Source organism: Myodes glareolus, chromosome 17 (assembly GCF_982192425.1).
Source record: "Myodes glareolus chromosome 17, mMyoGla1.1, whole genome shotgun sequence".
NCBI lineage: Eukaryota > Metazoa > Chordata > Mammalia > Rodentia > Cricetidae > Myodes > Myodes glareolus.
The window spans coordinates 26677909-26821149 of NC_142042.1; the positions used below are offsets into that span (position 1 = coordinate 26677909).

Consider the following 143241-nt stretch of genomic DNA (forward strand, 5'->3'; position numbering starts at 1 on the left):
CACAACCTGCTGCCACTTCAGCATCCCCTGCCTTGCATCTGCATCCTCTCAGTACTCAGACAGGAGGAGCCCCGCTGGCCCTACCCTACGTTTGATTGATTAGCAGTTTCTGTCCATTTCCTTTCAAAGCCACTTGTTGTCGTCACTGCTGTCAATCAGACACTGCCATGTCAATTAGACGCCGCCATCTTGTACCTGGGCGGTTGTAAAGCTGCACCCACTCTCATTCTGCCCTCCCCACCCTCTTCAGTTGGGAGTGATGTGGGTGACAATGCCAACGAAAGGTGGTACACAGCCTTTTTTGTTCCTTTTCTGAATACCCCAAATACATTTCTTTACTATGTGACCATCTTATTCACAGTGCAACAGGTCCTGACTATAAAGGCCATCCAAAGCCTGTTTTAATAAACAGAAGGATGCAAAACGATTGCCCTGTAGTGTTCTCAAATTAAGAACTAAACTACTTGAGGAAGAGGCAGGTGAATCTTGGTGAGTTCGAGGCAAGCCTGGTGTACAGTGTGAGTTCCGGGACAGGTTCCAAAAGCTACAGAGAAACCCTCTCAAAGAAACCAAACCAAACCAAACCAAACCCAAAAAGACAAACAAAAGTCAGCGGTGGTGGCGGCGCAGGACTTTAATCGCAGCACTTGAGAGGCAGAGGCAGGTAGATCTCTGTGAGTTCGAGGCCAGCCTAGTCTACGAGAGCTAGTTCCAGAACAGGCAACAAAGCTACAGAGAAACCTTGTCTCGTAAAAACTAAGACAGAATGAACTACCAGGTTTAGAAAGAGTCAACACCAGGCAATGAAAGCGCACACATTTTCACACACCCAAGAGCTGCCAACATGATCCCAAGGACAAGACGTATGATACACAGACCACATTCCGAAAATGAGACGTATATGGCCTCTTTTGCTTCATTTTCAGTTTGCTCTGTCGTGTGGCATTCTGATTCTCTCCTTTTGGCTCACCAATCCGCTGACTCTATTGACAAGATAGGGGTTGCTTACGTGTTGTAGAAAGCACAAGACAACACACACAGAAGGTTCTTCTCTCCATCGCCTACCCTCTCCTCCCTTAGCCCCCAGCCAAATCCTCATTATCAACTTAGTCAAAACAGGGCTCAGAGACATCTGATATCTTCAGTAACTTAACCCCCTTTAATTTTCAAATCACATTTAGTGTGTGTGTGTGTGTGTGTGTGTGTGTGTGTGTGTGTGTGTGATGCCACAAGGCACACATGGAGTTTAGAGGACAATTTTCTCTTTCTATTATGTGAATCACAGAGAATGACCTCAATAATCAGGTGGGGCAGCACAAGCTTTTATTTACCGAGCTATTTCACTAGCCTTTAGGGGTTTTTGTTCTGTTTTGTTTGTTTGTTTTAATTCTAGCTTGCTCTCTTAAGTGGCTTCACGGTCTCCCCTCCTCCGAACATTGTATAAAGTAGAACCATATTATTCTCCCCCCCCCCAGTGGTTATGTGATATTCCATTGCACAGAATTTTCTTCTCATTTGTTCCTGTTTGTGAATTCCTTTATTCCCTTAATAATTACAGTCCAGGCAGAATACATGACGTGAGGGAAGTTACAAAAGACACTTCCATAAACATCCTCATAGAATTAAAAAAGACGAAAAAAAAGAAAGAAAACACCTTTCCTATTGCTTCCACATTCTTAGAAAGGACATAGTGTGATCCTTAGATAAACAACCAAGTAGAAACTCAATAAAATTTACTGATCAAACACCAGACTTTAGATATGTTGAAAGCAGAAGATAAAATAAAAGATAAGTACTATAGATGTATTTTTCCCTGCCTTAATCAGTTTGCTTTATCAAACCAAAGAAATGTTTGTGAAAGCTGATTTACACTGTGCCCTGGCTTAGAAAAGCAACTGGTAGGAACCATTGACCTACAAGCTGTCTTCTGTTCTCCTCAACCTTCTGAAATAGGGTCTCACTAGGTAGTCCAGGCTGATTGATCTCTGGATCCTCTTACATAAATAATCCTACCCAGGGCTCAGATTACAGGTATGTACTCTCACACCCAGCCCTACCTAACCCTACCATACCTTTCTCTCAGGGGCACTGATTTCCTCTTCCCTCCCAGGGATCCAGCTCATAAATCTGGTAAACACTGTACCGCTGAGCTTGATTTCCAGCTCTTTCTCTCCTTTAGAAAGGACATCAACATCATTTAGTCTTAAAGATTTATTTATCTTTATTTTATTTGAATGGGTGTTTTGCCTTGTTGCCTATGGAGGCCAGAAAAAGGCATCGGATCCCCTGGAACTGGAGTTACAGGGATGGAACTGGGTCTTTTGTGAAAGCAGCCAGTGCTCTTAACTCGGAGTCATCTCTCCGATCCAAACAAGCAACATTTTTGAAAAACGCTAAACCATGGATTTAGTTAACTTTATGCATTGCAAGAAAAGGTAAATGTAAAGAAAGACAAAGAAATCTTTGTACCTCTTTCTGTGCAAAGTTACTGTCAAAACGTAGGCATTGGGATAAATAATTGGCTTTTTAAAAAATTGTATTTATTTTTATGTGTATGAGTGTTTGCCATCATGTATATCTGTGCATCATTAGTGTGCAGGGCCTACAGAAGCCAGAAGAGGGCATTGGAACCCCTCCGACTGCAGTTACAGATGGTTGTGAGCTGCCATATGGGTGCTGGGGATTGAACCCCTCCCCTTCTCTGTAAGAGCAGCCAGTGCTCTTAACCACTGAGCTATCTTGCCCAATCCCAAAATTTGCTTTTTTTTAAAAAAAAAAAGTCAGTAAGTATCACAGAGAAACTACACAAGGTTCATTCATAAATACATTCTTACTCATTTGTTTTTGTGTTTAAAGCTTTTAGAGTCAGGGTCTCACCTAGCCCAAGTTGGTCAGAAGTCTCTTTATATGAAGGAGGGCAGGCTTGAAGTCATGGTCCTGACTCTGCCTCCAAAGAGCTAGGAATACGGGGCAGTGGTGGCACAGGCTTTTAATCCCAGCACTTGGGAGGCAGAGGCAGGTGGATCTCTGTGAGTTCAAGGCCAGCCTGGTCTAGGGAGTGAGTGGCAGGACAGCCTCCAAAGCTACACAGAGAAACCCTGTCTCAAAAAAACAACAGAGAGCTAGGATTGTGGGAGCGTCCCAGCACACCCAGTTTTATTTTTTGTTAAGTGGCCTGATGGGGCAGCCAGCTGAAGCACAATAGACCACATGTCCCAAGCTGCCTATTAAACAGCCTTCCTCACACAACCAGTGCCTTTATATCCGGCAACAGTGCAAAAAATACTTTGGAGCTTCCATATACATATTTTTAAAAAACCTATAATGTCATTTTTCTGAGTTCTGTAGAAGTTTTTACTTATCCCTATCTCCCTAATGTACAGACATTTGAATCATAAAGTAGGGAGGGGGGGTTCACCCAAATTCACCTACACAGACTCTTTACCCTCTGTATCACCCATGTATCAGACACTAAGCCTCCGCATTATATCTGTGGCTGTTGAGAAAAAAAAATTGTTGGTTCAAATTTCCATACTCGGACAGCATGCTAGCAAACCAATCCATTTCTATTGCCTTCTGGGCAAAATGCCTGGGCTTTGTAAATGTAAAAAGAACTCCTACTGAAAAGGAAAAATAAACCCAAGGAAAAGAAATTTCATTGCTGATGTTCTTTTCTGGATTCCTACCTTTCTGGAGCCTAAAAACAAGGGCATTCCCCACCACAATGATATCTAGCCTGCGGTTAATTGCACGGGCAATTCGTTTAACCTTCTGTATAGTGACATCATCTTAGACCTTAGCTTGGGACCTCCCTCATGTGTTCAATTCTGCTACCATTAAACACCAAACATGCTTATCCTTATTTTTGTTAATTATACGTTCGTTCCCATAGGAACAATGCTACACATATGCACCAAAACCAGAAGGGAAGTAGAGACTAAATTTAACTTTTTTTTTAGACAGACAATCCTTCCTACAACCTACTGCTGAGGTCATCAGAGAAACCACACATGGTCACTTGTGCCCCCAAGGCAACAGAAACGCACAAGTCCATTAACGTAGAAAAAGTCACTCTTCCAGTGGTCATTCTGGTTCCGGTTTCTCAGCCTTGCCCAAACGCAATTCACCTAACGGGGCAAATGGCAAGATGGTTAGCATCATTAACCTCATTAGGAGCAAGCACCCTTCCAGCTCACCTAGAGGTGCCACCAGGCGCGGTGACTAACCCCGTCAAGCGGTCTTGTGATGTTTGGAAACCCACCCCCTTGACCTAGGCGGGGCACCACCCCTTGAGTCAGCGGGGGTGCCCCTGGCCCGCACACGTCGCAATCGGGAAGCAGTTTCCGAAACCCGAGGAGGTGCGGAGGTGGCTTATCCCTTCTCGGGCCCCACCCCTGAAAGTTGCTGGGAGCGGCACCCAGAGAACTTTCCCAGATTGATCTCCGCCCGTGTTCGGGGAGGTCTGCCGGGCTCTGCGCTCAACCTGCGGTTGGGAGCCACCTCGCGCTGCCTGCCAAGCCCCTCCTTCGCTGCACCTTCTAGGGCCGCAGAGGGGAGGGTCGGCTGTAATCGCCTTCCGAAGAAGTCGCACCGGTTTTTCGAGCTCGACTGGACGCCGGGAAGAGACACGGCCGCGGGAGTCCGCGGGAGCCTCGGGCCCGGGGTGAGTCACGGCTGGGAGCAGGAGAGGGCAGGCGAGAGTGCGAGAATGAATGATGTCAGGAGCGCGCAGGGCGCGGGCTGGAGAGGGAGGGAGGGCGGGCCCGCGGTAAACAGAGCTGCGCGCTGCCCCGGGCTCCGCCGGTCGGAGACCCCGCCCTCGGCGCCGCCGGAGTCGCCCGGAGCCCGGTTCGCTGCAACGCGGCGACTGCGGCCTGGGGCGGAGCGGCTTCCTCGGCGGGCGAGACCCGCGCAAAGTTTGCAGCTTTCGGGTCCGGTCCCCCGGGTCCTCAGCGCCCAGCGAGTGCCCCCCGGCGTGCGAGCACCGGCTGCGTGCGAGCGGTGAGCGCCGGGCCGGGAGGAGGATGGGCTGCGGGCAGCGCGTCCTGCGGAGCGCGCGGGGGACGTGGCTCCAGCGGGGACGTGGCTCTGACCGCCACCGCCTCCCCCAGGCCGCCCCGCCCCGGGCATCCTTCCTCAGTTTTCATCTGCTGGGGGTCAGCTGGTGGCTGTCTCTCCTCCCAGCCTGCTGCTCATTCATTTGTAACCCCTTTTCGGGCACTTGGTAGTGGCATTGAAATGGCACGGGTTAAACCGTAGATTGCGCAGCGCCACTCTGGGCGTCAGGGTTGAAGTTCGGGTGGCAGAGGAAAGATTGTCACTTGCTGAAGATCTGTGCACAGGAGCAGCCCCGGCTGCCCAAGGGGACCTCCCTGTCTTTGGCGTCCAGACCCGCGCCCATTAAGGGAGGAAGACAGGGTTTGTCAGCAACACACAGAGGTGGGAGTGGACCGTACCCTGTCACAGTTTGTGGGTCCGGTGATAGTTCCATCTCAAAAGCAAATACTTCAAATGTTATTTCCTGTAATCTTTTATTAATTCGCTGTTCCTCTGTTTTCAAGACCTGCTTATTCTATTCTAAGGTGGCCTTAAAATAATTTTGACATGTGTTTGAACTTTTGGAGAGGTTCAACTCTGTTTGTCCGTGGGTTCGTGTGGACTTTAGCAGTTCCGTTTTTTGCATTTCACTCCTAGCGTCATCTACTAACCCCGAACCCTCGGTTTACATTTAACATCCGGAAACCGTAAAATGAGATTAGAACTACTTCAAACAGTGTTGAGTATTAAATAAGGGGTTAATGCGGTTAGTAACTGAGGATGGAGGCACGAAGGTCTGACCATAAACGTCTTCTCCAAAGCAGACTCCATTAAACTGTGACTGTTGATCCATAAATAACAGCAAGTTCCAGTAGTCTGAGGTAAACACAAGTTCCCTCTGTCGAACCTGTCCGGCCCAAGTTAGCGTGAAAGGCGGGTCTACTCCCTTAGAGTGGGAAGGGAGGTTTTAAAGGAAGTCAGATGTATCGGGGTGGATACCTAAGAAGGTTTTGTCCCCTCCCTCCGTTGTGAGAGCTAATAAGTGTTTAAGATTAGACGTCAAAGCCAGCCCGACAGACAGAGAATGAGACGCCTGGACTTTGCTGGAAGAAGGTATTGTAGAGCGCTCTCTAGTATTTCTTTCTTAATAAGAAGCAAGCAAAATTCGTCTTGTTTGTTTTGTTTATAGCCCATTTCACTGGTCCGTTGATGGTCTTAGTTCATACTGCTCTCCCAGCTGAAGAGGTTTTTTGGTTTTTTGGTGTAGGGGGTTTGTTTGTTTTGTTGTAAAAAACAAAAAACTTTTTATTTGCATTGATATTTTGCCTGCATGTATGTGTAAAGATGCCAGATCCCCTGGAACTGGAGTTACAGACAGTTGTAAGCTGTCTTGTGGGTGCTGGGAATGGAACTCCGGTCCTCTGGAAAAGCAGTCAGTGCTCTTCACAGCTGAGTCTGAGCTGTCTCTCCAGCCCCTTGGGTCTTTTTTTTTTTTTTTAAAGCAAGTTAATCTTTAATTTGATGTTGTTAGTTTCATTTTTAAATCGAGCTGGTTGACCTGTGAACCTGCCGAGAAACTCGGGAACACACCCGTAAGTAGGCTGTTTCACCCTGTTCTGAGTTTCTTTTTCCCAGAGCTTGGTAAAAGCCCTAGGAGGTATTTGGAAGGATCTGAAGCATTTGCTCTGATGTCTACTAGGCTGGGGTGGGGGGAGGGGGCGGTGGCCATGGTGGGGTGCAGAGGAGTCTAGGTGACTGGCAGGCCCTGCATTAACTATGCGACTCTCAGTGAGTTACTCTCTCAGGTGTTGCCAGACTTTAAACAAAATACACAGAGGTTATCTAACATCTGTTAAAAGAGACAATGAAATACAGATTGTGACCTTTTTTTTTTTTAAAAAAAAGTGATACTTCCAGGTGATATTTTGAGGGAAAAGGTGGGAGGGGAGGGAGGGAAGGAGAGGAAGACGAGGGGGAGAGAAAGAGAGAGTAAAGAGTCAGTCTTACTGTGTAGGGCCTTGAACCTGACCTTGAACTTGAGATCCTCTTGCCTCAGTCTCCCGAGTGCTGGGATTTCAGGTATGCATTACCCCATGCCTCCCTTCCTCTTTTTTTTTTTTTTTTTTTTTTAACATCTGGACTAAAAAAGGAGTATTCTTCCTTCGTCTTCTGGTAGAAGCAATCCTGAACTACTAGTATCAGGTAGTCATCCAACTCATATTTATTTTAAGTCATTTGACTTAAATGCGGAACATTTATTAAGCACCTATTCTATACTAGCACTAGTATATACATAACAACCCTGAGATAATGGAGATTCTGTTAGAGCTCTTGTGATTTACAGTCCAAAAATCCAAGAGCTATGGGGCTGACAAGCAGGAGTGTTGGGAGTTGGGAGGAAACAAGAAATGAAACAGTCCTGGGCTGCCTTCCTAGTGGCTGTCTGATGGTTCTTGAGTTGGGCTCCTTTATCTTGGGTGACTGAGCACAATGCAGATAGCTTGCTTTACCTATTAAAGTAATATTGACAAGTTAACTTAAATAATGTCAAACAGACTCACTGAAAGGAAATATGAAGGGTTAGTTAGCTCAACCAAGATTGATTTCCTTTTGGCAAAGCCTCAAGGTAGAGCTTTAAAAGGATTACCATGTGTGTCAGTATCCCCATGGCCTGCTTTCCCTTACATTAGAATTAATGTTAAGAAGTGGTTAGAAAAATGGGCAGACTAGACCTATCACCTTAAAACTCACTTAGCATTCTTTAGCATTCTACCTTCCTGTTTGTGCACTCAAGTGCTGTGTGGGTTGAGATGCCTATGGATGGATGCAAGTGGTCCCTAGAACTACTCCCCACCACAGCCTTGGGAGGTGGCACTCTTGTGTGTCTGGGGGTCTTGCTTGCATACCCCATGCAGTGCCCAGGGAGGCCAGAAGAGGAAGATGGGTCTTCTAGAACTCAAAGTGACAGATAGTTGTGAGCCTTCATGTCGGTGCTGGGAGGTAAACCTGCGTTGTCGGGAAGAACAGCCAGTGCTGTTAACCTCTGAGCCGTCTCTCCAGCCCCAAGGTAGACATTCTTTAACTTTTTATCGGGGGAGAAAGTGATATATAGCCGTTAATTAACTTCCAAAGGTTGCCCAACTGGAAAGCTATTCTCTACAAACCTGGCCTTGATTTTTATGTAGTCTAACTTTCCCCCCAAACTCAACTATCAGCTTCTCTTATGTCACTAAGAGATTCTCATACCATTTTTAGTTTTCTGAACCAATTCCATATTGAACCCAAACCAAGTTGGTTTCCAATTTTCAGTGTTTCTAAAGATTTCCTTTATTTTTAATTTTTATGATGTGTATGCATGGGTCTGTATGGGAGTGTGTGCGCCTGAGTGCTGGCGCCCTCAGAGGCCAAAGGCCTCTAGTCCCCCTGAAGCTAGAGTTAAAGATGCTCCTGAACCTCCCAGTGTGGGGACTAGCAGTCACACCTGCGTATCCTCACTCTTCACTGCTGAGGCCACGTTTTCACTTTTTTATTTTAGCAGCTTTGAATTAAATAGCAATATAGAATGATTATTTTTCCATCACCACTTTGCTTTTTTAAAAGTGAAATCTATTTAATTTAGCTGTTTTCTTGAAAGGCCGTTTTTCAGTATTAGAAAAAAAAATGTTCTGTTTGTTTATTTTTGAATCTTTACTGAAGAGATCAAACCCAGGGCTGTGTGGCATGCCCAGCCCATGCTTTCACAGTCAGACCTTTCCAGGGCCTCTCCTTTTTTTGAAATCTCACTCACTTGTTCCTTAAAGCCTTGGGCTTGAGGATCAAGCTTGGTGGAGCTGCCCAGCGGGAACTGGTTCTTTATACTCTGGGGATTATCTGATGAAAAGAGAACATTCCAGCTTTCTTAAAGGACTGTTTATGTTTTTATTATTAGTCATGAAGCTAACCTTATTTTTTGAGAAAATACAGCAGAGAAGAACCAGGTTAATTTTGTCAGGCAGCTCTGAAAAAGAAATTTAATTTCTACAGTTACATCATCAGCACCAGTGAGAGAACATTAAATATTTTCAGATATTATGTTTATATTATTATATTTAGTATATCAACTTTAGGATAAATTCCATCAATTTTTATTTATTTATTTGAGACAGTGTCTCACTATGTAGTTCTGGCTGTTCTACAGCTCACTATGTAGACCAGGCGGCCCTTGAACTCAGAGATCCACCTGCCTCTGCTTCTTGAGTGCTGGGATTAAATAGGTCACTTTTTCACTTTTTCAAAAAGTTTGTGCGTCATCCGTATAAAATTGTCAGGTTGATTTAATGAAAATGCAAGCATTGTCCATTGTTTTCATTGCCAGTAGAGTATGGTTCTTTGTGTAAAGATTCTCGGGTTTTACAAGTATGTCAAGCCTTCTTTGCTACTGAGTCAAGTTTTCAATGTTGCCTTCTATTTTCATTTCTATTTCCAGTTAATATAAACTTTCTGTTAGCCAGTCGTGGTAGCAGACATCCTTAATACCAGCTGTGAGTTCAAGGTCAGACCTGTCTTCATAGCAAGTTCCAGATTAACTATGGCTATATAGTAAAACCCCCGTCTCAGAAAATTAATTGATTAGTCAATTTATCTGTATGGTTTTGCAAAGCATATTAAGATGTAAGGAGTGTGGGATTCAGCATCTTTTAGATACCCGATTCAGTTCAGTTGAGTAAATACTTTCTACTTGTGAGAAATACAAAATACTTTGCTTGTGAGTCAAAGGAAGCTTTAAAGGAACAATAGCTAGGGTTAAAGTGTAAATGGGATACTGAATATGGGGGTTCCCCTTTGCCCAACCTTTATACCACTTGCTTATAACAAATTGAAATGTTGCCTTATAATTTGTTTATGGTGTATTTTAATTGATTTCATATAAATGCTTTAGAGCCTGTTCTGGACTCACTCTCTAGACCAGGTTGGCCTCGAACTCACAGAGATCCATCTGTGACTTAGATCCACTTACATCCACAGTGATCCATCCCAGAGTGTGGACTTAAAGGAGTGTGCTACCACCACCTGGTGATATCACATAATTTTTTAAGATAAAATTTTCTGTACCTTCTTTCATTTAAAGACTTATTTTTATTTTTTTTTTTTACCTGTGTGTGTATAGGCAGTTGTGGGTCACCCAGTATGGGTGCTGGGAATTGAACTTAGCTCCTGGAAGAGAAACAAGTACTCTTAACCACTCAGCTATGTCTTGAATCCCATCTTTGTACATCTTTATTTTATTGTATTTTATTTGTTTGTTTGTTTATTATGTTTTGAGACAGAGTTTCTCTGTGTAGTGTTTCTTTTTCTTTTCTTTCTTTCTTTTTTCTTTTCTTTTCTTTTTTTTTTTTTTTTTGGATTTTTCGAGACAGAATTTCTCTGTAGCTTTAGAGCCTGTCCTGGAACTAGCTCTTATAGACCAGGTTGGCTTTGAACTCACAGAGATCCGCCTGCCTCTGCCTCCCCAGTGCTGGGATTAAAGGTGTGCACCACCACCGCCCAGCCTTCTCTGTGTAGTGTTGTCTGTCCTGGAACTCACTCTGTAAAACAGACTTGCCTCAGACTCAGAGATTCTCCTGCTTCTAGCGGGATTAAAGGTGTGTTCTTTCCTCAACTGGGAGGAACAATTCTACAAATAAGTAGAATTTTTTAAATTCTTAAGAAAGCTTTCCCCTCCACTGGAGGGAGAGATAGCCTTGAGGTGGGAAATGGAAGGAGAGTTGGTATTTATTGTCCCAAAGGCAGGTTCTGCATCCTTCCTTAGGGTGGTGCTTTGCGCCCCAGGCATGTTGGAATCACCTCTTCCTCTTGGGTCTGTATTCTTCCTTGACCCTCTGTGCTGTGGTATAGCAGAGGGCAGATGGGATCACAGGGTTCTCTGCTGCATCTACCACAGAGAAGCATGCTGGGGAGCCACCTGTGGCCAGGTGTGCCTTCACGCCACCTTGACATCGTAAAGACGTTTGTAGATGGGAGGATTGTGTTAGTTGTTAGTCTGATCTAATGCTGGCGAAAGATGCGCGAGAGGATGTGTTTCACTGAGGGGTGTGAAAGGGAGAAAAGGGGTTTTAAGTCATAGATCATTAACCGGCTGTTCCACAGCAGCCAGTCCCCAAAAAGAAGCGGGGCCCTTCCAAGAAGGTACAGATTAGTTAAATGTGTGTGTGGGGGGGAATCTTTGAAAAAGAGAGAGAGAAGAATTGTGTTGGTTCTAAACCTTGTCACCCAGAAGACGGAGATGCTGGGGTAAAACAGAGAGAAGGGTAAATAATGGTAGATACTAAAACACTAGTGTGATCCCCTGAAGTGTTGCTGTCTTCTTCAGATAATCCTGCAAAGTAGGGATTGCTGTCTCCTCTCTGGAAGTGGAGGAGCTGGGCAGTTTAGCAAGACCCAGGAACCCAAAGCTAGAGAGACAGTAGGGAATGGAAGAAGCAGGGGTTTGAAGGCCACCCCGCACGGGCTTCCAGGGTTCCTCCCAGCGCCGTTATCTCTTCAGCAGCTTCAGGGATGTGTCCGGTTTCTGGGACCATATCCTGACATGGGGCTGTTGTCTATAACCTCCTCAGATGCTTCTCTGCTCTCTGCCTAAAGCCGTGATGTTGTGCCCAAAGTGCCATGCCTGGCCGACAGGAGTGTGTTTCTGTGTAACCCTGCTTGCTACTGGGTAGCTTTAAAGAACCCCCTCCACTTCCTGGCTGTAAAATGGGAGTGAAATAGTATTTATGTCAGGAGGCGATTGTGTGAATTATTTGACCCAATGTGAAGAAACCATTTGAAGAATGCTTGCTTGCTAGTTTTTTTTTTTTTAACCTAGAAGCTACATTCCTGATTTCATCAGAGGTTTCTATCCTATTGCTTCAAAAATTGAGTCTCTCATTTCTTCTGTGATACAACTTGTCTGAGTAGGTGGGGTCTGACTCCATCTCCTATTTTCCCATTCCTTCTGGTGTTAAAAGGCAGTGAATGGCGGATGGTTCACCTCTGTGGAATGGAAGTGCTTCTGTGGGTGCTGGGCCAGCTCTTGAAGAGCGGGCACAATATGCTTGCCCTCCCCCGCCTGTATGCAGATGTGGAGAGGGAGACTCTATCACAGCTGGTGCTGCCCTCTCAGAGCATAGCCTTGTGGGAAGTGCTGTACCATTGGCACCATGGTCCCTGAAACTGCAAGGCCATTAAGAATCACAAACCCTACTGTCCTCGCCGATGCTGTGCGTCTTTCTGGAGGAGGCCTGAGACAGCTGTTCAGCACGGCCGCCACTGTCTTCTGTTAGTTGCATTTGCTCAACAGGTTCTTTGACTGTCCCTGTTCGAGAACGTTTAATTGCAACCCAGGGTGTTGTTCTGGTCAAATTAGTGTGTGGGCCGCCTGTGGGAAAATGCCACATAATATGTTTACATATATGTAAAATACATGCCCTAAGGTACTTTAGTTAAGGCTGAGAGCTTGGGACAAATTGGTCAGTTATAAAGCAGAAATCAGGAATATTAAATTTTAACAAAAATGCATAGTTCTTGCTCGGTCCCAGGGTTTGTTCTCAGTCCTTAGAACTGTTATTCATTGACTCCTAAAACAAGGCACTATGATTATCTTCATTTTATTTTTTCGTCTACCACTGAGTTATCCCCAACCCCTGGAGATTCCTCTGATTGGAGAAACAGAGATACTTTCCGATGTTCCGTTAGCATGCCTTAGAATGAACTTCTCTTTTTCGTCGGTAATTCTGAGGTGAGCTCAGCATCAACACATGCCAGTCAAGCCCTTCTTCCACTGAGCAGCCTCCATAGCTCCAGAATTAGGTTTCAAAGGTAGCCGTCGGACTATGGAGCCTAACCACTGGGTAGATACAGACTCTCATTGTCGTGTGCTCCCCCACCCCCTGCAATGTTCTTGGACATGGAATTAATTGAAAGAAAAATCAGACCTGTCTAAACATGCTATGTCTCTGCTCCTTACAGTCTTGCCTGTAAACAGTCAGGGCTAGAACATGCATTTGGAAAACTTGGATGCTCAATTTCCAGTGTGCTATCGCCAAGGGTTTGGTTGACCCTCTTGAGTCCAGAAAGAATGAAGTCATTCTCCCATTCCCATCAGCACAGAAGTTGAGCCAAAAGAACAATCTCCGGCCCTCTATTTGAGGGCCTCTATTTTATTGGTTTAATTTTTTTCATTAATATCTATGGGTGTTTTCCCTGCCTAAGTGTCTGTGTATCATGAGTGTGCAGGGCCCACAGAGGCCCGAAGGGAATGTTGGATTTCCTGGGACCGCAGTTACAGATGGCTGTGAGCTGCCGTGTGGCTGCTGGGAATTGAACCTGGGTACTCCGGAGGAGTAGCCAGTGCTCTCAACCTCTGAGTCATCTTTCCAGCTCTGATTTTATTGGTTTTAATTTTCGGCTTTCTAGTAATTGATAAGGACTATTTAACTGGTCTAACTTACGGAGAACAGTAGCTTATGTACCTGAGATTTCATTGACTTTTCTTTTTAAAGAAATCTTTGTTTACAGTGGGTGTCTGTAGCCCGGGAATATGTGCGTACGTATGCAGCTCAGAGGACATGGTTGTAGAGTCAGTTCTTGCCTTTCACCTTTGTGTGAGTTCCAGAAATCAAACTCAGTCACCAGCTGAGCTATCCTGAGTCATCCTGGGTCATTTAGGTACACGGTTTTATCGCAGGATCCTTGTAAATTAACAGGAGAAGCAGATTAGAGCAAGACAGTTGGCATCATTAGAACAATTCCTGTGACCACAATTTGGCCTTAAAAGTGGAATGAGGCCTGGAGTCAAGAACATACATAGCCTCTAGAAGTTTTGCTCAGAAAAGAAATGGGTTTCTTATCCCACCCCGTGCCTCCGGGAGGCAAATAGCCCTGCTTACACCTTGGCTGTAGCTCAATGAGACATCTCATCTCCAGAATGCCTAGGAAAGAAATGTATGTTTTAAGCCATTAAATGCATCATAACTTGTGTGGGCAGCAATGGAACCCTACTGTAGACCCTACCTCCAAAAGACTGCTTTTTTTTTCTGTTAAGATTTATTTGTTTTATTTCGGGTGTGTCTGTGATTGGCTTGCATGTATGTCTACACCATGTGTGTGCGTGTCAGAAGAGGGCATCAGATCCCCGGAACTGATGTTATGGATGGGTGTGGGCTGCGTATGGGTGCTGGGAACTGAGCACAGGTTCTCAGTAAGAACCAGAAGTGCTCTTAACTGCTGAGCCATCTCTCCAGACCCCAGGCTGCTATTTGACTCCTCATTGAGCCTCTAGAAGGAGCCTGGGCAGTTTACCCGGAAGTGGTAAGATCGGGATGTAAGGCATGGCACAGCAGAGCGGGAGAGAGAGGGTGGGGGTGGGGTAACTAAGGACTCAGTCACTGCTCTCGGTTCTCAGGAGAAATTGCCTTGGATTTCATACATACTTGGAGTTTCGTGACTAACATAGTCGTCCTCAGTTCCTTCTAAAGTTGATGCTCTATACAGCATCTTTGGAGTACTGCTATTTGCTAGATGTCCGTCCACCCCCGCCCCCCCCCCCCCCCCCCACACACATGCTAGGCAAGTGCTCTCTCTACCACTGAGCTGAATCCCCAGCCTTTTTAATTCTTTAGACTGTTCCTTGGTGACTCAGGCTGGTGTCAAACTCAAGATGGTCATGTCTCAGTGCTGGATTTGCAGGTGTACCCATTGTGGCCATTTTCCTCGATTCCAGAATGCAGCAGGGGACACGAGTTAAGATTTCCCCTCACGTGCAGAGTGTGTTGAGAAGCCAGGTCCTCAGAGGGATTGACAGGGTGATAAGCAAGTGAAGCTGATAAGAAAATCCTCTTAGGTTTGGGCGGGTTCTCTGAAGGAAGTCGATAGCAACGTGGAGAGGCCTACTCCTGCGATAAGATGGCTGGGTTTGTCAGAAGAGGTCGGGCTTTCGAGGCTCAGCAGAGGGTACCAGGCATAGCCGCCTGTGGAACAGGACAGAAGATGCAAGGGTAGGAGAGCAGCTGCAGCATGAGAGGAGCGGTAGTGACGGGGTGGGGTGGGTCAGCTGGCTGACTGGCAGGGCCTCTTGCTGAAGAACTGAGAGGAGGAGGATGGTTCCAAATGCCACAAGAAGGTAACCTGAAATGCATAAGGGAACAGGAATGACTGACTGACAATGACCGACTTGTATTTGTGGCATAGCCCTCTAGCTACTGGCAGAGAGCGGTAAGAACTCCACTCTGAAGCCACGGGAGCATTCTATGGGAAAGTGATGTGGAGTGGAGCAGGGGATGGTCCTGGAGATGGAAAATGGCAGGTGAGTTGTGGGTGTGTGGGTGGAGCATGTAAACACGATCTAGTCGGAGATCTCTCCGTGAGCGGGAGCCCCGTGATGCCTGACTTTACTCTTTGGTAACTAGGTAGTTTTGGTTGACCCTTAGTGGAGATTGATTTCCGCTGTGACTGAGACGTAACTCTTAGGACCCAGGTTAGGGTCAGAACTGTCAACACAGGAGCGGCAATGAAGGCCGGCAGAATCACGTGGGGGAGATTTTGTAAGCAGGGAACTCCTGATGAATAGCCAAGAGAGTAGGTCGAGGTGGACAGCACATGGAGTTACCAGCAAGGCAAGGGGCAGGCCGGGAGCGCCACGTTGCAGGTGCAGCTGACTGTTGGAGAGAGAGTGGGGTAATCAGCTGTGTTGTAAGTCATAGTTGTTGAGTAAGGTGAGAACCCAGCCACCACTGGGTTTAGCAATGCCTGTGGTGGGTAGTGGTGAGGTAGAGCGGTTTTTTCTTTGGAGGAGGGATTTAGAAAGCAAAAGCATCCATGTCCAGTACGTGCAGTGGGAACCCTCTCTCTCTTTACTGCCTGGTCTAAGGATGCTCTTGTCTCCAAGTTCCTGGACTGTCTGGTCACTCTACTGCCGTATAGCAAATGCAGGACCAGGCTGTACCCTCGCCCATCTCTCTGATGCTCTCCCTCTGGCCACCTGCCCCCAGTCCCCTCTGCCTTGCCTGGACCGAGGCTTTTGTCCAGGATTACATCTCTCTCCTCATCTCTTCCCAGTATGTTTCATTTCTATCCTGCTCTGGTGTGGGAATTTTGACCCAAACCCTACAGGAATCATTTGCCCATTTCAAAAGAGCCACACACCCCTCTCCCATTCCTCTGTGTTCCGTGAGTGAAGTTACCCTCAAGTCAGTCTACACAATTCCTTTATCTATCTGGTATTTTCATCAGAGTCTTGCTACATAGCCCAGGCTGGCCTCTACCTTCAAAGGGCTGAGGTTGCATATGTGAGCCACCATAACCAGAATTATCATTTTTGTTTGCTTTTTTGAAATAGGGCCTCCTGTAGCTCAGGCTAGCTTTGAACTCTTGATCCTCCTGTCTCTACCTCCTGAATACTGGGATTATAAACCCTCATCACTATGTACGACTAGCCTCACCTTTTCTGAGCCATTTGTGTGACCCAATATATTCTAAGTGTCTTGAGTCCGAGAAAGCCTGTGGTTCAAGGACTGGGTAGGAAGTGACCACAGTGTGTCACAAGCTTCTTTTTGGAAGGGCTCCCGTTTTTATTTTCTCTTTTGGGTGTTACCTTTCTCACCACTGATGTGTGGTGCATTTGTGTTTTGTTTGTTTGTTTTTCCTTCCAGCCCAATCACCTTGTTTTTCTTTTCATTATCCTCCTGTTGCAGCGCCCCAGTTATACTAGTTGCCATGGAGACAGTAAATGTACTCTAAGTGGATGGATATTCCTTTAGGTAGAGGGATGGGGTGGGGGTGAACCTTGTTTTTCTGCAAATGTTTCCTAGTAACAGAGATAATTAACGTTACTACAGACTGTGATATAGGAACAACTGTGTGAGATTTACTTACTTTTTTAAAATAAAAGATTGGCTTTTGTTGATGTTGTTGTTGTCTTCTTTTTCAAGACAGGATTTCTCTGTGGCCTTAGCTGTCCTGGAACTCATTATGTAGACCAGGCTGGTCTCAAACTCACAGAGCTCCGTCTCCCTTTGCTTCCTCATGAGGCATGTGCGACCATGCCAGGCTTGAATTTTACCTTCCAAATGATACACTTGAGATGACTCAAAAGAACCTTGTGCTCCCTCTGGGGCATGTACCCCTCACCCCATCTCAATTTGCATGATTTAATTTTTATTGAAACCTGTTCTTAGTAAACTCCTTTTTTTTTTCTGTAAAAGAAATGACCTCAGGAACCTTGCATTCACTGAACTGTTACTTGTGAAAGGTCTGAGGTTTGCACACATACACCGATGACTGAGTAGCTGTGTTAGCCTCCTGGGACTCGCTTAATCATTTCAGTGTGAAGTTTAAAAGAAAGAGATGACCTTTACAAGTCACTTGTCCTCAAAAAATTAATTTAAGAGAAAGTGTCCGTAAAGAGAAGCCAGCATGAGCCTTTTAATATATCCAGGCTTTAACACATAGAGCCGTGGGGTGTGCCTGCCCCATTCCTATAAGCTCCTTCGTGATGCCCACCGTTTCTCAACACTGGCTTTGGAAGCAGAAGTGGAAAGAAGTGTGGTGTCAGCGGTGAGTTGCCATAGACACTTGTCAACAGGAGCTGTTAGCCCAGGCTGTCATGGCAACATGAGATTGGAGGTGGAGTTCTAAGGCCAGTCCTCGGGTCAGCCTCTGTCTGATGTTGACTTGTGCCTGAGAAGGTTCCGTGGTCTCCTGCCCTGTGGGCTGGGACTGGAAAGTAAATACACCGTGCCGAACATGCTGTTTTCTGAAGGGCCTTCGGGGTAGCCAGCCTGTGTAATTTGTTGTTGTGAATGTGGTTCCTAGAAGCCACAAGGAAGATCTTTCGAGATGAATTGTTTGTATTTGAAATTATAGTGTAGGGCTTGCATGGAATTTTGAAAACTGCTGAGAAATAACTTTGGGTATGTGGTTGTTATTTCTGTAGATGCATTTCTGTCTGACGGTCAAGTACAAGGCATGTGGACTGTTCAAAAGGAATATAGATTGTCAACTTTTGTTTTTATTTTTTTGTTTTTCAAGACAGGGTTTATTTATGCATCAGTCCTGACTGTCCTGGAACTTATTTGTAGACCAGGCTAACCTTGAACTCAGATCCTCCTGGAACTCATTTGTAGATCAGGAAAGCCTCGTACTCAAAAGATCCACCTGGCTCTGCCTTATGAGTGCTGGGATTAAAGGTGTGTGCCACCACTGCCGGGCTAGATTGTCAGTTTTTAAGAAGTGATTAAAATACATAAGAGTTGTATCATTGAAGGGATGAGGACATGCAACCAACATGGTAATGCATAAAGAAGTGCTTTCAGTAGACAACAAGAAGACCCTAAGAGAGACATACATGGATCTAATCTACATGGGAAGTAGAAAAAGACAAGCTCTCCTGAGTAAATTGGGAGCATGGGGACCTTGGGAGAGGGTTGAAGGGAAGGGGAGAGAAGGGAGAGAAGTGGAGAAAAAAAATGTAGAGCTCAATAAAATCATTTTTTTTTAAAAAAAATAGTGCTTTCAAAATGCCAGTGCCTGCTCTGAGCAAGACTGAGAGAAACTATAATAATAATAATAATGCCTGTCATTTGAAATAGCACATGTTTAAATGTGGTCTAGCTGTCCCAGATGCAGCTTAAATGCTCATATTTATATTGGCTGCTGATTTGTGTAGCCGTGGGTCTGGTTTTTTTTTTTGTTTTGTTTTTCACCTGAGTTGTTCTGAGTTGTTAGGGTCAGCATGCCAGTTAGACAGACGAGTAATAGTGAAAAGCAGAGGGAGGTGTGTTCTGTGTTGCCACCTTGGGGAGAAGACCAAATTAAGAGAGCCAGTGGATCCCCCACCTCCCCCAAACTCCTTGCTGTGGGTCTCGATGAGGTATAGATCGAAATAGAAACAAGAAGCGTGTGTAAGGAAGCAATCCGGGCTGCCGTCCTGCCCTGGTCACCCTTGTCCCAGCGTCCCTGTCCCTTTCCCTCCCGAATAGGTCAGAACTGTCTTATCTCTTTGCCAGGAGGGTTCCTGCTCTGACTGGCACCAACCTTCAGCTTTTTCTTTCTCTCAGCATGAGATTCCCTGAGGAAATTCCAGTTTTTCAGAGACCATTGTTTCAATGGTCTGAAGCCAATGGGAGGGGCACAATATCTCTTGAAGGTCTGTACTCCTGCCGGGATCATTGCCACCTGATTTCTGACGGAGGCGGGTATCTGTAAGGACTAACATCAGGTCGGCAGACTTGGTGGCAAGTACCTTTACCCATGGGGCATATCACCAACCTTACAAGAATGTTCATAGTAGAGGCTGGGGAATATAGTCCAGCAACAGAGCGCTTGCCTTCCATGCCCAAGACCCTGGGTTCAATGCCTGGTATCCTATACACAAACACATTCTCCCACACACCCACACAACCAGATTTCAAAACCTAAAATAAACAGACAGGAACAATGTTCTTTCCAGATAGCCTAAAGGGCTTGCTGTTTTGGAAGTAAAGGAGTCTTCTGAGTGTAGGTTTCATTCAGTTCCCCTTACCTGTTCATTGCTAAGCCCCTCCCCCACTACCACCCCTCACCTGGTACACTTACACTGTTTACTGATTGAAGCCAGCAAGACGAAGACAGACAAGTCTTGTCGCTGAGAGCTGAAACATCTCCCGCGTAAGGTGTATGTTGAATGTGAAAACCTGTAGGAGGCAGCATTGATGATCCTGACCAAAGTTGTCAAGTCACAAGATGTAACTCCGCCTTGACCACAGCTGGGATTTTATTAAGGTTGGGCTGTGCTTAGAACTTGTGGTTAGAAGCCTTTGAATGCTTTGGATTGTAGGGGAAAGTTGCATCTGAGAATGTTTGAGTAAACTGACATTGTTTTTCAAGGGTGTAACTGGTGATTGTTTTCCTTAATATCAGAGTTTTGCTTTTCAGCTTAACTCAATATTTAAAATGTTTTGGTTTTGCAAAAAAAAAAGTCTTAAGTATTGCTGAGTTTATAGTTAATTATTAAACACTGTTTCATCTCTAGTTGCTGAGACAATTTAAGGAGAGAGGGAGAAAGGGAAGATTTGTTTTGTTTTAGGCTTATGGTTTTGGTGGTAGCTGCTCAGGTTGTAACTACAGTCAGGAGGCATCTAGAGCTGAACTCTAATGCCAAGGAGGTCTGTTGGTTTGTTCCAGGTGACAAGTGAAATTATCTGGCGTGAGTGAGGAGGAAACACAAAACACAACAGACCCACTTAGGGGTTCATGGGTGAAGTCGGTGTGCAGAGAGAGGGCTTGAAGATGGCATCGGGCTGTGTAGCGCATGCGCACAGGGGGATGATGTGGTTACATCACATGCAGACGACGGAGCTCATGTGTGTGCACAAGAGCTCACGCAGTTGCCTCAGGTGATGCAACCTTGTTGCACAGGGGTCACGCAGGGTCCTTTAAGATCCTCTGGGGCCATTCGGCACTTCTGTCTGAGGGCTTGTCTTCACATGCGTGGCCCTAGAACCCGGAGGTGTCAGCCATGCTGTGTGGCTGAATCCTTATAAGTGTATTTAACTTTGTAAGAATTTGCCCAAAATGTCACCTAATGAGGCTATACGGTTTTGTATTTTTGGCAGCAATGTATGAGAGAGCCAGGAGCATCTCATCCTCTCCAGACTTTGATGACACACAGCATTGGAGACTGTTGACACTGGTGTGTGCTATCTGTGTGTTCTCTAATGAAGTATCTGTCCCATTGCTGTGTGGGGGGCTTGGTTTTGGTTCTTAGACATGTCTTGCTCCATAGCCCAGGCTGAGCTCAAACTTGCAGGTGCCCTTGTGTTTCAGCCTCCTGCACGCTGAGATAAGAGGTTTGCACCGCCACATCCAGCGTCCTTCAGATCTTCTGTGCTTTTTAACTGGGCTCTCTGTTTTCTTATGTTGTAAGAAGTCTCTGAGTATTGTTATGTTTAAATTATATTTATTTATGTTACTTTATATGTGACTGTGGTGTGGATGTGTACCATGTGTGTGCTTGGCGCTAGTCGAGGTCAGAAGGCGGCATTGGATCCCCAAAACTAGAGTTACCGATGATTGTAAACCATCATGTGGATGCTAGGAATTGAATCTGGATAACTCTGCAATAGCAACAAGTGCCCTTAACCATGGAGCAGCCTTTTCAGCTTCTGTATTGGGGCTTTAAGTCCTCTGCTAGTTATGTATTTTGAAAGGCAAAGGAGTTCCCCTTGTTTGTGAATTGTCCTAATCCTCTTAACTGTCCTTTGGCAGGCAGAAGTTAATTAAATCCAGCTTACCCACTATTTTCTTTGTTTGTGCTTTTGATGTCGTGTCTAAAATCTAAAATGTATCCTATTGCCTAATACATAGTCATAAGAATCCTCGTGTTACCTTTTGCATCAGCCTCATGTGCTTTTGCAACATGGTGCCCAGTTGCTGAAGTAGTATGTTGGAGGCTCTGCAGTTTGAGAACTAGGGCTTTCAAGATAGACTAATTCTCAGAAGGAATGCTTCATTTCTGCAGATTTCCTTACGTTCCCTCAGCAGGTGTTCCTAGACTACAGGGCTGTGTTTTCATGGACACAGTGTGCTCCCGTGACTCTCAGATGTATCCAAGAACAGGTCTGCCGAGATCTTTGCAGTGATGAGGGTTCCATAGTTCTGTGCCGTCCATTACAACTGCCATAGTGACCACCGTGCACTTGAAATAGGTCAGCGTGAACCAAAGACGTAAATTAAGTTCCAGTTTATTTAAACTTAAGCTGTGGCTGTCACAGTAAACAGCACAACGGTAGAAAGTTAGGACAGATTTAAAAGCTCCTGGTCAACGCTGCTCTTCCGTCCGTCTCTTTTAGCACAGCCCTGCTGAGTCTCTCTTAGGCCGGCAGGCAGAATCCCAGGTACCGGCAAAACAAGAGTGAAACGCTCAGCAAGGTTAGGTTCTCTGAAGCCTTCAGGATTCAAGTGACTTTCTGAAGGTGACAGAACAGTGTCAGAGTGCAGGTCTTCTGCTGCTAATAAAATATTCTTTGCCCGTTGTAGGACTCAGCCATAACAAGCTCAGTAGAGGCCTGGGTCTCAGTAGTTTGCCCTAAGGCAATAGCTGGTTCTAAGAAAGACCACGGACTGAGACCATCCAGGCAATCACCCAGGAACAGAGTGTCCAAAGGAAATTCCTAGTGTTCCAACCATTGTAGATAAGTTTACCTGACAGCACACATCCATCGCTTTTCACTTGGACATCCATAGACATATGTTAGCCAATCGGGGGTCTTGAACCTTAGAAATTCTTCACCCCTACCTTTGCTCTTATAAAAGCCCAACTCCAACTGAGCTTGGGGCTCTCCCATCACTCCCATACATTGGAGAATAAAATCTCTTTGCTTTTACATATAGGACTTGATCTCCTAGGTGGTTTTTTGGGGGGAACTCCTTGATCTGGGGATAACACTCATACTGTCTCCCTTAGGAAACCCCCTTTGCTCCTACCCCATCTCTCAACATCCACCGTTAGAAGGTGACTCATCCACTAGTCTGTTCCTACACGTCACCAAGTGTGATGACAAAGACTGGGAGGCCAGCGGCAGAGCATTTGCCTGTGTGAGCCTCTCTCTCTTGGGTCCTTAGCACTACAGAAAGGCAGATGGGGAGGGAGTGTATGAATGAATGGAAAGTCTACCCTTGCTGGAAAGATGGCGGGGCACAGGCACACATTTCTTTGCTCACTTGGAACTGTGATCATTTACTGTCTGCAAGCTTCAAGCACAGATGAATAAGGATCCTCTTTACTTTGTCTCACGTTAAGTGTTAGAGACGTTAGAGAGGTAAGATGAAGCCTCGGGGCATTTCCCATGTGCAACATCTCATGTCTGTCCTAACGTAGTCTTTACTATCAGGTAAAGATTGTTGGAGAATGATATTCTTGGCGTCACACAAAGAAACACCCAAACAAAGCAAAAGTAATGCAGCAAGGCGGTTTCATTTGGTAAAAAGGATACACTGCAGCCCTGTTTGGGTTAGCAAGCACATGGGAGTTTCAGGGAGGGTAATTACGTCACTTAATTTTTATTCTAATGTAGGTAGTGACTGTGTCTCATCTGGTGAGGTCTAATTCATAATCTATGCAAAGGAAATTAAGGGAACAGAGGAGGGCTGGGCTGTTCCGGCTCATCAAGTTCCTGGGAATGTTGCAGAGGGCCTTTATGCAAATGAAAGTTTAACCAGGTGGGGGTGGGTGTTAAAGATTGTATACACACACACACACACACACACACACACACAATGGGGAAGATTTATGGAATATCAGTCTTTGGTACACTAGCCACATTTGGTTAACTGTTTCTCATAAGATAGCATCCAAGATGACTAACGTCTTTTCACTGATCATGACTGGCAGGAATGAAGTCAAGAAACCTTGCCTCTCAAACTGACTATCAGACCACTGAAACAGTGGACCCAAAGAAATGGGATGTCCCCCTGGAATCTCAGTGCTGGGAGAAGGAAAAGGCCCAGGCAGTGGGGGAGTTTTATCCCTTGGAAAGAGATCCCACCCAACTCTTACAACTAACTTGTCAGAGCATATTCTAGAATGAGACTGCAGTTCAAACAACAAGAGGTCACAGGGAGCACACCTTGACTGAGATGGCTTAGACTTGGTTATCCTGGGCCCTCTATTGAAACTTCAGCCTCAATTCAGGAGCCTAAAGACAAATTTGGGGAGTTCCCTGGTTCTCTTTGTCCCTTTTTCCAACGTGGCCTTCTTGAAGAACTCTCCTTTTTCTGCTTTCTACTATTTTTAGATGATTTTTAAAAAACTAACCTATTATTTGTATGCACATGTGTGCACCCACATGAGTTTATGTGCACCCTGTGCGTGCAGGCTCCCCCAGAGGATGGTGCAGATCTCCTGGTCCTGGCATTGCAGGCAGTTGTGAGCTACCTGATGTAGATGCTGGGAACAGAGCAGGAAGCTTAACAACTGGACCATCACTCCAGCCCCCTCTCTGCTTTCCGATTTTAATTTAACTCTTTTACTTTGCTTACTGAGGAGATTACCAGTTGACACCCGCAGTTCAAGTGCTCCCTCCTAGCGTTGGCCCTTCTCACTTCTAAGGGATAGTGCCTGGCTGTGTATGAATGGCGTGGGAGCTCAAGGCAAAAGCGTATGTCTGACTTGTGACACTTCTGTATCAGCCCAGTTGTATCCAGTCCCCATCGTGACAGCCCATGGGAACTTGTGGGGTACCCCAGCCCCACCAGCAGGTCCCCGTTCACATTCTGATGAGCCTGCCCACCCCGAGTGTTCCTAGCACGGGGCTTCCGAGTGCATTATGCTATCTTCCTTTTTATCTTACTCAAGATTCGGTTGCAAAACCCTCAGCTACCCTTAACTCACTTCTGTTTTTCTTCTTCCCTTTTTTCCCAGTTATTCCTAATATTTGAATTCTTCTTTTCCCTTTTTTTAATTGATTTTCATTGAGCTCTACATTTTTCTCTGTTACCCTCCCTGCATCTCCCCTCCCCTCTTCAAACCTCCCCCAAGGACCCCATGCTCCCAATTTACTCTTAGTTCTACGAGGACAGAAAATAACTCTGAGGTCCCTAGAGCTCAATTTCTTAACTTGCATCTTGTTCTCTCTCTCTCTCTCTCAAAAAAAAAATCCTTCATGCAGAACTTAGTATGTGGGAGAGTTTTCCATGTGAAATAAGTTTAGATAAATCTGCCACGATGCAGTGTGTTCTGGGATTCCTTTGGAGGAATGTTGGAGCCTCGCAGACCATAGATGTCTGAGACAGATGTTGCTGAAGCCATGTTAACTCTGTCATTTACGAGACAGGCTACAAGAACAAAATCCAAGCCAAGACAGGTCTCCAAAAGGAGCAAACTATGAAGGCCAGAGCAAGAAACATCTCAGAAACCTCACCAGGACAAACAATAGACCAGGGCTGGGACTGTGAAGAGGCTGTGGGTAACTACAGGAAATGGATTGCTGACCAAGTCACTGTAGCAGATTATGGTTGGTTGGGGAAGGGGGTCGAGTTCTTATCAGTCTTCAGGGACTGAATTCAGTCAAGAACCAGTTTAACAGAAGTTGGTTTGGCAAAGGAGTGGTTAAGTTAGTCTAAGCAGAACCTTCCAAAGAGATTGCTGTGGATGTCCCAAGATGAACAGCAACCCAGTAGGTTCTTGTGAAGATTTTAAAGTTTCTGACTCTGTATGAGGTGAGTGTTAGAGCATCCAGGTTCTTTAGGCCCTAAGCACACAAGCTACTGGGAAGCCGTGGAAACTCTACTATCAGGGATCAAGGCAGCTTGAGTCATAGCCACAGCCACACGTTACAGTCATGTCCGGTCAGCTCAGCTCTCACACCCAGCTGCTAGCTCTTTTATTTTCCTTCCTCTGTGCACCTCCTCCCTGTTTTAACATTTGCTTTTCTGTAATTTAATGACCGGCAAGAGAGACCTCCATAATGGATGGGAATCCAGCGTCTTCTTTCTTGGGGAGCCCAGTGTTTACCTTGTTGAGATACTTAGCAGCCGTTCATCCACTTACTAACCTACTGGGGTACATATACTACAGGATCCCATGATCCTAAATTACACATTCACTGGCCTCACTGTTTCCTCCGACTGGCCACACCACCCCCAAAGGTCTCTTCTACCTGAGACCTTCACATAGGTCTGCCCATAGGCTAAGTATGTTTCTTCATGTTTAGTAATTCTTTCTTGATTGATTTTTTTTTATACCAAGCTTCATTTTTCTTTTCTGTTTTGATTTTAAAGGGCAGGGTTATGTAGCCCAGGCTGGTCTTGGGTTTACTAAGCAGTAGAGGTTGACCTTTAACCTTGAACTCTTGGTCCTCCTGCCTTTACCTTCCCTCTGTGAGGACTACAGGCATGTGCCGCTGTGCCCGGTTTCACTTCTATTTTCAAAGGTGGGATTTATTTTTACTTAAGTAAGAGTGGTAATTGTAGTAAATATGTGAATTGTACATTAAATCTATCAACTATGTAATTAAGTTATATTTAAGCAGAGGTGTGGACCACGTTGCTACTTGGTGTCGTGACCACAAGTGGCATCTTGCTTAAAAGCAAACTTTTAATAAACCGTGGCTGAGTAACTTTATTTCTTCGCCAACACCCATCCCCTAATGTGTAATGAGCACAAGGAAAAATGAGGCTTGCTGTTTCTCTCCTCAGTTTATGATGATAATTGAAAAGACTTATTATCATAAACTTCTTTTTATAGAGACTGGTTATGGTAGCTGATATTGGAACTCTGTCTCAGAAGTTTTTGTCCCATCTTCCTTTTTTATTCTTTCCTCTTCTTCCTTGTCTTCAGATGTGTTGAGTCTTTTTCTTAATTATAGTAGCAACCTTTGTTTAAGAAAATTTGATTTCTAAATGAGAGGAAAGTTTAAATAATTTATAAACCTGTTTTCTTTGTCGCCATCTTTATATTTACATATGGAACTTTAAAGAAACAGGATAGAGGCTGGAGAGATGGCTCAGTGGTTAGAGATGGCTCAGTGGTTAGAGGACACTGTTGCTCTTACAGATTCGGTTTCCAGCATCCCCATCATGGCTCCCAACCATCCAGTTCATAGTAACCCCAGTTCCAGGGAATCTGGAATCCTCTTCTGATCACAGCAAAACACTTAAAGTCATAAGATAAAAACAACGAAATCTAAAACAAGAAAAAGCAAGATGGTAAGGAAACCTGTACCGTTGTTCTGTAGCCATGAACAGATTGTGAACCTCTTACACCTTGCAATGATACATGGTGACGGTGTATTTAATTATTCCATTGTATTTACCATAACTTAAGCAGTTTCTTAACTGTTATAGACGGAAGTTTTTAGAGTTCCATTGTTACTAACAATGTCCTGATTAATACGTTCAGGTAAACTTTGTTCATATTTGTAAAATCAGAGACACATTTATAGCAATTTGATAATTTTGGTTGTTTTTTTTAGGCTAATTAGTAAGTGAAAAAATAGTAGTTTTTAAAATTTCAATTTCTTTATTCACTAGTCAGGTTAAGTACTTTTTCAGTTCCAGTGTTGAAATATGAAGGTTTTTTCCCCCTTTCTTTTATTTTCTTATGAAGATTCACAAAAATTTGCTAAAATTAAAAAGTAGTTTAATTTTCACTGTTATAGTATGGTGCATTTTTGTGGCTTCTATTTTTCCCTCTATTTTAGAAGTTTGGATGTAACACCCATGAGATTACTTTGTGTCACGGAGGGGAAAGCCAGACTGAGCCAGGGAAGACGCACCCACTGTGGAATGCAGGGGTTGTAAGGCACGAGCTCGTAACCGCCCCTTCTCTCTGGGCTTCAAAAATGAAAAGATGAGTGGCCTCCTGTTCCCGGGATGGTCCAGACACAGTCCATATTGGGCACAGGGAAGTACAGGGTGGCCTTTCAGATATTTTAAATTTCAGAGTCTATAATTAGAAAACACTCTGAGTGTTTTATACAGTTTTACCCTGGTCACACCCGTCCTTATTGGTGGCTCATCTCTTTTCCTTTCTCCTCTTTTCTTTTTCTTATTTTTTCTTTTTAAAAAAAGAGAAGGAAAAGCAATCAAGGTCTCACTCTAGAGCCCTGGCTGCAGTTCGCCGTGTAGACCAGGCTGGCCTTGAACTCAGGTCTGGTCTGGGATTAAAGGTGTGCACCACTGTGCCCAGCTCTGCCCCTCTTTGGTATACACCTGTAGACACATCCTACACTCTGCCTCTGAGGGGTTTCAGTGCCACACTTGTGTGCCACACTTCTAAAATGCTGTCGTCGCTCCCTTTCCATTACCTCAGGGACTTCTGATCTCTTTTTGCAAGACATTGACACTTTGGTTATTGAGACAGGGCTCCCCTGGTCGCCAACTCCAGTTACTAATGCCCTTGCTTAGTGTCTCGTGCTGGGGTACAAGCATATGCCACCAAGCCCACTTTTAACTTGTGACTCTTAGCATGAGTTAGTGAAGAAATATTGGCATATAACCATCAACGCAGCCAGCCCTTGTATCTATCTAAAAGGCAGAGTTAAAAGCCTAACAGTGTCTCTTTCTTCCCTTGTGGTGCTTACAGCCTCACAGAAAGGAAATAAACAAATCTTATCTTATCTACCAGTTGACCAAATAATTGCTCTTAAAGAACTACATTACTAGAATTGCATTCATAGAATTTCTTCTACATTGATGGAGAAGAAAATGCAGAGTAGGGTAGAACAAGTGTAAGGGGTCCCAGAAGGCCTCTTTAAGGAAGTAAAGTTTGTCCGGGGATGTGCAGGGTTAATGCCATTCCCACGGCAGAACGCTGCACATTGTCCCTGTGAACTGCGACTAGAATATTCTGTGTCTGCTTTCTATAGCAATGTACCACCTCGTGGACCAGAATGAAAAAGAGCTGCGGTAGTCCATTTACATATTTACACCCTCGGCGATGTTTATCATCAACATCATTTCAAAATAACTAGGAGAAGGTTGGGATGTTTGAAAACACACACACACACACACCCTCAACACACACACACCTACCTCCCTCCTTCTGTGTGTGTGTGTGTGTGACAGAGAAACAGATGGAGTGGGGGGATTCTGGTTAGCCTGATTTGATCATTGCACACTGTCCACATGTATTGAAATTTTGAAATTCCACAGTGTATAAAAATAGTATGTTCAGTCTTTATGTTGTAGTTAGGTAGAGAGATCAAAAGCATTTTATCTTAAGAAAACAATCTTAAATCGTCTCTAGAACTTAGCTACATTAAATGCTAAAGGTTGACAAACTGGGACGGGATTTCCTCCCAACTTTATGAAATAGTCACGGGGTTTCAACACATCACAGCGTCTATCCAGTTCAGGGGTGTCTGAGGGAAGACATTGCCTTTCTTAGTTAGGGTTTCTATTGCTGAAAGAACCTGTTTCAGTTTACAGCTCTCTGGTCACACTCCGTTGCTGAGGGAAGTCAGGACAGGAACCTGGAGGCGGGAGCTGATGCAGAGGCTGAGGAGGGTTGCCGTGTACTGGCCTACTCCCCATGACTTACTCAGCCCGCTTTCCCCTAGAACCCAGGACCACCACCCTAGAGGTGGCACTGCCCACATCAACCATCACTTTTAAAACACGCACTACGGTCTTGCCCACAGGCCAGTCATATCGAAATGACTCTAGCATGTGTCAAATTGATGTAAACACTGTTCAGTACAGACCTCTCTTTAAAAGCTGAGACTTTTTTCTCTAATGATAACATTTACATTAAATGAGAAATTTACAGAAAACTCACCTGTCATCTGATTTACAGCAATGTATGCTTTAACCACAAGAGCTTGGAACCTGGGTGACCATATGAAAACGGAATACGCTTCTGAGTTGTTTGATCCCAAGGTGCTTCTCTTCCAGAGGGCGACTCTCAGATCTATTAGATCTGGGTACAGAGTGCTCCCTTGCCTTGAGGCACTGAGTGTTTCTCCATGGCTGTCATCTTCCCTTCTTAGAGGATATGTATTTCTAATCTAGCCCCTCCTCCTCCTGCTCTGACTTTGCAGGACCACGGCTGTGGGGATGGAGGTGAGGGTGGGCAAGGTTCTCTGTGTAGTGCTGACTGTGACGTGCCCTTGACTTCTCACTCCTCAAAATGAAAGCTCTGATGATGTCTTAACAATGGTGACCTGGCCTTCACCATTGCTCTGGCCTCTTGTGTTGAGATCTGCAGGACTTTGTCAAACCTAAGTGTAAACAGGGCTCTTCGGAGGTGTGTAGAGACCATCACACAACCTCAACCCGAACCTCTCTCTTTCTCTCAGTTCGAAGAACTGTTTTGTTTTTGTTTTTTTGCCAACAGAAGCAGAAGAGCGGAGAGCCCAAATTGTAGACATTTTGTAAGACTTTAGGAGCAAACTGCCTTTGTATTGATTCTATTCGTTTAGCAAGTCCATATGATCTTTACCATGAACTCAGTGCTATTCCCTTAATATGAATTCTCCCATTAAACCAATTCTTTTAAGGACTTCGTCAAGTTTGTATGCTTACTGCCTCAGTCCATGGAGGAGGACACTAAAGGCCCCATGGCATTAGGTCTGACATTCTTCATGCCTAGTTCTCCCTTCGCTGCCTTTGTGAGCAAGAGCTCCTGTTCTATGTTCGAACAGCTACATGCCCTACTTGGTAACAGTTCTTTACTGATCTGAGTTCTAGAACTTACCCGACTCCTATGTGAACTTATCTGTGGCACATCATCTTCCAAAGAAAAGTCTCCGAATTCTGTGGCACTCTGTCTTTTCTCAGTGTAACGGTGTACATTGGGATGGGTACATGATTTTGGTGTGGCTGCCCACACCCAGTTTGACAGACAGACAGTATCGCGCATAGCTATGTTGCTGAACAGACCCTGATAACAATCAGTTGAACAAGCTGATGATATTAACTAATAGAAACTACTGTGTTGTACACGCTTTTAATTAAGGGCCAACTTGTCCACAGCACAAGAGCAATCACTTGCTTTTGTTTGACTTATCTTTGCTGTCTAAAGAGTTCGGGCAAACTCTATCCACGCCCTAGAACTCTCTGAACTGTGAGGAGCCTCTGAAGTGTTCAACAGGCAGACCTGAGTTCTTAGAAAGATCAGTGTGGACTTGGGAGTCAGGAAGCCCCAGTGTAACTGAGTTGATGTCCTGGTATAACTGTGGTGATGGCCTGGTGTAGCTGTGGGTGATGTCCTGGTGTAGCTTTGTCAAGAGCCCTGATGTAGCTATATGGATGCCTGGTTTAGCTGTGCCGAGAGCCTGCTGTGGCTATGCCAAGGGCCTGGTGTAGGCATACAGGTACCTGGACTCTGTAAACTCTTTACCCTCAAGTGAATCTGAACTCTTCAGCACAGCTAACACCCTGACTTCTTTGTGTAACTACTCCAAGGGAGCATTCAGTTGTCTCCCCCAGCTGATCCTTGGCTAAGACCTTGAAGCTCAACACCCCACCTGGATTTCTTTGAAATTAGGGTTAATTTTATTCTTAAAAGTTAAATTCGGTACAGAAATCTTTCTATTTGCTGTCTGGTCCTTTGGGCACAGAGAGACAGGGTTTCTCTGTGTAGCCCTTCTGTCATGGAACTTGCTACAGAGCCAGTGGCCTGTACCAACTGTGTGGTTTTTATTGCTATAAATATGTAGTATTGACCTTGTGGGAATTCAGCCCTCACTGGGCCATGTAATCCAGGCATAACACTCTTTTCTTGGAGACGGAGAGATGTCTCAATGGTTAAGAACATTAACTGGAGCCAGGCTGTGGTGGCGCACGCCTTTAATCCCAGCCTTAATCCCAGCACCTTGGGAGGCAGAGGCAGGTGGATCTCAGTGAGTTTGAGGCCAGCCTGGTCTACAAGAGCTAGTTCCAGGACAGGCTCCAAAGCTACAGAGAAACTTTGTCTTGAACAAAAAAAAAAAGAAAAAAAGAAAAAAAAAAGCCACTCACTGGCTGCTCTCTCAGAAGTTCTGGATTCGATTCCCAGCATCCACCTGGTGGCTTACAACCTTCTGTAAATCTAGTTCCAGAGGATCTGATATCCTCCTCTGACTTCTACAGCTCGTCCATGTACCCAGAGCATAGACACACACGCAGGCAAAACACTCACACATTAAAAATAAATAAATTAGCAACAAAAAAATCATTAAAGTTTTTTTTTTCCCTCATCAGTTAAGGTTCATTGTCCTCCACAGCATTCTGTAGGTTTGTTTGTCTTCTGTAAAATGCAGACTAATTCTTGGAATATTGCTAGGGTTAGAATGCCTATACGGGCTGAGATTAGGAATGTATTTCCCAATACCAGACAGTGGTGCTGCCTCCCCGCCTGTATGGTAGCGTCTGTCCCATGGAAGTCAGGTGAAGAAAAGAATTGAATTATTCTACAGAAACTTACTGAATGTTGTCTGTTTGCCAGGCGTTCTTTTCAGTGTGGAATAAGCAGTGAACCAAACAGGAAGCTCCCATGTTGCCTCCATCCCTCGCTGGGAGCAGGGAGGCACAGAGAATTGGTTTTGCCTTGGGTATCCTGGGAATAATCCCTTCAATATGGCAGATAAACTGGGTGGAGAAGGAAGGGATCGGCATCTGCTTTGGAAAATAACACAGCCCTGTGCTCTAGACATTGCAGATTTCAGAAGTTCATGAAAACAACAGAGAAGAAGATAGGGCTTCATCAATACAAGTTGAGCTGAAAGAAAGAAAGGTTACTTTTCAAGTATCCTGTTTTCATTCCTCAATGTCTTGTCAGAGTCAAAAACATCCTTTCCAGAATGCCTAAACAAGCAAATGAAGTTATGCTTCTGATGCGGGAGAATAGTCTGTATTCTGTCAATCATGTTTTAATAAAACGCTGATTGGCCAGGCAGGCAGTATAGGCGGGAAAGCCAGACAGGAAGTAGAGGTGGAGCAAAGAGACTGGGAGTATTCTGGAAAACAGGAAGCTCCCTCTCGACTCCTGCGCAAACCACCAGAGAAGCAACATGTGAGCTGACAGCTGGAAAAGGTACCAAGCCATATGGCTAACATAGATAATGATAATGGATTAATATAAGTTACAAGGACTAATAAGAAGCCTGACCTAATGGGCCAATCAGTTTATAATCTTATGGAGTCCTGCGTGTGATTTTCCTTGGGGTATGCCAGCTGTGGGGTACCCGGCGGGACAGATACCCCAACAAGCCGGCCCTCATGTTGCATGCTTCACCCTGTAAAAAGTGTGCAGTCGAGCAAGCCGCGCTGTAACTTTCTCCTAACTGTATGTGGAGCGAGTTTGACAAAGGAATGCTGATGGCACCTGCGCAGCAGCGCAGCCACAGAGCCATCCTTGGGACAGATGGACAAGTTCGCCTGTCCACCTTTGGCTGTGATTAAACACCAGGACCTACAGCCTGCGCTGCCAGCGGCAAACACAAGCAGGAGTTACAGAAGGAAGAGTTTGTTTGGCTTGTGGCTCCAGAGAGATGAGAGGCTTGTGGTAGGGAGGCGCGGCAGCAAGAAGCTGAGAGCACATGTCTATCTTTGAAGGAGAGAGGGCAAACCGGAAGCTGAGGAAGAGTTCTAATTGAGGCATTCTGGATATGCCTCAAGTGATTTACTTCCTTTAGCATGACTTGACTTCTAAACCCTTAAACAGTGCCACCAGCTGGTGACCAAGCTTTTAAATGCCTGAGACCATGGGGGACATTTCTCATTCAGACTAACAGTTAGCAGTATGGAATTTGGGCTTGGCCAAGGTCTCCACCACACCCTGATGAGAGTAGTTTTTGAAGGTGGTGCTGCATGCCTTTAATCCCAGAAGGCAGAGGTTCAAGGTCAGCCTGGTACAAAGCTAATTCTAGGGTAGCCAGAACTGTTGCACAGAGAAACCCTGTCTCTGTGCCTACACTGTTTCTACCAAGAATAAGGTTGATAATGGACACCTGCTTTCCTCTTGGGAGTGTGGGATTTGTGATTGTGTCTGGAGAGTATGCATATCTGACCAGCTTGAATAAAGGTCCTAGGTCGTGACTCTCCAAGGGTCTTCCCTGGCCTATAGCATCTCTGTGGCCAAAGGGATGATATGTGTGTTTGATAAGGCCAATTGGAAGGGACCCCTCTGTTCCTTACCCATTGCTGGTTTCCCTTCCTATCCTTATTGCTGTAGTCAGTTGGAGCTATAGATGTAACTGAAGACTGAGTTCTGCCCAGCCTCCCTGTGAGTCAGTGGACTGAGGCTGCTTGTGAAGGCTCAGGTCAGTCAATGTTGCTAGGGTATTCTGTCTGCCCACCTTATTACTGGCAAAACATACAAATGTTTTATCACAAGTTCTTGATTTTAGCAACTTGTCTTGACTTGGAGTCTGGTTTATTATAGAGTATGTCTCCTTGCAGATTTCTAAATAGTGATTTAGCATTTACACCTGCAAAATGGAGAGAAGAGCCTGCCCAGGGGTTGGATGGCTTTAGCTGGGGACGTCTACAACTGATGTTTCTTTAGTTTTCTATAATTTGACTGGTAAGCAAATAGATTTACATAACTTCTTTTGTACTCCTATCCTTGGAGTTTAGTTAAATAATCTGATTTCCTAGTTATGCTTTGATTCTGAAGCTTATCTGCAAATAAATGGTTCTAGAAACTTCACATTTTGGCCCTCTGGACTCTGTGCACACCCATTTCCAAGGCAGCAGCGTTTCACCTAGATCCAGTGTAAGGCTCAGAACCTGAAATCAGATTGTTGTAGAGTCCAGGTTGTGTTAGTCTCCTGCTTAACATTTTTAAATCATGAAATAGGAAGTCAGTAAGCATGGTGAGCATCGACTTCTTTAAGCGGCTTCTCCTAAAGGAATTCAGATAGTTCTAAAGAGCTTGAGACTGGAGAGATGGCTCAGGGATTAAGAACACTGGCTGCTCTTCCAGAGGATTGGGGTTTGGTTCCCAGCACCCACATGGTAGCTCACAACCATCCGTAACTATGGTGCCATCCAGCATCCTCTTCTGGCCTCCATAGACACTGCATGCACCTGGTGCACAGACACAGATGCATAAGCAAAAACCAAAGGTTAAGAACAACAACAAAATGGCAGCATTTATAAGTTTCACTTTATTTACTTATGCTGAGGATTGAACGAACATCAGGCCCCACATGTGCTAAGTATTATTCTACCACTAAGCTGCATTCATAACCCCAGAATTTTTATCATTTCTCAGCCTTTTGGCTATAGTCAAGAGCAATGGTTTCGAATGCTCGGCTTTCATTAGCATGTTTTTTGCAGATTATCGGCGACTTTTCTTGTTGCGAAGAGCACGTGCCAGATAAGAAGCTCATTAAAAAGAGTTTATTTTAGTTCGAGGAGAGATAGCCCAGGGAAGATGCAGGCCCGGGAGGTGGCTGGTCGTGTTGTGTCTGCAGTCAGAAGGGAGAGAGGGGGAGAAAAGAGGGAGGAAGGAGGGGAGGAGGAGAGAGAGAATTAGTAGTGATGGCCCAACTGACTTTCTCATTATTCAGTCTGGGGCCCCCAGTTCATGCGGTGGGGTCCTCAGAGTGGGTCTTGCCTCCTCAGTTCTGGAAGTATTGTCACAGACACACCCAGAATCTTGTTTCCAAGTTGATTCAAAAAGCAGTACGGTAGCCGGGCGGTGGTGGCGCATGCCTTTAATCCCAGCACTTGGGAGGCAGAGGCAGGTGGATCTCTGTGAGTTCGAGGCCAGCCTGGTCTACAAGAGCTAGTTCCAGAACAGGCACCAAAAACTACAGAGAAACCCTGTCTCAAAAATCAAAAAAAAAAAAAAAAAAAAAAAAAAAGCAGTACGGTTGACAATGGAGAGTAACCGTAGCGGCTGACGTCAAATAGTACTCGGCTGTTGCTTCTTCTAGGGGTGATGAGGAACACTGAGTGACATTGTGACAGCCACCATTCTTAGTGCTTTCCATGAGTTACCTCCTAGTTCTCATGTTAACTTTATTGAGTAGCTACTCTACGGTTGGTTCCACTTCAGCGTTAGAGGGTTATGTCACTTTCCCCCAAATTAAGTGATTTGCTAGAATATGACAGGATAGAATTTGGTGAGTCTTCCTTACGTCTTTCTTATTTACCAGCTAAACCATTAGGCAGCAGCCTTCCCTGAGCCACGCACATTAACATCTCTCTGGTACCTCAGGAACCTGGGTAAACATAAACATACATAAACATATACATTCATTCTTTAGTGTGGCAGTGGTCTAATTCCTTGCTGCTGAGTGCCCAGAATCATATTTGGAAGTTTTGAAAAATGGAGAACATCACCCCCAGGTCCTGTTATTTCTGAGGCAAAGCCAAAATATGCTAGCGTTTCCTTGCTGGGTTCCCGAGGATCCAGACTCTCTCTTTCTGGCCAAGTTCACTTGCCTACTGCTTGTAAACATAATAATGGCTCCTTCTGCGCACACCATCCCTTCTGTCTCAGATGAGCCCACTCTTAGCCAACCGGATTCCTCTTCATCCTTCAGATCTGAGTTGAGAAAGCCTTTCTTCCCAGAAGACTTCTGAACTTTCCAGACAAGTTGTGTCCTTGGCTTTGTGTTGCTATAGCCCTGAACTTTTGATTACTCAACCCCTGTATCTCCCTGTGTGACAGGGAATTATTTAGTTTCTCAACTATTGTGTAGACTCTCTGAATCCGGGGACTAAGGCTGGCTTGTTCACCTGGCCATAATGGGCAGATGCCTAAATGAAGGTTAAATACCTTTTCAAGATGTGAGATAGTCGGGGGTCATTTAATTCTCAAGGTACACACACCATACACTGCTTACTGTCCTAGACAGCGCACTGTGTACAAGTGATGATCAGGGATCCTTAGTCAATCAGAGGAGTGAAATTCCTTTAGGATTTTTATGGAGCAGGTACCAACACATTCATGAGTTTAAATTCTTAGGTGTCAGCAGGCAGACTCGTTTCTCAAGGTCCAGACCCTTACAATCTGAAGACCTGAGTTTTCAATAACGCATGAGCCTAAACCTTACATGGCTAAGGACTCTAAAACGTTTGGGAATTAATTCACATCCTTTAGATCTTGCCAGTAATTATAAACACAGCCAGTTTTGGTCATGGCAAAACTTTTTCTTAAATATTCTATGAACTTTTTTTGAATTTTTCTTTTAAATGTATCTTTAGAAAGAACACTGTTTTTAGAGATGCTAAAGATTTCACATGATGCTTGAGATGGTCAGACCTAAAAACATAATGCAAGCAAGCAATGCTAAACAAATTTAGCGGTCTGTATTTGCATGACACGGGAGATGGGGGGAGCTTATGTGACTGATATTTTAAAATTAAAAATAAATTAAGAAAAATTGCAAAGTAAGTCTATACTTGCCTAGCTGTCAAAAATAAATTCATATTAATTTCCCTTAGAGTGTTTTAGTGCCTATGGTGTGAAGCCCACTGAAAACACAGTATCAGGATGAATACTATGTGGTAAGAAGAAGAAAAACCTCTGAAGTTGCTTTTTTTAACCCTTCAATCTAAAAATGTTAAATAAGTTTAGAATGTAGGGCTTTCCCAGAAAGATTAAGTCTACACCTTACTTTGTTATATTTATAGTAGTTATGCTCACTGAAACGTAAAAACACCCAGAATACTCAAAACGGAAAATTAAAAATAGAAGGGGGAAAAATCATCCATGTATTTGATACGTATGTTTTCAGCTCAAAAAACTTTTTGTTGTTGTTGTTGTTTATCGAGACTTGACTGTAACAGTCCTGGCTGTCCTGCAACTCACTCTGTAGATCAGGCTGACCTCGAACTCACAGAGATCTGCCTACCTCTGCCTCCCGAGTGCTGGGATTAAAGACATGCGTCCCCACCACGCCGCTAAAACAAAATAAAACAAACAATTAGCAACTCATTTCTTTTGAATATTTAATATAGAAATAACCAGGAAAATGAGGAATCCAAAAAAAAAATAGTGACAGAATGGAAGTGATCATATATATCTCATGGTATTTATGTGTGAAATTCTCAATTTAAAAAAAAAGGAAGAAAGAAAATTACAGAAAAAGGCTAATATTGTTGGAGACTTATACTCGGAGTCTAGACTTCTAGCTCAGAGTGTTTGGGGGATGGGAGAATGGAAGATTCATCCCAGGGCTTTGGGTGCTGGGCAGACAACTCTGCTGTGTCCCCAGCTAGCGTCCTGTCGGTTTGGATTCTTAGCTTCTGTAGGAAGCCAAGTACATACACCGTCCTGAATTTGAAGATGAATTAGTAAAATGACGCTAGCCAGCTGTGTCATCTTAATGGTATTTGATGGTGAATTCTCTCAATTCTGAAACTGATTATTTTGCAAGCCACAGTTCTTGATATAAGAAAAAAAAAAGTGAAATAGTTTTCTGGTCTGGAATATATTCCACCAAATGAGTCAATCTTCTTACAAACAAACAAACAAATCCTTGTTTGGTTATGAGGTCAGAGTCCCTGACTCAGTGATGTTAGGGAGTGTGTTGCATGCACTGAGTTCCTAAGAGGGAAACTCACTAGTAAGGGATGACGAATAAGTAACTTCCTGACTCCTAGAATTCCATTGTCCTTGGATGAGCAAGAGCCCTGTAATGACCTTCCAATCTTGCCTTTCCTTAGGCTACAAAGGAATGGGTGTGTTGTCTTGTTCTCTTGACCTAAAAGGACTGGCTGTAGAAACCTCTACTACCAGCAAGGAGAAAGGGAGGAAAAAAAAAAAAAAGAAAGTCAGGGTTAAGCATTAAACCAACAGCGAGTGTGCAGCTGGGAGAAGGTCACCCCGAGTAAATAATCAGCCCACATTCAACTGTACCTGGACTGAGCTGCCTTTCCATTGCCAAACACAAACCAGTAACTAGGCAACCGTGACTCGCACACTCTGAACACTTCACGGCGATGAAATGGCCAACCCCCACGTTTCCAGGAAATGATCTTTTCAGTCGCCGGGGACCAGGGTGAACACTCACACTGCACTCAGGTGCCCCTTAGCTTGTTGATGGGCAGTGTTTGAGAGATGTCACCGCCGGACAAACACAGATGTGCCTGAGAAGGAAGGGTTAAGGTGGGGAAAGTTGCCCGGTGAGCCCGTCTTTCCACGGAGTGACTCATGGGCAACGAAATCCTTTGCCTTTAGGGAGGGAAAATGGCACATTCCTAATTACTAACACAGCCTAGGATCCCAGCACATCACACCCCAGCTTAGTGGCTGAGAGAGGTTCTAGATCCAGATCGCCCGTCACTCTGCTGGGTTTCTGGGTTTGACTTGTGGTTCCTCTGAGGTGGGTGGACAGTGACGGTGCCTCCCGCATGAAGTGGCTGTGCTTATTGAGGCCACTAGGTAGGAAGTCCTGGGACCATCAAACAGCTCTTCTGTGTGCTCTGGGGAAGGGGCCGCTGATCCCCAGGGAGGCCCGACTGAATTAAGGAAGAAAGGCAAGGAGAGAAGATACCGATAAATGGGACCGTTCTCAACATGTTAAAATATGTGGAGGTTTTGAGGACTCTGATTACAAAATCAGTAACTACACACGTGGAAACTGTCTAAGGGTCTCATTCCATACTTTGGGATGATGAAAAAGCTCCATTAACATCGCACCATGAGAATGTGTTTGTGACTCCTAAGATTGCCCTAGCACACCGGAGGAAGAAATCGTTTATACATTATGCGGCATCACACTATTTTTTTTAAGGATTTATGGTGAAAACTGTAAGGACACAAAGTAGCCACAGGAAGTCATGGGAAATTCTGGGAGCTTCTATCTGACAGACATGCAAATAAGCACACGTGTGACTGACTCAAGGTACTTAAGGGTTTTGGCAAAATGCAGCAGCCACTGTAGGTCCGGAGTGGAGGTGCTTGGCTGGAGGCCAGCGATGTCGCATTGTGACAAGACCTGGACTCTCTCAGCTTGGAACTGGTGGAAGAGAGAGCCCTGAGTAAGTAGTGAAGTGGGCCATTTTGTGGGCCTGTGGACGGGTCTGTAGGGTCATGGAGAAGGTGTGGAAGCCAGTGGCAGCACCTTTCCACCTGACCCCTTTAGAGGTCTGTCTGACTTCTTGAATTTTGCTTTTAGAGGGAGGTCAGTTGTTAGGGAATCCTGTGGGGTCAGTGTGACTCACCTCGGGTCAGGAGGTCAACTGGACCGGAAGGTGTTCTGTGTCTGCGGACCTGTGGGAGCAGTGACATTTAAAAGCAGAATGAGGAAGGGTTGGTGGTACTTCCTTCCCACTGAACTTGCTGCCTGGTTCTGTCAGGTCTGGGTGGGGCTGATAAGCCCAAAGTCCATCAAGGAACTGGCTTCCAGAACTGCCTCCACGCCAGTCTTTATTAGTTAAATTAACCAGAAGCCTTGTTCAATGCCATAAGCCACCTTTGTGGGGTGACTTCTGCCGGGCTCCTAGCCATGGCGGGTGCCAACGTTCCGGGATAGGAACAGGAGGATTAGAATTGTTAGGCAAAAGGAACACAAATATGGGAGAAATAAGAGACAGAAACATAGGATAGTATTGGGAGGGACATCTAGTGAATACTGAAAGTAGCCTGCGTTTGATTTCCATTTGCTTAAATACCCCGACCCTGAAAGGTAGGAGTAAGATAAACTACATTCACACCACACAAGGAATGAACAGACCAGTTGAAGGACTACGGGCTGCATTCTTACGGAAACATTCTGTTGCCGGAACAAGACAAGCGACACTCACACTCTAGACCCAAAGATTCTAAAGGCAAACCACTCCCTGCGTGGAATCCATAGCTATCTCCCGAAGGGAGTAGGAATCTACTTGGACCCTTAGACTTTTGTTGAGGTAGCAATAGATCTCTATCTCAATACCTGAAATACCAGGGCTGGATATTAGCCACACCTGTTGACAATGACCTTGAGAGAGCAGAACTCTCTGACCTGTTGTTTGAACTGTTGACAATCACCTCGAAGGAACAGAGAAGTTCCACCTCTCTGACCTTTAGTCAAGAGAGACTGGACCCATACCTGTGGGCTTGGTCAACTGTATGACGCAGGAGCACATACCTTTTTGTTCAGTTAATTATGAAGGCTTTTTTTCTTTCTGTTTTGTTTTGAGACAGGGTCTTCACCTAGCCCAGGCTGGCCTTGAACTCCTCACCTTCTTGTCTACTTCCCAAGTGCTAGAATTAGAAGCAGATGATTGAAAAGACAAATTAGCCAGAATCAGACAAATATCACACATTTTCTCACATGGATTCTAGGTTTTATATACATGAATACATAGGTGGATGTTATTTTGCTGATAAAGACATCTTTATATTGTGTTGCACATATGTGTGTACTCATGTATATAATATTTGTAATATTTTTGCATATAATATGCTACACAGATTTCTATTAACTACTACAGTATGTGGTTCAGGGACATGTGTGTTGTGTGTATATGTGCGCACGCGTGCATGAATGCTTTATCTAGGTTAAAACTGGAGTGATATGCCATCCATAGGAAAAAAGGTCAACTATAGGATGGAAAATTATATTCTCATTTGATAAAGTATCTCCCGCTAAGCAGTAATGCTGGTGGATGGACTTTCTAAATCAAGGGTTGTAGGTCAGCATCTGGGATTCATCTGAGTAGTGGAACACATGCCTATTGTACATAGGCCGTGGGTTTGTTCCCCAGCTGTGGAAGGTTACTTGAAATCATTTCCCAACTTTAAAATCTTGGTGTTACATTTCCTACATTCCTGTGCTCCATGTGTAGGGATCAGAGAACACGCAACAGGAGGCTGCTTTCTATGTGTCTTCGGGACCACGCGCAGGTTACTGAGCCTGGCAGCGGGTGCCTCCACTGCTGCGCCATCTTGCTTGCCTTGTTTTTAAGTACTTTAAAGCTTATTTTCCTTTGATGTGCATGCGTGTCTTGTCTGCATGCGTGCGTGTGTTCTCAGTGTGGTGTGGTTCCTGCAGGAGAGGGTGCCAGATCCTCGGGAACTGGATGACATCCCTAAGCTGCTGTGTAGGTGCTGGGAACTGAGCATGGGTCCTGTGCTCTAAACCGCTGAGCTATTTCTCTGACCTCAATTTTAGAGTACTCTAGGAAAGGCTTTTTGACTATGAACTGGGTTAGACGTATTTTTGCTAATTAGCACTCTTTACTAGGACTGGATCTGTAGCCACATGATGCTCACTGGGCAGCACAATACTCACCCTTTGCTCCTTTGCTCCTTTGGGGCTGGCCTCTGAGCTCACCCACTACCTCTGCATTGCTGAACTTGCTTATCAACCATGGCTTGTTTGAGAAAGTTTCAGCTTTTAGCTTCTACTTAAAATAATTTTCTTTAGAATGAATAATCAACTTTTTGCTCCGATGAGCCTGAGTCACGAAGTCTTTATTAAAACCTTGCTTAAGTAGAGGTGTTGGGGGGGGGGAGCAGGCTCTAGGAGGCAGAGGGATGGTTGAGGCCAGCCTGGGCAAGACCTGTTTCCCGAAGCAGCCACAACTAATAAAAACGCCTTATTTAATCAGATTCATCCCCCGTATGATAGGATATTCCACATCAGATCTCCCACAAGGCTTCCCCCACCCCTACCAGCTCTATTCTATGACTACCTAGGTAGTAATGAATGGAACTCAGTGGGTGATTTTTTTTTTCATGATTCATTTCTCTATTCCTGTGACTTCTTCTGTCTGATTACCTGAAGAATACTGAAAGAAGGCAAATCATGTTTTAAATTGATAGGAATTTATCACTTAGTATCTTCCTCTCTTTAGGGTAGGGCCGGAGAAACTCAAGAGCTGGGGGGATTGTTCTATTAAAGTGCAAAGTCTGAGCTGGAAACACAGGATTCTACTGCGCTACCCTGAAATAGGCCTATTTTCTTTACTTCTGAGTGTAGTAAGAGGATAGAGTGCTGGGTGAACTTTTGTTTATATTTGATGAAGGAAGAGAGGAACTCCATGTTAGGATGGCTGTTTAATTTTTATTAGACATATTAATTAGGGTAGTCAAAGGGGGACTTTTGTTTGATGAGCTTCAATACTTTGATAGCTGGACCATGGTAGTCAACCTTAGGGAAAGTGGCCAAATAAGGGACTAGACCTTGGTGGCTAGCTTTAGGGATGTAATCTCACAGTTAGTATGGTAGAGGGGACGGGGGAAGGGCAAGGTCTGCCCGAGCCTTTTTGCCATGCTCGAGTTGGCTGGAACCCCTCACACACTTTCCAGCCTAGTTTTGTTAAACTAAAGTCATTTAAGCAAAGGTGCAGTGACTTATGTCTGTAGTTTTAACTACTTGAGCAACTGAGATAGGTAGGAGGATTGCTTGGGGCCAGGAATGTGAGCTTGTCTTGGCAACATAGTGAGATTTCCTAATTAAAAAAAAAAAAAAGATTTGGTAGAGAGACTAGAACATATTATTAATGAATTTCAGGAGCTAGAGAAATGCCTAGAGTTGATCTATAGATGCCGAGCTGGAGAGTGGATTAGAACATCTGCTGTGCGGCCCTAAAGACCTGAGCACAGGCCGCACCAGACACCAGGCCTTGGCTTGTGCACAGCCCTCACCCCAGCATTGGAAGGAAGCAGGGACAAGGTGTGCTGGGGCGTGCTGGCTGCTAGCCTAGCAGAACCATGTGAGTTCCAGGTTGGGGAGAGACCCTGCCTCCAAGAAATAAGACAGAATGAGACAGAATGCTAGAAAAGGACACAACACTTTCCTTAGGCTTCTATTAGCCTACACATAGGTATATGCAACACACACACACACACACACACACACACGCACAACGCCTCTGCGCTTAAAAATCTGTTACTTAAAAAAATGTTTATACAAAGTAATAATTTCCAGTTGGTTTTACATGACCACAATGGTGATAAAATCATTTAATGTGCACGTAGTATTTATAAACAAATAAAAATTTTAAAAGCCAAAAACTGGTTTTACAACGTAAATTAGACTTGTTAGCATAGGGAATTCTTTTGACTTCTGCCTCCTTCTCAATGCCTGCACTTGTTGTAAATAGGGAGTCTTCAGAGTGCTCAACCAACATTTCCTCCAAACCTCACAGTTAGTCTTCAAATACAGGTTCAGACTGTGAGTCAGGGAGAGATCTTCAGAGAGTCTGTGGGTGGCTACCACCTCCTGAAAGCAAAAGTAGCCTTGAATTTGGGTTTTTTGTTTGGTTTTGCTGTGTGTGTGTGTTCAAGTGAAGCCTCTTTTGAATCGACGTGTAGCTGTTTTCCACATCATTTATTTATTTATTTAGGATATTTTATGAATTACTTGCATTGAGAATGGCACATACGAAACAAATGAATTTGTGTTTAGATTTGGGTCTTATCTTCAGGATACCCTTTGTATGTCTGAAAGTGTTCCAAAAATTTCAAAAGAACAATAGAAAGTTGAAATACTTCTGGCCACCGTCTAAGCATTTCAGATAAGGTGTACTTCACCGCATTGGCAGATAATCTTTGAATCTTCTTTCCACCTGTAGGACACCTGGGGTTTTGTTTGTTTGTCGTGGTATTTTTGAAACAGGGCTTCCTGTGTCCGTAACCTGGGGTTGGCCTCAAACTCAGCATCTTCCTACCTCATCCTCCTGAGGGCTGGGATTCTACATCTGCTGCGTCACGCCCTGCTGGGCCATTTCTAACATAGCCATGTGACGATAACGCGTAGGCATCTGAGCCAGAAGTCATGCTAAAGAATGGTGCCCCGTCACTGAAACGTGACCACCACGCCCAATGGGAGGGTTAGTCACCAGCTGTAACCAGCTGTAACCAGCTGTAACCAGCTGTAACCAGCGATTTCAGGTGGGGACACTAAGGAGAGGTGGACCTTCTTGAAGTCTCCCCAAGCTACTTGTGCTGTGCTTCGGGGTCTGAGAACATTCCTTATGGGGTGTAATGGAGATGTTTCTTGGAGGTTGTGGCCTCTGTCTGCCGAGACCTGAGGCAGGACGGGGCAGTGTGCAAGGAAGAAAGCCTGGTAAGAGGGGACCATGCTAGAGAGGTGAGCAGAAAAACTGAGGAAATATGGCAGGGAGAATAGCATTTAGGGAAAAGGAAAAAAAAATTAAATCTTAAAATCAAAGACTGGAAAGGAAGGTGGAGGTCAGATCATGAAGAGCCTTGTGCACAATTCTAGGAAATGCTGGAAGTTCAGAAAAAAACCATTATCCTCCCAAGAAACAGGCTTGGGGAAAACCATGACCGGCCTGGGGGTTATTATTGAGGACGTGATGTCCGCTCCGGTGAGATTAGCATAGATACAAGCTTCCAATTGGCTTAAGAGATTGCTTCAAAAGAAACTAATAGAGTTCATGATATTATGCTCTGTTTTCTTTATGTTTACAGTTTCTTATTTTTCCTGTAGTCAAAATAATCAATGCACTTTTGGGCCAAAGGAAGCCGTTAGAGGGATTTAAAGAGGGCAGGAAACCAGGAGATGGGCTGGGAGCTCCGAAGCAAACCGCCTTAGATATCTTGATGGCTGCTGGGGGAGCGTGAGTCTCTGCTTGATCAAGGGCATCTGTGCTTCCTGTCTCTGTGAAGGGCTCTCTGCTGTCTGTCCCACTATGCTATCGATACTTTTACTGTGGTGCCCGGTGTTCAGTGACCATAGCTGCTTGTTTCCCAGTGTCCCTTCGGTAGAAGCTGTGTTGGCACTTTCTCTGTCTCTAGGAAGCAGGATCTGCTTCTGAACCAGCTGGAACTGCTTCTGAATTCAGCTTGAAAGAGAAGCAGCACCTGAATAGTGGAGAGGTGAAAAATGCCAGGAGTGAGCCTTGGTGAGCAAGACAGGGGTGTGAAGCTGAGGCAGTAGCCCTGAGTTTATTTACTCTGAGAAGTTAGGTAGAGGGTAAAATTTACTGTGGAGTAAAATAAGGAGGAAGACACATTCCTAGTGGGCAGAAATGGAAGTGGCGTTCGGGGCAAAAGTTGTAAGCATTTGCCTGTTCCATTCTCAGCGCTCTGCGCTCTTGGATGGACATCACATTTCTCAGCCCTCTAAGCATGATGTCGAGGTGCTTTTTAGCCATATTATGCATGTGTGAACCAGCTACGTGACAAGAGCTCTCTGTGTCTGGTGCTCAGTGCTCACGACATACAGATTGAGCTGCTTTTGTCAGCTTAGGTAGTGATGTAAAATGTGCCATATGGTTTTTTCGGTGCAAAAAGATTCAAAAGTAGATGTTCCATATTTGCCATCGCTAAGATACCCTGAAATATGCATATACACAATGTGAATGTCCTCCCTTTGGGGCATAAGCTTGGGCAATAGGCTTCCAGTATCCCATTGGCTCCTGTTACAAATGTTAAATATTTGTGGGGTTAAACATTTCATGTGTTTTAAGAGATGTTTTCAGAACAAATGCATAAAAACCAAAACCTCATTTTTCTGGGCTCTTAGTTCTACAGGGAGGAATGAGGCAGTTTCATTGAGACATCTTCAAGTGGTTATTTATAGTCAAGTGCTTTTATTTATGTAGCATCGTCAATGAAAATTAGATTTCATAGAAATAAGATTGACTATGAAATTACATCTTTTAGCTTCCTGATGTTAATTGAGCACTGACTTTATATTGTCTCTTGGTCCCCTCTAAGCACTGTGTTCAGGTGAGAGATGCTCTTTTAGCCATCCTGTGCGTTCCCAGACTTGCTGTGCGCCCACAATAGTGATGAACATTTTGGTGTCTGCTAAACAGTAACAGCCATTTTTGTCTATCTAGGTAGGGAAATTAAAATACACTGCTTATTCACTTTTTTTAATACAAAAAGGTTGAAAAGTAAAGTAGATCTTCCATGTTATATGATTGATATATATATAACTAGTTATTATATATATATATATATATATAAAACTAGTAACCATGTAGTTACTTAGATATAACAATCATTTCTACTTATCCATACATCTCTTTATAAGGTGATAGTTCCGTCGTTGTGCTTTTGTTTTTATCAGGACTCACTGTGTAGCACAGGCTGACCTCACAAAGGAGCCCCCTAATTGGTTACGCAATACACAGTGGTCAGCTCTGAATCATGTACATGTCTCAATAAGTAGACTAAAAAATTCATTAAATGGGAGCATATTAAAATATCCACAGTTATTTCCATAGTAAATAAAATAAAGTAAGTAATTTGCTAAGGTTGTCTAATCTGTGCTTGTAGGAGAAACATTTTTTAATGCTTGTGTGAGTACCTTTAAGATAAATTCCTAGAAAGATCCAAAATGAGATATGGATTTGAGTTATAGAAAAATTTTTTAAACAACATAAAATATTAAATGATAATTGTCTGAGTTAGGGTTACTATTGCTGTGATGAAACACCATGGCCAAAAGCAAGTTGGGAGGAAAGGGTTTATTTGCTTACCTCATAGTCCATCACTGAAGGAAGTCAGGACAGGAATTCAAACAGGGCAGGACCCTGGAGGCAGGAGCTGATGCAGAGGCCATACACAGGTGCTGCTCACTGGCTTTCTCCCTGTGGCTTGCTCAGCCTGCTTTCTTATAGAACCCAGGACCACCAACCCAGGGATGGCATCACCCACAATCCCCCATCAGTAACTAATTAAGAAAATAACTTACGTGCTTGACTTCAGCCTGGCCTTATGGAAGCATTTTCTTTTTTTTTTAATTGATTTTTATTGAGCTTTACATTTTTCTCTGCTCCCTTCCCTGCCTCTCCCCTCCCTCTTCAATCCTCCCCCAAGGTCCCCATGCTCCCAATTTACTCAGGAGATCTTGTCTTTTTCTATTTTCTACTTCCCATGTAGATTAGATCTATGTAAGTCTCTCTAAGTGTCCTCATTGTTGTCTAAGTTCTCTGGGATTGTGGTTTGTAGCCTGGTTTTCTTCACTTTATGTTTAAAATCCACCCGTGATTGCGTACATGTGATAATTGTCTTTCTGTGTCTGGGTTACCTCACTCAAACTAATGTTTTCTAGCTCCATCCATTTTCCTGCAAAATTCAAGCTGTCATTTTTTCTGCTGTGTAGTACTCCACTGTGTAAATGTACCACATTTTCCTTATCCATTCTTGGGTTGAGGGGCATTTAGGTTGTTCCAAGTCCTGGCTATGGAAGCATTTTCTTAACTAAGGTTCCTTCTTCTCTGATGACTCCAGCTTGTATCAAGTTGACATGAAAATTATCCAGTACAATAAAATATACAATAAATCAAAATCCACCAAAAAGTGGGAGAAAGACTTTAAATGCTCAATATTGGGCAGGGAGTGGTAGTGTATGCTTTTAATAATCCCAATGAGTTCAAAGTCAGCCAGGTCTACAACAGAGCAAGTTCCAGGTCAGGTAGGTACATAGTGAGACCCTGTCTTCAAAACAAACACAAATTTCATAAAATTGGGCCTTCAAGATAGCTCTTGAAGTAAGGGCACTTGCTGCCAAGATGACCACCTGAGTGAGCCTGAGTCAGTGCCATCTCTGGAACCTACATGGTATGAAGGAGAGAAGCCATTCCTGAAAGTTGTCCTTTGACTTCCACAAGCACAACATATACCCACAACATAATAAATAAATACATGTAAAATGCTTATTTATAATCTCTGGAAAACTCTCCTGCTATTACTCAAAAATTGCAAACATATACAAAAGATGACAGAGAAGTGCTAGATTTGGTTTACCTGTTGGCTCCATCACACTGGGTTCTGCCCAGTTCTCTCCTGTCTGGCTGGTACATCCTGACTTGGAAACAGCACTTTTTCCAGACTTTCTCAAGCAGAAGTGGAACTGTAGACTTTCTTCTAATGTTACATTCTGAATGTGCTTTTGGTTCCCATTGAAACTATGAGAAGACATAAAGTAAATAAATGAAGATTCTGTCAGATGATCCCATACAAGCAACAGCAGCAACTGTACATGACTCAGAATACATTTCAATATAAGAGGCTCACAAATGAAAAGTGCATATTATATATAATATGTGTGGATTTGAATTTCGTATGATTTGATCATAGTCATGGTCCTTCCCCCGACTCTTCTCTGATCCTCCCTCCCTTCCATTCCCTCCCAACTTTGTGTACTTTCCTCTGTGTCCAGACCACTTTGTGCTGCCCTTGGATGTGTGCCTTCTACTAGAGTGTGCTCAGCATCTCCGGCCTGACACTCTTGGAGAAAACTGCCCTTCCTCTCCTAACAGCTAAGACTTGCAGGTAGCTCCTAGACTCGGGGTAGAATTCTCCTTCCAAGTTGGGATTTGGTGTGGCTTGGGCTTGCAGTGGTTGTGTGTGCTGTCAAAACTGCTGCGTGTGTCTGCGTGCAGCTACCCAGCTGTGTCCAGAGGCACACTTTCCCTGTAGTCCTCCATCACCTCTGGCTCTCCATACACTCCTAATATCCCCCTTTCACAGTGAGCCCTGAGCCTTGGGAGGAAGGGACGTAAATGAAAATAATGTTTAAAGGTAGACTGTACAAAAGTGTTGGAACAAAAACATCTCATACTTCTATCACTTGGGCAACTATTCCCTTTTATCTTTTCAACATTTTCTTTATTTTTTTCATTAACATCTATTAATTGTGTAAAATAATGGATTCCGTTATGTTTCGCTCATGTATAGAATATATTTGATTATCTTCCGTCTTCTGTAATCATATCCTGCTCCCCTCCCCATGCACAGTTCCTCCTTTCTCTATCTCCAAGCCTTTCATCTACGTCTATTATCTCTTCTGTTTTCTTCAACTATTGCTGTTGAGCAACTATTCTTAAACTTGTAGAAATTGTATCTTCTTTGTCCGTTGTTACACATTTAAACTGTACGAAAAAGAGTACCTTTTAAAAGCAGATGCGTAATAATTCTGCCTTGCTGTAGACAGCAGAAATTTCTTGAATGTAAGAGTTAATTAGTTAATTAATTAGTTAATGCAGCAAATTAGAAAATATAAGCTAGAAATAAAATACTACTCATAAACATATAAAGGTGGGTGAGCCAGTAGTGTTAATTTTTTTATATATCTTGACTTTTTTGTGTATAGGCAATGTAGATTCTTTACTGAAATTTCCCCAGCATTAGACAAACTCTTATGAACTTTCAAGAAATACTTTTGTACTTAGATGTCCCGTTTTAAAGCAAACTGTATCTCATGGCTGCTTCACTCCCCAGCTGTAAACATGAGTTCCTCTGCGTATCTCACTGAATTTCTCTTGCGATATTTATTTCCGTAATTTGCTCCAAGATAAATTCTCAGCAGTGGAGATGATGTTTTGGGAGATACACTCATTTTCAGTATTTGTAAGATGAACAGAGAGAGGTCCTTTTAAAGGAGCTGGACCAGTTTCTGTTGTAATTCTCTGGTCTCTTTTCCTGTCGTGTCCTTTTGGTGGTGGTTGTTTGGTTAAATTGAGGTTTTTTGATGCTGTTGAGTTGACTAGCTGGTTGGTTAGTTAGTTCACTAGTTAGCTGGCTGGCTGGTTGGTTAGTTATTTCGTTGGTTAGCTGACTGGTTGATTGGTTATTTGATTGGTTGGTTGGTTGGTTGAATGGGTGGATGGGTGGGTGAATGAGTGATTGGTTTTGGGACATGTTCTCCCTGTGGAGCTGGCCAAGAATTCTCTGTGTTCTTCCCTCTGTATCAAGAATCCCAAGATTAAAGGCACAAACCACCATGCCTGGCTCAGGGTGGCTTTTATGCTTCTTCTGAACCACAGTTTAATTGTGCTGATGTATAACTATTACCTTGTCCTCCTATCTTCTTCCAGTCTCTCTCAGCAGCAATTGGGGGTGGACTTCTAAGGTCAATACCCCCAGAGGACAATGAAAAGCCACCTTACTAGGCAAAGATAAGTGGGGGGGAAGCCCCCAAGTGAAAAACCTCTATCAAGCAAATGTTTACAGTTGTATTTTACATGCTACTTATAAAGAGCGTCTGTGTTTATGTCTAATGCTGTATGTTTATTTACATATAACAGTATTCATGCTCATTAAAGCACCTACCATTTCCCATGTACATCTGTGGTTCTGTTTTCTTTTGCTACAGCAGAAAGACCTCTGTTTAGATAGTCGTTAGGCTATCTGTTGCTGTGATAGTCTCTAAACTCTCTGCTTTGCGTGGCTGTTTGACCTCATCTCCCCACAATCCCTGGTATGACTTGATTTCCCTTTCGTCTTCCTTAACAGCCTAAGCTGTAAGGTGCATGCAGTAGCCCCAGCCCTGTTTTGCTTTGGGCCCCTTAGAGCTGTTTAATGACAGCGCCAGTGCTTGTCCTTTGCAGAATCGTTTGTTCCTGTTCTGTTCTCACGTTTCCTTCATAAACTCATTTCTTTTTTTTTTTTTTTGGTCTAATTATTTCATAAAGGGACCAGATTAGAACTGAAAGTCTTATGTTGTGATGTTTCTAAAAGAAATACTAAATAAGAGCCACGTTTCCTGTCCTAGGTTTTGCAAAGGGAAACCAGTAATTGGCCTTGAATTACCTCAATGTCAACAGTGTGCAAATATACCCTCCAGGATAGTTGTCATATTACGCTAACACTGTGATGGAGCGTGTAAGCTCTGCACAGGGACATGCAGTAGCAGATATCTCTGAGAGCCACAGTTGTTCACAGATTGAAGGGACGTTCTTGACTGAACTCCTGTCCCTGCTTTGAGAGAATTCAGAAGAGGCATTGGATTTCTTGGAACTGGAGTTACAGAGGGTTGTGAGTTACCAACTAAGTGCTGTTAACCGCTGAGCTGTCTCTCCAGCACCTAAAGGCTGGGTTCTAGTGAACTTCATCTTCCCCTAAGGCACATATGTGTATTGGCAGTGATTCGGAATCCTGTAATTAACCACCGATGTCTCCTAAAACAAACTTTAAATTCTTGAATTTTCTTTTCTTCATTTATCAAAGGAAAATCAGTAAAAGAATGTCTTATATGTACATTCCAAATAGCAATGTAACTATACATATTCATTAAAACTGTTTAAATAGAATTCTGTTAGACTTGAAATTTAGTCCCTTAACTAAAATTAATCTCTAATTTTATTTATTTTCTGTTTTTTTCCTTTTATGTGTCGCTCCTTTAGTGGAATATTGAATTAGATTGGGAAACCTGGGACCTGAATTTGGGGAACACAGAAACTAATGTCTAATTAGATTAGAAGCATCGGTCAAGTTAGCATTTCTGAGAGATAACTCTTCATTGCAATTGGATTCTAGGAAGAACTTGGACTTAGCGAAACTGGTACTTTCTAGAACTCAGAACATTGCAAAGCCAGAGCAAGCCTAACTAGCCATGCAAATGTGTCTTTAGGTAACCCACAGTCCTGCATCTTCTAGAGGACATTGAAACCAGCATCGACTGTGTGAGGGGTTTGCATTTGTTACTCTTTCATTTATGGAAGACTTTTTTTAGTTGGCATAATCAAATGAAAAATGAAGATATTCGAGCCTTCCTGAGTCTTTCATGGTCTCTTTTGTTTCTGAATTCTTCTTACCCTTATGAAAATCATATTTTCTTATTATGTGACTTTTCCTAGGGAAACATAAGCACTTTAGGTAAATTTTTATGACCTCTTCTTGCAGAGTATTAAATATTAAAACCTAAAGGAATCAATTCTAGGTATATAAATTCTGCTGTATAAGAAAACTGAGGTTGTATAAGCAGATAAGTATGACTGTTTTTCAGTTAGGCTGTTAGAACTAACCTTTCTGGAACAACCTCATCCGCACCCCAGTATTTCTAACTAAACAAGTGCTGAATACTGTGTTTGACCATTAATGTGAAGTAAGAAATATAAGTTAAATGGGATGAATCTATTAAACAAATAAATATCTGTGCTGTATTGTATTTTATACATTGACAAAATTATAGTTTAGATTACTGGAACGCCACAGCAATCTCATGCATAGCTATAATTCAGATTATTGAAAATACAAACCTCTTTTTTATTGTATAAAGGCTGCTTCCTTAGGCTAAAGTGGAAAAGTGCTTTAGTGTAAAGACACACTTTCAACCCAGTTTATCCCATGCATCCATGACTGTGTGTTCTTTTCTTGCTAGAGACCAAATGTAGACAGTAGGGAAAGTGATAGTTCTTCATACTACGGCTCAAAACATCTTGATGTTGGATGAAAATACCATATGCAGTCTTCAGTCTCACCCTCCAAAAACTCTATTGATGTGGGAGAATGGGGGCGAGTATTTGAGTCTAACAAAAATCAGGATTTCCCATCATTTGGGAAACATAAGCCAGGATTTCCCACCATTTGGGAAAAGTTTTAAGAGCCTTTAAGAACTTTAAGTGCATCTGATTTAAACTGAATAACAACTTAAAGGAGTACCTTAGTCTTGAACCAAATTTTATAGCCCACTTATATCTTCAGGGTCTGGGTAACTCTGTTAGTTTGCTTGTCTATTGATTCTACCAACCTATCCATCACTCACTGTTTATCCATCCAATCTCCCCATCTCCCCATCAGTCACTTATTTACCTATCCAATCTCCCCAACTACCTATCACTCACTTGTTTACCCATCCAATCTCCCATATCCCCATCACTCCTTTACCTATCCAGTCTCCCCATCTCCCCATCACCCACTCCTTTATTCACCTTACTGAATGTTCCCTGCTGTTCCAGGGTTTGTTAAATTGTCCTTCTGTGTCTTCCCTTCCCATCAAGATTTTCCTTCTGAGACTGGAGAGTTTGGTTCTCAGCTCACAACCTCTTGTATATAACTCCAGTTCCAGGTTATCTGGATTATCTGGACACCCCCCCTGCCACACACACACACGTTGTTTTCCCATCAGCTTAGTGGCTGCACCTAAATCTACTGATATTTTAACTACCATCTTTGACCACATGGCCTTACAATGAGCCCTAAGCTCAGGCCACAGCATGATGGGATTTCTGGTCCTGCAGGTACTGGCTCTGCTGCTGCCACCAAATGTATTTTTTAACTAAGGTTCTATCATTCTATTTACCAGTAAAGACTCAGGAGTCAGATGTTGGGATGAAAATCTACTAGCTCAGAGAGACCGAGAAGCAACCTGCTGACTTTTCTTTTTGACTGGAGACTCAGCAAGACAGCATCTTTCCAGCCTTTCCAAGCCAAAACAAACAAACAAACAAACAAACAAACAAAAAAAGACAGTGAATCTCAAGTCCCTCCCTACTCTTACCTTGTGTCTCTCTGTCCATCTTTCTGGAACCTCTGTACTCTGTATGGCTAATTTCTGTCAACTAGTTGCTGTCTCCACCCCATGATCCAAAATTTTTTTTAACACAGTCTCAGGTTTCACAGTGAAATCAAATATGCCACAGCAACAACAGAGAGAGAGAGAGAGAGAGAGAGAGAGAGAGAGAGAGAGAGAGAGAGAGAGAGATTCTTCTCCTGCTACAGTGTTACCCTCACAGTTCCAAGTACAGTTAGTTCTCTTTACAAAACACACTGGAACCAGAGCCCGTAGACAGAATTCTCCAGTCATCAGTAGCAGTATATAGCCAGAAAATCATCTAGATAAAGATGTCAAACTTTAATGTCCTCTGGAATGCTATGCAGTGAGATCTCAGTGAAGTGACTTCACAGTGAAGAGACAGCTGCCTCTGGCAACACCCTGCACCCTTGTCTCCTCCACTGCACCCTGGACTGTAGGTGATCCCTTCCTATAAAGTACTCCTTGCACTATAATTTATTGTTTTTAACTTTGCAGAGCAAACATTTGCTCTGGGTAAGTACTCACTCATTTCAGCCACTCAAGTGACCAGTTGCCAGTGAGAGCAGCCTTTCCTCATCCCTAATCTTGCTCATGGTGCTTGGGGTGTGCCTCGGTGGTAGAGGGCTCTCCCGGCGTCAGTCTCCATTACTGCAGGATTGTTAGAAAACCTCAGTTACACAGTTCTGTGGGGAAGCTCATCTTTCCCGAGTCACTTCATATTGTTTAGCTACACTTTGTGGGGGTGAGGGAATGCAGACTGTATAATTTTAGTTAAAAGGTTTATCACTGGGTAGTTTAGTTAAAAGATTTATCATTGGTTAGTTTAGTTAAATAGTTTATAATTGGCTAGTTTAAAGGTTTATCATTGGCTAGTTTAGCTAAAAAGTTTATCATTGGCTAGTTTAGTTAAAAGATTTATCATTGGTTAGTTTAGTTAAAAGATTTATCATTGGCTAGTTTTAAGGTTTATCATTGGCTAGTTTAGTTAAATGGTTTCTCATTGGTTAGTTTAGTTAAATGGTTTATCATTGGCTAGTTTAGTTAAATGATTTATCATTGGTTAGTTTAGTTAAAAAGTTTAACATTGGCTAGTTTAGTTAAATGGCTTATCATGGGCTAGTTTAGTTAAAAGGTTTAACATTGACTAGTTTTTTGCTTTGGTTTGTGAAAAACAAAAATGTGTGACAGTTCTGAATCACTGCTAACAAACTGCAGAGTGTGGAATAGTCCTCGGTTTCCTAGTTATTTACAAAAAGTTTAGTCCTGTAGATTAGATCAGTTTTTAACAGGTGAGTTGTGTTGTGACTCAATACCATAAAATTCATTCAATCATAAGTTAAATGATTTTTAGAAAATTAACAAATTATGCAGGCATCATCAGTATCTGATTTTAGAACATGTCAGCTGCCCAGAGAGAAGCTCCAGCCTCCTTGCAGCCTTTCTTCAGGCCTCCTGTGGTCCCAGATAAACAGGTTACTTCCTGACCCTACTGAATACCTTTTTCTCTCATACAACTGAATCCAGAACTGAAATAGCCCATTCACCTTAAGATGTACGTAACAGAAAGTAAAAACTTTAATCTCTGCCAAGAATTCTACCTCAAGTTAATATGGACAGATAAAATTGATTGAAATTGGGTTTTCAGTTATTTTTTATATTTAAAAAATTGCACGTCACCTACATACTTTATAAACCTACTTCCCTAAATGGAATTCTATTCTATTGAAAAGACATGGAACCTTAAGACTGTCCAAAATTTATAATCCAAGCCTATAATTACGGCATTCAGGAGTCTAAGCCAAGAAGACCACTACTCCAAGGCTAGCTTGAACTACATATGGAGTTCCAGGCTAGTGTGGGAAATATGGGGAGACTGTGTTTCAAAACACACACAAAAAAACTAAGACAATATTAGATCTGGCAGGGATATTCACCAGGTTATTTTTGTTGGCAAAGCTTATTGATGGTTTTCAATAAACAATTGGTTGGTCATCTTTTGAATTTTCCAGAACTTGTTGATAAAAATAACAAAACAGACTTATTTTGAGATAGTGTCTCAGGCATCCCAGACTGGCTTTGAACTTGCTACTTAGCTGGGGGTGACCTTCAACTCCCAATTCTCCTGTCTCTACCTCCCAAGTCCTGGGTCACTAAACCCAGGCTGTGAAGTGCTGGGAATCCAACCCATGTCATCTTGCTTGCAAGGCAAGCACCCTAGTTACTGAGTCTCTCTCTCTCTCTCTCTCTCTCTCTCTCTCTCTCTCTCTTTCTCTCTCTCTCTCTCTCACACACACACACACACACACACACACACACACACACCACAATCTTAACAGCACAAAACTTTGGGTTTGCTTCTGAAGTGGAATACATCTCTCCCAAAGCATCCTTGTGTCTGCGAGCACGTTTTATTTGAAGAGGGAAGAGTTTCACAAGGTTAAGATGTCCTGATTGGCAGGCAATCTTCTGCTCAGCTGGATCCTGTTGCCATAGAGTAATAGACCAGTGGTGTCAATTTAACATGATGACATATTAGTGACGCTAATTAATTTGGTGAATATAGATGACAGGCAGGTTGTCAGCAAGCTCCTTTTGCTCTGCCAAGATGAGGGACAACTTATATACTAAAATTTACCTACTTAGGTGTATTGTATATGTATGTATGCATGTGCATGCGTGAGTAAGTGCATGCATGTGGGTTTTGTTTGCTTTGTTTTGTTTTTATGATGCTGAAGTTGTCCCCAGGGCAAGAGTTCTGGTTCTACCCCTCAATTCCACCAGCCCTCTAAATGTATATTGCTATTTAGAGGTGTAATGGTCTGTCCTATCCCTTTAAGAGACAAACCACCCCCACACCCTCCCTTGTCCTCTGAGGCAAGCTGATCTTCATTTAGCCTGAACCCCTCCCCCTCCCCCCCTCTCCTCTTCCCCTTTCTCCCCTTCCCTTCCATAACCCACTAAATAAATATCCAACTTCACTCTGCATGGTGTGCCTATCTGTTTTGGTCTCTCATCCACCATGGGGCTTCCTGCCTGGAACCCAGCTGCCTTGGTGGCCTGCTGTGGTCTCAGGACCTGCTGCATGGCACTCAGAGACCTGCGACGTGTCTCATGGCCTGCTGCCCACTGCTGCCCCTCGGGGACCTGCAGCATTTTACTTAAACCATTTCAAGAGGACTTTCCTATGTGTTTATGTCTTCTTCTATAAACAAAACAAAGCTGATCATTTTCTCTTGATCTTTGCACTGACTGTTTACATTAAAATGTCATATCCTGGTGTCAGTAGTGTGTCATTTAAGAAGTGAAACCTCTTGCGGTCAGAGTTCTGATTTAAAAGTAAGATTTGTTGTTTACTATCTGACCCTGGGCAACTTGTTTTGCCTTGCTGTTTCTTTTCTGACCTTGCCTTGAGTGACTAACTGGCTTTGTCTTTTTTTTTTTTCCTTCTTTTAAATTGGGCTGACAATATTTTCTGGGGTTGTTATGAGTGATTGACTTAGGCACTAACCAGACACACAAGTGACATTTACTGTGAACCATTGCATTTTGTTACTGTTTTAGTCTGCTTGTCTTTTTAGTGGCTTTATGGTGACTGCTGGGCTTTCAGGTTTGACAGAACTTTGGGGTCAGTTAACAATTTCATCCGGTTTTGTTTCAGTTCACTAACAGTCTGTCTTAAGAACTAATGTTCAGCTGCAGCTTTTCCTTCATCTTACAGCTCAGGGTGCATGTCTCCATCATTTATAATTCCAATTTGTACCAGTAGGATAATAATTGCTTTGACTGGGGTTTAGTTTTTATCTTGAATAGATTAAATTCTTCTAAACATTAAAACTCACACATAAACTCAGGTGAGCTTTTATATTATTATTATATATTTTAATTGATTTTTATTAAGCATTACATTTTTCTCTCCCCCCCCCCCGCCTCTCCCCTCCCCTTCCACCCTCTCCCAAGGTCCCCATGCTCCCGATGTATTCAGGAGATCTTGTCTTTTTCTACTTCCCGAGTTCTTTTCTTTTTAAGCAGTATTTACAGACTTGTATCTTATCATGGTAAAGGAGTCATGCGCAGAGCAGGGCGGACTCAGGTCTAATAAAGTCTTTCTGAGCCTTGGACTTTATGCCCCACGGCCTCTGAATGTCTCTATCTAGCTTCCCATCCGCCCTGCAGAGGGAGATTCTTGGGAGTGGGTGGCCTTTCAAATTCCTTCCTTAGCTTGCAACTGGGATCTGGATCCCTGGACCCCTTTCCTATTTTATTTACTGTAACCTCTACTAGGCATTGTTGATGCTCTACTGTCCATCTGGGTTTAATTCCCCTTAGCCATATATGGTATCATGTTAGTAGTTATGTATCTCTTTTGTAGCCTTACAGTTAGTTATTAAACACATTTGATGTCCTTTATCCTGAGTGCCTGGAGTTGGGAAGGTTTCTGATGAGGGGGGTAAAGGGTAGAGAGATAGATGGTTCAGCTCTTAAGAATGCTTGCTGCCCTTGGGGACAACTGACACTGAGCCACTCACAACTGTTTGAACTCCAGCTGCAGGGGCTCTACTGCCCTCTTCTGGCCTCTACAGGCACCTACATACTTGTGGCATACACGTTAATCAAAACAAATCAAAAAGTGTTTTGGATTTGGGATTTTTTTTTATTTTGAAATATTAGTATATACATGATGATGTTTCTCAGAGCTAGAATTCCAGTATAACTCAAAATTTATTTAACACACACACACAGACACACACACACACACACACAACTGGGGATAATTTTATACATTATTTTAATAATTTTATATGTGAACCATGAGTTATGAAATCATGTGATTTTAGATTTTTCAGCATTTTAGAGTTTTTCAGATTGCTGACAGGCAGCCCATCCATACCAGCCCGTGGTACTTCTTAACAGTGAGAGATTCACAAGGTTTTGAATTAGTCCCTATGTTGGATATTGAGTGTTTTACAAATTTTTCTTCCAATGAACAATGAAAACATGCTTAAATAGTTTGTATGCTTATTTCATTGGGGGGGTGCACCCAAAAATTAGGGATGGGGTGAAAGTGCCCTCGTGGCAACACCATCATGTGGTGTAATGGCACAGATCTAGTGCCACGCCCATTTTAAATTCCTGTTCTAGAGCTCTTGTCAGATTACAGGCGAAATCCTACCAGGACTGTTAGAATTCAGTGACAAATTATATATGAATATGATAGTGTATAACATGTCACCTCAGTAGCGTATCGTCTGTGAATATGATAGTGTAATAGTGTATCATCTCAATAGTGTATCATCTGTGAATACGATAGTGTAATAACGTATCGTCTGTGAATATGAGTGTAATTGTGTGTCATCTCAATAGTGTATCGTCTGTGAATACGATAGTGTAATAGCGTATCGTCTGTGAATATGAGTGTAATTGTGTGTCGTCTCGATAGTGTATCGTCTGTGAATATGATAGTGTAATAGCATATCGTCTGTGAATACGATAGTGTAATAACGCACTGTCAGTGTAATAGCGTATCATTTGTGAATATGATAGTGTAATAGCGTATCGTCTGTGAATACGATAGTGTAATAGCGTATTGTCTGTGAATACGATAGTGTAATAGCGTATCGTCTGTGAATACGATAGTGTAATAGCGTATCGTCTGTGAATATGAGTGTAATTGTGTGTCGTCTCAATAGTGTATCGTCTGTGAATATGATAGTGTAATTGTATATCGTCTCAATAGTGTATCGTCTGTGAATACGATAGTGTAATTGTGTGTCGTCTCAATAACCTATCATCTCTCCCTTCTTTCTACAAGGGTGGTGTCTCTTTCTGATCGTTTTCTCACCATCAGTGTTGCTGTTTTTCATAGTTTTCTTCTCAAAAATTACAAATATTTCCTTGTAATTAATTACGAGGGTTTGAGGACAGTTTTGTCCTTTGATATGGGGAGTTCCTCGATCCAATAGCTTGTGGTCAGGTAGTGAGCATATTTATGTTAGGTTCTTCAAAGCTGATTATCTTACAAGTTCTGTCATAAAGATGCATGGGGGTTTAGCCTGTATAATCCAGTAGTTCTGTGCACGAGAAAGCTGGTTTCGTGTGTGCGTGTTTCATGCTTTTCATTAATTACCTGGCTGTTCACTTGCCCTGGTGTGCTGACTATTTTTATGTTAGCTTGACCCAAACTAGAGTCATGTGAGAGAAGGGAACCCCAATTGAGAAAATGCCTCCGTAGGATCAGGTTGTAAGCAAGCCTATAGGACATGTTTTAAATTGGTTACTGATGGGAGGGCCCAGGCCATGGTGAGCAGTGCCATCCCTGGACTGGTAGTCCTGGGTTGTATAAGAAAGCAGGCTGGGCAAGCCATGGGGAACAAGCCAGCAAGCAGCATTCCTCCATGGCCCCTGCATCAGCACCTGCCTCTGGGTTCCTGTCCTGTTTGAGTTCCTGTCCTGATTCCTTCAGTGATGAACACTGCCGTGGGAGTGTGAGTCAAAAAAACCATTTTCTCCCCAGCTTGCTTTTTAGCCAGTGATTCATCGCAGCAACGGAGACCTGTTCCTAGGACAGTTGATTTACTGAGTAGACAGCTGGCCAGTAGTGAAGATGACAGACAGAACACGCAGAAACACGACACGTGATCTCCTGTCATGCAACAACGGATTCTCCACTCAAGGGGGCAAAGGGAGGCAGCAGTGGGAATGTTTCACACAAGACATCAGCTGGCATAATACACAACTAAACATGATGTTGACACCGGCAGAGCCTAGCAGTGCTCTTCCCATTCCAGCCCTGGGTACTTTCATCTGCAGAGTAGAAACTGAAACTTATCAAATGCCCTTTTATTTCACTCAGGATAATTGCTTTAAAATAAGTTGATATATTTCTGTTTGTGTGTAGATGTAAGGAAATGTGTGTCTGTATGTGCACCATGTGTATACAACTGTCTGCAGAGGCCAGACAAGGGTGTTGGCTTACCTAGAACTGGAATTACAGGGGTTTTCAGTCACCCAGTATGGGTGCTGGGAAACAAATCCAGGTCCTCTGCAAGAGCAGGCGATGCTCCTAACTGCAGAGGCATCATTCCAGCCTGCTAATCACTTCTGAAAAATGTGCTTCTGTTAGATTTTAGTATAATCAATTTCTAATTATAAACAGTACTTCAATTTCTATAATATATCCAACTTTGTAGGTGGAAAACGAAAAGGGTCATACTGATGCACCAAAACCAAATCTTAGCCTATTGCATTTGCTCTCACAAGAGAGGTGAGTTTGTAAAGATTTTGAACTGTCTCTGTGTTATATCAGTTAACTCATGGTACTTGGCGAGCTTGGCGCTGGTTTGTGCTCTGGTGTAGAAACTCAAACAGGTTGACTAATGGAGTTGCCACCCAAAGAAGAACCACTGTGGCTTTGGTCATTTTCTCAGGCAGTGAGAGGAAGGGATAATATGGCATGGCCATCATCATCACAACATTGAGTCTGGTGGTGAAATAACACAGACGAAGGTGTCACTCAACCTTAATGAAATCCCTAGGAAAATATCTATTCTACTGCTAATGACAGTCAGTGGGCTCTGCGTTCACTCATTGGCTCCTCTGGTTCCTCCCAAGGGCTCCCACTTGGCATGATCATTAACTCAGTGAGGTTCATAGTGGTCTCCTGAGGTAGGTGTGGAGTTCTTCCTCTTGGAGGGAAAAGAGTGACTGGATTTTCCTCTCCACATTCTATGTTCTAGAACTAGATGACGACTTTACAAAGGCCCCCTGTATATCCACGGATGAAGCTTCCTGTTGGCATGAACACCACACTAGGAGCCATGTTGAGTGTTGGATATGTTAGTCAACTAGGCTGGTGTGCGTAGACACCAGCCCTCGCTGCTGGAGGGCGTCTTCCTCAGAAGAAGGTGTCCATGGTGCAGAGATGTTACTGCTGGAGTCGTCTTGCCAGGGCTCCTCTTTGTGACACTCCTTCTTCCCGGGGCATTTCCTAAGGCACTGCGGAGAACACTGGTCGGGCTGGAGGAACCCTGGCTTTCCCACCTTCTCTAGTGCCTCAGTAGCTGGGAGATGTTTCAAAGGGACAAGAGGAAGTGGAAGTGATCTTTTGTGGCTACTCATCCTCCGCTGATCCTATTTTTCTACCAGATTAACTTCCCCGCTGGTTTTTCTTTCTCAAGAGTAGGCTATGTCTGCAGGTGGATGCCTCTTGCGAGAGGAGAGGGATATGTAACACATAAATCTAATTTTTTTATCCTGTAACTGGTTCTTCTCAGTCTTTCTTTCACAATATGAGTATTTCCTTGTCTCCCAGAGCCGTGTGGTAGCTCTAACTCTTCGACTACACTAGCACTAGCTCCTCTTGGCTGAGTTCATGTGTGAGCGCACGTGCGTGCACACAGGCCAAAGGTCAACATCAGGTGTCTTCCTTAGACATTCTGCCCCTTTTTTTCTGAGCTGGGGCTGTTAGTCTGCATCCCCCTAATTCAGCTAGACTGCCTGGCCAGTGAGCCCAAGGGATTCACTTGTCTCCAGCTGCCGTGCCCACTCCCACCTGCGCACCGAGTTGCTGGCATGTTCCACCTTGCCTGGTGGTTTTAAGTGGGTGCTGGGGATCCAAACTCAGTCCTGCTGCTTACACAGCAGGCATTTTACCTGCTGAAGCATCTCCCTAGTCCCTGTGTTCTTAAGACACCACCAACAAAAAGAAACAAGCCAACCAACCTTTCCTCTGCCCCTGCGTTCCGCAGTGTTGCGATAGGAAGTGTACAGTAAACTCCTGTAGTTGATCTGTTTGCCACCCTCGTGTCAAGGAAATACCTGGAGGTATTAACTGAGCCACTTAAACTTTCCTCTTTTTACATCCCTTTAAAGGCTTAGCTGTCACTCCATTGAATTTAACCGCATTTCCCCTGCGAAGGGGGCCTTTAAGACTGGAAGGAGTATGCCAGAGTTGTGCCGTGTACTCAGGGTGGAGACTAATTACAAGGTTGCAGAACTCTTCAGGTGGCTGGGCTGGTGGCCCAACTGAAATGCTGCTTTCCTAAATTGGGAACAGCTGGGCCATAGTGCGAGCTCGTATAAGAGTCGCCGGCTCTGCTCAGTGTGGTAAGAAGTCTCTGCTCCTCGGAGGAGCCTGGGGCGCTCCAGCCGAAGGTGCCTTTCCTCAGCCACACAAAGGTGAGTGCCTCAAGTGGCCCGCTGAATGCCAGATGCTGTTGCTCAGTGAAAACTGGTGGTTGTATCGAGGTGTTGTGATCAGTTTCCTGTGGCGGTTTTAGGAAGTTCCCCTGTGGCTGCTCCTCTACCCCTCTCCCAAATGAGACCCAGCGAAGGCTCTGTATATCTTCCTCCTTTGTTAGTTTGAAGGCTGTTGAGTTTGTGATGTGTGTGTATGTATGTGTGTGTGTGTGTGTGTGTGTGTGTGTGTCTGGATACGAAAGGGGAAACCAAGGCAGTGTCATTTAAAATAGGTTGAATGTGTTGCTTTGTGGTTTGTTCATGAAAGCAGTTACCAAAGGGATCCGTAGGTTTTTAAATAGGAAAGTTAGAAACTGGACTGTTCTGGAAAATGAGGGTGGCAACCATCCAGCAATTCAGCAGAGCTTCCAAATCCTTTAAAATTTTATTTTATAGTTTTGAGGGAGGATTTCTTTCACACTTTAACTAACCTGGAACTCACTATGTCACCCAGGGTGACTTCAAAGTCACCGTAGTCCTCCTGCTTTAACCTCTTAAAAGGTGTCATTAGAAGTGTGAGCCACCATGCCCTGCTGTTGGATCCCTTTTCTTAGAAAAGATCCATCATCTGTTCTTTGCAGATCAGGAAGGAGTGGTGTGGTCTCCAGGCAGGTTCTAGCGTATTATGACTTCGTGGTTAGCAACTTGTGAAGTGCTTGAAATGTTGGGTCCTGGCTTTATCAGAAGAAATGAACAGGAAATTGATTGTTAAGATGTGCTGACATCAGCTCAAGGACAGACAAGAGTCCCAAGCTTGGGTACTGTACAATCCAGCCACCGTATAAATACATCCAATCTCAGGGGCACTGATTTGTTCTGAGGATGTCTTTGTAGAGCAGGCGCTTTGGTAGTAGTTGCCTCACTTCTGAGAATGTTTGCATCTTGAATGGTTGGGAATTAGACAAGCCGTTGCTGACCTCGTTTTCTTTCGTTCTTAGGAGGAACAACATCATCTTCGGTAGGAAAGAGAGTTGGCTTCCTTGTGTGAATACCCAGCAGATTGTTGTATGGGAGGAACTAAGAACCAGAAGTCCGCCATCTGCATTTTGTACCAGCACACACAATCCCTTCTAAGAGTCCATGTTGATCTTGGAAGTGGAAGGATTTAAGAGAGTGACGTTTCCACAGAGAGCAAGAACCTTACCATCTCCTGTAGCTCTGAAGGCTGGCAGACAATGGATATCATAGAGACAGCAAAACATGAAGGTCATTTGGAAAACCAAACCAGTAACTCTCCCGACACTTACACCAGTCCTGCTGAAGCTGTCGAAGAAGAAAACAAAAACGGCAATGGTAAACCCAAGAGCTTGTCCAACGGGCTACGGAAGGGCGCTAAAAAGTACCCGGACTACATCCAGATTTCTATGCCCACTGACTCCAGAAACAAGTTTCCCCTGGAGTGGTGGAAAACGGGCATTGCCTTTGTGTACGCTCTCTTCAACCTTGTCCTGACGACTGTCATGATCACAGTCGTGCACGAGAGGGTCCCTCCCAAGGAGCTCAGCCCTCCACTCCCAGACAAGTTTTTTGATTATGTCGACCGGGTCAAATGGGCATTTTCTGTATCAGAAATAAATGGGATTGTATTAGTTGGGTTATGGATCACCCAGTGGCTTTTTCTGAGATACAAGTAAGTATTGACTAATATATTTGGGTTGGGGTTCAATTTGCTTTGAAAAGAGAAGATGTGTCATTGATATTATCTTTCTCAGATTCTTCTAATGTGTTTGGTTTTACCTAGGCGTTTGAGGAAAGAAATTGTAGGTAGGCATCATTGAATAAATTCAGCCGCTCTTCTGTAAGTATTCACTGAGTGGCCACGTGTGAAAGCAGGAAGCTGCAGTAGTCTTGTGTGTGGAGAGTGACTCAGTTTACCAATTTACAAGCACAGTGTCTTGTTTCCAGTGATATGGTGTCCTACTCCTAAATCAAGATGCTTGGACACGCCTTTGATCCCAGCACTTGGGAGGCAAAAGCAAAAGGATAGCTATGAGTTTGAGGTCAACCTGGTCTACATAGAGAGCTCAGGACAGTCAGGACTACATAGGAAGACCCTGTCTAAAAAAAAAAAAAAAAAAAAGATGGTAGGGAAGGATGTTTTCAGGCTCTGCAGGTGCAGTAGGAGGTGGGCCAGGACACTAATTTATTATGGGATGATTGGTCTGCCGTCAACAGTTTGCTTTGAGTTTACATCTGTTCAAAAGTTCTTAAGCTTTCTCTTTCCTTTCTTGTCCTTTTCCTGTCAGGCACAAAGTAACCGGTGTTTGTTTAAGAAGCTGAATTTGGAACTGGGTTTCGGTGGTTAGGGTTTTAGATCTCTAAAGTAAACTTGTCTTCCCTGCCTTCCCCTTGGCACTGAAAATGAGAACACGGCTCCATAGTTCAGCCCTGCATTCCTCCCCCATCTCAGAGCTGTACCAGCCGGGGAGTCGTAAGCTCTCACCTTGATGATATGGTACAAAACTGGACACAGCTCTGACATGGCTATTTCTGCTTCTCTCTGTGAATTCTGTGGACTTCTGGACCACAAAATTAGAGGCCACTCAATTCCCCGACCTCTCATTTGTCTTTGGGTGTTGGCTTTCTATTGGATCCCAGGAATTAAGGCCCTAAAATACGAGTCTGAGTAAAATACCCACAATTTAGGGCTTTGTAACAAAAAGTGAGGCATGGGAACTCCCACAACACAGCTTCAAAATTCAAAGTCAAATAAGAGCTCAGTGTCAGTGACATAAGATGGCTTTTAGGAGAGAGTCAGCGGGTGGTGGCAGCACACACCTTTAATCCCAGCACTTGGAAGGCAGAGGCAGGGGGATCTCTGTGAGTTCGAGGCCAGCCTGGTCTACAAGAGCAAGTTCCAGGACAGGCTCCAAAGCTACAGTAAAACCCTGTCTCGAAAACCAAAAACAAACAAACAAACAAAGACAAAAACTCCATTTAGAAGGGAGAATAAAGTTGACTGTTGTTTTGTAATTAGAATTCAGCCTGCTTTTTCAAAGACTTTCCCAAATGCAACCCTGCAGTTTTCAAAACTTACATGGCAAACCAAAGCCATCCATGCCTTTATTATAACTCTCAAAATACTTCATCAGTATATTTAGTTAAAAGAGCGATCAATTGCTTTTTACTTAGTAGAAGTGAATTGCTACTGCACATGTCAGTTATGGCTTTTTTATGCTAAAAGCAAGGCTGTATCTATTGACCAGTAGTTTTCTTTTCAGTGCCTGGACTCTACATTAAGCATAGTAGGGCTTACATACGCTATGGATGGTCACTTTCTCCTTCAGTTTGGGCATAAGGCTCTTCATATTCACATTTGCATGAAGAGCTATTTAGTCTAGTATGTAGCTGGATTCTGTCCTACAGAGGAGCCTTCGACTTGGTTTATGTGAGATCTAGCTGTTAAAACTGTCTTCCTGTTGCTGTCTCAGAGTCTACCACGTCAAGACGCATGGTATTGGCTGGGGCTGTAGTTCAGTACATCCTTGGACTCATATGCATGAAAACCTGGGTTAAATCCCCAGGCCACAAAGGAAAATATAACAAGGGAACACCGGAAAAGCTATGCCTTATCCTGCTCTCATCTTTCCACACGGATACTGAAATTTTACAGTGTCTGCTATGAAACATGTTCAATTACTACACGCTAATTGAAATGAAAATATCTATTAAAAAAACACTCAGGATCACACACCTAGGCCATGTACTTTATACCTACTGCTAAGATCACAAACAGCACTAATCTGCCATTTTAGTTTTGAAGTAGATTTGGACCTTGGATTTTGGTGACTGGTAGAATTGTCATAACCTTCTTCTTAAAGCCCTAGCCGAGTAAGAAATCCTGCCAATCTCAGCCTCTCTCAATATGTGCTTTTTAATATTTTTTTCCTTTCTTTTCTTCTTGGTTCTGGTATCCAGGACCTCACACATGCCAGGCAAACCCTCTACCACGGAGACACCTCTCATGTCTCTGTTTCTTTCAAAAACTCTGAGGAAAAACACACCGTGAGCAGTTCTTTTTTTCTAAGGAAGACTGTGGAGTGAGTGTTTCACCTAAGTTAATCTTCTGTTCTGGGCACAGAATGCTGGAATGAATCTAATTGACTCCTAATAATATTTCCTTATTTCTTGTTGTTGTCTAATAGCATGAAACACAATTCAGAGCAGCGCTCCTGTGGGGCCTGGGCTTGAATCACAGAGTGAATTGCTTTCACTTAACCAAGGAAAAACAGCCAGCACTGTTGACTGTTCCATTTCAGTACTAAGACAACAAAGCTAGGTTACCAAGTACACAGTAAGTCAGCCCTTCCAGCTAGCTACCTTGGGGCTACTTCTTTCATCTCCCCTCACCTGAAACCCAGGAATGTTCTTGAAATAGCCATCAGTGGCAAACAACCAAAATAGATATTTATACTTTTTTTTAAATTAGAAGTCCCAGCAGTTACCTAAATTTGACCTTGGTCCATGTGAGAACCAGTGTGTTGGAGAAAACTTAAAATACTCCTCATCACTGAGGGTGCCGGCACCTCTAAGAGTCTTTTGGGCAGTGGTGGTTTGGAAAGTTTGAGAGCTGGGAGGGTGAGAGGCCCAGTGGAGTGAGTACACGGTGTGTTCTAGAGAGGTTAAAGCCCACCGCTGGAAGTGGGTGACACATCCCCACTCATTCCCATCCATGTTCAGAGCCAGCACTTGCAGATGTAACAGAAAGGGGGCTCTGGAACTGAGAGCCCACAGACCTCTATACCCATGCTGCCCCCAGGCAGTCATGCCATTGGCAAAGCCCTGGGCTTTAGAGATTGGTGAGCTCAGTCAGCTTCTTGAACAGGCTTAGGCTGAAGATTGCGAAGAGCTCAGAGCTGCAGTCAAGACACCATCTTAAAGCTGCACAGGGAAAAGGACTTGTGCCCTTTATTTCTTGACCAATCTCTTTCTCTTTTTGTTTTAATTTTATTAAATTTTGTTTTAATTTTCGAGATAGAGACTGGCCTTAAATTCATTATGTAGCTAATGTTGACCTTAAAGTTATTGATTCTGCTGCTGCTGTCTCCCAAATGCAAGGTATTGGTTTATGCAGTAGTAGAAATCAAACCAAGGACGTCTTGATGCGGCAAGTAGTCTACCACCTAAGCCACATCCCTAGACCTTTTCATTTTTAACTGGTACATGAAAGCTTACAAAATTGGATTTCATAATGAGGCATTATGTATAAATTCATGTGTGTACTAGGTGACATTCAAGTTAAGCATGCCTCTCTTTAAGCACTTCTTTTAAAAACAATTTTAAAATTTGTTTTATTTTATGTATATGGGCGTTTCGTATACATGTGTTCTATGTGCCACATGCAAACCTGGGGCCCACAAAGGCCATCAGATTCTCTGGAACTGGAATTACAGTTGGGTATGAGCTGCCAGGTAGGTGCTGGGAATCAAACCTGTGTTCCAGGTGAGAGCAACCAGGACCCTTAGCTGCTGAGCCATCTCTCCAGCCTACTTATTATTCCTTTATGGCAAAATACTTCATCTTTCCAACTTATTTTTGAAATGGAGACTACATTGTTAACAGTAGCCATCTTGCTGTATGGAAAAATCTCAGCACATCCTGTTCCTAATTGTAACTTAGTACACATTGATCAGTCTTCCCATATAACCCCTCCTAAACTTACAGAGTCACCTCCATCACTGGTAAACTCTAGTCTGTGCTCAACTTCTCTAGACAAATTTTTTTTTTCAGTTTGGCCAAGGAGTGAAATTATTCTGCGCTCATTTTTCTGTGCCTGGCTTGCTAAGTATGATGATCTCTAGTTCCACCCAAGTTGTCATGAATGACAGGACTGGACTCGACTTTCACGTCTGAATAGAATGGTATTGTGCATACACGTGGCCTCACCTTTATCTGTTCATCAGCTGGTGGGCACTTCTAGGCACTTTTTATTTTGTGGTTGTCATAAATAATGCTTTAATAATGCTCCAATAAACGATAGTGCAACCTTGTTCAAAAAAAGGCAAACAGTTCTAACCCTTGTACTCCTTTTTATTTTATTTTGCCATTTAAAAATCAATTGTGAATAAGATAATAGCGAATCCATCCAGTAGTTCCTTTGGACGCGGTCAAAATATAGTTCTCTGCAAACGTTTGCAGTCAAAGCAAGCCACTTAGGCCTAAACTGTCAGACTATCTCTGGATGGTCCCAATTAAAATCTTGCTTACATAACTAGGGTTTAATGAGTTGTCACAGTTCCCTGTGTATCCAATTATGTAATGTCACCTGATCCATTAGATTATTCCTCTATGGCCACCGCTCACTTACACCTCCGATGTGTTCTCTAGAGGGTTTCGTTAAGCGGCGCGTTGACTGAAAACAGAGAGGCTGATTGAATTCCCTGGCAAAGGAAGACACTTTTTAGGAGCGGAGACTATATAGACTCTTTGCGCTCTTAAGTTTCCTCTGACCCCACATTCTTTGTCCTTTCAGGCCCCGGATCACTTAGTTATACTTCATTGTATAAATATTTCTTTATGGAGATGTGATCAGTCTCACTATGGACTATGGGATTGCTCACAGGCCTTAAAATTCTGTGAAGCTGAGATTTATTTGTTAATTCCATTGTTTCTATTATTTTTAGTCAATTAAACATCGATTTACATTGCATTAGAAATACAGGGAGCCAGGCATGGTAGCTTGCGCCTGTAATTCCGGTCACTCGGGAGGCTGAGGCCAGAGGATCATGCGTTTGAGGCAAGACTTGGGTGTATAGTGTGGTCCAGAGAGGCAGCTGGTAAACCTGTTTCTCCCCATCCCTGTGTTCCCTTTAGGTCTATAGTGGGACGCAGATTCTTCTTTATCATCGGAACGTTATACCTATATCGCTGCATAACTATGTACGTCACTACGTTACCTGTGCCAGGAATGCACTTCCAGTGTGCCCCAAAGGTAAGTCTCTGGGTCCCACAGAGGTGACTCAGTAGAGCAATCCCAAAGCACTCACTTCTTTACACATTCCTCCATACACTTCCATAGGTGTTAGCTGCAATCTAGCATAGTCTCTAGTTTGCTTTAAATCGGGGGGAAACGTGTTCATTAAGAACTTTGCATTTTCACATATAAAGAATGGGTTTTCTGCTGACTAAAAATCCACCTGTGTTTGGCTCTTTGGTTTCTTCACTTACTTATTCTATATGGGATGGTACTTATGGTCCCAGGCATTGTAATGACCAAAGCACATTTGGTCATCCCTTTAGCGTCTTTCAAGGAACAATAAGTAATCAATACATTCTTAATGTGTCACGTGATGCTAAGTCAGGCGATTGTCACAGGAAAACAGCAGGAACTTTTCTACGGACGGGTCAAGAAAAGATGTTAAAAAAAAACTTGGCAGGAAGCAAGGGAGAGAGCTAACCACATGGGCCAGTTGAGAGCTGCAGACTGGGAGAACAGTTTATCTGCATTGGGTTCAAGGAACAGCAGGCAGTAGGGGGAGGGGGGCTAGCAGTACTCGCCATAGGCTGCAAAGGTTCTCGCTGCTCTTGTGAGCCTTGGTGGCTCACACGATTGCGGAACTGATGCCATTTTATCCAGGACACATCTTACCAGTAAGACTGACAGAACATACTGGCGTGGATAGGGTTTGAGAGAGAGAAGCCAAGAGCCACTCCAGATGATTACACATTGGAAAGACAGAGTAGGCCGTGCTGTCGCTGAAGCCGTCTGAAGGGAAGTCACAGTTTCTTCACATGGCATCCAGGCCCAGGAGGGTCAGTCTTCATCTTAGACCCCCGTGCACTCTGGTTTATGAAATGGAAACTTACCGATCATGTGCTTTCTGGCCGAGGGAAAGAGGGCTGACATTGGACTTCACTGAACACTAAGCAGATGTCAGGAGGGAAACAGGGCAGAGCTGTGCTGGAGGAGCCGGCCGTCTCCCTTACCAAATATAGGTGTGGTTTGGAAAGGCGGTCATTTCCTAAAGCCATCAAAGCAAAACGTGTCTGTAATTAAAACAGCGTACACGTTGAATTTAAACATTGACTGGCTTTGACTGAAACTAATTTAAGACAGGAAAGTTTAGAAACATAATGAGTCTGCCTGAGACTTCACTACTGAACAGTATTACAGTGTGCTCCATGGTGAAGTGGCCACTGCAGAGGAAGGCAAGCCCTTCCTAGGAATGGATGAGGTTAGCCGGGAAGGGTCACTGATAAGAGAAAGGCAGACTAAAGGTTACCCTTTATGGAAGAACTGCAGTTTTCCAAAGCCACCCCACTAAAGACACCGGAAGAACCAAGCTGCAACCCCGCCTGTTGGAGGTTCCCCGGCTAATCTCCCACCACTTTCAGTGAGCAGGCTCTCCTCCTCAGAAGCAGGCGGTAGTTGTCTGCCCCTCGGTTCAGTAAACAGACACAAGCTTTTCCCTGTCCGGCTGGAGGAGATGTGGTGATAGAGGGCAGGGATCAAAGTTGCTTTCTAAATTTGGTCCGAGTGCTGCTTCCAAGCTTGCAATGCTTGTGGCCACAAGGCTCTTCGATAGCTACGGGTTTCCTGCATTGGCGAGGCTGGCGAGTGTCCTTCAGAGGGAGCAATGACAGATGTGCACATGCCAAAACCTCTCTCTGAGACGGCGTCCCTTGTGGAACCAACGGCTCGCACGACTTATCACTCAGAGTTCTCTCACGGTGGCATCCCAGGCTCCTGCAGTTTGGCCACCAGCATCAGCCTCATCTCTCCTATAACACTTCTCTGAGTCCTTTGCTTGCCGTTTGCTTCGTACACCCAGCCATGCTCAGGCTCACAGCCAGAATCTCTATTTTCCGCACTGTCTGTCCAGGTCAAAGTTGGCTCAGTTGTGAAATGATTGCATTTTTCTAAGTCATTCTGTACAGAGACAGTGACATGTTCCTTTCCCGTGGAAGCCTTTTAGGGCGAGATTTCCCTCACCATGGCTATATCTGGCCAAAGGACTTTTCCTTTTCTTTTCTTCTGTTTTGAAAAATCTTTTTCTCTTTTATTATTTGAAAATTTTATACATGCATATTATGTATATTTTTTTCTTTTCTTGAAAATATATTTTTTTTCACATAACTCCTCCTTCTCCCCTTCCCAGTCCCTCTTCACCTCTCCTCCCATCCAGATCCATGTTCTCTCCATCTCTCGATAGAAAACAAACAGGCTTCCAAGGAAATATAATGTGATAGCTATGGTATGATAAAACAAAAATAAACACATCAGAATAGGACAAAACAAACAACAGGACAAGAGACCAAGAAAAAGCATAAGAAACCTTTATAGATGCAGAGACCCACTTGCTTGAACACTTAGAAATCCCGTAAAAAAGCACAAAACAGGAAACTATGCTATATGCACAAAGGACATGTAGGGTGTGTGTGTGTGTGTGTGTGTGTGAGAGAGAGAGAGAGAGAGAGAGAGAGAGAGAGAGAGAGAGAGAGGAGAATAAAAATTAAAAAAAGATTTAAAAAGAAAAGAAAGAGGCAGTGGTGGTGCACACCTTTAATCTCAGTACTCCAGAGGCAGAAGCAGAGGCAGGTGGATCTCTGTGAGTTCAAGACTAGCCTGGTCTACAGAGCAAGTTCTAGGGCAACCAGCACTACAAAGAGAAACCCTTTCTTGAAAAAGAAAAGAGAAGGGAAAAGAAAAGGAAAAAGAAAAGAATAAAAAGGCCCTGACACAATATTATGTGACAAGGAACCTCCAATGATGCCGTTGAGTTCATCTACTGCTGGGCATGCAGCCTTCCTAAGAGCAGCTCGCTTCCCCAGTGAAACTCCCGTCTGGAAAGCAAAACTTTCATGCACCAATGATTATCAGTAGGAGATAGCTGCTGGGCTAGGGATGGGGCCGTGTGTCCAGTCTCTTCAGCTCAGGACTGATCTGGCGCTGACCACGCAGGCCCAGTGCACACTGCCTCCGGTCTGTGTGAGTTCGTACCCGTGTCAGTCCTCCTGCGTGTGGAAGGTCTTGCTTCCTTGGTGTCCTTCAGCCCTTCTGGTGCTTACAGCCTTTCTGTCTCCACTTTGAAATGGTTCCCTGAGCTCTGAGGGGAGATAAGATGGAGGCATCTACTTATGGCTGTGTGCTCTAAGGTCTCTCACTGTGCAAAGTGTCTGGCTGTGGTCACAGGGCTTTTCCTCATGAGAGGGACAGTTGCGACAGTCGGGTTTCTTGTTTGTCAGCAGCCGCCAGGACTGCTGTGTGCTCCTTTCTTTCTCTGGGAAGTAGTTTATGGGAGTCACAGTTGGGGAAATCCTTAAGGATGGCGGGGCTCCTATGTGTTTCAGTGTGTTTTGATTGATGCTTCTTTCTTAGGTTTCTGTGGCTTCAGTTTTCGATCTGGTAGCGCACTGCACAGACTGATGTCTGAAAACAAGGAAATGAGTAGAAACGAGTGTTGGTGTGAGGTGTGTGGGCCTCGGGGAACTGAGCTAGGCCAAGAGGAGGCCATCCAGATGGTCCAGTCCTCGGACTTCACGGTCATCCTTCCCTTGCTCAGACTTGTCCTGCTCGCTAACCCTCCTTTCTTCTCTTGAAGTTCTGTTGAGCCTTTTTTAAACGTAATCCTCCACCAGTGATCGGGTTTAAGGGTTAAGAAGTTAAAAGAGCAGATCAGTGAGCTAGCTTAGCCGGTAAAGAAAGGCATTTGCTGCCAAGCCCAGTGAACTGAATTTGATCCCCAGAACCTACATGGTAAAAGGACTCCCATGAGTTGTCCTCCGAACTCCGCGTGCCTGCTGTGGAGTACACGTCTCTGCCCCCCCCCACACACAAATAAATGTACACATACAAATAAATGTACAAGGAAAGCAAGAGAGGCCTTTCCTCTGTACCGTAACAGTATCCAACCAAAGGCCAGTAGAAATCCTCTTGCAGTGTGTCTCTTTTTTACAGGAGGCACATCCTAAGATGCCCAGATAGTGCCGAACACTATATATACAGTTTCCCCATATATATATATATATATATATATATGTATATATATATATATATATATATATATATACATATATATATATGTATATATATACATAAATACATGTATGTTTAAATTTATTAACTAGGTACAGTAAAATATTTAAAATAATGATAAAATGGGAGAAATGCTAATGCATTGTCAAAAACGTTAGTTAAAACTTAAAAACTATTTTTTTTGCGGGGAGAGGGGCTTTCCACTTAATATTTCCAGGCTGTGGCTGACTGTGAGCTCTCTGAAAGCAAACTGTAGGTGGGTAGGGGCTATCAGATGCCGGCACTGCTGGACAGAAAGGGGGCAGATGTGCGGTCCAGGAGCTTGTTTACACCTCAGAGCCTCTGGCCCCAAGTAGAGAGAGGTTGACGACTCTAAGTGCTCCTGCCTTCAGAAAATTAGAGTGGAGGAGAAATGAGGGCAATAGGTTCTTCCGGTCCGGGGATGCGGCGCTTGGGCGTCCGTCCTATTTGATCTCATTGTGGTAGCTTTTGGTATCTCTTGACAGGGAAAGAATGATGACTGCTGACGGCTCCCGTGGCTGTATTGTAGCTTCCATGCCAGGGGCGTGATGCCTTAGCAGGTATATTTCATTTGCCTGCCTTTAGGGGAGTTCCTGAAGTCAGTCACGTGACCTGTTGACAGGCTTCATGCCTTCCTCAAGCGCATGCGCTCCTGTCCTCCCCACAATCCTTTGGTCCTTTAAGAAGGCGACGTGCAAGCCCGTGACAAAGCAACTGTTCACAATGTGAGCTAGGAAAAAGAGAAGATGGGGAAAGAAAGGGATGGGCTGCCCACCCCTGTGAGGTTCACTGCAGATAGCAGAGAACCCCCAGAAGGTCCAGTAGCTTAACATGTGCCTCCTCCCTCCCACTAAGTCCCCACAACCCGAACCAGGTCAGCCCCCAACTCAGAGATCTGCCTGCATCTGTCTCCAGAAATATGAATATTGGAATCAAAGGCATGTGCCAGCCTGCCTGGCGGGTGATAGCTGACTCCCGATAGCATCACCCTGCTACCCTGGAACCAACCCTTAAACATGGGAGAGGAGACTCTTGGCCAGATCTTATTAAGGACCGTCTGCTGCTGGAACCTCACTTTAGTTCTGCCATCTAGGCAGTCTTAGAAGTAAACTTTAAGGCAACAAGTCTCAGAAGCCTCAGCCCCTCGTGACCCTAATTCTGTTCTGAGTCATTTCTGTGTAGTGGTTTATTACGAATTGAGCAGCTGTGTGTGTATGTTTCCTCTTTACAGGGGTTTCTTTGTCACCAGGTGGCGCTCTGCAATACTACTGTGCTTTAAATCAGGGCATTTTCTGGTCCCCTAGAGGGAGATGTCTTAGGCAAAGAGCACAGATTTGGTTCTTCGTTGTGCTGGGCGGGGCTGTGTTCTACCTGCTTTGAGGCTCTCCCCATCCATCTGGACACACCCTCCTTCACAATCATGTGCCCACTTGGGCAAGACCCGACAGCGTTTGCTCTGCCTGCCAGCCTAACTGCTGGTATGGCGGGACTGCCGCGCTCTGGAGACCAGAAGTGCTGAGTACAAAGAAGGCAGACATGCCACCATCCTGTCCCCAAGAACCCAAATGGCTACTCAGCACCAGTCCTGTGTTTCTCCTTCTTGTATACTATCACTCGCTCTCTTCCCAAGTGCCATTCTTGGATAGCCAACACTGACTTTCACTGTGTTAGGCTTCCCTGCGATTGCCCTCCCAGGTGCCCGGGAGGTCTCTTCTAAGTTTCCTGTCTCATATTCTGACTTTTTCTTGTATGCTTACATTTTAATAGAATATATACATTTTTTTAAAACTACTGCCAGACATTCCTGCCCTATCTGTCACTGTTTCTTATGACATCACTGTGGTTTAGAGAAACTCTTGTACCCTTGACCCCAGTGTAGAACTAGATTCCTTGTGATAGGCTTTCTTGGTCGAGGCTTTGAAAGCTTGCTGGTATAGTCCCTAATGTCATTTCCAGACCTTACATAATGGGATGAGTTTCCTGTAACCATGTTTCTGGCATATACCAACGAGGTTGTACATACAGTTGATGCCGCCGACTTAACACGGTACCGACAGATGCGGCGTATAGCTTAGTCAGATGGTAATGACCCCAAAGCCTCACTTCCTCCTGCCAAAAGGAAACAAAGTCGCTCCGATCTGCTTTTTAGCACATAGTGGTGAAGTCATTGGTTATTAATATTTTTAAAAGCTTTGCCCAAGGACACCACACCACTAAAACATATTATTAGTAACACACTGAATAATTTAAGACATTTCAGTAAGCCCTCCCAACATATGAGGAGAACCTAGTGTGAGGTGGTTCCTCTTGGAATATTTTTGACTTTTTATGCTAGAAGGAAGAACTTCGAAAGACGTTAAAAATCACAGCCTGATTACTTTTCTAGCAAGCATGATCTCGAGCCTCTTGTGAATAAATGTTTCTCTGTGTTTTCTGTTCCTCAGCTCAACGGAGACTCCCAGGCAAAAATACAGCGGATTCTCCGGTTAATTTCTGGTGGGGGTTTGTCCATAACGGGATCGCACATCTTGTGTGGAGACTTCCTCTTCAGCGGTCATACCGTTGTGCTGACACTTACCTACTTGTTCATCAAAGAATGTAAGTCATAGTTCCTTCCTCACTGAACAACCGAGGGCTAGTGGGCGGGGTCCCAGGGCCCTGTCGCAGACGGGATCCCTTCTGCAGGGAGGACAGTTGGGAGAGAGACAGATGTAAATACTCTGTGCACATACGCAGTTCATCCTTCCTCCTGGTCATTTGTGACCTGAAGCCTGAAGGCTAAAGCCCTGGCTGTGGTTTCTTTTAGCATCTAGTGTGCCTCCAAACATACCCCTTCTTCCTTAGTGCTCCCCAAGTCAGGAAGTTCTTAATATCAAGACTAAGAACAGGTTGAGCCTGGTGGTGCACCCCTCCAATCCCAGGATCTTGGAGGCAGAGGCAGGTGGATTTTTATGAACTCGATGCCAGCCTGGTCTACAGAGTGAGTTCTAGGCTAGCCAGAGCTCGAAAGTGAGACTTTGTCTCAAAACTTTTTCTCACCAAGGGAGGTGGAATGGAAAATAAGGGAAGGATAAATGTGTTGAGAAAAGACCTGTGCACTCTGAAGACAAAACCAATGACTTGACTTACTCGCCAGACACTTCTGTGATTCCCGATAACTCTTGTGCATTTCCTCAGTTTTATCCACACCTTGTCCTGTTCTATGCCAAAGTTGCCATTCACAATTTCCCTGTGGCCTTCTCTGCAGTTCTAGGGTATTTGGTGGAACATCTGGTCCTTAAGAAAGTCACAGGCAAGAAATTGACATCTTTTTCCATATCAAGTTCCCATTGTCTAAAGCCCTTATAGTTTGTAGTAGTTTGTTGTTTTAATGTTTTTAGTGGTTTACTTTTTCAACTTGATTGGTTCTTGAAAAGCTGACCTGGAACTCACAGCCCCCCTGTGTCCTAGGTGCTTTCCAATTCAGTGGCCCTTTTTTATGATTTTTTTTTTTGAGACAGGGTTTCTCTGTGTAGCTTTGGAGTCTGTCCTAGAACTTACTCTGTAGACTAGGCTGGCCTTGAACTCACAGAGATCTACCTGCCTCTTCTTTTCTTGTGCTAGGATTAAAGGTGTACACTGCCACTGTCCAGCCTTTCCAGTGGCTTTTTTTTTGATGAGATAGTACCTTGTTCACTGAAGGGCTGTAACTAGTTCTCGCTGCCTAGTAGGTCGCCTTGGTGTTGCCTTCTGAGTGTTGCCCATCCTCTCCATCCTTTTGAGTGGCAATGTTTCTTTTTTCCATGTTTAAATCATTGTTGTGTGTTCCAGAAGGCCCATTGCCCTGTGTTTCCAGAAGCTTCTCTGACTTCTATTTGCTTGGCATGGACAAAAGAGCTTTGGAAATTGTCTTAGTTACTTTTCTGTTGCCATAGGGAGACACCCTGTCCCAAGTCATTTTTAAAAGAAAGAGTTTAATTTGGGACTTGCTTACAGTTTCAGAGAGTGGAGAATTCATGAGCATCATGGTTGGGAGCATGGCAACAGACAGGCAAGGCGCTGGAGCAGTGGCTGAGAGCTTACATGTTGAGACAACAACCATGAAGCAGAGAGAGAGAGAGAGAGAGAGAGAGAGAGAGAGAGAGAGAGAGAGGGAGGGAGGGAGGGAGAGCATGCACTATAAGTAGAAATAATATGGGCTTTTGAGACCTCAGAGTCTACCTGCAGTAACACACCTCCTCCCACAAGGCCACAACCCCTAATCCTTCCCAGGCAGTCCCATCAACTTTGGATCAAACATCCGAACACATGAGCCTGTGAGGGCCGTTTTGATTCAGGTTATCACAGGCGCAGACCTGTACCCAGCGGGCTCCCCATCTCTTGCTTTCCTCTCCTTTTGGTCCTCCATTACTCCAAACAGGTTGAGCTACATGTGGGGTTCTTATCACCTTTGCATTAAAAGCCCATGGGTTTCTGCACCTCTCCCTTATGTCCATGCACGCTGCGTGTTGCGGAATGGCGTCCTTCATCTCTCCACAGGCCCCAGGGAATCCTCATTTAATGGAATTGCCCCATTTCTAATACATAATTAATATTTATGGCAGTGTTCTTTATGGTTCTAGTTCTGACTTTTGCCCAAGGAAGTTCCATCTGTGGGGGTCCATCATTTTCTGGTCCAGAGGTACACGCTTCGATCTGTGGATCATAGGACGCTTACAGAAGATGGGCGGGTAGGCGTTGCCTGTCACAGTAAAGACACTCTGTGTTGAAAAACACAAAATAGTGAAAAGAAAACATCCTGGAAACTTAGTGTCAATTCATTCAGTATCTAAAGAGCAAGTGGTGTGACTCCTAGCTCACAGATAATTGTTCTGTGCCCAGCAGTCATCTGAGCGCTTGGCACAGCTTAACTCTCTGGTCTTCGCTATCCCTCTGGGAGGTGGGAGGCACTATTTTCCCCCTGCTTTTCTCTGCTTGCATGTACAGGAAGTGACCTGGCCATCATATACAACTCCGGTATTTGAGGATTGGGTGTTCGAACTCAATCTAACTCCGAAGATTGCAGTTTTAATTTCTTGGTTCTGTTTAGAAATTTTAGAGATGTGTAAGCTGGGATGATGGCTCCGGCAGTAAATTATTTGCTGTTGCAAAGCATGGGGAGCTGAGGTTGAATCTCTGACGCTGCTGCTAAAAACTGGATGTAGCAACACATACCTGTAATCCCAGCACTGGGAACGTAGAGACAGTGTACAATGGAGGGGTGGGGGGAAGGAGGGGTTCTGGGGCTTGCTGGCAGCTAGTCTTACTGGAGCTGTGACCTTCAGCTTCAGTGAGAGATCCTGTCTCAAGTTCAAATAAGACAAAGAGCAACTTAGGAGGACACTTGACATTGGCCTCTCTAGCCAGTCTACACACACACACACACACACACATACACACACACACACACACACACACATAAACATGTACACACACACATGAGCATATACACACATGCCATACACACACAAACTAGGAAGAAAGTCAATTCAAGTTGTCTGATCTCATAGGATTGTCTAAGAATAGTCTGCTTATTGATAAACAGGACATAGCTTTCTTCTTTCCCTTCAGAGCAAGTAGAAAGGCAAAGTATGGTTAATTCTATATACGATATTAGAGGCATATTTCCAAATGGCAGGATTTTTTAAAGTTATATACATTTACATATGGCATGGGAAGAATTATAGTTTTTCCAACAACTTTTGATAGAAAATAAAATATTAGCTCTGTCCTACCTAATATACATTTCGCTGCATTGCTGGCCCTCTGTGGACATAGGACATTCTGTGTTTGCCACCTGTAGTCACCATCAGAGTCCTCCGTGTCTCGTTTCCCTGAGTGAACTGTGTTAGTGGTTTGGAAAGTTGGCTTCTAGAGGATGTACTGTCTATATGTGATTACTCTCCTGCTTTTTGAGCATCCTGGGTTCTTTCCTTGCTAGCACTCTTGTTGAGAGTGGATTGAAATTCAGTTGGGAGAGCATACGAGAGTGGGACCATTTCGTTGGTTAACACGAAAGGGTTTAATTGCACCAATATGCTCGCTGGAGTTTAAAACCTGTGCCTGCAGAAGACAGCGTGGCTGATAATGCTAGATGTCTGGTCTCACCATCAATGGGTTTTCTTAGTGCTTACCACCTCTGCTGGAGACCCCACATAGACAGGGAAGTCCTTCTGTTGTCAGCTCTTCACTAGGTTAATCCCTGTGGCTAGAAGGAGTGAAAAAACAGGTTTCTCAGTTGCCATTTTGATTTCAAATTAGCTTCTGCTAGTTGGGTCTGTGTACGGAATCTTTGCACTACAGAGGCTGAAGCTGGAGAGTTGTTGGTTTAAGGCTAGCCTGGGTTACATAGTGAGACACTTTCTCATGGCAACAGATAGCAGCAAAAAATTCATCATGGTGGTGGGGAGAGAAGGGAGTGTGTTGTGATCTCAGTGTGAATAGCATCATAGGAAATGCATTTTCCTAGAACACACGGGGTTTCTCAGAATTCCTAAAAAGCCTACTTTCAATGCTGCCGGTCATGAAACGGCCTTTCCGGCCACATCATTGCTCCTTTACCCGTTTCAGCTTCTGGTGGTTAATAATACAGAGTAGTTCTAGTGTCCCCAAAAATTTTGAGCTGTTATTAAGTCCCCGGTGACCCATGTATAGAAAAGTGGGTCAGATATGAAACTTCAAGAGGGCTTGGGGGGGGCAGTAGACCTGGAAAGCACATTGATGAGACCTTCGGCATTGTCAGGGTTGCCTCACTTTTTAGGGTTCTAATGCAACAGTCACTGGACACCCCACGCTCCCAGGGGAGGGAGGCCTCTTCTGGCATTTAAATTCTAGGATTCTGTGAGCTATCTTGGAGAATGTAGCAGGAGGATGAAGTAATTAAGTAATGAAGAAGAAACTGAAATGAAAGAATCAAATAACGGGCTGTGTTTCCACTTGGGATCCACAGACCAAGAATCACCTTGTGTATGAATGATAACTGACAACCATTTCAGCCATTGTCTGAAGCTTTGGGGACTGAACTTTCTTTGCTCTTCCACCGTTCTTTGACAGTTGAGCCTGTGTGTTGCTATGAACATAAACAAAGTTTAATATGAAGTTGATTTCAATCTACTAGATCATTAAACTTTTATTGTGAGCCAGTAAAGCTTTAAATAGACAGAAAAGGAAGGGGACCAGATGGCCAGATAATACAAACAGACGGATTCAGCCATGTCTCTCAGGAACACTTACGTGAGAAGGACTTGGGGTTGTGACCGTGTTAACCGGATAAACGCCACGGTTCTCTCCCAGCTGGCCAGTGGCACAAACTTCACAGTAACTTCAGCAGGAGGCTAAATGTTAGTACATGGAGGGGCAAGAAGCCAGAGCTTTCCCCAAGAGGAGAGCTGCACCATTGCTGCTAGCAGTGGTGCTATAAAATTGCTGAGGATCAAATCTTGCTTGCCGCAGTGACATTCCCCCACCACAGATGCACACCTGAAGAAATAAAAATAAACTTCAGATCTCTCATTTCGCCCTCCTTGTTTTCATAGACCGTTTCTTTAGGCCCTTACTATTTCTCTTACCAGTGTGGTCATGTATGTGTGCCAGGACGAGCCAGCTCTAGCCAATCTAAATAACAGTTCTGTTCTCTTCCTTATTTAATAGTTGTGCTGAAGGTGGGCAGAGCTTGGAATATCTCCTATTGCCCCTCAACCTCCTAAGAATGACTTCTGTATATGCTAACATGATTCCCTCTGCCCTCTCTCTACCTGAGCAAACTGAAGCCATTCTTTGTCATAGTGATCTTCATTGTCCTGCTCAAGGTTATAAAAGCAGTATTAAGATGTGACTTGGTGGGAGTGTCTTAAGCACCTTAGCTTCCATAAGTCCCTGGGTTCCACCCCGAGCCAGCCAGTCCATGAGTCCATCTCTGTTTCCCTGCTGTCCAGATTCTCCGCGGCACTTCTGGTGGTATCATCTGGTCTGCTGGCTGCTGAGCGCTGCCGGCATCATCTGCATCCTCGTGGCGCACGAACACTACACCGTCGACGTGATCATTGCTTACTACATCACGACACGGCTGTTTTGGTGGTACCATTCCATGGCCAACGAAAAGGTGAGAGCCGTGAAGACCCTTGGGTGAGCAATGCCCGTGACGTGCAGGGGACCCGCTTCCACAGACGGGAGTTTTAGATGGCTTCGTGAGAAGACCACTGTTGCTCCCTAGCTATATGGTTTGGTCAGTTCAGCTGAACTTCCTGCCACTGCTGCTTATTTTAAAAAGTGACAGCAAAAAAAAAAACTTCACATGCTATCTGAGGGTTAAGAGCACTGTAAAATTGTTGACAACTTATTTTGCCAATTCAGCTGTTTTATGCTAGAATTGGAGGACTGTCCGCTAACTGAAAACCTAGGAACCTTCTCTATGAAGCTTATGGCACAGCTTGGTGAGAGTGTAGCTTGCCTTGTTGATTATATTTCGGGGTGATCAGCACCTCTATCCTCCCTTCTTCCTGTTCCAGGATGACCCCCATTTTTTCCCCATTTGTTCTTCTAGTGCTTGCTTAAATGTCTCCCTCTTACCTCCATCCTGGGAAGCTTCCTGTTTCTCTTGTTCTCTCCCTTTGGGACCAAGGTGGCCCCACCTCTATCACCACCCGCCCCAGTTCCCGCCAGGCTTGGTAATGCTCTTGCTGTAATAGGGCTGGTCTGTGTACCATGATTTATTCACCTTGGAATAGATCACCTCATGGTGGTGGTGGTGGTGCTGTGCTGTGTGTGTATGGTGTGCTGTGGAGTACTGTGTGTGTGTGTGTGTGTGTGTGTGTGTGTGTGTGTGAAACCTACAACTGATTGACTTGTCATTACTGAAAAGTCTACACAGAGCTCTTGATGTCCACAAATAATCGCTTTCTATGGATCCCTTTTTTTTTTCTTTTTTTTTTTTTTTTTTTTTTTTTTGGCTTTGCTGCTTGGTCGCTAACTCGGTAGTCCTCTACTTTTATCTGCCTGCTCACACGTCGATGCTTCCGGACACCTAAACCAAACTCTCCATCTTTATTCGTGACCATGTTCAGCCTTCCGAGTTCTCCTTTCACTCCCCCTTGGCCCTTCTATCTGACCACAGCCTATCCTGAAAATACTTCTCTTGCATGCCCTCCACACCTATCCCTGAGCCTCCTTCTACGAGAACTGCAGACAGAGGTCTCGTGGCTCACAGAGGGTAGGACAGGGGGACCAAGGTCAAAGGAGAGCTGGGGGAAAGGCAGGAGGACAGCAGTTACTGCCATGGGATGCCACTGCTGTTCACCTGCTAAGCTACAACGTAAATAAGGCAATAAATAAATGTCATTTCATTGAGAAGTCTAGACTGCAAGTCATAAACAATTCCTCATTTTATTTTTCCCAACCTTCACAGAACTTGAAAGTCTCTTCCCAGACAAATTTCTTGTCTCGGGCTTGGTGGTTCCCCATCTTCTATTTCTTCGAGAAAAACGTCCAAGGCTCAATTCCTTGCTGCTTCTCCTGGCCACTGTCCTGGCCCCCTGGCTGCTTCAAGTCCTCGTGCAAAAAGTATTCACGGGTCCAGAAGATCGGGGAGGATAACGAGAAGTCTACGTGAGCTGCCGCCCCGGCAGCAGCTTTTCCACCAAAACAATCCGTGCTGTAACCAAAGACGCAGCTTCGTATTTATTTTCAGAGACCTGACTGGTAAATAGAGTGGACCAAATTTTGTGCAAAAGATCGGAGCAACGAATGAAGTATTACCTTTTGGCTTTTTTTTTTTTAAAATTCATCCCAAGAAACATATATTTTCCTGCTGCTCTTCACTCGTGGGTGACAAAGCCTCCCAACTGGGATCCTAAAGAGGTGGCATTAACCCGCTGTGCCTCTCGTTCTTTCTCCACTTCCAGATTCTTTCCAGATGTTTTTTTCCCCTTCAAGGTCAGAAGAGTTTGCTAATGTTGTGAAATAAAGTGTCTGGATTACACAGCCACTGTGTGAATGCAGGCAGTGAGGGGAGGAGCAGGTTTCCAAGCAGCTCACTGAGGGCAAGCCACAGGTGGGTCAAGGTGGGTCAAGGTCAAGTGCACTTGTTTCTGTCCAGTCATGGGAAGGTTAGGGTGCCATCTGGGGTTTGCTTTGCTGCCCCCTCCCACCCTCAGTGTGCTATGTATGACTTTTCCTCTTTTGTTTTAACCTTTACCTGGTAATTGTATTTTTAAGAAGGGGTGTTCCAAGGAAACGAGAGTGGCCCACCCACCCATGGATGTTTCCTGTGTGTGAATTTCTGACTTTCAAGTCTCGGTGACAGGTTCCACAGGAAGTGGAGGGCTTTTCCTGCTATACACATTCGAGGCAGCCTGTCTGGAGCCCAGGACTGTTAACCGCACCAGCACGGGCTGCAAACGCACATGTGCAGTGATGCTCACACTCACCAGGGAACACGCTCGTGCTCCCCTTCTAGCGTGGGCCCTGCTGTGATGTGTTTCTAATCGGAACCTAGAGAAATGTTTGCGCACATCCCCCTAAGACAGTTGCCTCTCAGTTAGCATTGCGCTTTCCAGGAAATGCAAGATGGATTCCAAAGGTTTACTGGTTCCTTGCCTTTTAGCAGGAACCCTACTCCCTAAGTGCTCCTAAGGGCATCACCACCACTGAGCAAGTTGGCTTTCACCCTGTGAGCATGCCACATGGTGCTGCCCCTAAACATGCTGTTTGCATCCACACTTGAGATAACTACATGTGCATAGGAACAGAGAGCCAAGCATAGGGCGCACGCCTTTAGTCCCAGCACTCGTAAGGCAGGGCCAGGCAAATCTCTGTGAGTTCAAGTCCAGCTTGGTCTAAAAATCAAGTTCCAGGACAGCCAAGGAGACCCAGAGAAACTCTGTCTCAAAAAAGCCCTACCACCACCATAAAAAAAAAAAGAAAGAAAGAAAGAGAGAGAGAGAGAAGGAAAAAAAGGAGCAGGGACAACTGTGTCAAACATGAACTGCTTTTACAAAATCTGATTGATTTAAGAATATCTGATTTAATGTGTTACTCAGTGCTAGTATGTATGATCCTTACCTTGATTTCTTAACTACTGGAAGATTAGTTTGTGAACCTTCTCATTAAGCTTAGAAACGCTCTCTGGTTACATGGCTGTCAGGATGGGAGCAGAGAGGGGCAAGCAGAGCAGGGTGGGAGGAGGGGCTGTGTTGGCAGCGATGAAATGGAATAGAGAATATTCTCAGATCAATCCTTGGAAGCAGGTCGGCCTTGATTGTTCAAAGTTAAACTTTAAATTGCTTGGCACAAAAGCACAATACAGATCTGTTCAGAAGGGCCATGTCCTCTGGTGCTAATTTCTGTGTGTGTCCAGAGTGTCTCTATTTTCTGTGGTATGGTAGGTAAAGGGAAGGGCGCTGGATTCAAAAGCGAGAGAGTAAGGTTCTCCATCTGGCTGTCTCCACCAGAGTGCGAGCCCTAAACACCTTCGGCAGAGTTGGGAATGCAAAGGTTTTGTATTTTTATGGAATAAGCCAGTAGTAAATACATACCTAGTTTACCTTGTGTTCAACACAGTTCTATGCAGTTCTCACGTGTTCATTTCCTCAACTCTGATCTTGGGTTAGAACAAAGTGTTCTGCTCGGAAACATGAATTTAACTTCTGTGTCTTATTACAAGAGAAGCAATCAGCGCTGCAGCCCCAGTTTGGGTCTGTGAGGCTTTCATTGAAACCCAACACCTGAGGGCCTTATCCAGCTGTGGCTAGGCTTCCCCGGGATTCTTCAGTTAAGGAAATGCTTAAGCATTATTACACCGCATGTTGATTGTTGGGAACAGAAAACCTTGCATTTCAGTCACGTTATCCAGCCTGTCAAAAAACAATACCATCACTTTCCAAAGGATTCTGAGAATACCCGTGAGTCTGGTGTGGACACTGCTGTTCCCAAGTTCTCTGTGTGTTTGCTGTGGCTCTCTAGTCGATGCTGATGTGGAAGCATGGGTCTTGAAAATAAGAGAGGGAGATGTCCACATTTCAAGATGCAGATGATGACCAAACTCATTTCAGTGTAGGAAAGCAAATTGGAGACTTGGCTCGACATGCCGTTGGGGATATAAAATATAGACAATTATGATGTTGCCTTTGATACAGTGATTTTATTTTTGAGATGCTCTCATCTCACCGTGTAGCCCAGATTGACTTACAATTTTCAATCCTCCTGCCTCAGCCTCCAGAGTGCTGGGATTGCAAGTGTGTGCTCCCACGCCTACCCAACCAAAGCAGTAAGTGATTACAACACCTTTTCTTTGCCAATAAAGATGCAGGTCTTACCCATTACCTGTGTGTTCGTGAGCCCATGCTTCTGGCTTTCCTGTAACACAGCACTTCTGGAAAATGCCTATAATATAAAAAATATGCTACATGTTTTCTTCTGAAGCATCCCAGTGGCAATGGAGTTCTTCCAAACTTCGGTTGTTGAGCTAGATCCACTAGATCCAAAACAAGGAAGCCTCCTTCCCCGTTCCTCCTGAGCTCATTGTGATTGTCCTTTGTAGCCGTGGATTCTTGGCTGTGTTAGCAGTGCCTCCTTGTGGCGATGTGTCATGTCTGGAATGCAAATGCTACTTTAAAAATAGATTTTCAAAGTTTCTCCAAAGTCTGTGTTTTGGCTTTTTATTGTTGATGTTGTTGCTCAATTTTTTTTTTTTGCCAAAAAAAAAAATCTGAAATTCTCATGGAAAAGAAGTTATTTTAAATATTCTAAATCCTTCCCAAAGGGAAAGTGCTCAGAATCTGATCAAAGAAAATTTGCAGGTCATGTTCACCTCTTCTATCACAATCATTAACATCTAGTCCATAAGTACCAGACTTTGTTTACTTCCGAACCCAGAGCCCACTGTCTTTTTCCTTCTGAGCTAGGATTCATCATTTCATTTTTAATTTAAAGTTCGTATCTTGCTCCATAAATATTTTAAACTTTTTGTTATTGTTTTGGTTTTGTACTATAGAACTGATTGAAAATTTAAGCTGGTCTTAACACACTCACCCCTTTAGTGTAAGGAAGCGTGAGATGGAATCTTCTAGTAAATGAGTTTACATGTGTTAATCAAGTGTAAGTTATATGCATTGCATTGGAACCTTTTCTATATGTATGTGTAAATATTTCTGGTGTTATTGTTTTTAATGTCATTGTGTTGCAATAATTTAGCCCCTTTGACTGATTTGACAAAATGTATTTTATGAAGAAGAGCTCTTGACTTCGCTATCCCTATACTGAAAATCATGTCAGAGGTACCCAAAGATAAGTTTTTATACAGACAGACGCCTCATAAGCGCTGGTTTCTTACTTGTTAATATCACTGTACTGTGTTCCTAGTGAATCATGAATGATAAGGGCAGGTCACTGTAGAATTACTTTAAACTATCCTTTAAAAGAAAGAGGAGAAGCTATAAGCTAATCTAGTTGCCAAGTTGGAATTCGTTGTTTAATTTACCTCCTATGCAATGATTAATGCTGCGAAGTGTGTGGTTAATAACTTACAGTATATTCAGACAGGAAATACCTTTACAAGGTTTGAGCAGCAGCCAGTTGCATTCTTTCGGAAACCTACTATACTGTTTTGATGTGTTAAGTGCCTTGTTGTAAAGTAAAATTTTAAGTCTAGAATTCATTATTTTCCTGACCTATATTTTTCATTATGATTATCTACTGTGTGCTGTTGTAATCATTTTATTAAATGCTTACATTTTAATCAAATATGAGCTTCAGTCTCTTCTATCCACTACTGTCTTCTACATTTTAAAAAATTACTATTGTGTGAGCGTGTGTGTGTGTGTGTGTGTGTGTGAGAGAGAGAGAGAGAGAGAGAGAGAGAGAGAGAGAGAGAAAGTCAGAGGACAATTCTGGGGAGTCAGTTCTGTCCTTCTTTCTGGGATTAAACCCAAGTCACCAGGCTTCACACTATCGGAATCAGTGATTTATCACATGGGGTTGAAGTTCAAGTTTTGTTTTCTTGTCAGTTTATTTTAAGAGAAATCTTTCAGTTTGGAAATATACTTTCTATGCCTGTGAAAACATTCTGGGAGGGATGTAGGAATATGACTTCAGTTTCTGTTTCTGTTTTAAATGCCTGTGGGTTGTGAAAACTAATGTTTGTTTGTGCTCAGAAGAGAGGATGTGTGTACTTGGTTTCTGACTTACAGATGCCCAAATCTGTATTTGTCTAATAAATCCCAGTGATATCAGAAGCCTCTTGGAACACATAACAGCATTCCTTTCCATTCAGAAGATTCCTTCTCCAATGTGGGTTTCTCTGTAGCTTTGGAGCTCTTATAGACCAGGCTGGCCTCAAACTCACAGAGATCCGCCTGCCTCTGCCTCCCTAGTGCTGGAATTAAAGGTGTGTGCTATCAGACAGCCTTTTTAAAGGAGCCACACAGCTTTTGCTGTTCCTGCTGAGTCAGGAAGCCTTCTCTTAAAAGAATCGTGCCTCAGCTTGCTTCTAGCAAACAGAACCCACCTGAGAAAATGCTGCTACCAAAAAGTCATGCTTAACTCTGTTCTTTTTATGTCTAGAATTCCTTTTTAAGCATTCTTTTATGTGGATATAGTTGACCATATTGATGTATCAATTTCTTGACAGAGGCCAGTTGTTCCTTCCTGGCTGCCCAGACCATGAAATAATCCCTCAGAAACTATTATATTTGCAATACTGTTTGGCTAATAGCTTAAGTATTTCTGACTAACTCTTATATCCTAAATTAACCCATTTCTATTCATCTGTGCATCACCACAAGGCCCGTAGCTTACCAGTAAAATTCCAGGACACGTTTGTCTCCTCCAGCAGCTACAAGGCTTCTCATTGACTCCGCCTTCTTTCTCCCAGCATTCAGTTTTGTTTTCCCACCTAGCTCTGTTCTGCTAAGACATTGGCTGAAACAGCTTTATTCATTAATGAATAAAGTAAAAACATAGACAGAAGACTTCCCACACCAAAGCACAAGCAAGTACACACACAAACTGTCAATCAGTTTTTTATTGTCCTCTGACAGTCAACTGGAAATACACAAAACTACCTGAATGTCCACATTCCAATTAATGTAGTTATCCTCTTCTGCCAAACATAAAAATTAACTAAAATTGTTGTGGGGATATTTGTTTACATTGCATGAACATGTGTCTATGTTTGCCTCTCCTGCCTAAGGCACCTGATTGGTTTAATAAAGAGCTGAATGACCAATAGCAAGACAAGAGAGAATAGGTAGGACTTCTGGGCAGAGAGAGGAACTAGGGATGAATCTAGGTGCATGAGGAGACCTAAGCAAGACATGGAGGGAATTGAGTTGAATGTGCAGAATGAAGGAGAGGTAAAAAGCACATGTAAAAAGCAAAATGTAGATTAATAGAAACAGACTATGTGTAAGTGCCTAAGATAAAGGTCAAACTTTCATAATTAATTATAAGTCTCCATGTCATTATTTAGGAGCTGGCTGTCCCCAAGAAAATGCCTGACAAGAAAGTCCTAACTACAAAAAATATTAAAGACTTTAAGAGCTAAAATCATAAGACTCTTAGAAGAGGCATAGGGCTCTACATTGGTTACTGACTTCTCAAGTATAATAAAAAGCAAGCAATAAAAAAGCTGAACTTTTACTGAAATTTTTTTTATATATCCAAGGACAACCTACACATAATGGGAGAAAATGTGTGTGTAACATTGAAAGGGCAGAACAAACTCCATTTTAAGAAAGAACTCCATTTTAGACAGGACCTAACTAGGGGGGATAAATGCAGCCCAGCAAATTCATAAATATTCACAAGAAACTGAGCCTGCCCTGGTCAAAGTGACCCCACCAGGGTGACCAAACAACATCTGCTTGCTTCGAACATCCTTATAGGTACCGCTGCTTTATCGATTTAAAAATTCCTCTATACCCCAACCAACGAATTCAAAAGTTGTATCCTTTTACCCAATCCCAGCATGCCAGGGCTTGTGCCACCCCGCTTGCAGGGTTTTCCCTTTAGAAACCCATTACCCTGAGAGCCCAGGGCTGTTCTCTCCCACCTGCTATGGTGGTATGTTGGATTAAGGTCTGAGTTAGCTCATTTGTAACCAATAAACAACAGTGTGTTTGCATCTGATACCCATTCTGTGGTGGTCTTGCTTGGGGGTCCTAAGACGTGGGCACAACATATCTGATAAAAAAAATGAATACTTAGAATATTGAAAATGCCCCAAATCAACACCAATAAAAATAACCCAATTCAAAGCTGGAGGAAGAATTTAAATAGCTATCTACAGAATTTTAAAAGTGGCTCGAAAGTACATGAAAAGATATTTAGCATCAACAACCATCAAAAAAAAATGCAAATCCAAGCCACAATGAAGACGGCGATAGCTTGGCCAATGGTAGAGCAATTGTCTAGGAAGTCTGTATTCATTACAGTAAATAGTAGCAGCAAGCAAATGGTTGGTCAGATAAATTTCACATTTCTGTTAACCATTGGTAAGAATGGATATGAATCCCCACCCACCCACCCAGGAGTCAGTAAATAATAGCTCAAAGGCTAGCTGTTAGTTCTGCATCTTCCTGTAATATTTTACTGGAATCACATGGTCACTCATCTATTTATGGTTTATGACTACAGAGCTACGTAAATTTTAACAGCCTGTATTGTCCCCGCAGCCTAGAATGTCTTCTATTTGGGGCATTTACAGGGAAAGGTTGGCTCATCCCTTAACCACATATATTAGTTTAAAATGACTTATGAGAGAACAACATGAAAAATGTCAAATTTTGGGGGGGTCCCTGCAGGTATCATGGCCAGCTGGGAAATGAATCATGAGAGAGGAAAAAAAAAGAAAACAAGCAAAAAAAAAAAAAAACTGTTCAGTGTGACTTAGTAAGCGAGGGTGGTTCAAACTTCTGGAGTCAGACCCTGAGTGGTTTATTTTTAACATATTGTCTTAGTTGGGGTTTCAGTTGCTTTGAGGAGATACTATGACCACAGCAACTCTTAGAAAGGAAAATACTGAGTTGGGGCTGGGTTATAATTTCAGAGGTCTAGTTCATTATCATCATGCTGGGAAACATGGTGGCAGACATGGTGCTGTCATCGGAGCTGAGAGTTGACATCTTGATCCACAGGCGACAGGAAGGGAAATTTGTGCCACAGTGTGCGTAACTTAAGCATATATGAGACCTCAAAACCTAGCCCCACAGTGACACACTTCCTCCTACAGGGACACACCTACTCCAACAAAGCCACATCTTCTAATAGTGTCACTCCGTGTGACCTTATGGGGCCAATTACGTGCAAACAATCACACATATTTGAGCACAGTGTATCTTTGGGAAGATTTTCCTGTGACAACAATTATAACAAAGCTTTAGGCCAGACTACATCGAAACTTCTTTGCAAAGTGCATCCTTTTTGCAAAGTACCCGTGGCCTCTTCTGAAAGAATGGGCTTTCTTGACTGGGAAGCCAAGCTCATGGTAGGGGTCTGGGGAAGAAGGGTTTGCAAAGTCCACGGGTCCTCTCTCCTCAACGTGGATGATTTGGGCGAGGCCTGGCACTACAGATAATAAAAGATCATCGGGCTATTTAAACAACATCCACTCCCGCCGTCTGGATGGAAAACGCATGTAAATCGCTTCCTTTGGACAGTATGTGAATTTAATGTTCCTGGTTTCTCTAGTACTATCTCTGAGCAGGTGGACCTCTTGCCCTCTGCAACTGTTTCATTCATGTATCAACAAATATACCAGTTTCTAATGGCAATAAACACATAATGTAATGAAAATCACCTCTGAGGAGTGAGTAAAAAGATGAGATGTATTTCCCACTTTACAGTGTCCTGTTTTTTCAATAAAAACTATTTTTTTTAAACCCTTTAAAAGCGCTTTCGATATCCTTAATCCTGACTGACAGTGAGATTCATTCTTGGGCTCAAGGTAAAGTACAGTCACTTGAACCAAGGAAGTAACATGTGTTATTGGGGCAGACACTTCCGCTTTACCTTGTAAACATACTTCATTCCTTGGGGTTTATTGATTAAGTGTGTTGCTCTGATAGGTCAGGTTCAGCACTCAAAGTCCACTTGGGAAGGGGCACGTAGAGCTGGAGGAATCCTGGAGTGTCTGTGTTCAACTTGCTCATGTTATCCAGTGAACAGCACTCAGTCAGGTTTGGGCTGAGGGTTTGTATTTCCCATGTGATAGGAAGGAAGAACGGTGTGAAGAGACAACGGGGATTTCAGCAATAAAAACCAAACACCACGAATCAGTAACAATAAAGCGGGTTGACTAAGAGTATATCTTAAAGGATTTTTACCTTCTAATCACCTTATTTTCTACCTTCTTTACTCACACACTGAGTCACTGATCATTATTTTTATAATAATGCATCATGTACCATGATCTGGGCACTCCTTTAGACATTAAGCCCTCTGCATTCTTCTAACTCCCTCGCCATGCCATTGTTCCAGACACTGGTCTCTATCTATTTATTTATTTTACTTACATTACGGAGATACAATTTTCCTCTAGTGAAATGCTACTGTTCACATTTAGTAAAACACATAGGCGAAGTAACCAACCTGCCTGACAAGGTCCAGGACATCCCTAATGGCTCCAGAATGGAGTTCTTCCTTTCCTGCCTTTCTATTGCTCATTTTGTTCCTGTTAACCTGGCTTAGTTCTACCAGTCCTGGAAGGTCACAGACATGAACGTGAAAGTATAAAATATACCTTTATTTTTCCTGGTTTTTCGAGACAGGGTTTCACTGTGTTATGTAGCCCTGGCTGTCCTGGATCTCAGTCTGTAGACCAGGCTTGCTCTGAACGCACAGAGATCGGCTTGCCATTGCCTCCCCATCGATGGGGTTAAAGGGGTGGACCACCACCAACTGGCACAATATACCATTTTTGATTGGGCTTCTTCACTCAGAACGGCACTTTTGTTCAAATTTACCCATGGTGTGGGGCACACCATGATTTCTTTCTTTTTTACTGCATTGTGGGAACATGGTCTCTCCTGTCCCTACTGCCCTGGTTGTAAGACATCTGACCTGTTTTGGTTTTGGAACCAAACAAGATGTTTGTTCCAATCCTGGCACGACTCTGTCCAAGTAAAACTGGACTCTCTGACTTTTGAAATTCTACTTTTGTTCTTAGATTTAGGTCTTTCAAGGGGGCATCTCTAGCATGTCAAGATCCATCATGTGTGCAACCAAGGGGTGTGGGACGGATAAAAGTGGTGCCCAGTAAAGACGGGCAGGTCTATTTAGCCATCATACAAAGCAATAAAGGCTACATGCAGCAAACAGTACCTTGGCTAGGTTTAGCATCCAGCCTTGGGAAGCGTTGGCAGAGTTGCCAATGTCAATAACAGGCAGCACATTGAGCTTAAGGTATTATAAGGACATCAACAATTTAATGAGCAGCGACATCTTGTTGATTGCTTTATTTAATCCTTCTATCTGATGTAGGTACATTATAATCTCATCTTCAGAGTACAGCCTATGGTGGCATGGGATGTTAGGCATCTAAAGAAGTATGCAGCTGGTCATGGTGGGGCACACCTTTAGTTTCCAACGCTTGGGAAACAGAGGCAGGTGGATCTCTCGGAGTACAAGGCCAGTCTGAATTGCACACCTCTCTCCAGGCCAGCCAGAGCTACATAGGAAGTCCCTGACTCTAAAGAAGTATGTAATTCATACATAGCCCGTATTCTAAGGAGTGCAGTCAGAGCAAACGGTAAGAATGTGAACTGGAGCAGGTGTTAAGTCCAGTGGCATTGTACAACTCAATAGTATTAATAGTGTTGCTACTTTCTCTTTCCATTGGTATTTTATAAAGCCTTCTTAATCCCTGAATCTTCTCTGTTTGTGCTCACTGACACAGAAAGAATGTGATGTGTGGCACATACCTCTCTGAGACCTTACAAACCAGCTGCACAACTGTGGTTTTACAAGTTGAGTAATTTAACACTGCTCTTGATAACAAGCTTACTTAGATATTTTGTATATACAGTTACCAACAGCTTCCACCGAAACCCAGGTAAAACCAGAAGGATTTCAGGAGGCAAGGAGCTGCTTTAAAATTCTATTTGGCGCCCCAATAAAAACAATAATTTTCACGAATGTTGTCACTATCTTTCTTGCTTTCCTACCCAAAAGGGCCCTTCTGTGTTCTCTTCCCATGCTTCTCCTGGTTGGGTTGTAACTTTATTGATTTGTTTAGAGTGGAAGATGTCGCAGTGTTGTGTAACAGTTTCCTCTGAGATTAAAACATCCTATCCTGTAGAAAGCTCCTTAAACAGGAAGGTAAACAAGTCAAAAACAAACAAACAAACAAAACTCCAGGAAGTCCCTGAAACTGACCAGATTCACTAGACCCCTCCCTGCCAGAGTGAGCAATAAAAGCTCAGAGTCCCCCTAAGAGCCGGCAGAGTCAAGCTGCAAAGAAGACTCCTACAGCAGACCAGGTGCCTGGAAGATGTAGAAACCAGAGGTGCTGCTGGAAAGTGATTTAGACCAACTGAGACACCTGCAAGGGGCACTCTTCAGCCAGTTGAGATGTCCCCAAGCTGTGTAGCGTGCTCCAGTTCCCAGCTTTTGTGAGCTGTCACCCGTGCTTGGTGATACAGTGATCCTGCAGTCATTTCTGCTCCTGTAAGTATCCTCTCACCCATATTGCTCAGTAACCCCAATAAAACTTATTCATTGACCAACTTGGACTTTGGTCTCTGGTGGGTTTCCTATCTGGAGTGAGAAGATATATGTGTTTCATCTTCTCAGGGAAAATTTTGTCACGCAGCAAGCTGAAAGTGTCCCTTTACCTGGCAAGAATGCCCTGCATTTAATTGGGAAAGAAATACATTCATATGAAGCTGGATGCATTATACTTGAGGTTTTAAATGGTACCCAGTATTAGGAAAAACAGTATAGCTTTTTATATGGGTTTGTAAGATTGCCACCCAAGGGCTATAGATAGAGCAGCTGGACAGCATGAGTTTACTTCCCATGGTTCTAGAGGTCAGAAGTCAAGGTCAAAGTATTTCCGAGGTCGGCCTCTGTATTTTGTGTTTTAACAAGTAAAGCTTGTTTGAAGATCAGAGTGCAGAGCTAAGCCACTAGAGGCCAGGCAGTAGTGGCACACACCTTTAGTTTCGGGATTCAGGCGACAGATGGATCCGTTAGTTCAAGACCACCCCAGGCTTTAAGAAAAAACAGAGCTCACACAAAGGTGATCCCAGCACTTGGGATCCCATGCCTTTAATCCCAGCACTAGGAAGGTGGAGACAGGAGTGATATGATTGGGGGAGAGACGAATATAAGGTGGAAGGAGACAGGAGCTCGGTGCAGTCTGAGGACAGGACCGCCCCTTTGGTCTGAGCATTGGTAGAGGTAAGAACTCTAATGACTGCTGCTCTGCTTCTCTGATCCTTCAGCTTTCACCCCCGATTACCTGACCCTTGAGTGTTTATTATGAAGACCAATTAGAATTTGCGCTACAGGCTTCCGAGGCTGAGGCTGCCTTCTGGCTGGGTCCTCACATGGCCTTCCTTCTGTACCCTACTCCCTTCATGGTCTCCAGTCGTGCTGGATTAGGGCCCATCCACTTGACTTTAGATCTGTTCACATAGCCTCATTTTAATTACTTCTGATACAACCCCTCCTAGACAGGGTCATATTCTAAGGAATCGGGGACTGGTTCTTTAACATATGAATCGGGGCATACAGTTACAGCTCGGCACATAACACTTTCTCTCCGCCATACACAACTATTAATGGAAATAGATCATCCAAGAAATGTCACGAGTGGAGTTATATCTTACACAAGAAGGAGGTTGTTGGTTGTTAAATTGGGTCAAGTTTCAATCCCCCTCTAGAATTAGGTGCCTGTGTGCCCTCCGATGGTTCTAGGGGGAATGAAGGGAGGGACCCTCTTGAAAGACTTAGATCTCTGTGCAAGGCAGAATTTCTACAGCAACAGAGTCCAGTTTTATTTGTTACAAAGTTGTGCAAGGATTGGAACAAGTACCTTTGAAGGACCCCAACTCATTTTAGCCACAGTTATGTCATTTTGCAAAGAAGCTCAGTTCAGAGAAGGGCCCCCGGAATGCTGAGCAAAGCAGGATACCTGAGGTCAGAACGAGGACAGCCTTATCAGGCTGCAGGACAGGGGATTTATGGTCAGACATCTGGCGAGATATCCAGGACAGCCTTATCAGGCTGCAGGACAGGGGATTTATGGTCAAGACATTCTGGCCTGAGTGGAAACAAAGACTTCAAAAGACGACCATATGTGCTTGAGATATGGTCTGGTCAGTTATCTGGTTTCTTTGATCCAGGCCAAGGACCATGAGGCCTGCCCTCAAATTCACCCCTCGCCTCATTCAAACTGGCCAATGGGACCCCTGTAACCGCGCTTTTGCTTCTGTAACATTGCTTCTGCCTATATAAAGATACCCCAAGACGTAGCTCGGGGTGCTCAGTTCTCCATGTGACTGCAGCACCCACAGGCCTGTGAACAATAAAGTTTGCCTCTTGTTCTTGCATCCAGTGGCTCTCCGACCTGGTTCTTGGGCACAGGTCTCCATGCGTGTGAGACACCCTCTGGGTGCTCTTTCACCTTTATTCCAAAATCAAAGCAGTCCAGTAGATTCCTCTGCCAAAAAAAAAAAAAAAAAAAAAAAAAAAAAAAAAAAAGGACTAAGCGGTTTGAAACAGTTTGTAAACTGAACTTCCTATAAAGCAAGATAGTAGCGGGGTGTATTTAGAGAGAAAGGCATCAAGAGAAGGAAATGACATATTGAAGACAAAATCTGCCAACAAGCTGTTGAAAAGTTAACCTGCCCTCTGGGGATAGTGCTGCCCTCCTGTAATTCCAGCATTTGCGAGGACAAAAAATAGTTAGACTGCCAAATCTGAGGCTAGATTGATTGTGAGTGACAAGCCCATCACATAGTGAGACCCAGTCACAAGGAAAGAAAATAATTATTAAGATTTTAGCGTCTCTAACTTAAGTAAGAAATCTCTCCTTTTTTTTTTAAGTCACAAAAAAGGAATCTGACAATGATTAAATACAAGAAATGTGAGGTGGACTTTTTTAGTTTGGGGAGGAGAGAAGGAAGAAAGTATTTATATAATTTACAAATTATCTCAAAAATAGTATGAGAAGAGAAAGCTTGAACTTCAGCTTACCCCACTTGTTGGTAGAAAAAGAAAAAACATGAAAAGAAGTTGCCATGCTTTGATCATTTTATAAAGCACTGTAGTGTTCAAATTGCATGTGTGGGGAGAGAGAGAGAGAGAGAGAGAGAGAGAGAGAGAGAGAGAGAGAGAGAGAGAGAGAGAGAGATCAAAATTGAATCGATCTTACATAGGATCCAGAGATGTGGATCAAAGATGGAGCACTTCCCTAGCAAAAGCTAAGCCTAGGATTTAATCCCCAGCATCACAAAACGAAGACCTTGACAACAGGCTCCACCTGGGCCAGGCATGGTATCGGTATCGTAAGCCTCTAATACCCAAATTCTGGAGGCAGAGGCAGGTGGCTCTCTGAATTCGAGGCCAACTGGTCTACCCTGCGAGTTCTCGGCATCAACATAGAAATAAAAATTGATTCAACCTTGAATTCTAGGCTCAACCTAACCAAGAGAAACCACAGCAATCAGGCCTGTAAATAACAGAAAGGCAAAGCACTCAGGGCCGTCACCAGAGCAGAGTGAAGGACCGTGGTGTTGGAATATCTGTAAATCACATTTTTTTTTATTATGAACTTAGCGTCTCAGGTCTAGTCTAATGCCAAGGATAAAGCTTCCCAACCTGTGAATGTTTTGATAAAATCAAGTCACACGCAGAAATCCACAAAAAGCGCTCACTCCCCGGAGGATCCTGTAACTGCTAGCGTGCTACACTGACGTGACAAACAAACAAACAACAACACACGTTCAGGACGGCTAAGCAAGTTACCCCTCCACCCACCGCCCTCTACCAGCTGTCCGGGAGGACGGCCCCGCCCCTACTCAACGTTGGAGAAGCTGATTGGACGAAGTGGAGAGGGGCACGCGGCTCAACCAATTCGAAGAGCTCGACTCGCCCTACCCGCCCCTGACCTTAGAGCCTCGCTGCCGGTAGCGTCTGCTCCACCCGCACTTAGAGTATGTCCTCGCCCGAGGTTACGCATCCCGTGGCTGGGGAGCCGCCGGAAGCTGGGCTGCACTTGCGGGCGGCGGGAAGCGCGCTGCTGCTTTGCGGACTGGCACTGCTGCTGGGCTGGGTCTGGCTGCGGCGGCAGCGCGCATGCGGCATCCCTCCGGGGCCCGTACCCCGGCCACTCGTGGGTAACATGGGACACTTGCTGATGCCCCGCTTCCTGCGGCTGCAGTTCTGGCTGGGCCAGGGCGGCCAGACCGACACCGTGGGCTGGCACGTGCGCCTGGCCAAGCTGGCGGGCGTCTACGGCAACGTCTTCAGCTTGTTCATGGGTCACCATCTGATGGTGGTTCTCAGCGACTTCCACAGCGTGCGCGAGGCGCTAGTGCAGCAGGCTGAAGTGTTCAGTGACCGCCCGCGGATGCCGCTCATCTCCATCATGACCAAAGAGAAGGGTGAGCATGCCGCGGGCTGCGGACCTGGGGCAGCAGGTGACCACCTGCGTCCTGCCCTGAGCCGTGCGATGTGTGTGTGTGTGTGTGTGTGTGTTCGCGCGTGTGTGCTGCAGACGTGGTTTCTAGTGCGAGGTAAAAGTGGGAGACCCACGGGAAAGTTAGGAATGGGGGCGTGGGGAGGGGGATACCAAAGTATGGAATTAGAGACCACCCTCCTGGGAGTCATCTCTCCCATATGAGGCCTCCTCACTCATAAGTCTGTGACCCCAACATTCTTAAACTTTGGCCCTATTAGAAAAGGGAAAAGAAAATTCTTTTCACCCAGTGAAGGGACTCTAGTTAGCCCAGCATGACAACTATGGCTCTGGCAAACCTTACCTTCTGCCCAATTCCCTCTGCCGTCCTAAGAACTGTTAGATTATATTCCTAAAGCTAGCCACCAAGGACCGTTTTTTAATTTGGCCCCTTTCTTCTCCTGAGGCTGTCTACCAAGTTCCAGCTGTCAACCAAGTTCCAGCTATCAAAGTATTGAAGGTCAGCAATCAAAAGCCCCTTTGGCCACCTTAATTAATATGCCCAATCAAAATTAACCAGCTCATCCTAACACTGGGTTTTTCCTTTTACCTGTATACACTGCCATTTACCTACAGGCCAAATCTTCCTCCTCTCTATCCAGAGACACTCCTTTATCACTCTCCCACAAATAGCCCTTCCCTTCTTCCTTCCCCCTTTCTCCCTCTTCATCTATCTCCGGTCCCTTTGGGGTGAATAAGTCTTCCTTTGTGCTGAGAACTTGGTCTTGGGGTGTCTTGAATCGACTTCAAGGCCCCTCCATCCAGTGACTTTCAGTCGCAAAACTATAACAAGATATTTTCCCTTAAGAAAGTCCAGAAGCCAGCCAGGCGGTGGGTACGCACATCTTTAATTCCAGCACTTGGGAGGCAGAGGTAGGCGGATCTCAGTGTGTTCAAGGCCAGCCTGGTTTATAAAACAAGTTCCAAAACAGCCTGGGCAGTTCCACAGAAAAACCTTATCTTGAAAAACAAAACAAACAAAAAAGAAAACAAAGTTCAGAAGTCAACCTAGGAGCCCGTTGAACAGGATTTGTTGCTTCATAGCGTCTCTAATATTTTCGCAAAGAACATGGCTGCTGTCTGTACACGTCTTAAGATCTTGCTTGAGATTAAATTTAAAAGACTATTAGGGGAGAGGCAGTGGATATTTCAAGACTATGCCCCATGGTTTCTACTTCGTTCCCAAACTCCATGTGTATCTCCCTCTGCAGACACTGAGATGCTACCTGCCAATCCTGTATTCTGTCTTTAGACGCTGAAGTACAGAGTAAAGCCAGCGCTTTTCTTCATGGTGGGTGGTATATGATTTCACACTTTGACATCCCTGCCCTCACCTTGATTCCTAACTTTCCTGTGGACCCCCCCACCCCTACCCCGCATGGAGCCTCAGGAAGGCTCTGGAATTGGAGGCACCTTTAATCCAAGGAGACAGAAGTGAGCACTGGGCTAAGACAGGCAGAATTTGAGTGCTGTAGAAAGTGGACTTAGTTCTCGTTCCTAAGACCGCTCCAGCCTCTGCAGGAGACAGAAGGTGAATACTCTGGTTACTCTGCATCTTGTTGGCCTCTTGGCTAGACATGGGTTCAAGAGGAAGGGCTTATGACAGCCACTGTGCAAGATGCTTCTAGATTAAGACAGCAGTCTTTAGAAGTCTACTCTGGATGAAGTTTAGATCAAGAATACCCAGGTAATTTGGCCACTCATGAAGGAAGACAAAGCAATGTATCTTGGCTTGGCCCTCCAATGTTCTCTACACCGCTCATCCAATTTTGGTGGCAGCTCACTGACTTTATAGCCATAGGCCACAGTGTTCGGAATTGTGTTCCCAATGCTGAGACAGGAGAATCACTTTGGCTTTATGACTATTGTAGCCGGATTTTTTTTTTGGACTGTCAGTCCTCAAGTGACTGAAGAACTTCTTATTAATTATGAAAGCTTATTTAGCTTGGTCTTGTTCCCAACTAGCTTTTGTAACTTAAATTAACCCTTTTATATTCTGCCTCATGACTTGTTACCTCTCCATTTTGTACATCCAACTCCCTCGACTTCTCTCTGGCTAATTCCCTGTGCCTCAGATTCCTCCCAGAGTTCCTGTTTCTCTCCACAAGTCCTGCCTAGCTGTTGGCCATTCATCTCTATATTAAACCAGTCAGAAGGTGGATTTTACACAGTGCGTTCAAATATCCCACAGCAGGCTACCAACCTAGTGATGAGTTCCAGACGCAGTGAGAGAGTCCATGAACTACGGCCGAGAGTGACAGGAGAGGGGACTCAAGGCGTCCTCTGGTCTCCTCATACACCTGACTACACAAGTTACTCCCCCCAGTCTGTACAGAAAAACATACTTGTATTTATTCCTCACTTATAGGTAAATTACAGAAAATTAGACAAGACAATCAAAATCTGGGCACCAGAGAAACGGCTCAGTGCTTCAGAGCACTTGCTACTCTTCCAGAGGACGTGGGTTCTGTTCCCAGCACCCACAGGGCAGCTCAGAGCCGTCAGTGACTCCAACACCCTCTTCTGGTCTCAGTAGACACTAGGCACACACATGGTGTACAAGCATACATTCAGTCAGAGTGTGCATAGACATAAAATAAAAACACATCTTTAAAAAGCAAGTCTGTTCTCAAAGTCAAAGTTTTATAATTTTATAAGAAGAAGAGGATGTATTTCTGAATTGCTGATAGGAAGGGGTTTTTAAAACAAAACACAGAGCACAAGGAAAAGGTTGTTAGGCAGGCACAGTGACACACACCTATAGTCTCTAAGTTGGGAGATTGAGGCAGGAGGATTTTCACAACTTCAAGACTAGTGTAAGTTTAAGTGATACTCTTTAAAAAAATAATGAAAGCTTATTTAGCTTGGTCTTGTTCCCAACTAGCTTTTGTAACTTAAATTAACCCTTTTATATTCTGCCTCATGACTTGTTACCTCTCCATTTTGTACATCCAACTCCCTCGATTTCTCTCTGGCTAATTTCCTATCTTTAAAAAAATGTATACATGTGGACTGGAGAGATGGCTCAGTGGATAGGAGCATTTCCTGCTCTTTCAGAGATCCTGGGTTCAGATCCAGCATCTGTGTCAGGTAGTTCACAGCCACCTGTAACTTCAGCTTCCTGGAATCCGTGCCCTCTCTGGCTTCCGTGGGCATCTACATAGAGACATGGCACACACGCACACACACACACACAATAGATAATTTTTTAAAAAAATTTACACATAGTATCTTTAAATTTAAAGCTTATGCTTATCAAAAAATCACATGAAGGTTAACTATGCATTTAAAATATATAGTAAGAAAATATTCACACAGTATAATTGTGAATTGTGAACTAAAAAGCCCACAGTCACAGAAATGTGAATGAAATCACAGGAGATACATTTCAGCCCTCTAGTGGCAAAAAACAAGAAATTGCAAGGATCAAGTGATAGCAACTGCTTAACACAGATATTCATAGCCTTGTAGATGTACTTTTACTCCATTCTGAATCTCCTTAGAGCGGTCATATGACAGTGTCTATTCATGTGAAGATATCCATATTTTATGGCTCATCAATTTACCCTTAGTGATGTCTGCTAAATTTGGAGGATGTCCATATTCAACCATGCATTTGTCTACATAGATGTTTATATTGAAATGCTTCTCTTTTCCCGTTGCTGGGGATTGAACCCAGGGCTCTGTGCATGGCAGTTCTGCACTGTACTACTGAGATGAACCAGAACTCTTCAGAGACACGTTATAGAGGCACGTTAAGAACTCAACACCAGAACCAGGTCGGCATTCCATCTACAGCACACCACATGCTAAGGACTCAGAACATGGTGTTGGTTTGAATGTGGACTGTCCCCCATGGGCTCACGTGTTTCAACACTTGATCCTAGCTTGTGGTACCGTTTCAGGGCTTTACTGTCCCTTAGTCTGAGGCCTTGGAGTCCTTAGCATGGCCATGCTCACGTCAGCAACGCACATTTGTTCAGGACTTCATCTGTTCCTCACAGGAAGGAACTCAGGCTAAGATGATGAAGGACATCATGGAAAGGAAAGAAGAGAGGAGGAGAGGAGAACAGGGGTGCCTGGGGCCAGCCAACCAGGCAGCCTCCAGCCAGCCAAACATGGCATAGGACATACAGAGTGAAAGAAAGGTAAAAAGCCCCAAAGCAAAATGTAGATGAAGAGAAACAGGTTAAGGTGAGTTCTAAGAGCTAGCGGGACAAGCCTAAGATAAGGCTGAGCATCCGTAACCAACAGCATGTCTCCGTGTCATGATTTGGGAGCTGGTTGGTGGTACAAAAGAGAGCCTGCTGCGAGTATGGGTGCTTTTGGTTTGGAAGGTTTTCTAAGCCTGAATCTTCTCTTGTGACATAGAAAATGATATATAAATGCACAGTAATTTTAGGCATAAAAACTCATTGCTTTTCATTTTACAGAAGTTACAATAAATAACAACTTTTTAGCCAGTGACCCTAATTTAGTAAACTCAGCGTTTATTGGAAACAAATGTCTTTAGAATGAAACCTGATCAGTTGTCTTTGTCCGCATATGAACTTTGGCCAAGAGACTTGGAAATACAGAATACACCCCGCAACAGGTCCTGCTCACCCTTCGCAGGCCTGGCTCTCACCTTCCCCTCTATCCTTGGCAGGAATTGTGTTCGCACACTACGGCGCCATCTGGAAACAGCAGAGGAAATTCTCCCACTCGACGCTCCGTCATTTTGGTTTGGGAAAGCTTAGCCTGGAGCCCAGGATTATTGAGGAGTTCAAGTATGTAAAAGAGGAAATGCAAAAACACGGAGACGCCCCCTTCAGCCCCTTCCCCATCATCAGCAATGCCGTCTCTAACATCATCTGTTCCCTGTGCTTCGGCCAGCGCTTCGACTACACAAACAAGGAGTTTAAGAAGGTGCTGGATTTCATGTCTCGAGGGTTAGAAATCTGCTTTCACGGCCAGATCTTCCTGATCAACATATGTTCCTGGTTTTACTACCTTCCCTTTGGGCCATGGAAGGAACTAAGGCAGATTGAAAGGGACATCACCTGCTTCCTTAAAAACATCATCAAAGAGCACCAGGAGTCTCTGGATGCCAGCAACCCCCAGGACTTCATAGACATGTACCTTCTGCACATGGAGGAGGAGCGGAGAAACAGCAGCGGCACTAGCTTCGATGAGGATTACCTGTTCTACATCATCGGGGACCTCTTCGTGGCCGGCACGGACACTACCACCAACTCTTTGCTTTGGTGCCTGCTGTATATGTCAGTGAACCCGGACGTGCAAAGTAATTGATAGATTTGTTCTTTCCTCAGGGTAAAGGCAGGTAATTTAAACCAGGTAGCAACAACCTCTGTGATCTGCTGGCTTCGGGCCCTCATGTTCCCAGGCTGGGAAACAAAATATGCACTTGCGTTTTATAGGGAGCTTAAGACGTGAACAGTGAAGGCTCGGGTTTCTAGACAGACTAGTGCCGTGGCTCGCTCACCCCCGCCTCAATCTCCATAGTCCATTTTCCCCGTGAAATCTCTGAAAGTGAAGGAGCATTGGAGACGTGGGGTGTTGTAGGGCTAAACTAGTATTCATGGTCATCTGCGCCTTTTCAGCTTGCTTTGAAAATGGACAACACAAGCCCAAAAAAGTCAGTGAAAGTCATAGCTGGTCCTCCCACATCTGCCCAGGGACAGCAGGTGGCAGTGGCAGTGGCAGTTGGCAGTAAATCCTGGATGAGTAGGGGAGCATGGAGTGTTGGTTTCTACTTCAGCTGTCACTACAAACCTAGTCACCCGAACACACCTGCATTTGTTCTGAGTTATGTCAGAAATATGGTGTGCGCTTCCCCAGACTAAAGACGAGGGTGTTGGCCAGGCTGTGTTGCCCTCTGGAGGCCCTAGAGGGAAATTCATTCCCTTGCTCTTTCCAGCTTGTTTGACTTGTGGTCCTCTTTGTCTTCAGAGCCCCCAAAGCCGCAGCACTCTGACCTTGCTTCCAGGTTCACATCTCCTTCTGACTTAAATTTGCCTGATTTTAAAACCCGTGCTACTTAATAATGGGTTCGTGTTCTGAGACTATGGCATTAGGGGATGACGCAGCCATCACAGAGTACACTTAAACTAAGGTCACCATAGTGTCACCTGGCAATATAACCTTATAGGACCACACTTGTGTATCTGGTCTGTGATTGACTGAAGTTTTATTCCATGGAGTATGGCTGTACTTGGATGGGGATTTATAGCTCAGGATGTGTTCTCCGTGTTTACATCTTTAATTTAGTTGGGTCAGTCTACTCCCTTCTGCTATGTGCTATCAGTGGGCTATGATTTTATGTATCCACGGAGGTTTATGTGCTAGAAGTTTGGTCCTCAGTGGTGTCATACTGAGGAGGTAGAACCTTGAGGTCCCTAGAGCGAGGTAGGAGCTTGAGGAAGCTCAGCCTGGAGACCAAGGTTTTTGAGGAGTCAAGTATATGAAGGTAGAACTGAAAAAGCACGGCCGAATCCTTTCCCCTCGCCATCTCTTGCGTCCTCCAGCAGGCTAATGTAGTTCTTAGGGGACCCTAGTTAGTTCCCGTGAGAGCAGGTAATTACAAAAGGAGCAGCCTTGGCCCCTGAGTCCCTCGGGATTCCTAGTTGCTATGGCCACTTCCTTGCACATGCTCTCGGCATGCTATCTGCCAGTAACCAGAGGGGGCTGGTGTTCTTGGGCTTGGGTCTTCCAGAACTGTGAGCTCAGTGTTCCTTTATGAAGCACCCAGCTCCAAGTGTTCTGTTACAGAGCCTGAAAAGGGACCAAGACACCGTGGAAGGTGTCAAAGCCCCAGGAGGTGGAGTTGTGAACTTCTTCAAGGGTCCATTTTTTTCCCTGCCATAGTCATCGTGACTCCCTGTTTTAACTAGCTATTGCTAAGCAACAGCTTCTTCCCAAACTTAGTTGCTTAAGACAATGGCTTTGTTATTATATAAAGCTCTTGAGTCTCCAGAGTCCAGGTTGGTAAGGAGTGCACATATAAGAACCCATGTTAGCCAGCTTTTCAGTGCTGCAACCAAGTGGGGTTGCTAATCAGCTGACAAGAGAGACATATTTCGGCTTGTGGTTTCCGAGGACTCAGTCTGTGGCCTGTTGACTCGGTTGCCAGGGGGACTGTGGTAAGGCAGCGTGTTGTGGAGGGGACTTTCCTCTGGGCAGATGCAGAAGACAAGGAAGGACGTTCCAGGGTTGCACCAGTCTCTTCAAGGGCACACCCCCTGGACCTAAATCCTCCCAGGAGGTCCTCCCTCATAATGAGACCACTGTGGGGAACCATAGTGCAACCACAGGCTTTTGCGGGACGCCCTCAACTACGGCAGACCCACGGGTAGGGCTCCTTGTATATTTTGGACTTTCACATGCTGTAACAGCTTAGAGAGTCACATGGTCACGTGAGAGTTTAGTTCTGGGTGCCTCTGAGTCCAGAATGCTGTTTCTTTTGCCCACTCTGTTCTGCATGCCCCACCCCCAGTGGCTTCTTGTCCCTCCTAGTCCTGAATGAGGTCATCATTGACCACTGATCCCTTGCTGGGCAAAGTTCTGCTGTGGGAGTTCCTTCAGCTCCTTCAGCCAATCGCCGCTGAGTTACCAGCCCATTGGGGCGTGGTCTCTCCCTTTAAAAAAAGCAGCGGCTGTCCTCCACTCTCTTTTTGTCTTCCGGCTCCGTTTCCGGCCCCTGGACTCCTTTCCTGTTCGCGCGGAGGGGCTGTTGTCTGGGACGGTAATCTGTAAGTTTTTTCCCCTTTGAATAAATAACCAATTATATTAATCATAATTCCAAACTGGTGTGGGATTGTCTGTGACTTACGCCTTCAAAGTTCGCCTAACAGTGCTGACTCGGGTCTCCTAGGCTTATCTGTGCTCTGTTCTTTTTCTTTTTGCATAGAAAAGGTCCATGAAGAAATTGAAAGGGTCATTGGTTGTGACCGCCTTCCTTCCCTCACAGACAAGGCCCAGATGCCATACACAGAAGCCACCATCATGGAGGTGCAGAGGCTGTCCATGGCGGTGCCCCTCGCCATTCCTCATATGACTTCGGAGAAAACAGGCAAGTTAGGAGCCTGCCTTCTCTGCATATCCCTGAGGGCCTGCAGAATGTGGGGAGGGGTGTGCTCACAGCTGAACCAGCTCTGTGTCTCAGGCTGGAAGATCCAGAGATTGTCGTGACCCTTAACTGTCATCATGGGTGCAGGGACTGCAGTCATTACCAGGAGCCCCGCCCCCACCTCGGGTGCACGCACACTTGCACTAGCAAAACGTAAGGTCATCCTTTACTTCGGCTGTTTGGGCAGAAGCCACTCTGGAGTTGACACTGGCCCCTCTACTCGTTCCCAAATTAGCTCACTTTGTTTGTCAAAATTCTGCAACCAAAGTGTACTTACTTAAAAACCAAAATGTCCCAGTCTGACCCTCCCCGTTATAACGAAGGGCGCCACACACCTGTAGTCCCGGGGAGGCTGCAGCAGGTGAGTTGGGACTTCAGGGGCAGCTCTGTTTCAGAGAGACAGAGACAGGTTGATGGGGAGGGCAGAGTTTAAGGCTTCTTGAGAGAGCCCAGAAGGCAAATTAGACCCAGTGCAGTACTCAGCCCCTGTGGGGTCTTGGTCGGCCTGCAGCTGGCGATCGTGGGAGTTGAGCTGCCTGCAGATCTTTTTTCATAGGTACCTTCCCCATCATGTCGTGTGCCCAGAAACGCCTGTAAGCTCTTCCACCCTGTGCTGCGTAGTTTTCTGTCAGCCTGACACAAGCTAAGGTCATCTGAGAGGAAGCAACCTGAATTTAAAAAATGCTTCCAGAATATCGGGCTGTAGGCAAGCCTGGAGGGCAGAGGTTCCCAACCTTCCTCATGCGGTGACCCTTCATTACAGTTCCTCATGTTGTGGTGACCTCAGCCCATAAAATTATTTTCATTGCTACATCATAACTGTAATTTGCTACTGTTATGAATCGTAAAGTCTGATATTTCTGATGGTCTTAGGCAACCCCTGTGAAAGGATCATTTGACACCACCCCCCAGGGGTCTCGACCTGCAGGTTGCTTTGGTCATACTATATTACATTCTGGTAATAGTAACCCTGATTCAGACACATTCTGAGTGGATCTTAAGAGTATATAAATCATGGGAAAAGCTTACCTGAATGTCCTATTAGTGTTTTTTCTTGCTTGTAAGTTTTTATGGCCTGACTTGGCTCATAGGGCCTGACTTGATTCAGCACCTAGCCCCACCCCTCCCATCTCAGACAGAGAGAACGTGCTGGTTGATAAGATCTGTCTCCCCTCAAGAACCTCAGAATTTGGTCTCTGCCGATTATGGTGTTAAGTCGATTGTAGTGAGGGGCTGTGGGCAGGCCTTCTTTTCATCCCGCCCGGCTCCTGCACAGCTAGCTTAGCCCCGGAAATAACAACACACAAATTGTATTCATTTAAGCACTGCCTGGCCCATTATCTCTAGAGAGTTAGTTACTGACTAACTCTCATATCTTGATATTAACCCATTTCTAATAATCTGTATAGCACCACAAGGTGTGGCTTACCGGGAAAGATTCAGCATGTCTGACCTGGTGACTGGCTCCATGGCTTCTGCCTCATAGCCCTCTTCCCAGCATTCTGTTCTGTTTACTCCGCCTACCTAATTTTCTGTCCTATCAAGGGGCCAAGGCAGTCTCTTTATTGACCAATGAAAATAACATAATAGACAAATAACCCTCCTCCATCAGTCGATAAATAGTTTCACTCTTGAAACCGTGATGTTGAAGGAAATGAAGCGAGAGCGTGGCTCTGACTTTCTGTTTGTCCTCTGCAGTCCTCCGAGGATACACCATCCCTAAAGGCACGGTGGTCATTCCCAACCTGTGGTCAGTGCACAGAGATCCAGCCGTTTGGGAGAAGCCAGATGACTTCTGTCCTGATCGATTTCTGGATGACCAGGGACAACTTCTGAAAAGAGAAACTTTCATTCCTTTTGGGATAGGTCAGTTAAACCTTGGTTTTTAACTTCATCATCGTGTGTGTGTGTGTGTGGGTGTGTGTGTGTACATGCGTGCATGCGTGTGTGCGTGCGTGCGGTGGGGAGGGAGACAAATGTCCCAGCACACACCAAAGGACAACTCGAAATAGCTCTCTCCCACTATGGGGGCTTCAGGAATTGAATTCGGGTTGTCAGGTCTTGGATGTCAGGGCTCCGGTGTCAGCAAGTGCCTCTCCCATGTCATAGGCCTGAGACCAAACAGGTCCCAGTCTTCTAGGCTTGTGTGAGAGCTTCTCTACCCTCAGGTCTTTCTTTAGGTTCCTGGATTGACGCACACAAGTCCTTTCTGTGGAAATGAAAGGTTCTAGAAACTTTGGTCTGATTTCCCTCTTAGTCCTCCAGGTGACAGGGAAGGTGGGCGGTAGGGTGACTCCCGCATGGGATCCGTGGCTAGGAGCACAGTGGTGAACGGCTGTGTGGGTACATAAACTGAAGGAGACTGGTTTATGTGGCAATTTTACTTTAAAACTCCACAGTCTCAGGTCAGAGACCTGCTACAAACGCACAGGGCTGTATAATAACCGCCCCTTCTCTGATGTCACTTACAGGGAAGCGGGTGTGTATGGGAGAGCAGCTGGCAAAGATGGAATTGTTCCTGATGTTCGTGAGCCTGATGCAGAACTTCACCTTTGCCCTACCCGCGGGTTCTGAGAAGCCCATCATGACTGGAAGATTCGGTCTGACGCTAGCCCCCCATCCGTTTAATGTAACTGTCTCAAAGAGATGAAGGTGCCCCTGAGAAGAGAGGAGGGGACAACAGCCAAATCCGTGTCCTAGACAGTCTTCTGTGCTGTTGCGTGTGGGCCCAGCGACTCAGCACAGCCAAGAGAGACTCTAGACGAGAGCCCTGGGTGTTGGGGGGGGGGGGCTGGGCGTGCCACACCATGGATGCCTCCTTCCCACTGGGACGCACGGATGATGGGTTTAGTTGTGCAGATTCCATCGGGAGCAGACCTCATCTCGGCCTCCGTCATCCCGTGGTAAAATGAGGGTAATGAACTTTCTCGTGGCCTCTCTGCTATTAGCAGATGCTGGACACTTCAGGAGTAGATCTGCATTCAGGCCTTTCAGGGCCCTGACATGGAAGTGTGTTCAGCATGGACACTTGGTCAGAAAGGGGTACAGGCCTAGGTTATATTGAGGTAGAAGTTTTTCTTTTAAATTTTTATTTTTTTTTTAAGCGTAGGGTCTATGTCAGTTTCCTTGGGCTTGTCTTATGAGGATCTTTTGGGTTTAGGGCTGGGTTCTTTACTTTTATAGAGCTAGGATGAAATGTCCCCTTGCCCGCTATGTTGAGGAAAAAGAAACATTCTCTTGATGTCATTGTCTACCCTTGTGTCCGCTGTCTGTAAGCACAGAAGCTGAGAGCCTGGTGTACAGCCCAGGTCCCCTTTGCCCAGCAGCCATGCAGTTGCGCCTTGGCCTGGGCTCTGGATGCTGGGCTGGGAAACTGAGTCATGGAATTGTGGGACTGGTCAGGAGCAATGTCTCAGTCAAATGATCTGAACCCTCCTCTCCTGTTGTGTTACCAGCCATAGTGTGACTAACTTGAATACTCTCCAAGATAAGAAGCCATTTCTTCATGGGGCCCTCTAATGACCCTTCCAGGGGCTGCAAGAAAATGTGGGAACGGCTTTATGACTATGTGGATGACTGTGGGCCTTCTGCTGCCAGGGGTAAGGATGAGCAGTGGCAAAGCCATCCGTTACAGTAAACAGTGTGCAGCTCCGTGTGCCGGAGTCTAGCCCTTCCCTCGGGTCTCCCACAGCACTGTGGAAGGAACCGTGAAGATGGGAGCGTTTCTTTGTGTGCAATCCTCATGCCAAGGGAGCTGAGGCTTTGCAGTGCTAAGGCCCGTGATTACAAAACACCCTCACTGGTCTCTAAGACACTTGGCCCTGTGACTGGAAAGCACTTTCTGAGCCTTTCTCAGTATTGACCCCCCACGGTCCTGAAGCTGCGTCCTCAGTGACCATGTCCCTCTTCATCCCAGTGGACCCCCCTGGGACCAGGCTCCACACTGCTGCCTCCTCCTCCATGTGCCTTATTCTTGGCAGACGCCTAGGCAACTTGGGAGTGAGTTAGGGAAGGTGCTTGAGGGGAGAGCCCATCTCTGTGTTTATTGCTGTCTTTAGGATAGTTTTAAAATGCAGTATAATTTGCCTTACCTGTTTAAGCCAGTATTTAAAAATTTACTAGGCTTTTTGTATCATTTGAAGTAACCATGTTAGGCAAATGTAGAACGATGCCTTACCTGCCAAAACCTAATACAGAATGAAAGTTTCCAGCATCTTCCCATAGCCTTCTTGCCCAGGTACCCAGGCAGACCCCCAAACGCTTACCGAGGGGGAAATACCAGCTGCGGAGTAAAAAGGAAAAGGTGGAATATTGTATAACCGAGTATTGATTAATTTTTGATTCCTCATTCTTTATATTATCCACCGTAATGTTTTCCCTTTTGTAAGTTATAAGCACTCTCAAAATAGATTCAGGAAGTGCAGTCTAATCTTAGGTGCCCTGAAGACTGTTTTAGGTCAGCGCACTGAGTGCGGAGGGACAGAGTGAGGCTGCACACCATATGGGTAAGATGGCGCCTGGGTGGGCACGCTGCACCTTGACCAGGATAGCATGTCCTGGTCTGACACTCGTAAGGTCCTTACTCCTCCACTCGTGAATTTCTGGACCTCCTAACCAAAGACTTCATATCGTACTTGAAAAAGACGTCTGCCTTCTATGAGATGACGTCAGAGTCCTGTGTTTATCGAGCAGTTTAATACCATGCCTCAAGTTGTAGCGCTCTGAAAATCCCGTTATACACTTCTCCACAGATGGGCTGTGCTTTTCCCCAGCTGCCAATATTTTACGTGCTTCATGTTTCATCTGAAATGTGAAAATGACTTTAGTTAGTTTTCGGGGCCTAACAAGGTCTGGACCTCATCTTTGATGTTGCTCTTATTAAACCTTTAATTTAATGGACACAATGTCATGTCTAGTTTGTGTTTACTTATTTTTCGTTGCTTAGCAATTTTTGTTGTTTTTACCAAATTTTAGTCAAAAAGGAAGAGGAAACAGACCTCAAGGTGGAGGGGGCACAATGTAGTACAAACCTAGCCTTTAGACAGGAGGGTAACTTATCTTAAAATATACCCTCAGAGGACCTGGTATAGAGAGGTGTCCAGGCAAAACACATTTTCTGTGATTTATTTGATGTGTGTGAATGTTTTGCCTGATGTGCACCTGTGCACCACACACATGCTTAGTGTCCACGGGGGCGAGAAGATGCCATCCCCTGGGACTGGGGTTACAGACATTTGTGAGCTGCCATGTGGGTGCTGGGAACTGAACCTGGCTCCCTTGTAAGAGCAACAAGTACTTTTAACTGCTGAGCCAAATTTTCTTATGTCTCACACCAAACCCCTCCACAGATTAGAGAAGGCTGTGTCTTGTGTAAACCTGTTGTGGCAAATTTCTGGTGTGTGTCTCTAGAGGTTAGCTAGTGATCTCAGCAAGATCGTCGTGTCTGTTGATTGAGATGAATGGTATATGCACATCTATAATGCTGTGTAGGCGGAAGTTTCTGTCCCACCCAGCCCTACAGCCATTCACTTCCAAATAAACACACAGGCTTATATTAGTTATAAACTGTCTGGCCTATTGTGTGGGCTTATTATTAACTACCTCTTAAAACATAAATTAACCCGTAATTCTTATTTATGTTTAGCCATGTGGCTTGGTCCCTTTTCTTAGTAAAACATTCCCATCTTGCTTCCTCTGCTTCTGGATGACGACTGGGTCTCTGCCTTTCCTCTTCCCAGAATTCTCCTCGTTTGGTTTCCCTGCCCATACTTCCTGCCTGGTTACTATCCAATCAGTGTTTTATTAAACCATTATGAGTGACAGATCTTTACAGTGTACAAGAGCATTATTCCACAGCATTTCCCCTTTTTTTCTTTTCAAAAAAAGAACTCTGACTCTAATCTCCTTCGTTTAGCTTTTTTCCTGACCATTATCCATAACAACTTGTAACCAACATTCTAAACAAAGACAAGCATCTAGAATCCATTTTAGGGGAATGGGGATATAGTTCTTTAGGCTACTTCCTGCTGATTGAGGGTACAGATAATCTTATGCAGACCCAAAGAAAACTTAACATTATGATTAAGTCCTGACTGGAGTATTCTGTGAGGCTGGATCATCTCAGCCAGCAGTCTTGAAGCTGTTGTGGATATAGAACTCAGAGGAAACTGCTAAGGGGTGCTCTGAAACATTGTATCATCTGAGACATCCATTCCCATTGGATATTTTTCAGGGGGTCCTCCTTGACCAAACCTTATTTTTCTTAGCCCAGAATGAATCCAGAGTCCTGAGTGTGTAATATGTGTCAAGTAAAGTCTTGACACATAATTAATATAGAGAATAATTAATATAGAATATATGTTCATAATTAACATAGAGAATATCCTTAGGCCTTGATGGTCTGTAGATATTTTGGTAAGTGACTTTCTTTTAAAAGGCAGTTGCTCCAAGTAATACTTTCTAACTTAGATCACACTTGCCATCCAACTCACTATCCAGGGAGAGAAAAACAATCTTCCTCCTCCTCCTCTTTTCCTCCTCCTCCCCTCCTCCTCATGTCTCCTCCTCTTCTCTGTCTCTCTGCCTTCTTCCCTCTCTCTCACTCCCTCTTCTCCCTCTATGCTATGTTATAGCATTCCTATGCTAGGGATTGGGAATTGAACAGAGGGCTTTGTACATGCTAGTTGCTAGGAAATACCACTGGCCTACATTTCCACAATTATCACTTTGTTTTACCATACTTGGTGCAGGGAAACATAACACGTGTTATCTATATTGTCTCTTTACAGAATCCGTGAAGTGATGGTTACCTCCATGCTTCGGTTCTGATGAGATGCTAAGCCTAGGTTAAGTTAAAATTCTTTTGTTCAGAATCATAGCACTTCGTTTTTCTTAGTCTATTATCTGTCACTGGGGAAAACTTAACAAGTTCATCCTGGTGTTGTTTGATGTATCCTTTAAAAGAAAGAAGTTACGTAAGCAAATATAAAGCACTAAAACAATAATAATTTCGGGCTCCAAAAATAGGTACAGAAGAAACTTAGCCCACCACAGTAAAAGCCATCCATGTAGAACACAGCTAACATCACAATCAATGCAGGAAAGCTGAAGGTTTGTTCTTCATCATTCGGTACAAGGCAAACCTGCTTGAAGGCTTGTTCTTTAATATCTGGTGCAATGAAGGCAACATTGCCCAGCCCTGTGCCTCAACGGTGGCCCATTCCAAGGCTTATCCAGAAATAGTAAGAAAAAGAAAAGAAATGAAAAAAGATACAGGCTGAAAAGGAAGAGGCAAAAGATTCTTCAGTGTACACTCATGACCACACACGTTGGAAATCCTAGCAATCCATCATAAAAGCTGTTAGAATAAACATGTTCAATAATGGTGTAGTATACATAGCCACACAGAAATCAGTGTTTTTATACAGGAACTACAAATTATCCAAAAATAAAAATTATGAAAATTCCATTTGTAACAACAACAACAACAAAATGAAATATTCAGGAGAAAATTTAAGACAAGCTCAAGATGTATATGCCATATTCATAAATATATACCATACTCATGAATTATAAAATAAAATAATAATAGAAATGAAAGGAGATACAGAGAGAAATGCAAAGACACCCCATGTCCATAAACTGGAAAAATTACTATTATTAAAATGCCTATACTACTCAAGGTGATCTGCAGAGTTTACCCAATTCCTAATGAAATCCTTTACAAATATAGATAAGAATCTATATGGAACCTTAAAAGATCCTAATTATACAAAGAACATTTTGACAAAACAACAACAAAAAACTAGTGTCTTCATACTTCCTGCTTTCAAAATATATGATGATGCTTTTTGTTGAAGGATAATTTGATCACCCTGTATGAAAGGCACCTTCTGCTTGGTTTAATAAAGAACTGAGTGGCCAATAGCTAGACAGGAGAGAATAGGCAGGACTTCTGGGGAGAAAGAGAACCTGTAGAAGATTCTGAGGTGGGCAGGAGACACCAGTGAGACACTGAGGGAGTTGGACATACATTGTGGAGGAAAGAAAAGACAAAGAGCCATGCGGCAGAATGTAGTCTAACAGGTTAATGTAAGTTATAAGAGCCAGTTGGGAACAAGCTTAAATTGAAGACCAAACTTTCACAATTAATAAGTTTCTTTGCTATTATTTGGGGATTGGTAGTCCATGAAAGTCTGCTTACAGCTTTAGCAGTCTAAACAATGTGATACTTGCAAGTCAGTCATGATGGCTCTTGTCTACAATCACAAGACTCAGGAGGCTGAGGCAGAAGGATTGCTGTGAGTCCAGGCCAGGCTGGCTTACAGTGTGAGACACTGTATTAAGTAAACCAGACATACAAACAGCAGGACCAATACCTCTTGTTCTCAGTCATATGTTGAAATTAAAACGCTACCTCAGGAGCCAGCAGATGGCTCAGCACTCCCTGTCAAACCTGGGGACCTGAATTCAATCACTGGCTCTCTCAGAAGGAGAAACCAACTCCCCACAGTTATCTCGTGATCTCCACATACATACTATGGCATGGTGGTGACAGCATTTACCCTCCTCCCTACAGTAATAATAATAACAAAATAACTGGATAATATACTTAAAGTTACCGCAGTGGGAGTTTGAAGATGGCTCATTTGGTAAAGTGCTTGCTAATGCAAGTGTTAGTACCTGGGTTCAGATCCCTAGCACCACATTTTAAAAAAAAATGAGAGAGCCAGACAGTGGTGGCGCGCGCCTTTATTCCCAGCACTCAGGAGGCAGAGGCTGGTGGATCTCTGTGAGTTTGAGGCCAGCCTGGTCTACAGAGCAAGTTCCAGGACAGGCTCCAAAGCTACACAGAGAAACCCTGTCTCAAAAAGCTAAAAAAAGAAAAAAAAATTGAGGCGTGTATAATGTGTATAATCTCACTGTTGGAGAGGCAGAGAAAAAATTTTTTGCCAGTTTTCTGGCAGGCCCTGGCAGGCCCTGGCAGTTTCTCACTACTGACATCAGTGAGGGGATGGCTAAGTTGCACACAATCCTTTATAAAAAACAAAACAGAACAGAATGAAAGGGAGATGTTGTCTCAAAATATGAAGTGAACAGCAATTGAAGAAGACACCCAACGTTGACTGTCACACACATACATACACATACTATGTGCACATAACCACCACATCCACACAGACAGCCCACATACATATACTCCCAAGAACATATACATACACCACACACATACACACATAGCACATATACTTGCATATAGATATATACATATATATACCTGTCATGTGTACACATCTACCGCATGCCCACACATATGCACCACACAAGCAAATTACACACCACACACACCAACCCACACACACATACACACAAATTACTCGAAGACAAAAGCACATAGTAATCACTGGAGTGTGAACGGCTATGAATGGGGATAGTGGGGAATTGGCCGGTGGATACCAAAATACAGTTCCCCAGGAGAATCAGCTGGAAAATTCTATACAGTACGATAACTATGGTTCATAGTAACCTGTAGTGTATTATGACGTGTTAATAGTGATTGTCTACTTGGCAGGATCGAGAATCGCCTAGGAGACAATTCTCCAGCCATGTCTGTGAGGGAAGTTCTAGATTGGACTAATTGCAGTTGGAAAGACCCACTTTAACTATAGGAGGAGAAAGGTGAGTTTGAGGACATTTAAGAAAAAAGACCCCCGACAGAGGTGTAGGAGGAGGCCCGCTTGTTTGTCCCAGGTGCCCAGAACTGAAATAATCACACAGAAACTATATTATTTAAAACACTGCTTGGCCCATTAGCTCTAGCTTCTTATTGGCTAACTCTTACATATTAATTTAACCCATTTCTATTAATCAGTGTATCCCCACATGACTGTGGCTGTGGCTGTGGCTGTGGCTGTGGCTGTGGCTGTGGCTGTGGCTTGCAGGCTAAAGTTCTGTCTGGCTCCGGCAGGGCTACATGGCTTCTCTCTGACTCCACTTCCTTTCTCCCAGCATTCTGTTTAGTTTTCCCTGCCTAGCTCTGTTCCCCTATAGCTCTGTTATAGGCCCAACTAAACATAGTCACAGCTCACAGAGGGCCATCTCAAGCCAACTGTGAAAGCCAATACCCATGTGGGCGTGGCTCGCAGCAGCTGTGGTGACTTGGGCTAGGCCGGCTCCCACTACTGCATCAACAATCAGGCATGGATGGAGAAAGGCTCCTGGCCCACCCTCCTTACTGTTGAACTGCTGGCCTCTGATAGGTTCTGGGAAAGGGAGAGCCTTTGTTTTCAGTTGTGCACCCACTGCTAATCCCAACAGGCTCCGATAGACTTGCTCAAAGCGCCTGATCACATAGACAGTCCTCGAGAAACTTGGCGCTCTGCAAAACAAACCGAATCGAAATGTGAGAAAGATTTGTAAGAAAGTGGGATGGATAGACAGAGGGTGCAGGGGTGGGGGGACGGTAATCAGTATTCATTTTATAAGGGTGGGGAAGAAAATTTTGATTAATAAGAGTATGTGTATAATATGGGCCGGCAAGATGCCTCAGTGGGCAAAGGTGCTTGCTGTCAAGCCAAGCCACCTGAATTTGGTCCCTGGGACTCTCCGTGGTGGAAGGAGAGAACTAACTCCCACAAGTTAGTCTCTGACTTCCACATGACACACATGTGCCCATACTCATACCCACATAAAGCATGTGAACATGTGTCTCCTACATAGAGTGAAAATAAACAGTACCCCCATGCCCTCCATGGCCCCACCCCTTAGGAATTCTAAGGAAATATGTCTCCCTCCCCCCCCACGCCTTGAGAAGAAGCTCTCGGTTGCTCCCTCGTGAACAAAATTCTCTCCGTTAAAAATCTGAAGGCAAAATCTCCATTGGCAAGGAAAGAATTTCTGGGATGGGTTCAGAGCTACTGGGTTGCATTTGCAGTGTGTTCCCTCTGCCTTGTTGACGAGAGGTGGAATAGCAGGAAAACACCAGCATGGTGCACGAAGGTCAGCACAGACAAGCTGGATCACGAGGCTGGCTGGCAGCACAGCACGAGGCAGGTAAAGCCCTGTGGGAATGCGCAGAGGGGGATGGGGAGGCCAGATGAGAGCTACTTCAGATCCCAGTCCCGCTCTCTCTCTTGGTTTTTTGATATAAGATTTCTTTGTGTAAGAGTCGTGGCTGTCCTGGAACTCGCTCTGTAGACCAGGCTGGCCTCAAACTCACTGAAATTCGCCTGTCTCTGCCTGGGATTAAAGGCGGGCGCCAGCACTGACGGACTGAGTCCCTGCTCTCTTTAGGCCTTGAGTCCCTCTTCTGTCGGGGACTAGGAAAGACATTTGGACTGCTCTGTCTCTCACAGATTCCCGCGAAACATCTGGGTTGAACTCACTGATGGATAATAACCTGACCCCCACTACTATAACTACCTCTCTGCAGTTCCTAGATGTAGCGAGTTGAGAAGTTTCTGCATTGACATGTTCAGGGACACAGAGGGTGGGGAAGACTAAGCTGGTAAAGGTGTCTGCGGAGGGGCACTACACCTGCCGTTGTCTTTCTGCGGAACTTTAGCATGCATGTCCTTCCTTTGGGCCTTGATCCCCTATATATCACAGACTAGAGCCCAACTAGATCATGGTTCTCAACCCTAAAGGATTTTAGAGTCACATTGGGCATTTGATAGAGACATAGATGGCGATGATCCACTTAAGACCAATGAAACCTGATCACTGGGGTCAGGACTGAGTGGCAATCAGTGCACTTCGCCAGGACATAGTCAAAAATCAAAATTATCCACACACGCAAAATCATGTCATGTACACAAACTCAAGGCACATCTGTGTGAGCAAGACAGTGTGTAGTTAGCTCAGAGAAAAGGACTAATTCACAGACCTAGCACCTAAGGACCCCTAATGTCTGACAAAGGGACCCTGTTACGTTACGCACATAGCAGTCAGTCTTAGAAAGAGATCTCTATGACCTTGGGATAATGCAGCAGCCAGATCCCAGGAGGGGTGACCCTGATGACCCTTCAAGCATTTTCCTCCCGGGCTGGTCAGTATGAACCAGTGTAAACACTGGGTTGCTGTGGAAATGACGGTGTGGAACTTTAGAAGCTAGGTCACAAAAACACTGTGACTTCTGCCTGTTTTTCTCTGGGACCTCTTCCCACAGGGCAAGCTAGCCGGCATGCTGCGAGAGAAAAACGAAATGCAACACCTGACCCCAAACTCACTAAAAACAGAAAAGAATCTCTGAGGAACACGGCTGATTTAATGAAGTAAATTGGAGAGCACATAATCGATTAGAAAGAAAAGAATCAAATTGAAATTTGTAAAAGTTGAAGACTGTGCTGTGGTTACATGACCAAATCACACCATTTGTAAGAAAGATATACAGAAGAATTTATAATACAGAACCATGTGTATTACTCCGTCTCAAATATTTCAGCTAGTATATGACTCCAAACAGATAAGAGGTGAAAGTTGGCAACTAAAGGATTGTGGGGGCACAAAGCTGCCATCCCAGCACTTGGGAGACCGAAGCAGGAGGATCCCAACTTCAAGACAGTGAGACCCTGTCTCCGAACACAAACAACACAATATACGCCTAATAATAGTGCATCTGAATTAGAGGTGTATGTTTGTGTGTGCATGTGTGTGGTGTGTGTGCATCGCCACACCTGGCTCTAAGCTTTCTTTAATTCCTTTTCACAAATTGGAAGCTTAGCTGGGTGGGATCTTGCCCTGAGGTCACCTCTCCCTTTGTTCCATTTCTTAATCTGTTTATCTCCTTCAACACTGGGCTGAGCTCCATTCCACTTTCTGGTGCCCTATTAGTCCACAATCTGTACATTTTGTATTTTTACTTGCTTAGCTTGCTTTTCATTATAAATCTGTATAAGAGTAACCACTAACAACCATACAACAAAGTCAATACTAGACTGTCTGGAGATTTCCTTTGCCAATGGAATTAATTCAAAATTCTTCCTCAGAAGACTTTTCAAACAAGGGCAAAAAACAGCCACATTCTTTACCAAAGTATCACAAGAGCAGTTTCTAGGCCACATACTAACATTCTTCTTCTCTGAAACATCTTGAGCTAGGCCACAATAGTTCAAATCATTCTCAGACTACTGTTTCTACTAGGATGACCCATTAAACACATTTAAAATATTCTACTGCTTTCCTAACCCAAAGTCCAAATTCCTCCAAATAAAAACATAGTCAGGCCTATCACAGCAATACCCCAGTCCCTGTACCAACTTCTGTCTTAGCGTTTCTATTGCTATGAAGAGACACCATGACCACGGAAACTCTTGTAAAGGAAAACTTTTAATTGAGGTGGCAGTTTGTGGTTTTAGAGGTTCAGTCCTTTCTCATCATGGTGGGACATGGCAGCATGCATACAGACATGGTCTCGGAGTGGTAGCTGAAAGTTCTACATCTTGCAGGCAACAGGAAGTGAACTGTCTCCCAGGGCATGGCTTGAACATATATAAGATCTCAAAGCCCGCCTCCACAGTGACACACTTCCTCCAACAAAGTTAGACCTATTCCAACAAGGCCATACTTCCTAATAGTGCCCCTCCCTTTGGGGGTCATTTTCTTTCAAACCACCAGCCAGAACATGTAAAGTGTTTTCACATATATGCTGTTCTCACGTGAATCATGCTCTCCACATGAATAATGTCCTTCACATATATGATGATCTCCACATGTATAACACTCTACACATGAATAATGCTTTCCACATGTTTAGCTATCTCCACATGCATGGTGCTCTCCACATGTATAGCCCTGTCCACATATATGATGTTCTCCCTATATATAAAACACTGACTGCTGTCTGCCCATTTACCACTGAGAAACGAGGGCGCTTTCTAAAAAGTATGAGGTTATAAGAAGCATGGGACCTTGACTCAGAATATGTTCTGCCCTGAGCCTGGTTGATATTAGGCGAGATTGTTATCGGCTTTAGAGTGATTTCTTCACTTTTAGGGGAAAGCATGAAATCCCTGAGGACTGTCACTGTTCATCACTGATTGCTCTCGGCACAGAGGTCCAGCACATGAGCCCTGAAAACAGACTATCCAGGGTTTGAATTCCGCTATTTTCTGTTCAGTAGTGGCTAAATTTCTTTATCCAGGCTTCAGCTTCCCTGTGTATTAAAGAACTCTACCACATGGGATTTTCGCGAAGATTTAATAAATTAGCTCACCTGAAGCACCTAGAACAATGGCAAACATATTAAAGGGCTGAATATGTGTTGGTTGCTTCCGTGCACAACCATTTAACATACGGGAGAATGTAGAAATTGCTCAAGGGCCAGCAAGATGAGTCCGAGGGTAGAGAGTCTTGTTACCAAACCTGACACCCTGAGCTTGATCCTGGAGTTTCATCTCTCCTAAATGGCTGATCATAGCTGATCCTGGAGAGAACCAGCGTCTGTAAGTTGTCACAAGATCTCCAAGTGTGAGCCATGGTATGTCTGCACACACAAAATAAAGGTTGAAAAATGAAAGTCAATAAAAATCGCTCAGAAAGATGGCTATTTAGTTATTGCTATAGTTCAAAAGACTGAGTTAATGGTTCACTTTAGAAGCATAAAACTTGATCCTAAGAAAACAAATTCAGAGTTTCATTTGCGAAGGCACAGTCCACAGGTCCTTTCCCCTTTGGGTCATAAAGAATTCACATTGCACCATTCTTGCTGGCCTACTTGGTGATTTGTATCTTCTCGAGCAAATGTGCTAGAGATAGCTGGCTGAGAGCAGCCAGCCCATTCTCAGCAATTCGGATGTCCCACTTGCTGTAGAATAGGAAAATCCTGATGTACAAATCCACAGCCATATACCCAGGTGAGATACGCAAGGGCCTGAAACGTTTAATCCAGACTGCATCGACCTAACCACACATGTCGTTTTGTTTGCTGACCCAGCATTTTCTGTAAACATTCACTTCAAGTGTTTTTTTTTTTTAAAAATATTATTATTAAATCACTTTGTTCCCCAAAGAACAATGTTTTAGATGTTTTGGACTTTAATTTTAACTTGCAAGTTGGAAATAAATGCCACTGTGCTTTGGGATGGAGAGAAAGGTTTTCCAAGTGGCTGACTCAAGGGCAACAGCTGGCATAAGAAAATTTGAGACACCTATTTGAAGTCAGTCATGTTGAAGAAGTACTTGTAAAAATATTCGGTAGTGTTCTTCGAAATCTGACTGACCTGTCTGTCGTACGAAGAATGTTTTCTTTGGGATGTGCAAACAGAGGGCTATGACCTCAAACTGATTACGCCCCTTGACCATGCAAACCATTAATTTATGTCCATGAAATCTCAGGCAATGTCATTCATTGTGGGTTCTTCAGTAAGTGAACTTGTGATTGGCTGTCCTGGGCTTGGCTGCTGTGCCACTCCAAGGAGCCACACCTCTTTAGTTCCTGATAGAGGAAACCTAAAACTCATCCAACAAGAATGACAGTATAATTCCTATTCACTCCCCAGAAGCCAGAGGATATTAACCTTCCATAAACCAAAGGAAAATTACAACTTGTTCAGTGAATCCCCCCGCCACAACCATCAGTGCTCTTGGTTGTTGCCAAATCCTGCCCATCTGTGTATGTGCCAAGGGAGGGCTGTCTGCCCAGCTCTCTCTGCCCAGCCATCACCACTTTGGTAGGCACTGGGCCTACTACCTGCTTTTGCTATTCTCTGAGCCCACTGGGCATGCTGACAGATAATGCTGCCTTTGTGTGTATGGGGGTGTATGTGGGTATGCCCACGGGATGTATGAGAAGCCACACCCACGTGTATACATTAGGGGGCCACAGCTCAATGCAGAATAATGCTCCCTGTCACATTCTCTGCTTTACTCAGTGATACCATCTCTCACCGAAGCTGGAGCTCACCAGTTGACTGGACTAATGGCCCATTGAGTTCCTGGGGTCCTCCTGTCTCTGCCTCTCCCCAGGCTAAGATTATGGGCACACACTGTCACACCTAGATTGTTACATAGGTGGGAGGGATCCTATGTAAGATGAACTTAGGTCCTCATGCTTGTGTAGCTAACAATTTCCCAAGAGCCATCTCCCCAGCCCCAAACCATGCTGCTTTGCTAACCATGTTCGAAGTACTACAATTATCCATCACCGCACCAACATAGAAGCCACTGTCATTTACCTATTTATCTGTGCCAGGTCCTTCCTTTGACAAAGCAAAACCACGGTCCTGTTTGCCAGGACTAGAGCCTCACTCTTTCTGCAGAGAGAAAGGAAGGACAATCCCACTACCATTCAGAAGAAGAAGCAAGTGAAGGTCTACAGAAATCGCTATCATGTTCTCAAATGCTCCAGGTCACACTTGAGAAAAGGTTGGCTATGGTAGCAAAGAATGATTCCATTGTAACTGCCCTCTGGCTGGCACTGAGGAAGAAGAGGCCAGAGGTGATCTTGTGCCTCAAGACTAAACTGGATGGAGTTCAGTGTAAAATTGATGAAAGGTTTTTGTTTGTTTGTTTGTTTGTTTGTTTTCTCAGACCGTTTCTCTTGATGAATAAAATCAACACAAAGGGAGAGCCTGTGATCGCGGGTCACGTGGCCCCCTGGTGCCAGGTGCAGGACTCCAGAATCAGCCCCGCGGCTGTCCTTTCCTTTGTGCCATTGGAGAGGGGGTGCTTTTTGAGACGGGGTCTTGCCATGTAGCCCAGGCTGGCCTTGCACTCCCAGCCCTCTTTGCTCCACATGGCACATTTGTTATGGTAGGTGACCTTGGCCTTGAGAATCACCGGGGATGCTGCCGTAGTGTTTGCGACCTCTTCTGATTCCCATACTGAAACCTAATGGAGGAGCACTGGTCAAGGGTCTTTGTGAGATGACTGGGTTGGTGTTAGAAAAGAGCTCCAGAGAGCTAGCTCCCTTTAGAGCAGTGGCCCTCAACCTTCCTAATGCTGGGACCCTTCAATACAGTTCTTCATGTTGTGGTGATCTCCCAAACATAATTTTTTTCATTGCTACTTCATAACTGCAATTTTGCTACTGTTATGAATCATAATGTAAATATTTTTGGAACCAGAAGGGGTAGTGACCCACAAGTTGAGAACCACCACTCTAGAGGGCTGGAAGTGACAGTAGCACACGTCATGAGATGGGATTGATTAGACCAGTCGGGGCTTGAGAGTTGTTCAGTGGTTCTAACGACAGGGAAGGATGCCCACAGCAGCTCTGCTGGAAAGAGGCATTCGCCAGCAGGGGGAATAGGCAGGCAGGCAGGCAGGCAAACATTCTAATTTTTTCTCAGTTCTCTTTATATCTAGTGTGCACCTCACCCCCACCCCTGTCAAAGGTGCTGTCCACTCGGGAAGTCATCTCCCTTCAGTAACCCTTCTTGGAAATGCCCCCACAGACCCTTCCAGAGGGGTTCCTCTTAGTAGTTGCTTCCAGATTCCTTCAACTTGACCATCAAGAGGTTGCAAGGAACCATCCTTGAGCCCAAAGTGGGTCCGCATTAGACATAGAATTTGATAATATTCTGACTAGGAGTTTTCTTGGTCCCAGGAGAAATTTGGGGGTTTTTCTTCTAGCTGCACAAATGGACTAAGACACATTTATCTTTTTTTCCTAAGAAAAAGCAAAGAGAGATCTGAAACGGGCCATATGTCATGCATGAGGTCCACGTGGTATTATAACACAAATATCATCTGTGAATGTACTGTAGGACGGGAGAGATGGCTCAGTGGTTAAGAGCCCTGACTGCTCGTCCAGAGGAGCTGAGTCAGATTCTCAGCACCCAGATGGTGGCTCACAACAGCCTGTAACTCTTGATTTAAGGGATCTGATGCCCTTTTCTGACCCCCTTGCATATTGCATGCACATAGAGCACAGACGTACACTGAAGAGAAGAGAGAAGGAAGAAAGAAAGAATGAATGAAAGGAAGGAAGGGAAAACTACATTGTCATAGCACCAGACTTGGATTATAATTGGCTTTCATTGGCTAAGACTTGTAAATGAAAACTAAGTTGAGACCCAGCTCCACAAGCTTCCTACAGTCCGTCTACCCATAGAGCCCTCCCCTTCCTTCTCGCTTCCTTTCTCACGCTGCCGCTTCACATTTCGTTCTTTCTTCATAAACTTACTCATTTTTCCAGCTGTGCGGGTTCTGACGGTAGCCTTGCACTTCTGTTTCTAGTCCTGTAAGCCTTGCACTTCTGTTTCTAGTCCCGTAAGCCTTGCACTTCTGTTTCTGGTCCCGTAAGTTTTTGATTTCGCTGGAATGCAGCACTCAATGGTCTTGGCTTATTTTGAAGAATTAAATATAAAAATAAGATTGAAAGGGTCAACGCAAAACACAGCCCTTGCTCCAAGGGAATGCATGAAAGATTCTTTGCAGCTACGTGAAAGAGCCCGCGGCAGGGAACAGGCGTGGAAGCAGTTCTGAAGACAAGCTTCACTGCAAAAAAAAGGTTATCTAAACTTAGCTATGACCTTAGGATGAATAAGGTCATAACTTCATAGGTTTACCAAGAACGTTGGTGCAGACCCTGGCCAGAGAGGTTGTGGCAGAGCAACAAACTCTGTTTCCTGTTTTTTTTTTTGTTTTTGTTTTTTTTTAACGCTTAAAACAAGCAAACAAACAAAAACCACTATCTTAGTGTTGGACTGGTGGAAGTGAGAGACTTGCTGAGCAACACATTTCTAAGGTTGTATGTAACTTAGAAGTGGGTAACTATAAACAGCTGGGGAGAACTTTGACCCTACCCCCAACACTCCATCTCTCCCCAGACAAGAAGTCAGTTCTGTTGTGCAGAATGTAAGACACAGATGAGGCTTTTCCAGGGAGCTTCAGTTCACACAGGATTAACACAGGATTTCTTCTAGGGTGTGTGTGTGGTGGGGGGAGGGAATGGCTTTTCTCCGAACGGTGAGTGTCCCGGGGGACCCCGGATGAACATCTAGAAGTCAAGTCAACAGCAATTCCGTGTCACTAGCGCAGTGATTGGCAGGAGGTTGGTCGATTCCCAGGCGTTCCTTTCCTGAGTTCTCTATCCACGCTTACCTTTCTCACCCTAAGCAATGCTCAGGATCACAACTCAATCAGAACACAAAGTTGCGACGGCAACCACTAGAGGCCTCTAGCTTTGCCTGTGCCTGGGTCCTGGCTCCGCCCTCCGGGAAGGACCTGCAGTTTGTCAAGCTGGTGGGTGGGGCGCGCACTAGGCCCCGCCTCCTACGTAACCTCCCCGCCCTCACCCGCGAAGCGCTAGGGCCTCTTGCGCCGTCTTCTCTGCTCGTTCTCGGCTGCTCAGCTGCACCATGGCGTTCGTGACCAGGCAATTCGTGCGCTCCATGTCCTCCTCCTCCGCGGCCGCTGCCGCCAAGAAGATCCTGATCAAGCATGTGACGGTCATCGGCGGCGGGTTGATGGGGGCGGGCATCGCTCAGGTGAGCGGGTCGCGCGCCCCGGGTGTCGTGGAAGTCGTTCGAAACCGGCCGAGAAGGCGCGGCATGCGCCCCTGTCCCAGATCCAGAGCTTTTGGCCCAATTCTTATGTGCACGCTGCCCCGGGCCAGTGAAGGCTCGATAGAGAGCGCTACTGCACGCGTGCACGCTGGAATAGGTTGTGCAAAGTTCTGTGTGTAGAGTTGCAGAGTATTTGCCCACCCCCGGGCGCAGACAGGAGTCCGTTGAGATGATTTCTTTTAATTTTGTTTATTTAAAAAAATATTTATCCGGTTGTTGTCTGGGCAGTTTTGTTTCCAAGTGTCCTGCCTCTCCCCGCCCACATTTCGTTGGCCTTCACTTTTGTAACAGTTTGGAAAGTCACCTAGTGGAAGTTTGTGGAGTTTCTGGGACTCTGCCCGGTGCTGGGCCAGGCAGCTTTGACCTTTGACCTAGTGCCCTGGCTGCAGAAATCTGTGTGAGTGCCCAGCTCTGAACCCCATGTGAGTGGGAGACAGAGATAGACGCAGAGGGCTCTGGAAAGTTCCTAATCTCTGATCGGCTTCTGTAGGACTTGGCCTGGTGCCAGCTAAGGGATAGTTCAGGATCAAGTGCAGTTTGGATACCATAATCCGTGCAGTACCTTTTCTGTTAATGGTTGCCTTTCTACACACCTTGGAGAACTATGTCCTCGCTATTACATTCTTACCTTTTTAGGCCTTTGCAGCTTGAGTTTTGTGGCAACGGAGGGTAGTATGCTTACCTAGTTTTAATTCGGGAGGGTCAGTATCCAAATGCATACTTGCGTGTTTGCTTTAAACATGTTAGTCAGTTAACTTGATTGCAGTTTTCTTCTAAAATATGCTTGTTTGTTTGTTTGCAATACATGACTGAACTGGAGAAACTGTAGCTAGCTAGTCTGCACTTATATCCCTGTATACCATCCAAACTTCTCAAGGCTGTGGAGGAGGAGATTGGCAGACCAGGTCCAAAAAAGCAATGTATCCTTTAGGAAATGTTTAACAACATCTTAGTAATAAGATAATAGGGTTTTATGCCTCCAGTAACAATGTAGGGAAGGACCTAGAAACACTTGTGGATTATAAACTAACTAGAAAGCATTACACAGCTTTTGTACAAATGCAGGTTGCTCTGTTCTGTGGATGCTGTGCCCATCCTTGACCCCAAAAAAGTGTGTTGTCCTACCTGAGGACCTGCACAGGAAACCCTTAAAATTACGTAGGTAAGATGGTAGAACCTGAGGAGAGGAAGGAAAGTGATTGACATGCTTAGGGATCATAGACCTGTGAATTAAATACTTGAGTAGCTGGACCAGGGAGCATGTATGGAGCCTTCAGAGGAAAGAGGAAAAGCTGCTTACCTCCTGGCAGAACTTTTTGAATTAAAAAAAAGTAACAAAGACCCAAAGTCTACATAGCGGGCCTTCACAAGGAGCAGCAGTTCCTCCAGGTCGCTTTAGGTGACAGCTCTGGGCCTGCAGGGAAAACTGCCTTCCTGTGTAGTGTCTCTACTATGTTTCCAGTGGTTTAGCTGGTCCATTTCTTACACACGACCTTGTAGTAAGCAGTTCTAGGGTGTGCCATCCCTTTCTTTTGGGGGGGAAAAAAACGCCAATCCACAGTGGACAATTTTTTGGTACAGGGTAATAAATCTTTTTTGCCTCTAGCGCCAGCGGTGGTTAATTATTAATTGATGTGTTGAGCAAAGGAAGTCGGATGGTCCGCAGGATGGTGCTAACGTGGAAGTTGCTTTATCTCCGCACTTCAGTTTCTCCCGAGTAGGCCAAGGATGCAAAGCCAAGTTGGCTTTGGAGCAACATGGAAAAGGAGTGAGGGAATCGGCGCACACGTCGCTGTCGGTGCAGTCATCCTGTCCCATTTTGTCCCTCATTTCCACTTTGGTTCCTCAGCGTTGATGCTGAGGGAGGCTCATTGGGTTTAGACGAGCAACACTGATCCCTGCTTCCCGTTCCATCTTGCTCATTTCCTGACACAGATACCAGCTGGCGCTGCGGTTTGCTCAGGGACTGCTGAGCAGGACAGTGCCTTTCATTTCATTATGCCACCTGAGTGGCGCCACGGAGGTACAAGCACTAATTAGCATCTAGGTTACCACCGCCCATCACATTTGGCCCCCGTTTCTCTCGAATTCTCTGTGAAGCAGCTTAAGTCCAGTGGCAGTTCTGTTTCTGGTTTTGACTAATTGATGTGCTCCAATTTGTGCTGAATGATACGGAAAAAAAGGTGTAAGTAAATTTTTATGCCCCCAATACATTTACCAAATGGTTAAGTAATTTTAGACAAATGGGGTTCCAGGCTGAGCTACATTTGGCCAGAGCGTAGGCCATTAGTGCGTATGTACTTTCTAAGAGTGTCTACATTGCCTTCCATTTGTTTGTTTGTTTTTAAATTAAGGGGGGAAAACCTCTTAGACTGCAGATTAGTATTTAAGAACATTGACCTGTTTTATGTGTTTGCCTCTTGTAGGCTTCTGATTTGGTACTGACTGCCGATTAATCTTCAGCCAGATGTTTAGGCTGGCAAAGAGGCTCGCAGCATTAAATGAACTTTGAGTGGAGACAGATTGCCTTTTGCTATGTCAAGAAAGAGGGAGGAAGTTGAAAGCTCTGTGTTTCTCAGGTTGAGAGAAGAGCCCTTTCGAAGCTTTACTTCGGCTGTTTTATATTTATAACAGTCCAGAAGGCTCACACCCTTCATTAAATGACTGGGCTGCCTGGGAATAGTGTTTGAGGGACTTTTTCTGGCTCAGTGTGTTTAGTGTCTTACACTTTGGGGGCAGAAGTTTGAGCTTGTGGAGATTAGGAGTAAATTCATCTCACCAAAGGAAGCCCCAAAACTTGTGTGGTTTGTGTGCTTGTATGTGTGTGTGCTCGCACATGTGTGCGCATGCATGCGTGTGTGTGTGTGCTTGAACATGTGTGTCCTTTTCAACTATCCAAAGATGAGCTGGCTAGTAGCTCCGGGATGAAGCTGTGTGACTAATCTCAGCGTTCCTCCATGTGAGACGGGAGGTGAAGACAGGAAGCTCCGGGACCGGCTAGTTTGGAGTATGAAACACGGTAGGAGAAAACTAACTCCCAAATGTTATCCACTGATCTTTTTATGGACACTATAGCGCCTGCATGCAAACACACACACACTGATTTTCTCATGGACACTATAGCACACACACACTATAGCACCCACGCACGCACACACGCACACACACACACACACACACACTGATCTTCTCATGGACACTATAGCACACACACACACACACACACACATGCACGCACACACACGTGCATGCTACAGTGAACCTCTGGAAGTTAGAGAACAGCGTCTGCCTTTGAATATTGTGCTAGGATTGGGAAGCAGTCAGAAGTCGGATATGATGATAATTTTATGACATTGGGAGTTCGTGGGTAGACTGTGGTGTTGATGAAGTAGAGCCCTCCTGGTGTAGGGTTCCTAGAGACGTTCGTTGGAGATGTGCTGAGCGTGCCAAGAGACTGGTATTGTGCCAGTTGATGCTTCTCTCTTGGGTTTACCATGTAAGTTATGCTTCAGAGATCCTGATTCAATATTAGGATGCGTTTGCAAAAGTACACAAATCTGGCATGCTTCTGCCTGGCACGGTTACGTGGTCCTTTGGCTGGAGTACTGGGGTCTTTGACAAGTGTGCTATTCACTGGGCCTATTTTTACAGCTCTGAAGGACCCTTGTCTAAAAATACTTCCTCTTTGGCTGAGTCTGCTTTCCAACGGGCCCAGGAAAGTCATGGAGCTGAGGACATAGCCTTCAAATAGTTGTGTGTGTGTGTTTCAGATAGTTTGCCCTCAGTGTCTTACAGTGAATACAGGCCACCCTAATATAAGGCAAGAGTTCTCAATGGCTTAAACCGCAGTCACCAAGAACCGAGAAAAGTCTTGTTTATTACAACACTGAATAAATAATGGGGGAAAAAAAACCCAAAAATGGCCTTGCTTCTGCTGTGGTTTACTCTTCACTCCCAGCCCCATCCTTTCCAGACAGTAGGATCCCAGGTGGTGCCATGGTATAACTCAGGAAGCCCGAGTGCTGGTGTTATGCTTGCACCCCAGATACTGAAATCCTTTTCTTAAAGCGGCTGTCTCACATTTGTGTGTGTGTGTGTGGTGTGTGTGTGTGTGTGTGTGTGTGTGTGTGTGAGAGAGAGAGAGAGAGAGACAGAGACAGAGAGAGAGAGAGAGAGAGAGAGAGAGAGAGAGAGAGAGAGAGAGAGCATGTGCATATACACACATGCGCTTGCCAGGAAATACATACTGAGGTCAGGAAGAACCTGAAGGAGTCAGTTTTCTCTCTACGCCACATGAGTCCTGGAAGTTTGAACTCACATTACCAGGTCTGGCCACAAGCGCCACTACCTGCTGAGCCATCTTCCCTGTTGCCTTAATTTCTTTTCTAAATCCTACCCCTCATTAATGTCATTATGCAACTATCAGGAGATATCATAAGCTACCTCCCAAAGAGATCTGTGGCTTTATCTGTCTTTAATCCCCCAAGCGTCTCCCCTAAAACTGAAACTTCTGATTCTCCAGTAATACCATTTTTAAGTTTTTGAGGGCTCTCTAATGGCATTATTTTGCCTTCCACCAACAATACGTAAGAATTCTTCTACATTTCCTTGCCTACAGTTTTGATGAATACATAGCTATTATTTTAATTTTCATTTATTTTTGATAATTTCATACATGTACAAGATATATTTTGGTCCTCTCTCCCCCAGACCCCTCTCCTGCTTTCACAGCGATTTCTCTTTGAATAGCCTACTAAATCCATCCAGTGCTGCTGGTGTGCACAGGGGTGTGAGACTCTCCAGCTACTAAATCCATCCAGTGCTGCTGGTGTGCACAGGGGTGTGAGACTATCCAGCTGAGCTCAGACAACCTACCAGCGACCACATTCCTGAAGAAAAAGGCCTCTCCCTTCCCTAGTAGCCATCAATTGCCAATAGCTCCTCCCCCATGGGTATGGAGCCTCACGATTTCATCCCTGAACCATGCTGGAATATTTTCTGGCTCGATCTTATGCAGGTAACCGTAGCTGATAGAAGCTCATGAATGTAGCAACCACACCGTGTCCAGGAAATACCAACACTCCCTTTCCTCCAGTTCACCCCTATCATGTTCCCCAAGCCGTGTGTGTGTGTGTGTGTGTGTGTGTGTGTGTGTGTGTGAATATAAATGTCCTATTTAGGGTTGAACGCTTAGCTGCTGCTTCTACTCAGCACCAGATACCAGTAGATATTAACTGAGAGGTGAAGTTTCTCTGGCCACTGTTGAGAGCGCCACTAATCTGTGTGCATAAACGTCACATTAGAAGGTCGCTAATGAGATGTCCCGTTAGCAGGGCAATAGTTGGCCTTCCTCCAGGGCCTGCGACCTGCCAGAGGCTTTTGACCAGGTTTACAGTACCAGGCATGAGTCCCCTCTGGTAGAGCAGGTCTCAGGTCAGATCATAAAGCAGTTGTTCCTCCCCATAGCAGTCATTCCACAATTAGGCCAGGCGACACCTCTTGTCAGGTGGCTCTATTGTGGCACGTAGGTCTGGGGGAGCCCGCTGATGACTTTTCTCCCCTGGTAGCCAGCACAGCACCTTCTTTCTGGTCCTGTGAAAATTAGACAACAGGAAGGAAGACTGTAGGCCACCTTCAGCTTCATCTCTCCATGTCCTACAACAAAGTGTGCTATGTCCTCAGCAATAGCGTCTTAGTTATGGCGGGCAACCAAGAGCCATGACAACAGTCTGTGTTGTTTGGGCTGTTATAACCATAGCTTGTAAGGCAGTATTCCACACCTGGTACTGAGTTTCATTTAATAACCCATGTCTTTTGGGCAAAGTATTGTGCACCAATGCAGGGTAACTTTGTTCAAAATTCTTTACTTTTTTTAAAAAAATAGTTTACAAGGTAGTGGGTTTCCTTCGGGCTTTCGTACATCTTCAGTTTCTTAGTCAGCTCTCCTCCCACCTCTCCTTTCTCCCTCCTCCCTGACCCCATGTCCACTTAGACTTCCAGCGCCCAGTACTTCCCCCACCTCTGCTTTCATCTCACCTGTATCCTGCCTCCTCCCTTCCTTAAGGCCCCTTTCCCTCTCTTCTCTCATGGACCCTTCTAGCTTCCTGTCCTCTGCGGACACTCCAAATCGGATACCCAAGTTTAAAGGTTTGAATCTGCAGGGCACTTAGCCATAGCTCTTCTAATGGACGCGATGCTTGGGGATTTTCGCAGTGTGCTCTTGGGTGGACATTAGCAGACCCACGTGTCTCCTAGTGGACTCTCCTCTTCTCTGACCTTGTTTTGGTTACTGGTCAGTCGTAAGCTTTTCTAGGGAGGGGTTCATGGCTAAAAACATTTGAAAGGTGCTGTGGTTGGCCACCGTGCCAGGTGATCTGTAACCCCGGTCAGTAAAAGCTTTGTTGATCTCTGTACAGTAGCGAAGAACTCCGGTGTCTTAGTCCTCCACACGGTGGGAGGAATCTCTGGGTCTGTGTCGGACAGACAGGCATAAGCAGCAGGGTTCCTTTGGTAAACGGGACATGACACATTGACCGGCTAGACTAGAGTGAACTAAACACATTCCACTTGGAAATCACAGGCGTGGCGGTCAAAGGGCACAAAGAACTTGAGTTTCTCTTTAGGCAGCAGGCGGTGCTTGCTGCGTGGTTGCCCTCCCACCTGCATTCCAGCCGCCAGGGGTGGAAAGACCACCCCTCTGCTTATCAGAATAGCTTCTGCCCTTAACTCCTGTCTCCTTTCTGACTGTTCTTCTCATGCCAATGATGTGATTTCTCGCAATTCTAAAACACGTGGAGAGTCTTGTAAGGTTTGAGGGAAAGGGTTTCTAAGAACAAAAAGCAGTTATGGTTTTTTAAACACTCGTTTCTAAAATAATTTGCAAGTTGAGACTTTGGAAAAGCAGATGAGCTGTTATTTTCGGAAGTCTCTCTGTGCTGGGGACACTAGGCTGGGGGGCAGGTAAGATGTGGCTGTGGCTCCGGAGGGACCTGTCGTCTGCTGAAGAAGAAACACAGGTAGGAATGGCTAATCATAAGAAAGCTGCCGACTGGTGGCCCACTCTGCCCTTGATGCGCTCACACAGATGGGAGTTTGAATAGCCCAGTGTTATGTTACAGTTCTTTTTAAATTTTCATTTTTGGGGACTGGAGAGATGATTCAGTGGCTAACAGCACTTGGTGCTCTTGCATGGGCCTGAGGTTTGGTTACCGGCACCCACATTGAGCGGTTCATAACCAGCTATAACCCTAGCTCCCCCACAACCTTCTGGCTTCTGCAGGCATCTGAATGCATATGGTGTACATACAGACAAGCAGGCAGGCACACAAAAATAATAAAAACAATTGCTTTGCTTTGCTTTTTGATGAAGAGTGGTACAGCGCTGAGGTCAAATCCAGGACCTTCTAACATGCTGGGCATGGGCTCTACTGCGGGCTATATCCTTAGCCCAAGGAAACTTGTGTTTCTATTTTTTGGAACAGAGTTTTAGTTTGTAAAGACCATTAAATAAAGATTTAAAATGCAAGGGTGAAGAATCAGAGGCATCGAGGAAGAAAGTAGACCACACTGAGAGCATGGGGTGTGCTTCTCACAGGAGACTCTCCCCGAGAAAACATTTAGGCAGTTAAAGTTATTCTGTGACAATAGAATGTACCTTCTAATGATAAAGAAAATGGGATAGTAAAGTGTGTGCGTGTGTGCGTGTGTGAAGACAGATGGTATGTATAGCTCTACATATATGAAATTTACAGCTACTGGAAATTCCAGTTGTCCTGTGGATAGGGGCGTGCCTGAACTACCTAGGGCTGTGCTTGTAGTGACAGTGACTTCAGTACCTGGAGTGGATGATGCAATGGCCCTCCAATCATCCCCACAATATCAAAAGTACTGTTGGCCAACTCCTCAGATTTTATCACTCATCTGTCACAGTTGGAATTTCTCCTGCCTGTTGACCAAACTTGAAAGTTTTAGTGAGAAAACAAACAAAAATCCCAAAACAACCTTGTCATTTTATGTTCAGATTCTGGGGTTGGAGGTACCGTTGTGGAATGGAGCGGCCACTGAGAGTCATCGGCTCGCTGGCTCAGTGCTCGACTGTGATTTTTCTCCTGCAGTGGTTCCCATAGATGAGCTGCTGCTTCTGTACATCAGAAGAGGCACAGTGAGGTGACTTCCTCCTCTAGGGATAGGGAGGAGTTTCGTTAACGGGGGGACGGCCTCTATGCTGGACTCTAAAGGCTGAACTGGAGTTCCCCGCAGCTGCACATGCACACACAGGGGAAAGAACATGTCTGGCAGAGGAAACCTGGGTGCGGATTTGGGGGAGGGGGAAGTACTGCGTGACTCAGGAAAAATGTGGGCTCAGGTTACCCTGCTCTGAAATGTTTGCGCTTGAACAGTTGCCTCAAGGAAAAGACCTAATCAGTTTAGATATTTTAAACATTAAATCAGACACATTAAGAACCCATCTGAAATAGCTTGCTTTGGTGTAAAGTAGTAGCAGTAAACACCTTGCTATCAGGTTTTGAAACAAATGATACCGGTTGAGAGACTTCATGGAGAGGCTGGCATTTGAACCGACTTTTTAGTAATGAACGAAACTGTTGGACAAAACTTAAAGATGACCGGAGAGGCGACTTTGGGGGTAAAGTGCTTCCTGTGCAGATGGCCAAAGTTGGGGTCCCTAGAATTCATATACAATCCAGGTGTGCGACAGCTCACCTGCAGTTCTGGCAGTCCTGCCAGCAAGCTGGCGAGCCACATCAGTCCAAACAGGGAGCTGCAGGTTAAATAACAGACCCAGATTCAGTATAAAAGGTGGAGAACAATCACGGAATACACCACATGTCAACCTAGGGCCTTTTCATGTGTGCATAACACACACACACACACACACACGGAATATACCACATGCCAGCCTAGGGCCTTTTCGTGTGTGCATAACACACACACACACGGAATATACCACATGCCAGCCTAGGGCCTTTTCGTGTGTGCGTAACACACACACACACACACACACGGAATATACCACATGCCAGCCTAGGGCCTTTTCGTGTGTGCATAATACACACACACACACACACACACACACACACGGAATATACCACATGCCAGCCTAGGGCCTTTTCGTGTGTGCACAATACACACACACACACACACACACACACACACATGGAATATACCACATGCCAGCCTAGGGCCTTTTCGTGTGTGCGTGACACACACACACACACACATGCACACACACGGAATATACCACATGCCAGCCTAGGACCTTTTCGTGTGTGCATAACACACACACACACACACACACGCATACATGCACTTGAAAATGCATATATACTATATCATATACACTTTTTAAAGGGGGACAATTAAAGATGGGGTTTAAGAAAAAGTAGTGTGAGAAAATTCTATTCCGCAGAACAGTGGGACCAGCACTGTTAGAGAGCTGGCTTTAGGGGTAAGATGGTGACAGCAAAGGGTAGAACATGTTGGTGTCAGGTATGGTTGGAATTACAGGAATGATTGACATTTCAGACGGAAGGGCTGTAGAGCCAGGAGAATATTGAAAGTGGGGTTTTGAAGGAAACCTTTGTTAAAGAGAGTCAGTTCAGGGCCCAAAGGAGGCACACGAGGAGTTTACAGCTTCAGAGTGGAAATTCTGATTGACCTTTCATCTCTACAGACATTGACGTTGGTAGATGTTGAGGTCAGTAGCACTTCTGGAAGTTTCTTGTGCCCTAGGACAAGCAAAGTAAGAAAATACGTTAACACGAACATACTTACTTCCAAGGAAGCAGTCTTTTCAGAGCAAACAGAAAGTGCAGCAGCTCCAATGGATTCACCGTGGGGGACCTTTATGTCACACAGCCTGGGCTTTTTGGCTTACACTAGGCAGTCTTTCTCATGCATGCTCTGTTATATGTAGTTCTATATATGGTTTTATGCATTGCATGTCTGATTAGTATCCTATGCACACTTTGTATGTTAATAAGGATGGACATTTTAGTGCTGTAGTGAGCTGGAGGTAAATCGTCATCAGCTCTGAGTGCCTGTGACCCCTCACCAGTGGCCACATTTTGTTGGGCTAACATGGGGTTTTCTAGCCTTCCCTTTTACCAGTTGACTTTCCCTTGTATGCTGACTTTGCAGCCGTTGTTTAAGGTCCACCCTGTTCTCCCACCTCCACATAAAATATGACAGGGAAGGATGAACATGGATTAACTATAGGTTAACTATAGATTAACTATGAGCTGCCACTGTCTCAATATGTTTTCTATTCCTCTAAAGAAAAGGGGTTTGTGTAACTCCTTATTCTGTCTGTTGGAATGCCCTGGGGCAGGCAGCCAGATCTGGTGAAGGTTTTGTCCTGCTTCAACCCATGCTAGAGTGTGGGAGGGAAGGTGGATTCATCCAGGAGAGAAGCAAGAGAGAGCCACACTCACTCCATAGCGTCCTGTTCTATAGAGATGGACCCCCTCCTACAGAAGACTTTTGTCTAACGCATCTATTCCCATAATCTTCTGGTCTTCCCCTTCCTGTACCACTCATTGGGACCAAAGCTGAACACAAGGTTCGGCGGGAAAACTATATTCAGACTACAGTAGCCATTGGTAGTTTATCTGTAATTCTTGTAGCAGTAACAGAAGAGGGAGCTTGGAGCCGAATTCGGGTCCTTTATAAGAACAACAAGCCCTCACCACTGAACATCTCTCAAACCCCTGGTCTAATTACTTTAAACAAAATAATTATAACACACAGGCGCGTGCACACACACACACACACACACACACACACACACGCTTTTGGTCCTGAAGACTGAACCCAGGGCCACACGCATACTAAGCACGTCCATCACCACTGCATTGGATTTCAAGCTCCTGGTGTATTCGAGTCTTGCAAAGCTCAGCTAAGAGCCTGCCGGTGACCAGAAGCCTTACTGGTAACATCAGTTCACACAGATGTTGCGTGTTACGCATATTGGACACAGTGAAAATGTAAGACCCTGAGAAATTCCCTTAGAACTGCCAGAGTGGACTTGCACCATCCCATGGTGTGGCGCTCCCACTGTGGGATTCCACCTGTGGGAGGACTCAAGCGCAGTGTGCACTTGGGTAACCTCCTGAAGTTATGATTTGATATTTCATCTTTATTTTCATTTCTCTCTACTGCCAGTGGGGCCATGTGTGGGCAGAGCCTGTGAGTGTAAGTTTTGATAACTTTTAACTGCCTGGGTCATACTTTCCCTAGGGAGTCTATTTCTTCATTGTTTAAGTTTGCTCTGGCACTTGGTTACTCTCGTCTCCCCTACCCGTTCTTATCTCCTTTCCACCCATTTCAAGTCCCCACCCACACCCCCAGTTCCCTCTCCCATGTTCATGCCTTTTTACTTTCTTTTGTGACCCACTGAGTGTAACCAGGGCCATCTGAGTGATCATGAACATGGGATTATGCAGCGCAGCCTGGTGGACTCACCAGTGAAGAACAGGCGTTGATGATAATGACTCCTCTTCCATAGCCCGTCAGTAGCCAATAGTACAGCACGGATGGGTAGCGCCCCATGCGCTGCTTCCAGTCCATGACTTGCTGTTGACTTGTCCAAAGCCCACCCCCAGTGATGTACTCTCTCCAACAAGGCCACACCTCTTAAACCTCCAGAAGCAGCCCCGCCAACTGTGACCCAAATGTTCAAATACATGAGCCTACGAGGGACATTCTCCTTCAAACCACCACACCAGGAGATCAACTGTTAAGAAAGAGTTGCTGGTGGTGGTGGCACACTTGGGGGGCAGAGGCAAATGGATGTCTGTGAGTTCGAGGCCAGCCTGGTCTACAGATTGCCTGTCCAAGACAGACAGAGAAACCCTATCTTGAAGCGCCCCCCCCCCCCAAAAAAAGAAAGAATAAAAAGAAAGAAAGGAAAGAAGAATCACTTGGGAGCCTCTAGCCATGCCTGTGGGGAGCTATCATGATAGTTTCATTTTGGTGGGAGACCTGCCATTAAGTGGGTGGCACCATTCCCTAGGCTTGGTTTGTGGACTGCATAGAAAGGAGAAAGCTGGTTGATCACTTCCATTTGCTGCTCTCTGCTTCCTGACTAGGACATAGCAGCTGCTTCAACATCCTACTGTGACTTCTCCAGAATAAGCCCTTCTTCCCTTAAGTGGCTTTTATCGCAGCAGCATGAGAGGTGGCTAATACACAATGTTTCTTGAACTTTGATCTTCAGGCTTATTTATCTATTTTGTGTGTGTGTGTGTGTGTGTGTGTGTGTGTGTGTGTGTGTGTGTGTGTGTATGTGTGAGGTGGGGGAAACCCAAAGGTTTTATAAGAATTTTATAACTTGGGTTTCCTTTTTTCAATCAATGATTCTGGAATTAAACATAGTATGTTCTGTATGATATGGGGGTGCGTTTTCAGCACTCACGAGATCTGAGACATCAGTGTCCTTTCTACCTTTGCATGCACAATATTATTTGTGCCAGGTGAAGTCACAGCTTCTCTTTCAGTGACATTTTGTAAAGGTTGAGAGAAGAAAGCGGGAGGAAGGGCAGTCACAGGCATGTGATAATGAGTTTGGAAGGACTTTGGGCCCATAGAACTGAGCTTCCCAGCTCAGCACAGTGTTACATTGTCATAATTATGCTTGATGGAAGCCATATAATTGTAGACTTATTGTTCTAGTTAATTTCTGGGTTGTGTGACAACTTTTCCGGGGGAGATGCAACACCCACAGTCTGCTCATTCCAGACAGGAAGACCAGGACAGACCAAAGTACAGATACTACCAAAGTCCAACTTGGTGAACCTTGGGTTTTATTGAGGTTACTTACAGGGATATGGGTGAGGGGTTTCCTACAGGAGCAGAGATGACTCTAAAGGGAGCTGCATCAACAGGGCCCACGCCAGCATGGGTGACTGTTCACAAGGCTAGGAACCTGGAGCACACTGCACAGACAGCAGGCAGTTCAGCGGGTTGGAGAGTGTCCTTTCTAGGTGCCGCAACTGGCCTGAACCTCTTCCAGGCAGCGCAGCTGGCTTCTGCTTCTTCCAGGCAGCTGGTCTGGTCTGAGTCTTTTTGTATAGCTCAGCTTGCCTTGGGGAATCTCCTCAGTTTGGCTTTGTTGAGTCTGAGGAGGGGCTCTCGGCTTTCATTACTTCCTCTGGCATGGAGGGGTCTAGAGAATTTGGTCAGTTTTAGGGACATCCTGAAGCTATTTTGAGTTGTTTACCTTCCTGCTTAAGGAGCCTCCTCCTGCAGGATGCAGGGTTGGAGCGTGTCCTGTAACTCTCTCTGTTGAGCAGGCCGACCTCGAACTCACAGAGATCTGCCTGCCTCTGCCTCGCAAGTGCTGGGACTAAAGGGGTGCACTACCATCGTCAGGCAGAGTTTTAATCTCAGAGAAAAAACTGTTTTAATCTCAGAGTTTGAATCTTAGAGAAAAAACTGTTATACAACACTCTGTAAGTTTCCGTTTTTCTTCATGCATCAAATGGAACAGTAAGGTTAGTTTCATAGGGACTGTTAACGTGTATCAGAACATCAGTGGGGGAAACTGGTTTGTTACTTAGCAGGACTTTTAGTGGTGGTATTGTTACCAAGCCTGCAGTAGTTACTATCCTCTTTCTTGAGTTGGAAGAGAATATACATTTAGTTTCTATTTTATAAACGCTATTTTATGCTATTGTATTTTGAAAACTGATTATTTTAGCAGATCGTCAAAATGTCATGTGTGCCTCTGATGTTTCCAGGAAGACAGGTCCGGGAGCCAAGCAGATTCAGAACTTAATCCTGGCTTCATGGCTTCACTGAGTAGTTGTGGGCAAGGCTCAGCCTCTTTTGTATTGATGGCATCTTTTGCTAAATGGATGTTATTTGCTTCCCCAAACCTGTTGGGTTAGTCAGAAATAGTCTTGGGAAAATGCAGCCTTGATCCTGGCGCTCAGCAGGTTCTCAGTACATACCCCTTCCAGTTCTTGTTACATTTTTTTCTCTTTTTAAAAGGATTTATGTTTTTCTGTTGGTTGAGAGTTGGTGTGGAATGCTACTTCCAATGGTTTATACAAAAAAAAAAAATCCGATAAGTCCACCAGTAATTCAGGAAAAAGCATGCTGGCTCTCAGGAGGCCTTGGTGGCTTAGCCATACTTTAAGTTGTCTGAGTGGGTCAGGCTAGTCTGCAGTGAGAATCGTGCAGCTTTCTGGATTTCACTGAGGCACAAGCCAGACTGCCAGCTCCAGCATCCATTTCTGCAGCGACCCATTTAGACTGACTCACCAGTGAGAGGGTGTCATGATCACGTCGGAGTGACTCGGTGTAAATCTCTGGCTTATTTCCCACTGGTGTGTGATGAAGCCTGGGTGGAGTGAAGTGGTAGAAGCAAGGAACACTGGTCTCCTAATCCCATGGATATTGTATGAAGCATGAAGCATGTGATGTGTACCAGGCCATGTGTTATTTATGGGCCTGACTTTGAGGTTTGCAAAGGTAGATTAAGACATGACGTTGCCCTCAAGTAGCTGCCGGCCTGTGTCTCTAGGGCCCTTCTGTTGGAAGGGACTGTATGGAACCTGAGCATTTAGATGGTGTTGGTCTTGGTATCAGTCAGCGCCTCCTGGGTCTTCTGAATCAGCGAGACATAAGCAGTGATTTATACAGAGTCACCCTGACATGTTCATGTAACTTGCATGTCATATTTCACTCTCCTGGAACACTGCCTGGAGGTGTAGTTTCCCTGTGATTGAGCAGCTGTGTTTGGCCAGTTGCGTGCACAGCACCCGTAGGTTTCCTTTGCTCTGCTTAAAGATGCGAGGCTGGCACCACTCGACTGAAACCCAACAAAAAGTGCTCGGTCAGTCAGAGGTGGCTGTTGTGACCAGGAAGATGCTTTTTTAGAAATAACACCTGCAGTCTCACCTCAAGGGAGACCTACTTGTTTAAGGATTAATGCTTGCTTCCTGGGGTGCGAGCCATTGTGGGTGCTTGCTCCCTGAGTGCTGGGCCATCGCAGGTACTTACTCCCTGGGGTACTGGGCCATCGCAGGTACTTGTTCCCTAGGTGCTGGGCCATCACAGGTACGGCCCTGGGTGCTTGGCCATTGTGGGTGCTTACTCCCTGGGGTACTGGGCCATCGCAGGTACTTGTTCCCTGAGTGCTGAGCCATTGTGGGTGTACTGGTAGACCAGAGGCTTCATTTTGGGTAGTTTGACGCTTTCACAATTGAGATTATAAACTCCCCATGTAGGAGGCTTTCTCCACCATCGCTCTTGGTTGCCATTCCCGTCTGCTTGGCACTATCTTGTGCCATAAGTATTTAATCCACTCAACTCTAAGCTGGAAAGACCTGGGCAGTTTCCTGGTAGAGACGAAGAGGGGGACATTGGGTTGGGACGCAGGTGGGTAGGAGTTCAGGGATCCTCTGTGGTCCCCTCAAGGAACCATCTAGGGCAGAAGTCAAGAGAAACTATGTGAGAACGACTTGTTTCAAATGGCATCGGGATGGTATTTCAGAGGAGCCAAGACAAGAGCAAAAGGGTCCCCAAGGCAGCCGCTTATTTGTCCCCGCTTTGCCGGTCACAAACCTCCATTGGTGGCCATCACTCCTGTCGGTCCAAGTCAGTGACTTATCACAACTGCCAAACACAGAGCAGTTCAGTTACCTGCCTGGCCCAACCAGGAACTTGAAATGTGTTCATTTCTGTTAAAGTTTCTCTACTAGCTCTTCCCAAACCAATGAGGGACCACAGGACCCACATTCTCCTGGTGGCAGTTTGCTACTGCAAAGGGTAGGGCCACTGGGGTATGTCACCTATCAGGCGAGAGGAGTCACATTGGACACGTGCAGTTCCCTCGGCAGCCAGATGTGGCACGACATATAAAGGATGTCCATAGGGGCACTAGCGAGAGACTTGGTACCCAGGATTTTTACTGGATGCTAGACATGATATCACCCGCTACCTGGCACATTCCAAATTGCACTCTCTCGGGAGAGCCTGCAGCAGTATAAGGTGCTTTGTCAGAGGATGGAGGGAATTCTCTCTACACCCAAGTTCCAGATGTGAGTCCAGGGTCAGCTTCGCGAGCAGCCTTCCTGAAGGCAGAGTGGGTGCTGTGTCAGCTCCGTTCTATACTGCGTCTAAATTTGCCCTGCCTATTCACCTTGAACTTACTGAACTGGAGACTGATTTGTGCAGGATTCGAGTTGTTGGCTCTTGGCCTTGGCTTCTTAGAGAGAAGCTGGGCTGGGTCCGTGGGTGTTCTGCTTTGGCGAAGAGTTTGGCCTTACACTGACAGCTGAGCTCACTGTGTACGTCTGTCTTCTATCAAGATGACTCATCCTTCTTGTCCCCTTTGTCTTGATCTGTCAGTCCTTGAGTCTCAACAACGTTTTCATTCTGTGGCTCTCAGGCATTGGGATGCTGAAGCAGCCCACAGGCCATGCAGGCTCGGACCTGTTCGGCTGTGTGGGAGAAACCCTGGATGTCATTGTATTATGAAACCTGCCTTTCAATCTTGATTTTGCATTGGACATCTTGCTTTGGGATTCGAACCTGTTTACCTTTAAATGCTGCTCATTTGTTTCTGTTTCTTTCCCTCTTTATTGTCTGCTTTGAGTTTTAGTTGCTTGGCTTCAAGAATCTTCCATGATGACAGTGGTTTAAGACTTGCCATTTTTGCCTTACTTCTTGGGCCGTCCACCCCTCTTGCCATACCACCAGTGTCCATGGGTCCTAAGGCTGGGGCTTTAATGAGTACTGTGGGTCCCAACGGGCCTCTCATCAGTGCTGGCTGTCACGTCATGTCTGCGGTAGGCTAGGTGTCCTTCTGCTCCTATGCTGACTTGATTGCCTTGCCCCTGTATGTAGGTGAATCAATGACCGATGTCTTAGACAAACCAGCAGGAAGTTTGTCTAAAGAGCAGGATGGTCCTCGCCCAAGCTTTTGGCAGCCTGTTTAAAGGGGTCGATTTGACGCAGACAGTGTATAAACCAAGCTGGTTGTTAACTCGTTAGCTTTGCTCAATATACCGTATCTG

General features: G+C 44.7%; 3 protein-coding genes and 2 long non-coding RNA genes across 13 annotated transcripts in view; 3 read left to right on the top strand and 2 right to left on the bottom strand.

The window, feature by feature from the left end:
- The first annotated feature begins 4524 nt into the window (after positions 1–4524).
- Sgms2 (sphingomyelin synthase 2) lies at positions 4525–87624 on the top strand. 7 transcript variants are annotated; one of them, XM_048456734.3, is made up of 6 exons: positions 4525–4663; positions 63812–64503; positions 69687–69804; positions 76314–76467; positions 81822–81988; positions 83291–87624. In XM_048456734.3, the coding sequence occupies exons 2-6, from the start codon at positions 64049–64051 to the stop codon at positions 83492–83494; spliced, it is 1098 nt and encodes a 365-aa protein (XP_048312691.1). In that variant the 5' UTR covers positions 4525–4663; positions 63812–64048; the 3' UTR covers positions 83495–87624. The 7 variants fall into 7 exon arrangements, with proteins under 7 accessions (XP_048312691.1, XP_085533830.1, XP_085533829.1 ...); XM_085677704.2 differs by lacking the exon at positions 4525–4663 and adding an exon at positions 4869–5001; XM_085677703.2 differs by lacking the exon at positions 4525–4663 and adding an exon at positions 6012–6150.
- LOC125414644 (uncharacterized) lies at positions 37439–39766 on the bottom strand. Its single transcript, XR_007236328.3, has 3 exons — positions 39634–39766; positions 38327–38556; positions 37439–38196 (listed from the first exon to the last, which is right to left on the bottom strand). It is a non-coding gene; the product is annotated as an uncharacterized LOC125414644 (long non-coding RNA).
- Positions 87625–95854: 8230 nt separating the features above from the next.
- Positions 95855–97898, bottom strand: LOC148119343 (uncharacterized). Its single transcript, XR_015735305.1, has 2 exons — positions 97705–97898; positions 95855–96544 (listed from the first exon to the last, which is right to left on the bottom strand). It is a non-coding gene; the product is annotated as an uncharacterized LOC148119343 (long non-coding RNA).
- Positions 97899–98013: 115 nt separating this feature from the next.
- On the top strand, positions 98014–111595 carry Cyp2u1 (cytochrome P450 family 2 subfamily U member 1). Of its 3 annotated transcripts, none has more exons than XM_087897564.1 (6): positions 98014–98489; positions 98970–99023; positions 103212–103847; positions 106533–106634; positions 108390–108557; positions 109163–111595. In XM_087897564.1, exons 1-6 carry the CDS (start codon positions 98042–98044, stop codon positions 109339–109341), a joined length of 1587 nt encoding a protein of 528 aa, XP_087753690.1. In that variant the 5' UTR covers positions 98014–98041; the 3' UTR covers positions 109342–111595. The 3 variants fall into 3 exon arrangements, with proteins under 3 accessions (XP_087753690.1, XP_087753689.1, XP_048312762.3); XM_087897563.1 differs by having other exon boundaries at positions 98018–98489; positions 106473–106634; XM_048456805.3 differs by lacking the exon at positions 98970–99023 and having other exon boundaries at positions 98022–98489; positions 106473–106634.
- A 14329-nt stretch (positions 111596–125924) lies between these two features.
- The window catches only part of Hadh (hydroxyacyl-CoA dehydrogenase), a 34612-nt gene continuing 17295 nt past the window's right edge, over positions 125925–143241 (top strand). The window contains exon 1 of the mRNA XM_048456741.3: positions 125925–126121. Within this exon, the coding sequence (XP_048312698.1) occupies positions 125993–126121 (129 nt within the window). The 5' untranslated portion in view covers positions 125925–125992. The remainder of the gene's footprint in view (positions 126122–143241) is intronic.

Excerpts from the sequence above, each read along its gene's own strand:
- Sgms2 (XM_048456734.3), top strand. The coding sequence starts at position 64,049 with ATGGATATCATAGAGACAGCAAAACATGAAGGTCATTTGGAAAACCAA. Across the intron at positions 64,504-69,686 it reads TGGCTTTTTCTGAGATACAA|GTCTATAGTGGGACGCAGAT; the intron begins GTAAGTATTGAC and ends TGTTCCCTTTAG. Across the intron at positions 76,468-81,821 it reads CTACTTGTTCATCAAAGAAT|ATTCTCCGCGGCACTTCTGG; the intron begins GTAAGTCATAGT and ends CCTGCTGTCCAG.
- Cyp2u1 (XM_087897563.1), top strand. The coding sequence starts at position 98,042 with ATGTCCTCGCCCGAGGTTACGCATCCCGTGGCTGGGGAGCCGCCGGAA. Across the intron at positions 99,024-103,211 it reads CAGCTATCAAAGTATTGAAG|GAATTGTGTTCGCACACTAC; the intron begins GTCAGCAATCAA and ends TATCCTTGGCAG. Across the intron at positions 108,558-109,162 it reads TTTCATTCCTTTTGGGATAG|GGAAGCGGGTGTGTATGGGA; the intron begins GTCAGTTAAACC and ends TGTCACTTACAG.